General features: G+C 40.3%; 2 protein-coding genes across 6 annotated transcripts; one reads left to right on the top strand and one right to left on the bottom strand.

Moving 5' to 3' along the window:
• Positions 1-23,180: 23,180 nt before the first annotated feature.
• On the bottom strand, positions 23,181-26,574 carry lrrtm4l2 (leucine rich repeat transmembrane neuronal 4 like 2). Its single transcript, XM_086312857.1, has 2 exons — positions 26,312-26,574; positions 23,181-25,789 (listed from the first exon to the last, which is right to left on the bottom strand). The coding sequence occupies exons 1-2, from the start codon at positions 26,313-26,315 to the stop codon at positions 24,186-24,188; spliced, it is 1,608 nt and encodes a 535-aa protein (XP_086168983.1). The 5' UTR covers positions 26,316-26,574; the 3' UTR covers positions 23,181-24,185.
• Positions 26,575-34,588: 8,014 nt separating this feature from the next.
• LOC147317021 (leucine-rich repeat transmembrane neuronal protein 4) lies at positions 34,589-99,536 on the top strand. Of its 5 annotated transcripts, none has more exons than XR_015131792.1 (4): positions 34,589-35,229; positions 35,745-37,285; positions 63,264-63,491; positions 91,303-99,536. XR_015131792.1 is itself a non-coding variant. In XM_086313587.1 (3 exons), the coding sequence occupies exons 1-2, from the start codon at positions 35,178-35,180 to the stop codon at positions 37,289-37,291; spliced, it is 1,599 nt and encodes a 532-aa protein (XP_086169713.1). In that variant the 5' UTR covers positions 34,589-35,177; the 3' UTR covers positions 37,292-37,334; positions 91,303-99,536. The 5 variants fall into 5 exon arrangements, 2 of the variants coding, with proteins under 2 accessions (XP_086169713.1, XP_086169712.1); XR_015131794.1 differs by having other exon boundaries at positions 35,745-37,334; XR_015131793.1 differs by lacking the exon at positions 91,303-99,536 and adding an exon at positions 90,472-90,808.
• The last annotated feature ends 32,555 nt before the right edge of the window (positions 99,537-132,091 follow it).

Genomic DNA, 132,091 nt, shown 5'->3' with positions numbered 1-132,091 from the left:
TTATACACAAGCTGATCTCATTATTTGAAAGTTTGCACGTGTTTAATACACTATATTACCAAAAGTATTCACTCACCTATTCAAATAATTGAATTCAGGTGTTCAAATCACTTCCCTGCCCACAAGTGTAGGAAATCAACCGGGGCATGCAGACTACTTCTACAAGAATTTGTGAAAGAATGGGTCACTGACTGCACACCAGTGCACAAAGGAAGGTCCATAAAGACATGGATGAGCGAGGTCAATGTGGAATAACTAGACTGGCATGCATAGAGTCCTGATTTCAACCTGACAGAACAGCTTTGGGATGAATTAGAGTGGAGACTGTGAGCTAGACCTTTTCATCCAACGTCAGTGTCTGACCTGGAAGAATGGTCAAAAATTCTCATAAACACTCCTAAACCTTGAGGACAGCCTCCACAGGAGAGTTGAAGCTATTATAGCTGCAAAGGGTGGTCCGACGACACATTAAACCCTATGGATTAAGATGAGCATTCCTGTGAAGGCAGATGAGCGAACACTTCTGGCAATATAGTGTATGAGCATGGACGAGTAACAGAGCAAATATATCACAGAAAATAAGGAAAAAGCATAATGGAGGCTCATTATGGTTTATTTACTTTGTTTTAACATGCAATATATCTGTCTGGCTAATGATGTAAAAATAAAAAAAAAGATCTTTTCAATGAAGTAAGATGTGCCGTTGGAATCATTCAGTACTGACTGAATGACATCGTACAGTATGATGTGAGCGCGGAGCGTGACCTTAACCATTAGGAAACTTAAGTGCTGGGTTAATGTGATCCTGCCAATAATGTTCATTAAAGAGATGAACAAATTAGTAACGCTCAGTATGAAACATGATCAGAAAGCAAATCTGAAATCAGCACAACCCTGTTCTCATTTGGTGCTCACTGTATGTTTGCAAGCTTTCTGCTAGAGCTTCACGCAGTGCGCCTGAGTGACACCACACCCATAAGTCTGGGTTTGAATGTGTCCATGAGTGATCCACCAAATATCGGGGTATGTGTGAGGCTGTGCGGTATGGCTCCTTTATCAGCAGGTGGTTAATTGCCCCACTTCCTCCCCCTGGTGTAAGAGGAGGTTCTGGCACTGGCTCTGAGTTGAGCAAGCTGTGTGACAGGGCGAGGCGGGACTGAACAGACAGTACTAGGACACTGACAAGACCACCATTAACACTGCAGGAGAGCGTGTAGACAAGCATGATGAATACATTTGTGATCACTGACCTGAATGTTCTCGACTTGTTGCATCTCTTTCACAGCATCTTGATCGCCCAGTGCTTTTGTAATTATCCCGCTAAACTTGGTAGATGTGGAGCAGCCATGCTGTGGCTCTGTCTTTAGAGCCAAGGCTCGCTTCAACCCACATCTCTCTTACCAGATTTGGCACAGGTAGCCTAATCACACCACAGGGTTGCAAACAAACCACCTTGACAGATGTCCAAATTACAAGAAAACAGCATAGCAGGGGAGGCAAACAAATGACCAAAGCAGGGAGGGGAGAGGCTACAGAAAGGCTTGGCTTGCCAGCAGCCATACTGAAATAGCACAGCAGCGTGACTCACGGTGTGTCAATGTCAGGGAGCCAGTTGGGCACACATATTCCTCTTTTTAAGGTGGAACGCCACTGGGACAAGGATGGCGCTTCTGGCAGAGGGGAGCAGTCACTCAACCCCTCAAAGAGCAACGTGAGTGGAATACAGCCAGCACAATCTGGGCCACACACTTTATTCATGACCTCCTGAAACTCAGCAATTAAATGTCCACTCTGACAGTGAAATTGATTTTTTTTTTTGGTCTTTTTCTTTTATACCAATCAGTCTGTATTTGCAGATGTCCTGCAGATCATAAATACACTCTACAGCCCGGCTGGTGTTCGTTAGGCTGTGCAGTAATGGGACCAGAGCTAGCATTGCTTTTAAGGTTTCCAGTCGTCATCCAATTCTAACTGTTGTCTTGTTATGCTGTGAAACTGGCATGATTAGTCCCGCTCTCCAAGCAGTTTTTTTCCCCCTGTTGCTCCAGCACCGCATGCTTTCCTTGTGCCATGCTGCCGAATAAATAATAAAAAGGGAAATGCAAGGATTCCTCCCAGCATCTGTGATTCATCCTCTCAATAAGTAACTCACTAAGGAAAGGGCATATCTACCATCAGAGCGTACTTGAATGGCATTATACACAGCAGGATGAAATCCCATCAGTTATCTGCTATGCTTTCATTCTCATATATTTATGATTTTGAAACTGGTGCAGACAGTATTACCATTATTTTTATGTCTCTTGCATTTGTTATGGCCCTCTGCAACCTGTACTGGCTGTGCAGTGGTACTGCATATCTTTCTGTGGTGCATGGGTTTCATTGCCTAAGGCCTCAGTCATACAGGCCTAGAAACCAGCTGGCAATTCTCTGGAAACCTCCAGTCACTAGAAAAAAAAAATTATAATCTCCAAGAGGTCGGTGAGTGATTGCTGGAGTTTGGTGGCTGGGTGAAATCTATCAGGGGATATACCAAAAACCTCTTTGTGATTGCTTTGGTTGCTGAAGTTGACAGTACTTTGCATGGAAATATGCCAGTTTGTCTGCAAACACTTGTCATTGGCTATCCAAGCAAATAGTGAACATTGAAAAAGTGACTCAAACCACTTACAGAGAACATTCACCTGCAAGGTATTTGGAAACCTTGTACTCCCCACAAACACTCACTTTCTTTGTGATCAATTTCATACTAACAACTGCTAGCAACAAATCAGTGAATCCACATCTTTCTTGGTACCATACGTGCAGTAAATATACATAAATTTCACATAAGCAACTACTAGCAACTTCCTGAAACCACCTCCCACTGCCAACTATTTGAGGAAATGGGATAGATGGTATCAAAATGTAGGGAAAATCTAGATACATTTTGATACTATGATCATGGCCTTGCCACGCTGTCTCTGTTGCTGCTTACACTGATCATCCTCTGGTTGTGTTTTTCTTATGTCTTCCCTGCATTTGAACTTTTATGGAGCTGTGAGCGAGGTCATGACACACTGAAAGAGGATATAAAGCAGAAAGTGGTTTAGAGCAAAAGAGAAAAAAAATAAGATTAGGATTAACTTCAGCCTTAATGATACAAAATCCCTACCTAGGCTGTAATCTGTTAAAGCAGAGCAGGGTTACTACACTGAATAAGCACCATAACTCTCTTCATAACTAGATAGACATGGTCAGTTCCTTAGCAACATTGTTTTACTCTGATGTGCCCGTGCCTTATTCACACTGTGGGAACTGTATTTAAGAATGAGCACAGCGCTGCTAATACGTTAAGACGATATTAGTGCAGTTTCAAAACATACAATAACTCACTGTGTTATCATAGAATGTAATGCACATTACAGCAATTAACCATAAAGATGATTTACTGGAGATTTACTGGGAATCTTGTGGTATATAACTAATTTTTATAGCAGTCTAAAAGGATGCAGTTCCATCTATGCATCAACTAGTGATACAGTGCACAGCATGAAAACAAAAAAGATGAATCAACCATGAAACAAAAGGCATTCTACAAGTAGAACAAAAGTATTTTATAGATCTATTTATTAGATAAAATTATGGACTCATTTATCAAGCAGGCATCATAAACACAGAACATTTATGCAATGCGATGCTACAGCAATTACAGGCACCACAGACACAGAGAGTGTACCAGTAAATCACTTCCACTGCAAATCTGCATGTGCACAATTATGCAGCATTCTATCAGCAGCCCCAGAGTCTATCTAACTGAGGACGAGTGCCAAAAACCTTATCCTGTCCAGGCAGACACAAAACTTCTCGAGGAATGAAATTAGACAGGTGCGGTTAAATCCACGTGAAACAAGAAAAGCCTTAACAGTCCCGTTTCATTTACAGTACGGCCCCCCTCTGGATTGTTTACCGGCTAACCTGTGAACATGAAAAGGCAGGGCTCCATAAAGAAATCCCACCTATAAAATGGGAAAGTAAACGGGAGTTTGTCGTGTATTTACTGTTCCATCTCTATCTTCACAAGCTGCCCACCCACATACAGCAATGGCGTGCGCACACACACACACACACACACACACACACACACACACACACACACACACACACACACAGCCTCTAGCAATATGAGCATAAACGCTGGACACCATAATCCAATAAGTTGTGCTTCTTGTGCTAAACCCAGTGAAGTCTGGCACACAGAGAAAGTCCACAGAGACCAGAGTCCCCTAAGCCTCGCTTGCAGGAGTAGGATGGAAACTGTATTCTCTGATAAAGAACTTCAGATCTGTCTCTGCCCTCTTTGCTTCTGTGATAGCTCATTTTCCCCGCACACACTGGGGAATTATGATATAATGATGTACTTTAATCCTGAAATTTCCTTTTCTCTAAAATGACCAATTAAGGGAAATGTTCCTCGAATAACAGCCTCATATAACAACTGTGTTGGAAGGAAGGCTGTTGAGAATGATGTTATGCTGTTGTATCTTCAGTCAGTGGTGTACTAGCCTCCAGGCATACTTGGAAAATCCCAGTGGACCGTTGCATTGGTGGACTGTCAAAAAATCCATAAAGTTTTCACCAGCCCTGTCCGTCTCTTACCGGCCCCCTCTGTGTGTGTGTGCTCCTGCATTCATATGAAATCATCCCTTACTGACCTGACCTGGGCTCATCCCAGCAGATACGACCAGGCCTCAATTTCTTTCATGTGCACCCTTTCCCTGGGTCAAATAAAGAAAAGAAATGTATTCATTTGGGAAAAAAATGCTTTCTGCTGAAATGAATATCATTTGAATGGATTTATATACACATTCTGCAAATGTTTAAAATGAGAAAACAACTGCAATGGCAATTTTCTGTTAAACAGCTAACAGTATGAGGAGTAAAATTTGCATCCGTTTGATGCTGTTTGCCCTCGTTCCCTGTCACAGCTACAAACGAGTGAACCCGGCTTTGTTCGGTTGCTTGGTAGTAATACAAGCGTGCTTTAGAAAACACAAGACTCATGCAACGATTACACAAGCGCTCATGCATATATTTCACAATTTGGTAGGACACTCTATCCACTGTTATCATCTACAAACTGCTTCTGTGCAACTTAACCTTCCGTATTACAAATTCAATCTTAGACCTGATCTAAAACAAGTTTGGCCTTAGACATTATAACAGCTTAACACACACACACACACACACACACACACACACACACACACACACACACACACACACACACACACACGGACATGCCATCAGTGGCAACGAACCATGCAAGACCTGACCATCAGGAGCAATTTGGGGTTCGGTCTCTCGCCCAAGGACACTTTGACATGTGGAAAGGAGGAGCTGCAGATTAAACCCCCAACTCTGTGATTAATGAACAACCTGCTCTAACTCCTAACCAGACAGCCACCCTCTATTAACTTACATGCCTTCAGAGTCTAAAACAAAAGTAATCCCTCATAAATCCACAAATTCTTCTCCTACGCTTTGATTTCAGATCTAATAAGATATTAAGTGTTTATTGGTGATTTTTTTTGGAGGTGTCAGTCTTTGTGCATAGCTGAGCTAACTGACTGCTGGCTTTGGTTTGATATTTATGAGACAGGAAATTACTTACCTACCTACTTTACCACAGACATGAAATAGGTATTACCATAATCCTGTCATCTAATGCTCACCAGCAAAATGCAAATTCCTCACTATCGCTATCACCGTCCTCTGTCACACCAGCCCTCTGTGTGTCCTCTTTCATTCCATCCATGAATCTTCTCTGTAGTCTTCCTCTTTTTTCCCTGCTTGGCAGCTTCATATCCAGCATTGTATGTTTAGTTCATCCACTATCACTCCTCTGCACACGTTCAAACCATCTCAGTCTTGCCTCTCCAACTCTGTCTCCTCTGATGTACTCCTTTCTACCAGTGTTCATTCTGGTCACTGCCAGTTAAAATTGAAACATCTTCAGCTTTGCCACCTGTCTTCTTGTTAGTGCTACCATCTTGTAAACCTTCCCTTTCAGTCTGTCACAAATCACCCAGACTCTCGTTTCCGCCCACTCTCTTTTCTTTACCTTGTCTGGCCACAGATATTTAAACTCATCTATTTTCACTACTTTTACTCCTTCACCTTTCCACTTCTCTCTCTCTCTCTTTCACTGACTGTCATTCCTCTTCCCAGCAATGTATACCTCCAACTCTCGAGGCTCTCTTCTACTTGCTCCCTACTTTCACTACAGATGTCGTCTGCAAACGTCACAGTCCACGGACAATTCTGCCTGACCTCATCTGCCTGTGGTATCTGTCCACCACCACTGCAAACAAGAAAGGGCTCAGAGCAGATTCCAATGACCCGTTCTCAACCTACTCCTACATCCTACTCAACGAACTCTCTTCACTCTTTAGTACATTTCCATCTCTACCCTTAATCACCATAATCTGCTGCACATCCTTTCCAGCTCGATCTCTCTGTGCAGCCAATTAATACAGGTCCATTTCTCCTTCTTTAGTGTCCAGTCTAACATACAACTCACTATATGCCCTTTCATTAGCGTTTGCCACATCTCTCTTTGCTGTATGCCTAGCCTCCCAGCACGTCCTTCTACTTTCTTCATCTACCCGATTATCCCACTTTTCTTTGCTGACCTCTTCCTTTGAAAACTTTCCCGTACTTTGTAATTCCACCAAGTCTCCTTGTCTGCTTGCCTCTGTCTAGAGGATACACCTCAGCTCATCTCCATTTGCATTTGGCCAACAGTAGCACAGTTTCCACTGGTACTCTGTTGGCCAACAGCACCAGAAGTGGTCAGTGTTCATTATGGATAGCAAGAAATTTCCACAATTTCATTGTAAATGTACAATGACAATAAAGGGGATATGCTTCCTGACACAGCCCTCCTCATTTAACCAAGCTTGGGACCAGCACCAGGAGCACACTGGCTTGTGGGACCCACTATGACTGGGTTATCACAAGACATCAGCGCATTAAGCTCTGCATGTGTTCTCCGACTTCATTAAATCCACCAGTGGTACAGTTGTTAGCACTGTCACCTCACAGCAAGAAGGTTCCTGGCTCGAACCCTCTCTGTGCCAGCATGGCTGTGGTCCTGCTTCTTCCTGTATGTGAGGAGGTACACAATGCACTGTCTGAATGTGCAGTTAAAATGTGACTATGTAAATGTTGATCCATTACCAGTCAGAGGTTGGGTTTGGCTTCCTGAATTGAATTGTTTTCAACTAAAACCGATTTAAATGATATCATGAATGATCTACTGTTTCCTGTCTTCTGGTGCTGTATTACATTGCAGTTTGCACATTGTGTAGTTGTCTGAATACAGTTTTTTTTTTTAGTGTATAACTTGTGAATCCTACTAGCGCTAGTGTAAGTGCTGCTCAGTTGTATGCATTTTAAAAGCTCATCTAGGGATGGGCTTTGCAAATGAGTCTAACCTATAAAAGCTGTGGCGTGTGGTGTGGTTCATGTTATCTTATCCCTATACAAATAAATGCTATTAATATCAAAAATCTAGCCTGCAACCACACAACTGATTTAAATGTCTGAAGAATCCTGGATTGATGCAGGTACAGGTTTTTGGAGCTGTTTTCAGAGTAGCTGTGGCTGTTTTGATAATTATGGTGGGAATGACCCAAAACGGTGAAGTTGCACTTTGTAAAATGAAAGCAATGACCTTAAAGATGCTAACAATGGAAGCCTGGAGAGAAGCCAAGTCCGGTGATAATTCTGTGTTTGTTTAGTTTGTTACACAGAAAGTAACCTTTGCCATTACACATAATGATTTCATCCGTTGCTATTATAAAATATTGATCAGAAGCCTATCCATTTGTCCGCCATGGCCCTTAATCTGAACCAAGCCTAACCCTGGCTCTAACTGATGATCTATAAACGAGCTTGTTAAGAAGAAATTACATATATAGAATGGCCTCACATTACGCTTGTGTGAAGATCAGGACTCTCTCACATACGTGTACACTCCCCCACAGGGCTTTCCAGATGAAAGTGTGATGAGTGAGATTGCCCACTCGGAACTGAGCAGCTCATTTCCGCAGAAAAGAGAGAAAAGAGGGAAAAAAAGTGTTTTGACACCAGCTATTGCTTTTTAAGACACACAGATGCCGAATTGCACACAATTCGATAAAGATTAAGTGAGCTGCACCATCTGGTCTGAGCAGTTTCTCTGTGCTGTTCTGATAAATTAGAAACAACAATGCGGGCTAACAATAAGAGACACAAAAAAATATGGCAAGAAGTTTCTCAAGATGTTAGCTTGTTCTCCAAAGTTACAAAATCAACAACAATGCCTGAAGATAAATATGCAGACACATACACACACAAAAAAATCCCCCCTTCCTAATAGCTGTGCTCTTTGTCATTAATATCAGACTATAGACTATCATCTGCACCACAATTAATAGTCTGGCTGTGTCTTGCTTCAAATAAAGCAGGTTCCGGTAAGAATACGAGCTCTTATTTATTATCTGGCTCTATAAACATTGTTGCAATGAAGTTCAATATCCACTGTGGTGGTGTGATAAAGTACTGTACACTCGCATTTGCATGGGTCGGTCCTCATCAAGAGTTTTAATGAGCGTTTTAATGATTCACGGCACAAAATGAGCTGAGAGGATGTGATAAGGTTATCGACTTATAGAGACGTCCTGTTGAATGTCACAGTGTTTATCCCACTGAAAAACTTTGATCCTTCAACTTTTGCTAATATAGACTCGATAAACGATGCTCAAATTTTAATCTGAGCAAGAAGTTACATACTTTAGGACCCCAGGTACCTTTCAGCTTATAAGTATATGGAGTATTTTTTTTTTTACATTTTTAATTTCGGCTCCATACTACCACAGTGGAATTTAAATCAAACAATCAGGATGCGATTGAAGTGCTGACTTTCAGCTTTAATTCAAGGAGTTTAGCATTCATTTTGCAACAACTGTTTAGGAATTAAAGACGTTTTTATACATCGTCCCCCAGTTTCAGAGGCTCGAAAGTAATCAGAAAAACTAACATTATTTTAAATGTAAGAATTGCTTTTAATACTCCGATGTAAATCCTTTGCAGTCAGTGACTACCTGAAGAATAGCCTACATGGACATCACCAAATGCTGTGTTTCCTCCCTTGAGATCCTCTTCTAGGCCTTTACTCCAGCCATCATTTGCTGCTTGTCTGTGGATCTTTCTGCCTCCAGTTTTGTATTTACTAAATGAAAAGCACGCTCTACTGGGCTGAGTTCAGGTAACTGACTTGGCCATTGAAGAATATCCTATTTTTTTTGTCTTAAGTAACTCTTGGGCTCTTTTGGCTCATTATCCATTTGGATGGTGAAGCACTGTCTGATTTTTCAGCGTGTAGCTGAATCTGAGCAGAGAGTACGGCCACGTACACTTCACAGTTCATCCTCTTACATCAGTCCTCTGTCACATTAGCAGTCAATTGTCCAATTACTTTTGAGGCTCTGAAAATGGGAAATTACGTACAAAAATACCTGTATAATTCCTGTATAATGGTTCATTTTTGTGAAACCCCACTTAACTTATTTAAACATGGGTGCTGTGGTTTATTTTGAGTCAGTCATACATACACAATCTTCTTGGCACAGAGCTCTGAATCTGCAGCAAAAAATAGTTTCCAATAAGAAGTAACATTTAATAGAAAATTGACAGTGCCAAGCAGATTAAGGTAATTATTTGGCCTTTTTAGCTATGCTACAGGCATGGGTGTCTCTTGGTCAATTTGTCAGACAGCAAGTGAATAAATTACAGGAAATAGGGGATCAATGTTAACGAGTTTTGTGATTTTTCTTCTTGTGCCTGGTTATTTCTGCTTTTGGGTAAAATGTCTTAACATGATTTGCCATAAAACTGAGTACAGATCTTTTTATCTGGTCCGTCATCAGATGCAGATTGAATTTTGTCAGATATTTTGTTTAACTTCATGAAAAAAAAGAGTCAACTCTGCTAACCTCAGCTTTGCACACAACAAAAATGTAAATATCACCAGCCAAAAAACATCTATTAAACATCTTCTAATTATTAATAAGACACTTCTGTAAACATGCAGATTAGTTTGCTTGCAGTGGATTACTACATGAGTGTGTTTTAGGTGGTAGCATGTTGGTTTTGAAATTCAAATGCACACTGCACATGTCATATAGATGTTTCCACAATTCCACAAAACTCACAGACACCATAGTCTTCTTTTGGTGCCACTGACATGTGAAACACACATTTCCAGCTACAATCTCTAAGTGAGCTCAGTCTAATTCTCTTCCGGCATGCATGCATGCATTTTTCCAAGCACGGATTAAAATAAATAAATAAATAAAGTCTGTTTAAAATGTTAAACATTTCCTCCTGGTCAACCAGGCAAAGCTATTTGCTATGACAACACCCGTTGTACATGGCTACATAAATTATCATAACATCACAGAGCTGACTGCACTGAGAATAGGGTGCATGAATATTACAGTCATGTATTTTATTAAAGATATTTACATATTTCATAAGATATTAAAATGGAAATCATGATAATTGCACCCTACCAAAAAATAATAATTCTTTAACACTGAAGAAATATATTATTTCAAGAACAATCATGGCTCTGAGGCCAACAAAAATATATTCTCATCAGCTAGCCGCTAATGAATTGAAGCTGCAGTAATCACTACACGTGGCGATCTGCAGAGGTTTGCTTCTGTGACACAGGAATGTCACTCACAAGCTGTAGACTAGACTGCAGAAACGCAGAAGCATTACTTCCGATCATTATTGCTACCAGACTGGATGCAAATAAACTACTGAAGTGAAAAGAAGTCATTGTACTCTACGGATGACATACGGTGACATCTCTTTTTGTGCGTGTGACATTTTGAAACAGACCAGAACAAAATCTGTGTTGTCAACTGATGACTGGAGCTCTTTACATGTACCCAAACCAAAAAAGATCAATATTTGAAGCATGTTCTGCCCTTACCAAGAGAATCTAAAAACAGCAGCAGGTAATTTAAATCAGCTCCAAGAGGGTGGGTCTTTGACAACAATGCCTGTGATGCATGATGACTGGGAGTGTTTGATTGGACTGTCACGCCAACGGTTTCAATCGAGACTGCATTCGGAGGATGTATTAACATAGACTTGTGGGTAATGTGCTATGTAGATTCAGGTTGTGGACAAATGGTGAAAAAACAAACCAAAACAAAAAAAACCCATCATCTCATGTCTTCTGTGAAATGCTTTTCTCTGACCTTAATAGAAAACATCAGATCCCTGAGATAAGAGAAAAGATGCTAGGGAGAATTCAATGACCCGTGCTCTTTTACCATGTGGCTGGAATGTAAAATAAAATGGCTGCATTCATATTCATTCTTATTTTCTGCTCCTGCTGAGTTTAACTCTTGCTTTGATTACTGCTTGGCCTGAAGTAAAGTTAATTAGTGATGATCCTAAAGGGTTATAATATGTGAGAACATAACCAGTACAATCTGACTTAAGCTACAGTCCTGTTGACTTTGATCGTTTCAGGGTCGCTTGTAGCTTTATAACTTGCACATTATGCAGCAGGATTTCCCAGTGTGATTGATTCATTGTTGAAAGTCCAAAATGTATCAGCATATTAGCAAGTTATAGCGTAAGATGAGAAATGCAATCATTCATATCACATCCATGGCATCAATTTCAAAATCCCGTGTCACCTCGTTCTCACGTTATCACATTCACAAGATTATCAGAGAACTTGACCTCTTGACATCAAGACCACCGGGATTTGAACTCATCTGAGATCTTTTGTAGATCCACCTTTGGTGTGAATTTGCCTCGTTCTCAACTTATTGCATTCACAAACCTTGGTGTCCCCGCCAACCGCGCACCTGCCCGGTGGGTTGACGACAATACCCCATCAGCCTTTTACAGCTGAGGAGTAAAAAAGTAAGAAATGACATACTCAGGCACCTTTCCTTAGTGTTTAGAGGGGCCAGCCTGTTCTTATCATGGCTGCCACTTTGATGCGGGTCATTTCACATTCTCAGCTGTAGTGGCGTGGGGGTGTCATGCAGGAACAGCAGCACTAATGTGAACCGGGCTAAAGTAAAGACGACATTTTGAAATTCAGGAAAAACTAATTGTAAAATCAGTGAGAAAGAGTTCACATCTCATCCTATAACGACAAATATGAAGGGACCTATGTGGGAATATGTTGGCAAGTTCAGGTGTTTCTTAGCGGGCAGCATGGATTTAATTAGCCTCATTCTAAGTTAATGGTTAAGTTACAAGTTTCAGGCTATAAAAGATAAAAAAATGGCAATCCATTTGTTTCTGGCATTTTGAAGCTTCAACTTTGGTGTTTTGGAAACTGCCATGCTGCTTTTCTTGGAGCCAGGAGTTACCATATTTGGGTCAGAGTGCTATCTAACAATGCTAGCAAGCTTGGTTAGCAGGATCCATCCACAGAATAAATCGGTGCAATTACCTGACACACATAGTTTGTCAGTAGATAGACTGTCAGTTCTAAGTAAGTTTAAAAAAAAGAACTAGAATTTTACTCCAAGCTACAGCTGCCCAATCGCAACATACTCCTAACTTTAAGCCATAACCCCAAAAAGTTGATTCTGTTCATCTGGACGAAGTGTTTTCAGTGGGAGAAATGTTTCATGACTCATCCAAGTGACTTCTTCAGTCTCAGCCGATTGAAGGTTTCCCCAACCTTATAGTACATTTGCACAATAACTGAAACCAGCTCACTGAATGAACAATGGGCTGTGAGGTCAGTTCCTTGATCATTAATATGCAAATTCTCATGACCATTGATCAACAACCACTGATCAAAGCCCACTGATCAATGGCCATGAAGACCATTCACATAGAGTTGGGGAATGGCTGCGGTCACAGCATCGTAAGATGGCAAAAGATGTACCCTCCTTGATTCAGAGATGGTCTTTCCCTTTTCACATAAATGACCCCCTTGACTCAAACCAGCATTCCTCCCTGTCCAGGATGTGTACATCCTCATCATTGAAAGAGTGTCCATTGACCTGTAAGTGTAAATAGACTGCAGAGTCCTGACGAGTTAGCTCTTCTGTGTTGTGCCATCCACTTTGCCAGAGGTTGTTTGGTTTCCCCGATGTAAAAATCATGGCAATCCTCCTGGCACTTAACAGCTTGCCTCCACCAGTGTGTGAATGTGAGAGTGAATGAATAGTGGAATTGTAATGTGCTTTGAGGGCCTTGAAAAGCGCTATATAAATGCAATCCATTATTATTATTATTACACTATATTACTCTGTTTGTGTCAGCGGACCTGATGCTTGGGGTGGACCAATTTTTGGCACAGCGTGTTTTGGGGTTTAAAAGCCACAGAGACGTGGTATTTAGAAAAAAAACGAGTCTCAACTGTTCCGATACTCCTGACACATACGGGATCACTACGGGTTTTCGCTTAGGGAGCAGTTGTCCTTCTCTCCTGGATCGGCTGGAGCTTTCTTTAGGTGCCTTCCCAGCTTTGACAAATGTCCAGCTGGGATAACCATATTTATTCGTGTCTTTACTTGTTTGTTGTGAAACTGGAAATTAGCTTTAGAAATGAAAACTGCATTTTTTTGCTACCAGGTAGTTTGATCATTAATTGTGGATAATACGACATGGGAGTCTTTAGGGATTTTCTAATTTTGGCGCCGGCCTTAAGGGACAATTAAAGAAACTGCCGTTTTTTGCCCCAGAGGTTGGCTCCTAATTTAATCTTAAATTAAAATAAAAGCTTGATTTAAACAGACATACTCGTGTGCTACCTGGCTTATTATGTAAAACAAATCTCTATATTAGCCAAAACATATGCTGTCTACAAGTAAAGAGTACAAAAATTCTTATTGTTGTGTTCAGTGACAGTCGATTTTCATTCTGTGGAAGGCTGAGATGTATTTTTGGCCAAAATCAGCAATACCTTAACAGATGGATAATTGGAAGACGCTGTTTACAACCCAGAGGTTTGATTCATAAGCCAAAAAAATGTCACATTAAATACAGGATTATGATGGTACTTCTTTCTATTGTACATATTGTAATACACATCCACTTCTGCTGATGGATCTTTGCTCTAATTAGTCAACAAGCTCTGCTGCAAATGTGGCTTTATTTTTTATGCCACAATGTGAGCTGTGCCAGGCCAATGCTGATGTTGTCACAGCTCTGTGGCTGCCAAGAGAGGTCGATAGTTGCCACAGATTACTTAATGACACTTTATAAACAAGTGAAGAAGAATCTGCTGCAGTGAAAACAAGGAGGGACCTCTGAGTAAAGAACTCCAGTTGATTTAAAGCTGAGGTAGGCAACATATTTTTGTCTCATTGGACAAAAATCTATAATTGTAGCATCCTCAGCTAGAAAGATGGCCAACTTTTAAACTGATGCTCCATAAAGAAGTGCTCTATTCATAAATGCACCATAAGAGCTGAGAAATCAATGAAAGGCTGTCATGATACTGCCCATTTCCACTTTGACACACACACAAAAATTAACTTTATTTGTAGACAATAAACACAGGTAGATTTATACGATAAGCATGAAACTATCTAACAGTATATACTACGAAGTTAATATTGTGAACATTTTATATCTACTAGATACCTTAAACAGGAAGATATGTTATTTAAGTTAGTATTTAATAACTGTTTATTTAATATATAGCCACAAAAGCAAGCAGGCAGCCTGAGACAAGTAGCCAAAGAATGCTATAACATGCCAGCTAACCTTAGCATTATTCTAGCTTCAGTAAGAAAGACCTGGGCTAGGCTAATAACACAGTTTTATATTCAAACAAAACTGCATACTGAAACAAAACTATACTTTTTATACCCACCAAAAACAATCCTTTATTTGCAGCAAGCAAACATTTTGTTCACTTTCCAGCGCTCACGAGGATTTTCACCACAAAACACTTGAATTGTTTGCCCTTGTTTGCCTAGCAAATTAGCTCACTTTGAGGTCTTCAAATAGAATACACAATAAATAAATAAAAATCACCTAAGAAAAAAAAGACCAACATAGACAGCAAATAGGAAATGTTCAAACCTCATAGAAGATAATACGGAAGACACCATCCAGAGTCTTAAGAGCTGCTGTGCACATATTTCAAGGTATATAGCTTGTCAGCTTTGATCAATGACACAGATATCAAATATGAAATGGTTAAACTAGATCAAAAGTAAACGCTGTAATTTGAAAGTCATCTTGGATGATTGTAACTTATGTATGTATTTATGTATCTCCTTCATAAGAAGTGGACCAATCCATGAACATCCTGACACATACAGCAATTATTAACATCTCTATATTTAAAAACAACAACAACAAAAAAAACCCCATTTATTATACATCCCAGTTCTTTTGATTTTAGTATATTATATTACTGGTCTATAATTGCGAAGGGATTTTGTTCAACTCACCACTAAATATAGAATGAAGAATCAGAACTACAGTCCTTAAATATCAGAGACATTGTAGCTTAACAATTAATTCTGGTGAAGCTGAAAGCTTAAGACGCTTTTTATCGACTGTTAGGACGCCCAAAACTTTTATATAAAAACTTTAGAAAACTTTTTCCAAATTAAATTAGTTTTTGAGTGTTGTTCGTCATTTCTATATTATATACAGTGTATACAGATATATAGATCGAGCGATTAATTGAATTTATAGATATATTACTATTAAAGCTGTAATTTGAGGTTAAATGATCAGCCTGTAGGTAAATTTAGGCAACGAAGATGAGAATCTACTAGGATACAATCTGCATTACAATTAAGATCTTAAATTAATGACCTTAGAAATCAGCGCATGTACTATGTCCCATTAATGTCGCTCTTAAAATAACAAGTTAAAGACACATATAAGTGTATATATTTAAGAATTTATAAACAATGATGTTTTTTTTTCTGGCTACACACAGTGGCAAAAAAAATCTTAAGAATAACAAGATAAATGAACCTTATATGTCTGTGCTACACATGAGTGAAGTGCAAAAGTGCTGCTGTTTTATAATAATAACCTTTCATAACATTTTATTAAGAGTGACCTGACCAGAAGAACTAGTTATCTCTGGGTTTGGTTTTCAGGCTTTAGCTCCTTTAAAACCTAATTAGTTGAGTGTATAAAGTAGTAAGGAAAGCACAAAACTCCACATAGGTTAGTGGCGGTTCAGTGGTTTAATAAGGGGACTGTATAGAAGCCTTAGCAGGTCTGGTGGGAGGGGCCTAGTACAAAAGGGGGAGGTGGGGGGAGTTATTTCTGCCTACTGCAGCTTTAAAGTTCAAGTTGTTAAAGGCAGTCAAACTTCATAAGGACAATCCGCTGCCCATTCGTTTCTATGTAACTTGTTTCTTTCCTCCCTTTAACAGCCTTCACTGTGAAGCCTCTGTAGAGATAAAGATGGGCTCGGTAGCTACTTTTTTATCTTTATTAGGATGTTTTAAAGTGTCATGGCACTGTAGTATGCCTCTGCTGCACTAATGCTGCCATCATTCATGCAGTAGCAGAGAAGCCCACAGCACTGAGCTTGAGGGTAAGAGCTAAATACGAACCTTTCCATCAAACACACAGACTAATTTAGTCGACAGGTGTATAGGTGTAGGCCGAAGGTCAGGCCTCACTTTTCCGTATCCCTGCGTCTGTATTAAGCATTCTGTGCTCTAGATTATCCTCATGAGACAATGTTCCCCACACTAAATTGTACTGTACTACAGCGCTGGGGTACAGCTTACACCGTACATATGCAGGAGGCCATAAAGCTCAGCCTAGTTCTGTCTGTAACATGCACAAACATGACTCTGATTATGTTTTTCCCCTAAAAGAGAAGACTGACGATACTGAGGTTGTGCCAACGATAAAGCAGTACTGTACGACTCTATACTTGTGAGGACTTTATCATCCATCCATCCATCCATCTATTGTCTTGTACTTATCCAATTCAGGGTCTTGCAGGGCCTGGAGCCTATCTCAGCTGCCATAGGGTGGAGAGGAGCAGGATACCCCCTGGACAGGACTTTATCATTTAAAAAAAATATAATAAATAACGAGTTAGGCGCTGGCCTTTTTACATAGACCTGTCAGCTTAACTAGTCACTGCATTTGCTGAAAATGTGCATTTGGTATTTGGAATTCTTCAGGGACTTTGGCTAAAATTACTTCCTGCACAGAAAATATTTTTTATTAGAAGCAAAATTTTACAGCTGCCAGGCATTGTTTGCAGCTCTGCTGTCATACTCAGTATGCTGGATTCAGTGAACTTGGAAATTTGAATATGACCTGTTTTCACACAGTTTAATACCTAACCTGCTTCCACATAACCAGTCAGACTGCATTTACTTTCAGCTCCTCTCCTTTCCAGTAACAGTAGCAATGACAGTGAAGGGAAGATGGACAGGCAGGATGTGTACGTATGTCACATATTTTATTTATGATTGTCATTTTTTGTTTTTGTTTGAGTTTTGTTAAGTCAGCTTGTCTGTCAGTCACATAAGCAGCTGCCGTATCACCACGGTCTTGAAAAGGAGGGTTTGAATCATGCGTACGGTGTGTGTGTGTGTGTGTGTGTGTGTGTGTGTGTGTGTGTGTGTGTGTGTGTGTGTGTGTGTGTGCTCTCATGCAAGGCTACCTGAAAGTGAAAATTTCTTTCACAATTCTAAGTGACATTTTTTTAGCCCCAAAATGAATCCTCTGTGGCCACTGCTTCTTTATTAGAGTTTCCATGGTGATGTTGGATTTCTCAGGGAACAATAATATGACTAGGCCCGGCGCTTATAAATCTTATACATTTAATTGTTGTTGGCTTTTGGTTGATTTCCCCCGGTGTGGGAGGAAGAACTGGTGGAGAATCAGGGGAAATAAATCAGTGAAACAATGAGGTGACACCTCAAAAGAATGCGCTATATTACTGTTACATCATACAGTCTGTATGTACAGCATGTTAGATACAAAATAATTGAATCTGAGTTCTAAGTATGTGGCAACAAGATGTATAAATACTGCTTCAGACTCTAAATGAAGCAGACGTGTTGTCAAAGGGAAGTGGAAATGCAGCTATAAAGGTCAGGCTGTTAATTGGGTTTCTGCCTGAAATGATTTCCTAATGTTATGTAAACTAAAGCTGCTCTGGGATCACTTTCCATGGATAAGAAAGTAACTCGTAAAACGTAATATACTATACTCCGTGCCTGGAACAACATTTTCACTTCAAGCGTCTCTAATATCAAAACTCACTGCTGGAAAGATTTTACTGTACTGACTAACTGTTTAGTATACATGGGAATGATTAGGAGCACAGATCAGTGCTCATATACAAGTACACTTACCAGTCACTTTATTAGGTACCCTTTGCTAGTACTGGGTTAATTCTTTATACTCCGGTCGGATGTAATGTTTAAACAATGCCCAGTTGGGTCAAAGAGGCTTCCAGGAAAAAATCTCCCAGCAGCCCGAGCTGTTGATACGAGGCAGGATGGAACTATTTTTTCAGGTCGTTTACACCAAATTGTTAGCTCACAATCTGAATGTAACGTCAGAAATCAAGACCCCACCATCGCATCAGGGAACATTTTTCCAGTCTTCTTTCATCTGATTTTGTTGAGCTGCTTGCAGCGTGGTCTTCTGCTACTGCTTCTTTAGACCTGGTTGTAACAAATAGCGGTCTGACTTACTGTCGCCTTCCTATCAGCTTAAAGCAGTCTGCCCATTCTTCTCTGAACTCTAACATCAACAAGGTATTTTCCTCCAGAGAACTGCCCCTGACTGGATATTTGCTCTTTTTTTAGACCACGCTAGAGATAGTTGTGTGAGGAAATCCTGTTAGATCAGCAGTTTGTGAATTACTCAGACCAGCCCATCTACCAACAAGAACCATCCCACATTTAATGTCACTTAAATCACCTTCCTTCTCCATTCAGATGCTCGGTTTGAACTTCAGCAGGTTGTACTGACCATGTCTACATGCCTAAATGAGTTGAGTTGCTTCCATGTGACTGACTGATGAGATATTTATAATCTGTACTTAATAAAGAGGCCGTTAGTCTACACTGTTCAGAGAAGATCACACAATGAATATATCTGTGTCTATATCTGCGAAGAAAGTTTCTACGTCCTACTGCTTCAGGACAAACGGCAGAGAAAATCAAAATTTTGTGATTTTTTTCATTAAATTTCCAGTATATGTTTAAGTTTACATTGAGTGATGAAGCGGAAAGATGAAAGTGAGGGAAAAGATTATGGCAAAAAGTCATTTTCTCTGAAGTTATCTTAAAATTCTTTGCAGCAATTCGCTCAGTAATGTCGTCTTGTTTGAACGAAAAACAGCGTGCCTTTACTGAACGCTGAAAGGTCTCTCTGACTATCACCACTTTCACATGATCACATAAAAAATAAAAAGCAGCAACGAGAGAATTTTTTTTGGGGGGGGGGGGGGGGGGGGGCCTCAAAGCACCTACTGGGACATGTGACAAAAGCTGTTAGGCATTAGTATTGAAATGAATTTTACAGGTGACATACAGTGCACAAAAGGTGAAGTAACAAAGGAATCTAGTTGTGGCACACTAGAGACAGGGCAATTCTGTCTCCCCAGAGTGTGACAACTGCCTTTGAAGCCTTTCATACTTCAGTGACTCTATTTTGGACTGATTGTAATCATTTGAATATATTAGCGTAAAAGTCTCGACATGCTAGCTTAAAGGTCCTGAGCCTTGGTCCTAAATTGCATGTAGGAGTGGATGTGATGCTCGCTGTTTTAAAGGAGAAAGAAATAAAGGAAATTCCCTGTCTGCTGAGCACATTTGTCCAATAAAAGACTTGGATGACTCAATCATCCTTGAAGAAATCCTTTCCACTGGATGGAAGCCTGGCACAAATGCAATAGAAAACACAATATTGAATGAAAGACCCTTTTGCAATGGGACCCTACAGCTGTGGCACCCATTGACATGTTAATATTCTAAACTGCGCGCACTCAGCAGTCATTACTGCATTATCATATGAGTAGCCAATAGTTTCACCGCACTCATCCTCTGGACTTGACCTTGATTTTGAAGTCAAATACACACATTTGAAGCCTCACAGCTGCATTCAGCTGACAAAATATGTCTGCAGAAATCCTAAATGCATTTGCGGTTGTTCCCATTAGACAGTCACCACGACACACACAAATACACAAGGTGAAAGCAGAAACAGCCATGCTATTAAAGATGGTAAATATGCTTAAGGAAAAGAGAAAGAATTTATCAGTCATTTGCATATATAAATAACTTGTAGTTGTTTTTTCATGTCTTTGATTTAATTGAGAAATTCACTTGCTTGCCGAGAGGTGGATTAAAAGATGTCACTTTTTTTCTGCCTGTACCCTCAATATCAAGATCATGCCTGTTTTTAAATACTGGAATTTCCCACCTGGGCCCAACGTAAAAACCTCCCACTGCTTTGTCAAAAGGAAAACAAAGTCGACAAACCAGCACATATTACTATCAGTACTTTCAGACACTCCTTTACTTCCTATAAGAGGTTGCCACAACAGATTTTCAATTTCAGTTCATTTCAGTTTATATAGCACAACATAATCATGACCACAGCCATCATATGGTGCTTTGTATTGTAAGGTAAAGACCCTGCAGTAATACAGAGACGACCCCCTATGAGCAAGCCCTTGGCAACAGTGGGAAGGAAAAAAATCCCTTTAACAAGAACAAACCTCTGGCAGAACCTGGCTCAGGAGGGCTGCACTGTAATTTTACACTGGATTCCCTTCCTGACACAACAACACCATTTATCTAGGCTTTGGACCAGCACTGGGAGTACACTAGCTTGTGACTTCTCTGAGACCGGGTTGGTATTTCCTTCTGGTCTCTAACCAGGGAGTTTTTATATGTTCGGCAACCTCTACACCATGTAGCTAACGGTACACAGGTTGATAATGTAGCCACGATCAGTAAAAACACACACCATGTATCTTAGATATGTACAAAACAACAACAATTAAAAACAATGAGATAAAGCCTTAACTATACGAGGTGTCAGCTAACCACCTGATCCTTCAGGAAGTTACATCAGCGATGTAACCCACTACATATGACAGTCTTAATCCTTTGGCTTGTTTAAGGATTAAACAAATGGGATGTTAACTACCGAGCTTTAGCGATGACGTTGGGTGGCGATTGTTACCTTTGGACAAACCAAGGCTAGTTTCCTCATTTTCATTCTTCATGCAAAGTTGAGCTAACTGGCTGCTGGCTGTTGCCTTATATTTACCAGAAAAACACAGGAGTGTTATCAATTTTCTCATCAAACTCTTGGCACGAATGCTAATATGCTATTGCCCAAATTTTGAGTGATTACTTTAAATTACCTCCCTCGAAAATAGAAATCAGGCAGCCAGATAAAAAGAAAATTATGTGTTTGAGGGGATAAAATACCATCACTGCTGCGTTAGGATTAGTGTGCTTACCTTTCAAATAACCAGCATACACCTTGTGCAAAGAGTTACATGCATTACCTTGGAAAAATCCCCAGTGACTGCTGTAAATCAAAACTTCATGACCACCAGGGAGGGGCGAGCAAGTGAGCATTTCTGGCCTTGTTGAGCTGAACTTCACAGAGGTATTAGATATTTAGTATGTAAAGGTTTAGCTTTTTACAGAGTTCACCAGCGAAATGTGATTCTACTTGTGCAATGTTGCTTGAAGCTGAAGCAGCGCATTCCTAGCATCTTTCATCCGCACAGATATCCTCCAATAGCGATCTGAAGGATGCAGGCCGCAGCTCTCTAATCAGTATTCCTTTCTTAGCCACACAACACCAAAACATTTCAAAACACAAGGAATTGCTTTTCATCAATCACTACACGACAAATCAAACACTAATTACAATAGCTGCGGAAATTAGATCAACAAATCGTTTGTCCTGTTCATATTATGTATTTTTTCTTTGTGCGGCCTCACATTTTTCCCACAGGCCCACAAGAAGAAATTCATCATATATGCAAGCTAGAAACCAGATTTATGGATATAAATTCTGTTGGCAGCGTGCCTCGACGCCTGCCTGGAGGATAAGGAAAGTGGATTTTGAGCGATCATAAATCCACATCTAAACAACCTTTGACCTGTCAGAAAGTTTCCACGTTTAGCACACGACACATGCGAACGGGCTAATAGCAGATAATAAGAGGGATTCAAGCGTGCATTTACTTCAAAACACAACAGGTGGAAAGAAAAAAAGCAGACAGCAAAAAAAATGTGACAGCTGCGAGGGAGAGACTGTAGGATGCCGTTTTTCAGCGGAATCTCTCGCGTTGGGACGAATACCCCTTTTTATTGCTCATATATGCTAACACTAGTGCTGCCTGTGTGTCTTGCTCAACGTGTGAACATTTGCATGTCTCCTGGCACAGGTTCATTTTTCTGTCAACACAGTAAACAAACCACACACACACACACACACACACACACACACACACACACACACACACAAAGAGAATACGTAAGGGAGGAGATGGGGAAAAAAGCAGACCAGTGCAGCTGATAGCTTCATAATAGCATAACTGCCTTGACCTGTAACACCCACTGTCCCTCAGTGGCCTGCCTCTATTCTGTCCTTCCTTTCACTGCACCAGAGCTGTATTTTCAAACTGACAGTGAATACATGGTTATATAAAGCAGAGATTCTTAATCTCTTTCTGGTTTCAGGGACCAAAAATGTCTCTTTGTCTCAAAGAATGGCATCGCCTACTTGGGCTCCACTTAAACCAAACCTTTCCGCAGTAAAACAGAGTATAATACTCCTCTCCTCTTTTTTTTTTAAAACAAGATCAGCTATATCCCAGGGACTGACACGGTCCCCCTACCCTCTGTTTGAGGTGTTAACCCAGATACAATCAATGCTGTAGTGCCGGGAGAGGGTGTAAGAGAAGACAGCAGGAAAACGAGACACGTGGAAATATGTCAGCTCCCCCTCGCGTGCAGCTGCAAATCCAATGAGATGTGAAACATCCACATCACAATGCATGGATTTCAAGAGATTTTTTTTTCGCCATGCGCCGCGTCAGATGTCAGCGTTCTCATCACACACACATTTTCTTCTCTCTTTTTTTTCATCAGTTGTCAGTGTTTCTTTTAATTATACAGTCACATAGAATTCCTAGTATCCACATTATTACGTCTTTACACAAACAGTCCATACAATGACAGCGGTAATCAATACAAAATATGTTGAAAGTCAACATTGTTACTTCTTAACACACACACACAAGGCCTTCTGTTGGACCTGACAGATTTGTACAGCTTGGAAAACGTCAGTCCTGAGATTCAGACTCATGGGTATTTAAATACTGTTCATCTGTGTGGCTTTTCTCACAGCAAATCAAATTGCACACATATTTTTTCTCTTTTTTTCTGTAGTCAGGACGGATCCTTTTACAGGAGAAAGAAACATCTAAAGTAAAGAGAACGGCCTCATGCATATGATCTCAGGACAAGATTGTTCTCTGTGATTGCCCCCCACCCTCGTCCATTTTTATGGTAGTGCTACTGCTATACTGTGGGGCCCAATGCAAAAATAATTTAACTGGACAAAAACTATCTGTGAGAATAAGGTGCAGTCCTATTAGTTCATCCCCATAGTACACTCATATACACACATACACTCAAAGGTACTGACATTTATCCAAAATGCTTTACAAGCTATATAATAGTAATAAATAAAAAAACAAAAACAAAACAGTTGCAAGTAAAAAGTGGCTTTGTTGGCTCGTATGTTCTATGGCAATATACTCTGACTAAGAATAAGGTCAGTCTCTCTGTGGAGCTGACTTTCGCGTTAGCAAAGATCCAGTCTTTTTGTAAGGTCAGACACAGCTAACCCGACTGACCCTGCCACTGTTCTTGTGTCAGTCAGGGCGATAATTAACTCTCCAAATATATTTCTCCATTCCAAACTTCTTTTCTCTGCATATAATTATATTGTACTATGCCCCCCAGTATTTTATTCACTGCTGCAGAATCTATCATCTCATATTAGAGATAAAAACCACTTAATCTTTTTTTTTGGAGGGGAAACAAAGCCTATCTACCTCTGCTTAGCAATTGCACTTTATATCTCGTGTTTTAGTGGGCAGCTCAGACCTCGCATTCTATTGATCCTGATATAGTGCACGTGCACGGCCTTGGCTCGTTCACCAAGGAGTCCATTGTCTCCGAGTTTGAGTGGTAGCTCAGATAGTACTCTTGCAACTGAGAGTTAAGGTCCTGTTCCTGCTTGCGGGCCTTTTTTCTGCGCTTATGGTTGACTGAGTGCTGCTGCAGCTGCCTCATGGTGTTGGGGTAGCGCCTCCACGAGACATAAATAACCAGCAGAATCAATGACACTGACAAGAACAGGGCTACGCTGCCCGCAATGATTTTATGGAAAGCCATATGTTCAAACTGTAGCTCAGGGATAAATGATGTAGGTGTTTCGGGGGAATTGTGAGCTGTAGAGCTCATAGTTATGGACTCTGTTGTCTCTCTGTCTGTCCTGCCAGGCTGGTCAGGTGAAGCAGTGGATGTCTGTGCAGCCAGGTCTGTAACATCAGAGGGAGACGGGGGAGCTGTGATGTTCACAATTTCAGCTGAACCCCTAATGATGAAAGTGGTCGAGAACACATTTAACATGTCTATGCATACTGAGTGGTTTCTCACTACGTCCACCACTCTTTCGCCCTGCACAGACTTGGGACTGCTGCATATCATGCTGATTTCTTTGGAGTCTTTGAAGGTTCTCAGCCATGTCATGAGAGGGCAGATGCTGGGGCTGCAGTCCCAGGCGTTACCTGCCAGGCTGATGGTGGTCAGCGAAGTCCATGCTGCCACAGCCTCCACAGGCACGCTACTCAGCTTGTTTGATTCGAGGTTCAGTATCTGTAAGTTTGGCATGCACTGGAAAACAGCGGGATCCAAGATTTGGATTTCATTCCCCGAGAGGTCCAGTTTCTGAAGTTTCTGCCAAGTCCACGGCACACCTTGATTGATGAATCGTATGCGGTTCCATTGCAAATAAAGAGCCTGGAGGTTGCTGAGGCGTGGGAAAATAAAGAAATTAATCCTGGTAAATTGATTGTGCTCTAAATGAAGTTCCCTCAACTTGAACAGCCCCAAAAACGCGGTGCGGGTGAGGCTCCGCAAGCGGTTATAACCCAGGTCGAGGAACTCCAGGCTGCGGCAATCCAAAAAAGTACGAACGAGGATCTGTTTCAGTCCATTGGACCTGAAGTGGAGATTCTGTAGCTTGCGCAGCCCGTAGAAATGTCCGGGATGGAGAGACTGCAGCTGATTATAGGATAAGTCCAGATTCCTCAGGTTTGGTATGGCACTGAATGTGTTGTTGTGCAGATGGGATATTTTGTTTGAGCTCAGGATCAGTTCTTTCAGCCTGCGCACCCCGTGGAAAGCTAAAGCATCTATGGCATTGATTGAGTTGTGGTCCAAGTAAAGCCACACAAGCTGACCAAGATGAGCGAAGTGGTACGGCAGCAGAACCTGCAGGTTGTTGTAACGCAGAGACAGACCTTGGCATCCCGTGGTGATGTTTTCTGGAACGTTGTGGAAGATGCCCGACTCACAATAAACGATCTTTCCCTCGCAGCGACAACTCACGGGGCACATCCTCTCCCCCTTGCTGAGCAGCAGCAAAACGGCTGCCTGCAGAAGAAGACATGATAACCGCCAGTCCAACATCACAGAACCTGTTGGGGGTAGAGTGGAGCACAAGCAATCAAAGAGATGACATGGTTTAAGAAAATGCCTGCTCAAGGACGCTCAAATAAGTAAAGGCAAAGAATTCATCCTTCAAACAGGAGATCATGGAGAGAGGAGCAGCTTGAGGTCTGATGTCTCAGACTCCAGACCTGCTTCATGAAGAATTGATAACAGTCTGACGTCAGCTATTTTTAAGGTATGCATATGTGATCATATTCACATAAAGAGAAAAGCAAATAACAGTAATTATTATTAGCTTTTCAAAGACCAGACACGTAAAATCCTCCTCCATCATTAGGTAATAATTAAATAAATAAATAAATAAATAAATAAATAAATAAATAAATAAATAAATAAAAGCAAAATTCAGTTTAGGAACTAAACAGAAATAATAATAATTAATAATAATGATCTGCCATTAAAAACTGATCACTGCCGTCGTCTTGGCTACGAGGAGCCTCAGGAGGGAGAAACTGTGTCACTAAATTGTGAGGAACATAATGACTTACCCATGGTTACCGAGGGAAGGAGTAATCCTCTAGGGGGGGTTAAAAAAAAGAACGATAAGAGACGCGTTAAACTGCTCTCAGTCGCAGTTTATGCGGCTTCAGAGTTGCACATTGAGCATGACTTGAGCAGCAGAAGCAAGTTTTCCGTAGCGGTCCAAACCCCCTGATCCCTGCATGCCGCTCAGAAATAGGACGCCTTCACACCTGGGTCGTACTTGGAGTCGCCACTATAGTCCAGTCGGCTGTGTGCGCAATTACCCATTTGAGCGCCAACAGACTGATGCACAATCCTCCACTCTGTGCTCTCTCTCTCCCCCCTCTCTCTCTCCCCTCAGAGGCGTAGGCGTCTCCAAACACACATACAGTATATAAACTCACCTCCAGCCACGCATGCCTAAACCAGCTATTAATTAATGAATTAATTAAAGCAAAGTATTAGTATTTTTTATCTATTAATTGCTCGTATTTTTTTTTAACCTGGGTTGAATTAAAAGCTACCTAAAATTAATTCTAAAAATTAGCTTTGAAACCAAGCTTCGCATTTTTTTTAATTTTAGGTATTTTATTTGTATTTATTTATAGTAAGATTTCACCTCGTTTACTTGCACCGGTGTCCTGATGAGTGCCGAACATGATGATGACAGAGATAACAAACGGGGGCGGGGGTGCGGGTAATCAAAACAACAAACTCTGGGCTGGTGGTGGAGGTGGGGGGCTGTGATCCACATCCACCATTCATTCAGCACTTGCAATCATTCATTCAGGAAAACAGAAAAAAACCCAAGTAGTGACAGAAAACGTGTGATGAGTAGCTTGTCAAAAATGCTAATTATTCTAACAGCTTAAGTGTGATGTTGACACTTTAACGCAGATAAACAGTCAGCACCTCTTGCTGGCTAGAAATGTTCCAGACAGCGGGATTATAAATGGCCTTTATGAAGTGTGCACTCAACAGACGGCAGAGGAACAAAAGGGGAAACAAAACATACTGGAAGTGGGAGGGGATGAGGGTACCTCTAATTTTGTGGTTGTTTCACGCTCATCTTTCATACTCTGCTAAATCTGCTTAGAGCACGCACTCACCTCATTGGACACAACAGCGTGGAAAATGCACAGCAGTCAGAGAGTCTTGAGTTGTAAGGTGTGGTAACAGCAACCCCTTGTGCACGCGGAGGGAAGCGTATGGCTTGCAGAGACCTGGAAATTCACCAGTTCAGCGAAGACTGGAGAGAGATAGGTAACCAACCAGATCACTTGTGGGTAACCAGAGCAAGCTGATGAATTCATATTCATATTTGTAATATTACTGGGAAAGCAATATTTCCTGCCATCCCTGTGGAGCGCATTAAAGAGAAATGTATTTCTGCTCTTTAAAGAGAGGGTTGATTATGTCTATAGTGGCACACTTTGTAATTAAATGTCATTTAAATGCATTTATTCAACTCATAGATTACTTTTCATTTAGGGGGCAAACTGCTTGCTTGACAATTTGTAACATTAAGGTGGAAGAAGTGCCAGTTTCTACATAAATACTATAGAGAAAACGAAACCTGCTCTCAGCTAAGGGTGTGAGCTGTGCTGTTTGTCAGTGATGGTGTCAGCTTCCACAAACAGGTTATCAACCGGAACTCACTTTGTATATGGTAAATGACTCCGTATGCACGCCGACTCCATCTTCTGTATTGACAGTATAATTGTGGATGTCATCAGATGTGACAACCGCTATCTCTTAACTGCCAGTGACAGCAGACGAATCCTCCTCTGGGCCATTTTCAAACCCATTCTCAGAGATCAAAAATGCGAGCCCGCCTTTTCAAAATGATGCTAATAAACAGGATGTTACAGCGTGGAAGATGAAGAAAAGTTGGGCTTTACAGGCATAAGTTTGTGTCTGAACTGACTTGTTAAGAGCCTGCACTGTGCCACATGTGGACTGCACAGCGAGTTGCATGCAGTCACATATTGTTGTCAATATAACGCACATCTGGTGCTCACAGGTGGATGGATTTAATCACCCACTCAGTCAACTTTCTCTGACATTTCACTCTTCTCACTAGGCCACAAATTATCAACCATGTTTATATTCTCAAAATTGCCTCTCATGATAATTTTGTGCCCTTCAGCAGATTGGCAACCTGTCCAGGGTGCACCCCTCATAACTCGTCCTATGACAGATGGGAGGAATTCCCCCCCAAGACCTGGAACTGGATAAGCAGAAGTAGATGGGTAGATGTTTGAATGTAGTTGCCTTCTGTTACAGCATCACATGCATCACAGAGATAACTTGATGGCTAATTTGCCTTTACGTGACTGCTGCTGCACATATTGAAATCCACAGGAGGGAGACTCTGCAGAAAGAAACTGAGTTTCTGTTGCACTTTTCAGGCCTTCTTTTAGTATTTGACAGCTTTTACTGCTATATCTCAAACTGCATTGAAATGAATTTGATGCCCAGGTATTCAGCGGTTGCGCGAAGAGGTAGGCCACAACGTCTCATTGCTCATGCAAACAAATGACTCTCAGTCACTCTAAAGCAGCAGGTTCATTAAAATTTTATTTGCACGTAAGGTTTAAACAACTATATAGCACTTTTATCGCAATTGGGAACAAAATGAAAAAGGTAAACAGTACACAGTGGAAAAACAAACATCTAAGTGACTGAGATCCTCAACTGCTCATTATTTACAGACATTTTCTCATTTTATCTTTTTTATTTGTTTAGAGAATACATACTCGAAATAGAATCTGGTCCTGCCAACCCTGACAAATACAGATATTGAGCATATTGTCATTTGAGACATGCCTGAAAAGCTGTAAAGCTCAGCCGCAATCCCGCCAAATCAGCTAACCTCGATGCTTGGCCACATCTGGTGATGGCTCAGCTGATGCCCTTCAGCACATCCAGCCAGAAAATTTTAACTGCTTTAGCCTGTCCACGTATGCAAACTTCTTTGCAACCTGTCTCCACCATTCATACCAGTCATATTGCCAAATATAGACCACATATTGAAATACCAAGCTTCTTTTACTGAAATATCTTGTTTTAAAATGGTCACCCTGGTTTTACTCTATTATTAAGTATATGAGGAAGAATTGCTGTTGTAGGGAGATCAGCTGTTCGGCTGGCCTCTACAGGTCCCTGATAAGATGATAAACAGGAACAGAGTCACTGTTTCTCCTCACTGACTGGATTTGCTTTGTCGCATCACCTACAATAACACAAATCATTTGTGAGCTAGAGCACAGCCCTTTGTTTTCTTTTATATTTATATTAATACTTTATAAAACAGCGAAGCCTGTTGCCTACTCAAGTTGTCTTTTCAGTCCCCAGTTGGAAGTAGGACCGTTACATTGTCGGCTTTTTTTGTTGTGGTTGTTGATGATAGGGAATCCTTGTTGCCCAGCTGTCTCGTGTGTGCAGAGCTTTTCTATGTACGCTGCATTATGTATGAGGAAATACACAAATGAAAGCAACATAAACCATTTTTAAAAGCAGCACCTTGATATTTGCGGTGCAAGGAAAGGCTCATTTGGAACATTATGGTTGTTTGACTCAGGATTCGAATGCACAAGCCCATTACCATCATCTCTATAATGCATTACCAACCGATCCTCACAGGCCTCCTCGCAGAAGGAGAAGTTTATCTTATGCATGAGAGCAGAGTTTGAAAAGGTAGACTTAGAATATAGAGAGATGCTTTAATGATCTTTTGCTGGAGAAACGAAGCCGAAGAGTTTTGTTTTAAGCATTTTAACGACTGTTTAACCAGCTTCCCCGCCCCCTCGTTAAATGCATCAGTGTTACAGCTGCTGACGTTTCAGCTTGAGAAAGATGTAAAAGTGAGTATAAGCCCAGGTGAGATGAATGACTTTGCAACTTCAAATCAGCACGTAACTTCAAAACTGTTAATGAAAAGTGGCTGCACGATGGTGCGACCAGTGAGCTGTGTTAGGATGAGGATCGGTTTTGGAGGAATCAGCTTTCGTATACAGCAATCAGTCGGCACACGCTCTCTCTGGTGTATTAAATGGCAGAAACAAGCATGCTGTTTGAGTCACAGGAGCAGCAGGGGGTAGAGTGGCAGATGTTTTGGGACCAGGCTTCTTTCTCAGAAATATTTACTTGCTGCTAGGATGTTTTTTTAATGTTCAGGAGGTAATTAAAACTTCAAATTTAGAAGTCAGGGTCAGCGCAAATTAAATCTGTTTGAATCTGCTTTGTGCTAATTATTTTACTATACATTTCTAAATCCCGTTTCAGTGGGATTCATTATGCTGCAAAAAAGCAGTTCCGCCCATGCTCTATTATTCAGGGTTCAGTCAGTCACAGACAGTCATTAAAGTTTCATAGTAAGCAGTTTGGTGGCTGAGGCATTTGCAAAGTGAGGTGAGTGCATATACCTTTTTGTTGTTTATGCCCCTGCTCTCTGTGCTGTTTAAAGTCAAAAGAAAGCCATTCTTCTGGTCTCTTATGGTGTTAACTTGTTCCCGATGACTCCTGAGGTGCCATTATCCAGCAGCAGAGAAACCCACGTGATTGTCTCAGTTTGGCAAGCAGATGGATTTCAGCTTGAAAGCAAGAATAAGCACAAAGCAAACATGCAAGTGAGAAAGGCTTAAAGGAGTTGAGGTAGACTCGTTCCTTTCAGTGTAAAAGTTGCCTATAAATGTACTGTGAAACTCAATTATTCCTTGCATATGCCAGTTCTCGCAGATTCCAGAAAAAGCTGAATGAAATGTGAAAGTGGGTCATGTTAGATTTGTTCAACAACATAAATAAGAAGTGATGCACAGACCACAGGGGATTTAAAGGAACCCGGCTTGGGATGGTTATACAGCAGGGACGTGCTGTGATTTAAAAAAAATAAAAAATAGGGATAGGAATACAGGATATAACAGCTTTTTCCACCATAAACATCAAAATTTCTTCCTATTCCATACATCCATATGTGGAAAAAACTTTTGAGATGTTTGTGTATGAGGACAAAAGAGACCCCAAGGGGATCGACCTCACAGACCAACTAGAACGGTGCGGTACATTTCACCTCAGACACGTGCAGTTTTACTCTGGATTTAAATTACTTGACACAAAAGTGGGCCACCAACAATGGGGAGAGATCTTGTGATATTATATTGCTAATATTACTCTTCTCCACTTTATTTCCATCCACCATAAAATAGATATTAAAAATCAATGTGTCTTTTAATTTTGTCTTTATAATGTATAGAAGTGAATAAATGGATGACAGGGAATCACTCTTTTCATGTCCTTACTGCTTCTCTTAGCAGACTTTCATGGCCAATCTCAAGGGATAGACGTAGTTCCACATTCTTATTCATGCACTGCAGTCTGCTAAGAAAACAATGTTCCTAATCTTAAAGTTACTGTACACTCATTGGCCACTTTGTTAGCTAACAACTGCTTGTTAATACAAATATCTAATAAACCAATTGCATGGCAACAACTTGATGCATTTAGGCATGCAGACATGGGGAAGATGACCTGCTAACTGCAAACTGAATGGGATGATGAAGGTTGTTGGTGCCTGGCTGTTGGCTGGTTGGAGTTTTCCAGAAAGTGCTGATATGTTGGGATTTTCCCTCACAACCATCCCTAGAGTTTACAGAGGATGGTCTGAGAAGAGAAGATATCCAGTGAGTGGCAGTTCTCTGGGAAAAATGTCTCGTTGATGACTGAGGTCAGAGGAGAATGACTGCTTCGAGCTGATAGGAAGGCAACAGTAACTCAAATAACCACTTGTTACAACCAACAGATGCAGAAGAGAATCTCTGAACACACAAAATGTCTCAATTTCTGCTGTGACATTTGGATGGTAGGGTCAGAATTAGGCATAAACAACATAAAAACATGTATCCGTCCTGCCTTATATCAACTGTTCTGGCTGCTAGTGGTGGTGTAATACTGTTTGGGATATTTTTCTGGCATACTTTGGTGCCAAATATGCATTGTTAAAACATACAGCCTGTCTGAGTATTGTTGCCCGTGTCCATCCCTTTATAACCACAGTCATCTCCAGCAGAACAACATGTCACAAAGCTCAGATCATCTCAAACTGGTATTTTGAACACTGTACTCAAATGGCCTCCATAGTCACCAGATCTCAATCCAATAGAGAACATTTGAGATTCACATCATTCACAACAGGAGATTCACATCATGTATGTGCAACTGTGTGATGCTGTCATGTCAATATGGACTAAAATCTCATGCACCACCTTATTTAAAAGATTGCAACTGTAAAAAAGATATAACTAATACAGTGACCAGTTAGAGTACGTCTAAAACCTCCAAGAAGCAGACTTCATATAAGCTGAAAGGATATATTTGCTCTTAATATGCACAATATATATTCAAGATAAATACATTTAAGTAAATCCAAGAGCATAAAAACTATATAACAGAAAAAGTTGGTAATCCATAATAAAAAAAGCACCAAGTCTGAACATTACTGGTGTGTAAAAAATGCATACACACAAAAGTTTTTGATTTAAGTTTATTTCCATCCTTTTAAATTCAAATTACTGCAAAACTGGGTCAGTGCTGCTGCACTAATCAAATAAATAGAACCACTGCTGTCACAAATCATTCCCCAGATAACAAACCCTACGTATAACCCTGCTTTACACGTGTACACGTTCGAGAGCTGTCTGCTTATATTACTGTTTTGCACCACACGGTGTTACACGTCTGCTTAAGAATACATAAACATTTCAGAAATGAAAGTTTGGAAGCACCATCAGATGGTTCTAAACACACAGATGATTGTGAGGTGACTGCACAGCACACTGAAGGGTAAAAGCTCTGCTACCGTCACTGCCACTCCTTCAGTTACATATGTGCCCATGCCAGAGAAAGTGATTGTGTATGTGTGTGTGTGTGTGTCTTTAGATTAATGCCCTGCCCTTCACCTCCAGTTAGCTTATCGATCTAACACTGGAAATTAAATCAGTGACTGATGGCGAAGTGCTACATGCATCCGTTTTATTTTAGTTTAAGCAATTTCTTTGTCACAAACTATTTGTGATTTGAGCTCAAATATTCATTAATGTCCATTACTGGTAATTACGCTGCTCATTAAGTGCAGGGGCAGAGGGACCCATTAGAAATGATGACTTTGACCCGGACTCAAAGTCCCATTATGAAGCCTTGAGAGCATCCTTTGTTTACGCATGATGTATTTCAGTATCACTACCAATAAAGAGTTCCTAGTGAGCTCCTACTTAATTTTTTACACTTTTTCTTGCTCATAAATGTATCATAAGACTAAAAGAGAGCATTTGGAATGCTAATGTAGCAAATGTCAACAAAACCTTCATTGCAAAATACATTAATTCAGAAAATAAATAACAAAAGTGATATGGAGATTGAGAAATGTTTAACAGATATGATCTAAAACCTGCATCCTACCTGTACAAGGCAGACTGCAGGCTGCATGTGTGATTTATTTTACCACCAACTCCTTAACAACTTCTTAACAAGCTGACCTTTTTGTTACAGGCCCACCTGCCGAAGTCCTAATTAAAAACCCACATTAACAGATTTTGCCAATAGACCCTTCGATGCAGGCTCAGATAGAGTAAAACTCACTGCATAATTCCACTTAATTACCGGTGAGGAAAACAATCTGTGCGTGGACTTCGCCAAAATAATGAAGTTTGCGTTTGAGGTCCTCGCATTTTCCTTGGATATTTATCCCAGAACCCCTCCTGCTCCTCCGTCCTCTGTTTCTTAATCATCTACTTGAAAGAAACACACGTGGCGAACCTCAAAATATGTGCAGACTTACAAAGAAAACTAAGTAGTATAAAGGTTTAAATTAACTACCTCCAGCGGCCAAATGGTTCTTAAATAGCAATAATATTCAAGCAAAAGATAATGGAATATTAAACAGGACTGTGCTGTATAATGACTGCCTCTGCCTATGCCTCTTAAGATTCATATGTGCCCCCCAAAAAAGAGAAAGAAAATCAGGGCATTAAAGTTACATAATATTTCTTCGCTCATTATAATCTTAAATTTGGTGGGGTTTAATTCTAATGAACGCACATCTTGCGGCACATCTTCACAAATATCCACACAAAAAGCTAACAGGCTTCCCATTCCCTCTATAATTGATATGCAGGCTGCGTTTGTGATAACAATGAAGTCTACTTTAGGTTTTTCCGGTTGCGGAGTGCCACTCTGCGACCAGAAGAGGGCATCTCAAGTCCTGAAACCGAGCACCGGCGAGCTCCGTAATAATCTAACACCAACATCATTCCTGTTGCTGTACAATTGATTTATTTTTAATGCGACGGTTAACGGCTCTAATCCACAGCAGCCTGCTTCTTCCCCCCCCCCACTCTCTCTCCACTGTCCACGCCTGAAGCGGGATATAACCAACTTATCGGCTTTGGACCACAGTTTATCTCTCTCAGATTTCTTCACTTGGTCGTTTTCCAGTGTTTTTTCTCCCCGTCTCTCTCGCTCTGCCACTTAACCTAGATTCAACAATTGGCGACTCGGTGTTTAGACTGTTTTTTTAATAGCCTCCCACGACAGGCGCTAAACTGTCACTCTCATGAGGATACGAGCTTGAGCGCATCCATCCGAGGGCTTTCGGGAGAAAAAAAAATACGCGTTATCGAGCTGATGTTGTGCGGTAATGTAGGAAACTACAGACAGGGAGGCTGATGCACACCTTTTGGAGCTGCTCTTATCTCCGACAGGTGTGCGATTGCAAGTAGAGCGGATCCGGCTTCGGCGCAAAGTGTCCGTTTTATCCGCGCAGACGGGCGTCCTGGTTAAGTGTCCAACTATTTGGGCAAAACGCCGAGTGCGTCTAAACATGTGCACCGGAGACGCATGCAACAGAGATCCCTGAGCAAGAGGAAGAGCCGACACCGAGCAAATATGGGTATGTATTGCCAAAATCTGTTCCGCAGGGTGCTTAAAGGGTTCATTCCTGCGCAGTCTTTTTTGTCTTTTGCCTAACTACAATTCACTTAGAGCTGGTGTCGCTGGCGTCTGTGCCCCCCCTGCGGTTTATGACTGATGACTGCAGGCAGGGGAATCCGAAAGGAGGCTTTTCTCTCAGCAACTGTTTGTCACATTGTGCATCATGCGTGTGGTTTATCAATCACCTTTCCAAGAGCATGACTTTGGCTGAACATAAGTGTGTGTGTGTGTGTGTGTGTGTGTGTGTGTGTGTGTGTGTGTGTGTGCGCGCGCCATGAATGCTCCAGTGCAAATTAAGTAGGCAGGAAAATCCCCCCCTGCAAATGTCTCAGAACATATTCAGTTGCTCGACTCAAAAATTGTGCACATTCTATTTTCCTCTCTTTTATTCCCTTCTAGTCCGTGTAGTCTACATGGTTCTGTGTGATACATGTTCTGTACTCATAAACCTCTCACTTTCCTGTGTGTCTGCAGGACTTTTTGTGCTTTTCAGATGGCTTGTGTTCACTGTGGTGGTGCCCTCCTGGCTGCTTGCTGTTCCAAGCGGCATCCGTGAGCGTCCCTGCCCCCAGAGCTGTCGATGTGATGGGAAAATAATATACTGCGAGTCCAATGCCTTCCGTGACGTGCCAAACAACGTGTCTGTCGGCACACAGGGCCTGTCTTTGCGTTATAACAGCCTGGTGAGCCTTAGAGCCCACCAGTTTGCGGGCCTCAGTCAACTAGTTTGGCTCTATCTTGACCACAACTACATCAATGCCGTGGATGGCCAGGCTTTCCACGGGATAAGGAGGCTCAAAGAACTGATTCTCAGCTCCAATAAGATCACGCAGCTGAAAAACAACACTTTCCACGACGTCCCGAATTTGCGTAACCTAGACCTTTCCTACAACAAACTGCAGGTCCTCCAGCCTAATCAGTTCTGGGGTTTACGGAAGCTACTCAGTTTACACTTGAGGTCAAACTCCCTAAAAACAGTCCCGATGCGCGTTTTCCTCGACTGCCGTAACCTGGAGTTCCTCGATATTGGCTACAACAGGTTGAGAAGCCTCACACGTAATGCCTTTGCGGGACTCCTGAAGCTCATCGAGCTCCATTTGGAGCACAACCAGTTTTCTAAGATAAATTTCGCTCATTTCCCTCGCCTGACTAACCTGCGGGCTCTCTATCTGCAGTGGAACCGCATCAAACTGCTAACGCAGGGCCTGCCATGGATGTGGACTTCCTTGCAGAAGTTGGACCTCTCAGGAAATGAGCTCCAAGTGTTGGATCCAAGCACATTTCAATGCCTGCCTAACCTTCAGACTCTCAACCTGGACTCCAACAAGCTCACTAATGTCTCTCAGCAGACAGTGGATGCTTGGATCTCCCTCACAACCATCAGTTTGGCCGGTAATTTGTGGTACTGTAACCCCAACGTTTGCCCTCTGGTGTCCTGGCTCAAAGCCTTCAAGGGTAACAAGGAGTTTACAATGATATGTACCAGCCCTAAGGAGGCACAAGGAGAGAAAGTTACAGATGTGGTGGAGACCTACAACATCTGTACTGCAACTCCGACCCCTATCCCCTCAACGACATTGCCCCTCACAACGGCGTTTCAGCCTGAGCTGAAACCTCTCCCCACGCAGTCTGCGGTGGATAAAAAGCTAACCTGGAACAGGACAGCCTCTCCAACTCCTTCCGAGGCCTCCCCCACTATCCCATTACCAGACACCGAGTATGTGTCCTTCCACAAGATCATAGCCGGTAGCGTGGCCCTCTTCTTATCTGTGGCTATAATTCTGCTGGTTATCTATGTGTCGTGGAAGCGCTATCCCAGCAGCATCAAACAGCTTCAGCAGCGCTCTGCGGTTAAGAAGCGCCAGAAAAAGGCACGGGAGACCGAGCGCTCCTTTAATTCACCACTGCAAGAGTACTATGTGGACTACAAGCCTTCACACTCAGAGACTATGGATGTGCTGGTTAATGGGACAGGACCTTACACATACACCATCTCAGGCTCCAGGGAATGTGAGGTATGACCGTTGCCCTCCAAAAATCCATTTCCACTGCGAGGCATAAGAGGTAAATTTTCTAATGATCTGCAGGGTGAAAAAAAATTGTTTTCTCCTCTGCTTCTGTCTGTAATAGGATAAGGACGCAAAGGGCAGTGCATGGTGACTTGTTTTGCATTATGCTGGGTTTGTTCAGTTCCATTCGATTACCCAGCTGTTGTTTTGAGTCATGCAATATTATTGCTAAAATATGATACCCATTAGCTGCGAGTGCAGCGGCAGCTCCTCCTCATTGGTAACTTACAGTAAGATGCATTACACGCAAAGTGGCTCCATCTTTCACTCCTGACACAAAACATCTCATTGATGAATCTGTGTATTCTCAGACTTTTTATTTTCCCAAAACTGCTTGCCGTCCTGAACGAACCGGTGTAAACCGATTGGATCAAGTCACTGTGCAGATGGTCCTCTCCTATCCTGTGTGCTTGCTGCCACAGCTGTAGCGGCAAACGTGCAAATCGTGTGAGTCTTGATGTTTGTTTGCGAATGTCTGAAGTGTGCCAATATTTACAATCACACCAGCTGATTGTAAATCTCATTTTCTTTGCTTTTTTCCCCCCTAGCCTTTAGCAATTGTGTGCTTAGGTTTTTTTCCTCATTAGTTTAACTTACAAAGTTCAAACAGTCACCACAGGCTGGGGAACACTATGAAGGCCTGCAGCCAAATAAAAGATAAATTATGCATTTGGGCTTGCATTTTTCCCAGTTTTTGTGTAACGCTGCAGGAGGGGACTGCATTATGCTACTTTTGTTTAATCTCAGCATTATAAAGAAACTGTTTACTCCTGTGAAACTTTTACTCATGGAATTGGCTTTAAAATTCTTGCACTAAAACCAGACTTCCTCCACGTGACAGATTGTGAGCCCCCTGCGTGGCACTAAGGGATCGAGACAGAAAGGCTAATCAATTTGCTCGTGTTTAATTAGGCACTTTTTTTGCCCATGTATTCTTTATTTTCTCTCCAAATGCTCTGTATCTGTCTTCTTTTGTCCAGCAGCTTTTCTTTTTTCTTCTTTTTCATTTGGCAGTGTGGTTAAGTGTGATTAACAGAACATGTTGTGCTGGGAAAGATGTGGAGTCGCTGGAATCTTTGCGAGCACCTTTTTGTCAGAATAACCAGACATGCTGTTTAGTACGGGAGACATCTTTCTTCTCCGTTGTCTGTGTCAGCGCAGCTCAGAGACAAAGTTTTATCTCGCTGCAGCACAGCTCATTTTCTATACTCTACATACACCATGTAAAGCATTTTATAAGATGTTTCATGTCAGTGGATTGTGCTGTAGCACCAGTTAGGTTCTTGCTGTGCCCTTTACTCAAGTCACTGTAAAAAGGCCCGCACACATATGTTTCATTGTTTTCAGAAATGTCACTTGGTACAAGGTGCGCGGGTAGCTAAATCAGCTCTTTGTCAGATTATCTGTGGCAGAGCATTTCTCAAGCGCAAGGGAAGCTGGAGGTGAGATGGTCGGCTTATCAATCTTGTAGCTTTCATGTGCGAATGTGGCGTGGGAGCATTAAATGGCAGACCTAATGGGGCTTCTGCTAGCTGGAATAACTAATAGCCCATCAGAGGTAAGGAGCCGAGACTTCCCTCAGCTTTGTTATTCCTTGCCCTCTACAGCTCAAGGGAGCAGCATGAGTTGTTAAAAATGTAATGGGATTTTTTTTCTTTTCCATTTTTTTGTTACCTCTGTGCGTGTTACATTTCATGCCAAACACAGCAATGCAATGTAAGAACACATGCTAGAGCCGGACACCTGTGAAACCACCTGCAGGTTTGTCGTGCTTGTTTAAGTTGCTGTAAAAATGTGCCCACTAGATCGTCGTGTGCATTAGCTATGAACGTTGCTGCCATCGTGCTCATCAATAGTGTCTTGGGCTATTTGCATCACAGTGCAGGCAAAGTCTCTTCTGACACACGAGAATTCATTTTTCAGTTTTTATTAAGAGCCACAGAGTGCAAAGTGGCAAGTGAGATGAACGTGGGAGAGATGCTGTAAAAGGCTGCCCGAGGGCTCAAACCTTCTTCTCAGGAGTGTATTGTAAACGCCAGAATCCGCTGCACTCCCCGCACATTATTTTAGCTATTCCAGATAGCAAGCACTTAAGCTATTAGCTGCATTTTCAATTAGGAGAAAGAGCTTTGTAATTGAAGCCTGTTATCTTCTGCACATGCCCAGACCAACAGACGTGGAGTTAATTTGTTTCTATAGATTTACTCCAGCACAGCTCAGCAGGTTGGCTTCGACACTGCGAACTGAACTCGCAGGCTGTGAATTTTGATGAACACTTTGAACCGTGCGATTCTGTGGTCTTCCTGTGGCACACTATTTAAAAATTAAAAAAAATAAATAAAAACCCTCTCTCTTCCTTGTATGCTATCCACTTCTGAGCTCATAGAGCAGCTGCAGTGGTAGCTGTCCACCCACAGATAATCCCCTGCAAAGTTATTTCAGAAAATATTATGGTGAGAATCCCACCGTCTCAGCCAAAGGCAATTCTTGTACTAGGGTGGAATCTGCAAGCCTTAATAAGGTGAGGAGATCCTGCTCAGAGATAATTAATGTGGCCTGTGAAAAAGGCGAGTGAAGTGAGGAAAAAGAACTTGCCGGTGCGACGGACTGACACCACTGTTGTCCAAAAGACAAGCCTAAATAATTACTTTTAAAAATCAACTAATTTTCCAGCTGGCAGGGTTTGTCAACATTCTGATGCGTTCGAGGCCAGCACAAGCTTCATTCATGCATGAAGTTGTTCCTTTTTCCTTTCCTCGCATTTGCAGTTAGAGTGTCCCCCTCCTGGTTATATTAAAAACTAATGGCTCCTGTGGACCTAATCAGTGTTTTCCTGGGACGAACTCTGTATCTGGGGGCGCATTTTGTTCAGCAAACATTTGTTTAATTTGTGGACACCATAATACGAGCCTGGCCTTCGAAATGTCAGAAATAAGTATCAAGCATGATGGATGATAAACATACACTGTCTCTACTTGCCAAGATGGCAGCTTGCACTTCATCTCTGCGTAAATGCACAGAAGGCTGGCTGCCGTCAAGTGAAGAGAGTTTTGACAGTCTTTGGTATTTGTTTCCAAATAAAGGCTACAGACATCAGTAAAATGGACCAGTAAAAAAAAAGTGTGTGTCATTTTTTTTAACACATCACTTAGCAAACTACAGGTGCAAGAAATCCTTTGGATTCCTGCATTGATTAGTCATGAAATAAGGTGTTCACTTCATCTAAGTCACAGTTACAGACAAATGAAATTTGACTACTTAACTAATATGACTGGAACGCTTTTCCTGTCTTTATTGAACACACAGAAAAATCCTCTACAGTGTTGGGTGAAAAAGTGAGTGTGCAGAGGTTCATTTAGCAATAACAAGTTCCATTAGACCTTTGTGATTAATGCTGATGAGAGTTGCTCCACAGTGAGGATGACGTTGGGTGATTCCACCTGTTTTAAAAACTGTTTCAGTTCATCTGATTACACGGCCCTATTCAAGTCATGCGTACTTGGGGACACAGTGTCTTAATTTTACAGCGTCTTCTTTAAAAATCCTTAATTTTGTTGATCCATACAATCACACATGCAGCCAAAAAAAGTTTCAACTTTTGTGTTATTTGTCCAGACAACAAAAAGTGTGTAACAAACTACAGCTTTGTAGATCAGTGGTTTCATTCTGTGGTGTGTTTCATTCTTATTCAGTGTTTTTCCTATAGTGGACACATGAATAAAGACCTTGCCACTTGTAAACAATTCTGCAGGTGCTTTGCTTTTAACCTTAGATCTCTTTTCACATCTTTCAGGATTGCATGTTGTGCTCTTGCTGTGATCTTTGCAGGACCCTTAGCGAGAGCCAAAAAAGTCCTGACTTTCCTCCATTATCTAGACAATTTGTCTGTCTGTGGATTGATGACCACCCAGGTCTTTAGAATTGGTTTTGTAACCTTTTAACGGCTTCGTGCATCTTTATAATGCTTCTTCTAAGATCCACTGAAAGTTGTTGTGATCGAGGAACAGCTCACACCAACCAGTCTGTCTTCAGTGCAGACTTTGTCAGTAAGCAGTCTTAGAATGGCCATATTTTTAGAGATAGGAACCTCCACAACCCACACTTCAAATCCAATCTCCTTAATGGAAGTGGAGGAGTCATTAATAACGAGGTTACTTATTGTTTCTAGTGAATTATTCCCGAATGTGTTCCTTAAAGACTTTGATTTTGTGCGTTATTAGTTTAGTCAAATTGTGTTTGTTTATAATTGTGATTTAGATGAAGATCAGGCCATATTTAGTGAGTAATCAATGCATACATTATTATAATCCTAAGGGATAAAGAACTTTGAGGGTTTACATCAGTGAGTGCACACCTGACTGTGCACACTGATCTAAACCTCTCACACAATAGACAACACAATACAACACTGAAAAATAAGGCACGTGCAGTATAGCAAATGAAATGTGTTTTGGGGGGGGTCTTTTCCTTAAAAAAAAGTCTCTTTATGCCATTAATTTTTATTTTGCTCAGTTGTCTTCTTGTTTGGTAGAATTGAAAATTACTGTACCTGCAAGACTGGGTGGCAATGATCCACGGACACACAGAAGTACACTGCTTCGCTTTTATCATACCTGATGATTTTGTGAAAAATGGACTCCAGTCAGCTCCATTAAAACTCAACTGCAGCAAAATGCAGGAAGAAACAGACTATTAAGTGAATTGGCTGTAATGGCTATTATACAACATAATTTTTCAGTGGCCTGTGGTGATGTTAAAAAAAGAAAGAAAGACTTCTGTGTATGATCAAGAATATTAAGCAGATTTGAGGTGTTACATTTTAATACTGTATACATATACACATTGCATGTTTATCTCGTGTGCATATAAGGAATATAATTACATATAATTCTATAAAAATACATAGGGTTTTTAAATTTTTTAAAAATATTTTTATTGCTAAGATAAGACAAATTAATTGCATTGAAACACAACAGAATACAAATATTTTCATGTTTAAAGGATACTTGACATCAGGGAGCTTCATAATATGGATGGTACCGCTGCATACGCTTTCATTTTCATATTTCAGAATGATCTCCGAACATTGTTTCTGTCATAGTCTGAGTCACTTGTAGTTTCGCTGTGCTTAAAGCAATAAGGTTAGCAAGCAGATGTAGACTTTCTCTATCATGCTTCTACCCTTTCAGGCTGCGTACAGGCAGCCCTACTTTATTATTGAAGGCTGTTAGGACTGTGCAGTGTGAGCTCAGGATGAAAAAGGGTACAGTGGCTTTTAATCTTTGTTACATTTAATAGTCTCCTAAAATCAAGCTGGAACTAAACACCAGTGTTTTTTCTTAAAAAGTAATGCTTTACCTTACTTAATTACTCCCCGGCGAAAAAAAAATGTGTTACACTTCTCATTACTTTACTTTCATGTTACTCCATAAGATGGTCTGAAATACACTGTCACATAATCACTAGTTAACAATATAACCCTTAGGCTACAGTCCCACACACTGACACAAATCTCTTTCCTAATGAGGACATACATACGACCTTTCTTTCAATGTTTCAGCATTTGAACACAAAGCCGACAACACAAAGAAAAGTTGAAAACCAGCTCAAAGAGAGACTTTAAAGAAAGCTCCACTGACATTCTACTATAGGAACACGCACAGGCTTCAATCCTACAAGCTTGACTGCCCCTCACTGCCTTTGTTACCTGCTGAAGGTCAGGCTCTGGCTGCTATGCAATGCATGACATTACTGTGTTACGAAAAATATAATGTGATTACAGTAACAGTAATCAGTAAACAATAAAAGTTACAGTAATATAAAGTACTAGTCAGAGCTATTCCAGATCAACCAAACCTTCTCATTTAATGTACTGTGTGGTGGTGTGATTGAGAGACCGTATCGCCTGCGGGAAGAAGCTCCTCCTCAGTCTCTCTGTGTTGGTCTTCAGGGAGCGGAATCGCTTTCCTGACCTCAACAGAGAGAACAGTCCGTTGTTGGGATGGCTGAGGTCCTTCACGATCTTCCTGGCCTTGGTCCAGCACCGCCTGCTGTAGATTGAGTGCAGGTCAGGGAGCTCGGAGCGGATGGTGCGCTCAGCTGACCGCACAACCCTCTGTAGAGCTCATCTGTCCTGCATGGTGCTGTTCCCGAACCAGGTTAAGATGTTTCCCGCCAGGATGCTCTCTATGGTGCACGAGTAAAAGTTCCTGAGCACCTTGGAGGGCAGTTGGAAGTCTCTCAAGCGTCTGAGGTGGTAGAGACGCCGACGGGCCTTTTTCACCACGGTGTTGATGTGACAGGACCATGACAGGTCCTGCGTGATGTGAACTCCGAGGTATTTGAAGCTGTCCGCTCTCTCCACTGGGCACTCGTTGATGACGGGGGGTCTGGTAGTTCCTCTCCTGCTTAGTGCTGAAGTCCACTATCAGCTCCTTTGTCTTACTGACGTTTAGAAGGAGGTTGTTCCTCTGGCACCAGTTCTCCAGATTCCTAATCTCCTTCAGGTAGGCCGTCTCGTTGTTATCAGAGATCAGGCCCACCACAACGGTGTCGTCAGCAAACTTGATGATGGTGGTGGAGCTGGTAGTGGCCACATGGTCATATGTGTACAAAGAGTACAGCAGGGGGCTCAGAACACACCCCTGGGGGGCTCCAGTGCTGAGAGTGGTGGAGGCTGAGACATGTCCGCCCGCCCATCCTTACTGCCTGTGGTCTGCCAGTTAGGAAGTTGGAGATCCACTGACACATAGATGAGCTGAGTCCCAGATGCTCCAGCTTGGTGGTGAGGTGGAGGGAATTATGGTATTAAATGCAGAGCTGTAGTCTATGAAGAGCATTTTAACATAATTCCCCCTTCTAGTGTCCAAGTGAGTGAGTGATGTGTGGAGGAGATGAGAGATGGCATCGTCTGTGGAACGATTTGGACGGTAAGCGAACTGTAGTGGGTCCAGTGTGTCTGGTAGTGAAGAAATGATGAAGTCTCTGACCAGGCGTTCAAAGCACTTCATCACTACTGAGGTGAGGGCTACAGGGCGATAGTCATTGAGAGAAGCAGGGTGGGGTTTCTTCGGGACAGGAACAATGATGGACTCTTTAAAGCATGTGGGGATGACCGACTGAGATAAAGAGATGTTGAATATCTCAGTGAACACAGGAGCTAGCTGGTATGTGCAGTCTCTGAGGATACGACCTGGGATGCCGTCGGGTCCTGCTGCGAGATGTGTCTGCTACTGGAATTCTGTGTGGCATTTATCTGGCCTCTAATCTGAGGTGCTGTTAACTTTCTGAGGCTGGTGACTCGGATGAATTTATCCTCGGCAGCAGAGGTGACTCTTAGTCTTCCTTTCCTGGGGCGGTTCTCATGTGAGACAGTTTTGTCGTAGTGCTTGATGGTTTTTGCAACTGCACTTGGGAACACATTCAAAGTTTTAGACTGACTGACCTTCAGTCCTTAAAGTAATGATGGACTCTCGTTTCTCTTTACTTAGCTGATTGGTTCTTGCCATAATAGGAAATCTAACAGTTGTCAAATAGGGCTGTCAGCTGTGTACCAGCCTGACTTCTGCACAACACAACTAATGGTCCCAACCATTAAGAAGGTAAGAAAATCCACAAATGAACCCTGACAAGGCACAGCTGTGAATCTACAATATAAAAATCTTTAGAGTTATTTATCAATTTTTTCTTTGTAACATAATTCCATATATCTTGCTTCATATATTTGATGTTTTCTGTTTGTGTCTACAATGTAGATATAAAAAAACCCCCAAGAATTTATAATATAGATGAAAATATAGATGTTAATAATGGTAAATAATCTATGTATGGCAATGTTTGTGCAAACTTTTGTTCAGATTGGCCCACCTGTTAAGGTGAGAGTACATACAGACTTATATAGATACACTACAATCATTATAGCAAAGAAGGTAAGGTGTCAGATATCTATAAATGAAACAAAGTAAATACAGATCATTTTTAATTTTTCTTTTGCTAAAAAGACTATACCAGACTACATATTTACATATACATATATTTCCAAACTCTGGATGCTTGACAAACGTAGAGTCCCAACAAATAATACTCAGTGTTTATGCTAAACCAAGCCATCATCAAAACAAATGTCTGCCTAAAACGTTAAAAGCATTTCTCAAACGAACCCGTTCTTACTTCACTGTTAGCTGCAAACGTACCTCATTCTGCATTTACTTAGAGACTTCATACCAGCCTCAAATATGCAGCATATCCCACCTCGTTCCAGTCAAGGTTGTGATTTCAAACCGAGTTACAATGTTGCAGTGGGATTCATTAGCAAAAATGCACATAATCAGACCTCAGACTTATCTTTAGTAAAGCACCTCTCAGGCTGCTGTGTGTGTGGGGTGAGATCTCCAAATAAACATACTCTGCGATATGTATGATTCAGACTTTTGACAGATGTTCCTCTTGGAGGTGTGATGTCTGCTCGGGTGAGGAGGTGGAATACATTACAAAAAAAAAAAGAAGAATACTTAGCAGCAAGTCGAGGCAACGTGAGATCTGTGTAATAATAGCTTGCAGTCTAACATGGACTGTTAAAATGAATACGGCAGTTGTGTTGTTTCATAATTAATCTTAGCATCTCTTCTTTCATCCGATTGATGTTTTCGTGATTTTATTACTCTCATTATGATGTGCTAATAGCACATGTCTCAGCCAGCTAATAGCTTAAGCTGGCACAAGCGGAAAATATGATGTTCCTCCTCCACGCTCCAACACAGACAATATTGAATTTCACTCTGGGTTAGATGTACTTATTTACAGAACACATGCGACGAACTGCTGTTTGTGTCTCTGGCTAATCATTAAAGATCCCTGCAAAAGCTTTAAAGCCAGAGAAGTGGGAGTCTCCTCTGAGCCCACATCGTTCTGCCGAGGAAAACTAAATGAAAGCCATCATTTTGTTGACCTTCACACCTTCATTTTTAATTGAGGCCAGCGCTGATTGACAACATCATTAATTGTGATATGCACTTGATATTACATGATAACCTAGTCCTTCATTTAACCCTAAGATGAAATGTCTTGTGTGAGCAAATTGGTTGATTTGGTACTACTTTGGCATGACTGAGACGTATGTTGTAATGAAACAAAGAATGGGAAGTTTTGAAATGGAATTAGAAGCCCCCCTTTTTTTGCACAAACTAATTTGGGAGTAAATGAAAAGACCACAGAGATAAATCAGACTAATTCATCCCTCCCCATCACACAATCTCCAGTGGTCCTCCCCTCCTGGAGCCACACACAAACCATGATGAATATTTAATGCGATATTAAACTTCTTCTTTTTTTTTTTTTGTTCAAGACCATTTTTTCCATTAAGTAGTGATTAATTAGAAGTATGTTTTGATCAGAGGAGTCTCTTTCCATGGAGGCAGAGGATCTTGCGCCTCCTCCTCTGCTTTTGAGATTCATGGGGGAGCCCAAAATATAAACGAGTAATTGGTTGGAAAAAGAATATTACTAAATCTTAACATCATTTCTAACATATTTCCCCTCTCTTCTCTGGAAAGAAAAAATCCATTATTGCAACTCTGATTAAAATTCTTCAACAGCAAAACCTGCAGGGCAGGAAAAAGGTGAAAGATCAGTCTGTGTGAAGAGTTGGTGGGTGGCGGAGGAGGAAAAACAGGCTCCTGTTGATGCTCCCTAAGGCCGCGCCTCTTATATCAATTTAATGTACTTTGTCTTTTTTTTAATGCTCACGCTGTTGTTGACCAAATGAATGTTTCAAATAAACAATTTCACATTCTTTTTTTTAAATTATTCACGATTTTTGTGTTAAATTCATGCTGTTACATAGTGGATGCTGCTATACATGTTCTAATATACAGCCTACTGTGTGTTTTTGTGTGTGTTTCTCTAAGATACAGTATCTTGTACGCCACTGTGTTGCTACCTCACCCACCCAAAATAACAAATTCCTGTAATAAAATAACAGCAGAGTCAATTTCTTGTGAGCAAAACTCTTTCTCAGCTAAAGTCTTACTGACAGAATAACATAATTTGTCATTTCTTTTTTTTTGTTGTTGTTGCTTTCTTTGTACTTCACTTGTACCCCACGCATAAGCCCGAGCTGTGTCCTTCTGTCTTTGAGTGTTGTGTGCTGGGTTATTCTTTACGCTTCCTTGCTGGCTACAGCTGAGGCATTGCATTTGTGGCTCATCCGTCTGTGTCATTCTCTTGAACACCTTGAGGGTTTCTTTAAATTTGGAACAAACGTCCTGTTGGACTCGAGGGTGATCTGTTTAGAATTGGGTGGTGAAAGGTAACTGTGACCCAACAAAACAATGTTTTTGTCTACAAAATATGCTAATTGTGAACTAATTTTTCATCAAATATCTAACAGAATTTAAAAAAAAAAGGCATTTCCTGTCCACAAGATCAAAGGTCACCTTTGCCGTGATATTATGATGTTGAATAAAATGGCACAGCTCTGGATTAGACGACTTGCCTCACTGTACAGCCAACACCCATTCCAGACTTTCATCCTGGGGAGGCTGTGGCTCAGGAGGTAGAGCCGGTCACCTACTAATTGGGCAAGACGCTAACCTCAAGTTGCTCTCTCCAATGGTGTGAATGTTACATAGAAAGCACTTACATAGAAAAAAAAGTGCTAGTATGAATGGGTGAATGAGGCAAGTTGTAGAAAAGCACTTTGAGTGCTCAGTTGGAGTAAAAAAGCGCTTTATAACAACCAGTCCATTTACCAAGAAGGATTCACACTGTGCAGTTCTGTCATTGTAAGAGTGCTAACTGGCTGCTGTCTGTTGATTCATATTCAGTACAGGTGTGGCAGATAAATCCTCCTCAAAAACATCTCTGTGTCTGAAAAATTACTTAATCAGGCGCTCTGTCCGAGTGTTTTTGTTCTGACACGGTCAATTTCATCTGGATGTGATCAACATAGTTCAGCTATCTGGGTTTATTATGAGGTGTAGCATTAGCTGCTTTAGTTAAAATTGATTTCTTAGTCAATTTGAGTCTAACTGTGCGTGAAAGTGTTTACTATGCTCGTCATCTTAGCTTAGCTTGTTAGCTGTCAGCTTTTGCTAGCAAAACGAAGCTAAAGCATTTCTGTAATTTACCTAGTATTCGTTTCTTCCAGTGTTATCAGTCCCATCCACTAGCTGCTTACATGCTTCATGATCCAGCAAACCTCTTCGCACACCATTTACACATTTGTTCTCAGTGTAAACCAGTTGTAATCCTGTGTCTATTAACAGCACCGATCAGTAGCACAATGTTGTTTTGGTGCCTCGGCTGTAGTCATGCTCCGGTGTTTCATCAGAGGACAATCATTTTTCTTGCAAGGCCAGCCTAATAAACCGAAGGCTGTGTCTCTTTTCAGCCTTATCTGAGCAATTAATACAAACGCCTTGAAGGATTTACTTCCTAAAGTAGGTGTAATACTCTGGTATTGAGGAATGTACTTTTCTTTTCAGGACTCATTTTGTTTGAACTCTTTCATGTGCTTCAACGTTTCCACATTGCTATAACTCCAGGGGGGTACATCTAGTTTTGGTGTCAGACACTGTGAAAGATTGGCCCACAATTTTACACAGGCATTCAACAATCCATCATAAAAGAGAAATTCATTTTAGAAGAAGCAGAGAAACCAATTTCTCCAGTTGACAGCCGCCTCAATAGACCACAATGCAATGCAGCGTCATGACAAGTCATGTCTTGTTTTTTATTATTTTTATTTTTACTCTCCACCTACCTACTGCAGCTGAATCAAGCAACCTGACCCTCAACTCCCTGGCGCTCGTCAAAAGGCATACAGGGAAATGCAGGAAATCACTAGCTGATGTCAAAGCAGATGTGGCAATTTGAGGGAAGTTCGGTACCCGAAAGACAATTTACATCAGATCTGCGCTTCTGGCATCCACAAAACATTACAGATTGATGATACATATCAGTGTAAGTCTATCCAAGGGTGGATTTTTCCATCAAGTCTTCAGTCTGAGTCAGAGTTGAGGAACAAAAGAACTACTTGAATTCCCAAGGAGTCCAGATCAATGTCTCTTTTCAAAGAAAAAAAAAGTATTTGCACATATCAGTAAACTTCTAATAACTTCTCAAAAAATCTGAATCCCATATCGAGTGTCCTATTATCATGGCGTATCTATCAATCAGCAATCACACGCCCTGGATTCCCTCAGTTTAAGCTTCTCCTCACTCAGTCAGCGACACTTCTGCTTTAATAGGATTTGACAGCTTATCTAGCACTTTATGAAAAGTCGGGCACCGCAGAGAGAATGAATAATATAACATGAAAATATTAGACATAACATTTTATGCCGTTTTATGGTCACAGCAGCCACGTTAATTTTTCATCGCAGCTTGAAGCAGTTACTGCGTGTTTAGCCCTTCATTTTATTATGATTCATTTAATTAGAGCTATTAAGACAGTTTGACGGAGACGCTGTAGTTCTGCCTTCTGTGTCACTTTGATTCCCTTGAAAAGAATTTGAAAGTGATATTTAAAAGAGAATGAAATGATGAAATGTTGACTAGGCACATTAGTGCTTGCCCTTGTAAGTTGTTGGACTGCAATTTGTATCTCCACGCTTCTCTGTAGAGTGACACTACAGTTTCTTTCATCATTTCTCCTCAGAAGAATTTTGATGTAACGTTCACGTCTACCTCAAAAATAGTGTTTTCCCAGAAACTAAAACCTCTACATCGTGTAGCTACAGCATACCAGTATGTTCTCACTCTGTCTGATGGGACACGGTGTGTCAGTCAGCACAAACTGAAAATGATGCCACACTTCTGCCATCTTCCTCACTTATAGTGAAATATAAATATCAGAACACTCACAGTGGCTGTGCTGATGTTCAGCAGGTAGGTTTGTCGTGTTTACCGCCTGAGTTACTGTTGCGTTTAATGCATATATGTACGCAGTTTTTAGCCAAAGCTAGTTAGTGAAAACAAAAAAAAAGAACAAGATCCAAGAGTCATTAAAATTAATTAGCAGGGTTAAGGTATGAAGACACGCTCCCTAGCAAGCAAGTCAAACTTTATTCATACAACACATTTCAGTGTGCTGTGCAAAGCATGAGCTGCCACACACTACATACTAAGTAATATCTAAGTACAAATAAGTAAGATAGATTCTATTAGATAGAAATTGTTAAATAATTAGGACTACAATAAGATCATACAACCTGTAGGTCCAAAAGATAAACAAAATAATTCAAATAAATTTATGCTGAAGCGCCAAATCACAACAGCAGTTGCCTCAAGGTGCTTTATATTGTAAATTAAAGAACCCAGTTTGAGCAAGCACTTGGTAACAGTGGGAAGGGAAAATGTCCTTTTAACAGGAAGAAACCTCTGGCAGAACCAGGCTCAGGGTGGAGTAGCTATCTGCTGCCACCGGCTGTGGATGAGGGAAGGACAGCAGGGTAAAAGACACACTGTGGAGGTGAACCAGAGATTAATAATAAGTATTGATTAAATGCAGAGTTCAAACATAAGAAAAGTTATGGTATCTGGACTTAATGCAAGCCATCATGAGGAGGGATATCTGCATTTTATTTACATTTTAATTGCAACCCAACATAAAAGTTTCACTAAAAAAACAGGAATGTCATTTGACCTATTAGGGGCCCTTCTAAAGATGGAAATTAAGCACTTTTAACCATTGGTTGTTTTGGTTCTTTGAAACGTGACTTCCCAAGCAAGGGGTGGACCTACCCAAGGATAAAAAGACAGAGCAAGCTAACTTGTTAATCACAGGTTAGCCACAGACTAAAGAACAGTCTCATTTATTATCTATTTCTGTCCAAATGGAAGAAACAAAAGTAACATCACACTAGATTCAGTAAGACTTTAAAACCCATTGAAAAAGTGTTTACTTGTCGAGGATGCGGTGTTCTCTGACCATATGCCTATTTTATGTGATATTGTTCTTTTTAATCCTGTTCTTAAGCTTGCTGTACCTGCTCGATGTTATCGTGCTTTTGGCTCAGATACTGCCGAGCGGTTTTCCATATTGTTTGACCAATTTATTTCTTATCCTCCTGAGTTGTCCACCTCAGATGGATTAGTTTCTTGTTTGGATTCTGCTTGTAAATCTGTCCTCGACGCTGTCGCTCCTTTTATATTCAGACAATGCAAGCCAAAGGCTAGTCCTTGGCTAACTGATTTTACCAGAGCCGCTAGAAAAGAATGTAGAAGATGTGAAAGACAGTGGAAAAAAGATAGGCTGTGCGTCTCTATGGAAGCTCTTAAGACTAGCTGGAAAGTCTATCAGAGAGCAGTAAAGGCTGCCAAGCACTCCTATTTTTCTCAACTTATTGCTGCCAGCTCGCATAACCCTCATGTTCTATATAACACTATAAATTCTGTACTTAATCCGGAAGGCTATATTCTTTTGCACTCTTCTGCGGTTATGTGCAATAAGTTTCTTAATTATTTTGTGGATAAGGTTGCTAGTTTGAGACTCTACCTATTGCTGACCCAGCCATGCATGGTTCTTGCTCAAGTCTGTTCTCTGCTTTTCTACCAATTGTTTTATCTGATTTAGAGAAACTTGTGTTGAATGCTAAACCGTGTGGCTCTCCAAATGACGTTGTTCCTCCCCGTTTTCTTAAAAAGGTATATCCTATCATCGGACCACATATTCTGAACATTATTAATACTAGTCTTTTGTCTGGTCAAGTACCTAGGGAATTTAAGCATGCAGTCATACATCCTTTACTTAAGAAACCAGGCTTAGACAGTTCAGTCATATCAAATTTTAGACCCATCTCTAAGCTTCCCTTTCTTAGTAAGATTCTGGAAAGAATTGTTTATACTCAGTTGATAGACTACTTGAATGACTCTAAATTGTCAGAAATCTTTCAGTCCGGCTTTAAGCCATTCCACAGCACGGAGACAGCCCTCGTAAAAGTTATGAATGACATCTTGATAGCGACAGACCGTGGTAAATATGCAGTGCTGGTCTTGTTGGACATGACAGCTGCATTTGACACTGTGGATCACGATTTGCTGATCTCCCGCCTACAGCACTGTGTGGGAATTTCTGGTTCGGCACTTTTGTGGTTAAAGTCCTATCTTTTAAATAGGACCTTTTGTGTTAAGTTGGGGTCGGCTTCATCCTCTGTGGCCCCTCTGCTTTGGGGTGTGCCACAGGGATCTATTCTTGGGGCGTTATTGTTTTCATTGTACCTCTTGCCTCTTGGCACGATTTTCCGAAAGCATAAAGTGCCATTCCATCTATACGCAGATGACTGCCAGCTCTACTTACCTTTTAGTCATTCTGATAGTCTCCCAACTGGACCTCTGCTTGACTGCCTTACTGATGTCAAAGCATGGATGGCAAAAAACGTTTTAAATTTTAATGATCGGAAGACTGAAGCTATTTTATTTGGCCCAAATCGTTCTTCTCATACTCTGGATGTTGATCTTGCAGCTTTGACTTCCCAACTAAAGAGTTCGATCACAAATCTCGGAGTTAAAATTGATTCTGCACTCACCTTTGATGACCATGTAAACGGGGTGGTAAAATTAGCATTTTATCACCTCAGGCATTTATCAAAGGTTAAGCCCTTTCTTTCCAAGCGTGACTTGGAAAGCGTTATTCATGCCTTTATTACCTCACGTTTAGATTATTGTAATTCTCTTTTAACAGGGGTTGGGCAGGGCACTTTGTCACACTTGCAATTAGTGCAAAATGCTGCGGCACGATTTTTAACTGGCAGAAGAAAATTTGATCACATCACTCCGATTTTGGCCTCTTTACACTGGCTTCCAATTGAATTCAGGATCCGTTTTAAAGTCCTTTTATTGGCTTTTAAATCTCTAAGTGGTCTGGCACCTGTTTATTTGTCTGACTTGTTGAAGCCCCACGTCCCCACTCGTTCCCTTCGGTCAGCTGAGCAGTTGCTGCTTTCGGTCCCAAAGTCACGGCTGAAACTTAGAGGAGACCGAGCGTTCTCTGTTGCCGCGCCGATGCTTTGGAATAACCTTCCTCTCCATATTAGACAGGCTGCATCAGTGCCAGTTTTTAAGTCTTTATTAAAAACCTACTTTTATTCCCTGGCTTTTAACTCTGTGGGTAACTGATATTTTTATTGTTTTTTAACTTTATTGCTATGTCTGGTTTTATTACTATGTGCATATTAGTACTGTACAGCACTTTGGTCTACCAGGTGTGTTTTTAAAGTGCTATATAAATAAATAAATGATGATGATACTGAGGTCATGAATGAAATGGAACGATTTTCTCATAGACTGCTACCTCCTGCTGGCCATGGGAAAGAATGCTAGTTTAAAGCACCTCTGCTTTGCTTCACTTTTCAGACCCACACGTATATAAACACACACAGATACATCTCTTACATAAGGTGTATCAGCACACTGCTAGAGTGGGCGTAGCATGTCTGTATAGAGCAGGGGAGCAAGAACCAGCCTTATTAAACAAATCAAACTTTTGATCAAACTCATATGAAATTTTGCCGAAGCGCACAGCTGTTGGAGCACATGGAACAAATTGACTCAAGGAATGAAATGTGTCAGATTTCATTTCGTGTGTAATATTGATGTTAAATGCTATGGAGATGTTTAAATATTTGCTGCCGTATAATCTGCTTTGACATGTATTGTGAACAGGTGGAGGGAACGGAGGGATTCATCTCTCCGTTTTCACTCTGGCTGCCAATGCTTCTTTTCAAATCAAACAAATGGGTCAGCCCTTTGTTCCGGCAGAATATTTTTACTTGCCTTATCTAAAAGGGATATAATACACTCTGATCAGCGGGCTGTTTCAGCACTCTAAATTTAAAATGCTTTCTGGATTTGTGTAGGCAGACAGCAGTCAAACATTAACCAAAAAAAAAAATTTACTCCATGCTGGGCAAAATTGTAGTTAATTTTGGTCATTCACAGAAACGAAAAAACAACGCTGTCTACACAATGCAGGATGTGGGGCAGATATTCCTGTTGGGATTACGTGTGCTCCGAGTGAACAGAATTTAAACATACCTCAGCTGATTTCTGGATTTCTTTTCTTTCAGTTCGACATTCCCCAGGTACCTTACTCCATGTTTTTGTACCGTGTTTTTTTTTTACCAACATCCTTTCCCAGCTATGTTTCTCCATACAGCGAAAAGTAAACAAGCCAAACTTAAAGTAGGAAGACAAACTGACAGAAAGAACTTATACTTTTATAAAATTATATAGGCTGAAACTGCAAGGCCATGTGCTGGAAAACAAAATAAAGGCAATAAACTGGGAAAAAGCGTAATTAGCCAGTTTCCTTGGAGATGAGCCAGTTTTTCCATGGCAATAAATTCAGCAATCAAATTAACTTGTGAACGACACATTGACATAAAAATTCAATTCTGTTGTAACGTAGGTAGATGGGAGAGATTATGAGAAGAATATTTAGAGCCAGTGGAACTTGGTTTCTAAAGTGAAGCCATCATTTATGCCAATCAGCCAACGAACTGAATGCAATTAATGGAACTAATTCAGTTTTGTCAAATGAGCCAATTTAAAGAAGGAAAGCTGAACAATGTTATCTCCTTGTCCACTTTCTGAAAATGTTGAGCTGATTTTGTACAGCCAGTTTGTGTCCATGCACAGAAAACCTATTTGCTAGTTCATTTAAACTCATCTACTTTGGTAGACGGCTAAAAATGTTGTATTATGACAAAAAAGGTTGAAAGATCACCAGATGTCCATTGTTTGTGCCTTTGACGGAGTGTGTTTTACGCCCAAACCACAATCCTTTCCTAAATACAAGTTTAAAGTGACAAGAATGGAAAATAGTTGAGGCCATCATGTAGCATCCCCTACATGTTTTCTGATGTAGGACTTTAGGTACTCAACAGTCCTGGATGCTGCTTGCTGTTTTCCTTATTTCATCATGTGCTAAATGTTTACAGTTGGTGAAATGTCTGGACTGCAGGTAGGTGAGTTCCTGGACTCTTCTCCTACAAAGCCATGCTGCTGTAATAGCTGCAGTATGAGCTTTAGCATTGTCTTGGTGAAATATGCAAGGTCTTCCCTGAAAAAGACGCCATCTGGTTTGTAAATCTGTTGCTCTAAAGCTCCATAGGCACTAGTGCACTTTCATACCTTTAGCAATGCAGGCATTTGTAGTGAGGGCTGATAAAAAGTCGGATGCTCCCTCTCCTCTTTAATGCAGGAGAAGTGGTGTTCATCTTATGCAAAAAAAAAAAAAAGAAAGAAAAAAGAGTCAAATTTCTATTTGTCTGACCACAGGACACGTTTCCACTTTACCTCAGTCCACTTTAAATGAGCTTTGGCCCAGAGAAGACATTTCTGGATCATGTTCACACACGACTTCTTTGCACGAAAGAGCTTTAACCTGCCGCCTTGTAGATGACACGGTGAACTATGTTCACAGACTGTGATCTCTGGAAGTGTTCCTGAGCCCATGCAGTGATTTCCATGCCAGGATCATGCTGTTTTTAATGCAGTGCCCCCGAGGGCTCGAAGATCACAGGCATCCAATATTGAATTTTAGCCTTGTCTCTTGCACAGAGTTTTCTCCAGATTCCCTGGATTTTTCATGATATTATGCACTGTAAATGATGAGATATTCAAAATCTTCACAATTTTGTAGACACAATTTTGGGGGAATTGATGAACATCTGCTCATCTTTATTTTTGACTCTAACTCTCTAAATTCTCTAATCACATTACTGACCTGTTGCCAATTATCCTAATTAGTTCAAAACGTCCCTCCAGCTGATTCTTTTTAGTACTACTTACTCTTTTTGCACTGGCCCATTTCTTTTTAGAGATCTGTTGCTTCCATCAAATTCAAACTAAGCTACTATTTTCCTTGAAACAGTACATGTTCCCTTTTGATGTGTTTTCAATGCTTGATTGTGAATAAAGTCATTGCATGTAATTGGCTATACATTCTAGCAAAAGAATGAATAATAACAGAAGTAAACAGCAACATAAGACACAGCTATGTCTAAAATTGTGATCTAAATGTGTGAAAGTCCTGTCCTACTGAGGTTTGTTTCTGATCCATTATCACGCAGGCCATCGACATGATTTTATGTGGCATTACCATAAATTCAATAGCTGCTGATTATAAACTGCTCAGGAAGTGTCCTTAACCTCTTTTATAAATGATACATATATTAATACAAATCATTCAGTGACCATGGTAACACATATGGCTGTCAGCATGTGAGCACGTGGATTCACTCAGATCAATCAAGACAGTCAAAGGTTGTTAAAACGGTCGTGAGCGTGCATCCTGCTCTGTTCACTTTGATAACTTCATCAGCTCCAGTCAGCAAAGCAGCCGCATGGAGATCCTCTGTGCATGGAAATCCTCTATGTGCTCACCTCATTTTCTTCTAATTATTTAGTTTTATCAGTTCAATTGTTGCTCACAATGAGTTACTCATGAGCTCCTAGTATCACCATGGAACACAAATTAGAGCCTTCCAGTGCTGCATGATCCGCTTTCAAACCATTTTATTACCGGTCAGCATTACAGCAGCTGTTATAATGTTATGATGGTTATAATGTGATTTTGAAATGTTTCTGAACGCCTTGGAAATATTTTGCTGGCCTCTCTCCCCTGCTGGAGCCAGCGTTCTTTGTTCTCTGGAAAATACCAGCGCTGGAAAGCACTCCGATTTCTAGGCTATTGTACCAGAGTGAACCCCAAACATGTTTGTGGCTACACTTTGTTTGGATTCTCCATTCAGTAGCAGCTGCTGTCTCATGTCCAGCATTGTATATGTCCTCCAGTTAGAGAAAGATCGTTGTTTGGGTTCACCATAAGAAAACAGAAGCTTCTCCATCAAGGCTAAAATGAGGCCCACTGTAGTTAAAAGTAGATTTTGGGCAGTCGTTGCTTCCGACAGATTTACTCCTCCTCATGTAGCAAATAGATTCAAACTCCAGAGTAAAGAACAAAGCGCATCCTTAGTACAGATAGATCTGTAGAGTTTAACCCCGGAGGACGGGCGTTTTTATCAATTTGAGATCAGGACTTATTGATCCTGCATGCCCGTACATGCTTGACATTACTGAAGACTCCCTGTTTTTGGTGACTCTCGTATCTTCGTCAATCCCTATTTCCATAGGTGCGAGCTCACAGCTGTAGCAGAATGGAGAGGTCATGCGCTTCTCTTGCTCCTGAGGCTTTTCGTCCCCCCCTTTCTTTCCACCCACCTGTCAAACAGCTTTTCTCCTCTGTAATAGTCTGACTGTATTGCACAGACACTGCCCTCAGTTGCAGTGGATTTCCAGCATTTTTCATTTTTCCCTTTTTGCCCAAATTTGACGGTGTACGGCCAAAATGTAATGAAACAAAAATGACCACATTTAAATGACAAGTGTAGCCCTCCATATTAAAGCGGCTTAATTCAATCTCAAATGTTTTGCTAAGGATGATGGAAACTATTTTCCTGCATAGCATTTTTCTTAGTACAATTTAGTGGTAATGTTTTTTTTTTCTTTTCTCCAGTTTGCCCATACAGCACTACGTTTTGTAAAATAGCTCTTTATGTTCTAACTTGACATTTCAGTGCCACAACATGCTTGAAAAAGTTGAGAAATAGACTCCATGAATTTAGATGTCTCGAGTGAGCCGAAAACAAGGCTGCTGATATGAATCGTTATGAGCGGCAGCATTTAGTCCAATCTGCTTCACGTCGACCCACATGTCAGAGAGATGCACAATTCGCATTCATGCTGCCTTCATCTCTCTCCAGAGCACAGTCACACACACACACACACACACACACACACACACACACCCACTGACAATGTATAACTCATCAAGAGCTGCGGAGATGGCAGCAGTCACATCTGACTGCAAAGTCAAGAAACGTTTTTATTTTTTCATTTCATTGTGGAAATTCTGAACAAACGCTATATTATGTGCTGTCTGTCAGCAGTTTCCGAGTCAGGCGACTGGTGTGTTTTTTTTAAAGAACAAAAACATTTAGTGCAAACCCAAGGTCCGTGGAGCAGCCCCTAAAGCTTGTTTGTTGGCAGAAGGGCAAAATGACAACCCATCAAGTTAGGTTTGTTTGCTAAATGGAAAGATTTTTCTTGGCCCTTGAATTTCTCTCTTGTTTAAGAATGTATTTCATTTTTATAACTGGCTGCACTCAAGGAAAGGCTTCATCAACCAGTTATTACCTGGTAACGTTAAAATGCTGAGCAAAAGTCTTGAGCTACTCCTCATTTCTTCATATTTTGCTTCCAAGCACCCAGATTTTCTTCTTATTCTTTAAAATAGCCTTGAGCAACAGTTTTCCAGGCTTTTTGAAGGTCTTTCAAAGTTTTATTTTGGATATTTTCTCCTTTTTCAATCATTTTCAGTCAATTTCTTGCACCTGAACATTTTCACATGAATGTTTACTTTGTTTTCTACTGTTTGTTAAGCCACTCTCCTATTAGTCATTTAGGCATACTAAAGACACCAAATGCAAGCAGATAACTTTAAGAGCCAAGTTTAAATCAAATCTTTAAGCATTTTGTTACTTTCCAGTGAGTGTCTAAAGCCATCTGTAAAACACGGTGGAGGCTCTGTCATGGTTTGGGTCTGCATTTCAACTGGTGGTGTGGGAGATCTTGTCAAAGCTAATGGAATATTACCCAGAAAAGTACCATCAGATTTTGATCCACCATGCAATACCATTTGGAAAGCATCTAATTGGCAACAGCTTCATTTGTCAGCATGACAATTATTTCAAACACTGCCAATGCAGTAAAATCAAATCTGGATAGAAAAACATACAGTGGAATACTGTCAGTGATTGATCAGCCTCTTCAGATCCTGGATCTCAGCATTATTGAAGCAGTGTGGGATCATCTTGATGGAGAACGGAACAAAAAGAAGTCGACATCCAAAGAAGAGCTTTGCAATGTCCTGAAGATGTGTCATTTTTTAGGCACAAGCTGCCAAAGAGAATTCAGGCTGTGTTAAAGAATACACGCGGTCATACCAAATATTGACTTCCAAGCTCTTTAAAATTGTACAAACTCGGATTTTATATATTGCAGTGTGTGCAATATTTCATTAAATTGCTATGTCTGCTTCCCATTTTTCTGGGAAAACGTAAAGAAGTGAGGGCTGGCTCAAGACTTTTGTATAGTACTGTACAGCTGCAGCAAGGGCCACTTTAAAACCCATACATACAAATTATCTTTCAGCCGTTCTGCTGTCTCAGGACTTGGGTTAGTGTACATTTTGTGGTGATGGTTCTAATATTACATTATTTAAAGTGGACTACTTAATAGCGTCCTGAATTTTTGAGCAATTGTACAGACAAGAACACTCTGACTGTAGTGGTTTGAGTGAGAAACTGCAGAAAAGAATATTCTGAAGTTGAACTTCCTGATATTTCAAAATTACTTCCATTAATCATAAGCCAACAACCATGGGCTCTATTTGCAAGAATCAATGGTGCAGTTTATAAGGTCTTTAAAAAACCTCAGCTGGTCCATGCAACATGGTGGAGCAGGAGCAGAACACTGAGCTCTGCTCACATCATTGAACTTCTCACCCTATTATGCAAAGCAGGCTGAGCCGTTCTGCAAAGGAATGCCATTGGTAATGGCGAGGTTTAAGTCCCTGATAGCTGAGAGTGAGGCTTGAGCTTTATTTGTAGCTCTGCAATTTCTTTAAGTCAGCGGTGACTCAACAGTTTTTGACCACAGTCATTAACCTAACCAGCTGCTCTTAATGATGATAATATTACCAGACATTTAGAGGACTCGTTTCAAAGAGGAACTAAAATGTGGATTTATTTTATTTATTTTTTTGGCTTTTTATACTCTTGGTGAATGAGCTCCAGTTCTTTGTGGATCAATAAGTTATTAGCAATAAATAGAACATAAGATACAAAAAAATACAAGACGCATTTTTCACTCTCATGCCTCGATCCTCCTCCAGAAACATTTCTGCTGGTGAGGTGAAGTGTGTTATTGCTTTCGTAAAACAAAAAAAAAACAAGGCACTCTTCGAGGTCAGCTGGGCTCACCATGCTGGTTTATGCAATTACACATCTTTAATTTGCTTAGCGTAGCAACTTGTTTGCATTTAATTTGCTGTTTCATATTACAGCACAGTTGTTGTGCCTAAACACATGCCTACTCACACATTTAGCAGAAATGAGGCTGCATGAGAATCCAATTAAGGCACCTTTTCCCCTCGTCCAGTTGTGCTTTTGCTTGAGTGTGTAATGACAGAATTACTGAACCTTCTACGCACATTGTTGGATAGATTTTTAATAGGGCTCTATGAAGGGGGTAGAAAACACTGTGTATCTTTGTGGTTTTGGTAAAACTAACCCAGTGTCACAATTTGGTGCTGGATGAGGAGCTAGATGAGGAATCAAAAGCAGGACTCTTAAACATGGAGAAGACGGATTCAAAAAGGCAGAATTATTGCGCTGTTGACACTTGAAACATAAACTCATGAACTAGAAACTAAGAACTTAAACACTAGGGAAACTAGAAAACTAGGTGCCAAGTAATTTGGAAACACACAGCACATGGAGTGGTACGACACAACAAAGGGCAAAGGAAAACACAGGGCTTAAATGCACAGGCAAGACAACGAGAGGATGGGGAACAGGTGGGAACACCGCTGGGACAAATCTGACATAACAAGACAAAGGAAGCAAAGCAGAATACACTGACATAAGTCAACGACTATCAAAATAAAACAGGAGGCATGACATCATGTAGATGCAGACTTGACACGGAAACACGACAGACTCTGGGACAGAGGAAATACAAAAGCAAACGAAAACATGGGAACAGACTAAACATAGGCTAAACACTAAGGGAGAGAGGACTAAGATTACCGAGAACTAAAGAAACCCAAACACATGAAAAAATATTCAAAGAATCTAATTCCAGAAGCTGAAACACAAATAGTGGGTCGCAGACCAAGTACCGTGACACCCATCTTCTACTTAATGCAATCTGTTTGGAATGTTATCATATGTGTCCATCAATGACCTCAGTGGACATACCCTATCAGAGCAGAGAATAACCTACTGCAAATGTTCACATTTTGTAAAGTTAATGTATGTTTATCCAGCTGTCAGCTCTCACAGGCCAAACCCTGGAGAGATCACCAGTCAATCGCAGGGCTAACACAGAGAGATAGACCTGTGTTAGCACTGGTTCACACCAGTGAACCAGTTAGATTTTTTTTTAGATTCACCTGCTACCTTAACATTCATGTCTTTGGAGTGAATAAAGAAGCTCGAGTACCCTGCGATACTGCACGCAGGCACAGGGAGAACATGCAGCCTTCACACGGAAAAGCCCCAGCGGGTTCCTACTGTGAGGTGATGGTGCTAATTACTTAACCACTGTGCCTGTATAGATGGATGGATAGATTCTAGTATATTTTGTCTATATAGTGATAAAATCAGAACACACTAGAGCTTTACACAGACTCTTATTCCTTTTATTCATTTACTTCACCAGGCAACTCTAACTATATAATTAGTCTGGAGAGACATGGAAGCACACTACAACTTGACCAGGTGGCTGACACATCGTCACAACTGTTAGGTGATAACTGTCATTTCCAATAACTGAATGAAGATTTTAATAGCTTGTAATGATGCTGTAATAGGTGTAATAAGATGAAACAAGAAGGTAATAATATGCAAATAGCAATTTATTATCACCTGATTAGCAAAGTAATTTCTAAAAATAGATGATGACTGAGAACTTTCACAGACGAATGTCCAAATAATGATCTTCTGAGTAATATTACATTGAAATATATGTAATTACGTGATAACAGGGGATAATAATGCAGAAACAAATATATGTCTGTGAGGCAAAACAATTACTAATAGTATCAAAATATTATAGTAATAATATTAACCTCCTGACCATTAAATTGTAATATCTGTGCATTTGTATATACAAACTTGTGGTAGTAACCTCATAATTATAAGTTAATGTTGTTTGCTTTAACCGTGGCTCCATAGTAGAGTGGTTTACACTGTTGCCTTACACATGAAAGCTCCCCAGTTTGATGCTGGAAGGAGACTTAGATCCCATTGGGGGCTGCGTCAGGAAAGGCATCTGGTGTAAAACTCTGACAAATCACATATAATGAGCCATCTGCTGTGGTGACCCCATGTGAATAAGGGAGCAGCCAAAAGAAGCTTCATTGATTGATGCTTTGACATATTAGGATACTGTTATCATATTATAATACTGGAGTGATTCCTGCATTATGTCCTTAGCATTCGTCTTTGTTTGAAGGTAACTGGGTAAACATTATATGTAATGTGTGACTTATTTCCTGGAACCACCTGAACATGTGGTAGTTTCATACCAGGAATCAGGGCTGCAACATACAAAAATCCCTGTTTCTGTCTAATTCCATATCATTGACATATTAAAGCAAACTCAATTATAAGGCGTGTAATTAAGAGATGATAACTTGCTATTTCCATACAGAAATAGTTGGAATATTCACAGAGTAACATGGAGCGCTGTCTTTTGTCCCGTCTTCCTCCCCTAACCTTGAACTGGTCATGGCAGATGGCCGCCCCTCACTGAGCCTTGTTCTGCTTGAGGTTTCTTCCTGGTAAAAGGGAGTTTTTCATTCCCACTGTCACCAAGTGCTTGTCATATGCCGTGGGAGTGTCTGGTCGGGTGTGGTCCAGGTTCCTGTTGTCCATTCCCTGGGGTGGAGTTGGCCAGCTCATCACCTGCTTCCAATTTCCAGGCCTCCATCTAGAGGGTTTTTAAGCCAGGGCTGCCTGCCACTCCTCGCCAGTTTGTCCTCCTACCACCCGTGATAAACTTGGCCTCCTCTGTGCTCGGACTCTGTGTGCCTGGATCGTGGGTTAATGTGTTCTTCGTCTCCTGTGTTCTCCAGATTCATCACCCGTCGTGCTCATCAGCAGTGCTGGTTCTGTTTCCATCCCGTTCTCCAGTCTGCCTAGAACCCTAGGACTACACACTCACCTTCTCCTCAGCCTGCCCTCCAGCCCGTACTTCAACTCCCCTGACACCTTGGAACCTGGACCAGCTTTCCCACACTCTCAACCATCCCTGGGACACTCCCACAGCAACCCCTTCCCCGCCTAATAGCCGGTGTTTTCAAGTAAGCACAAGACTCTCCACTAGTACCACTCACCTCTGTCCTTTAATTGTTTCCCATTCAGTAAAACCCTGTGTTTGCAGAAGTTCCCGCCCGTGTTCTCTTTGTGTTCAAAGTCCATTTCGCCGCCCTCGGGCCTCCCTCAGTTCCTGCGAATAATTTCTGTTAGACCCAGTCTTGTTTAAGTTCCTTTTCCTTTCAATAAATTGTATATAGTTCGAGCAATTGAGTCTGCTCTTGAGTCCACTGCATCCTTGTTTGTGACAGTGCTTGCTAAAAAGGGGTTGTCTGATTGTTGGGGTTTTTCTCTGTGTTACTGTAGGGTCTTTAGCGTACAATATAGTCCATTGAGGTGACTGCTGTTGTGATTTGGTGCCATATAAATAAGATTTAATTGAAATTATTGTTATCTCCTTGTTTCCATATTATTACTACATTATTCCTAGCCTGTAATAGGAAGTGCTGCCAACATTTTAAATATATTCATACCAATATGTATTTTGTTGAAATATATATTCTTATATTCGATTATTAATAACATAATTATAGCACAATGAAGGAACATTGGGAATTTAATGTCTTGCTAACCACTGTACGCATCATAATTGACATTAACAGGGTTTGTGTGGGTACAGTATTAATCATCCGCACCTACATTTGCCTCAGTGTCTGATCTTTAAGAGCATTGTATGGAATAAACAACACATCTACAGTACATTCACATTGCTAGCACTATTCTTTTTGCCTTTAACCTCTGACATCGTGCTGTTTAACAGCACAACATGTGGCATGCCTCATTATGTAAATTGTTTCCACGGTCACTAATAGTGTCTTTTCTTTGCAACAATAAACTTAGTGCACGTACACATACATGTAAATGCTTGGCTGAAATTATACGCTTCCTACGTTACACACATGAATGTCATTGCATACACATCTTTGTCACACATACACAGAACCCAGGTTAGACACATTGATGACTCTCACACTGTAGGTGTGAGCGAGCATGACTAAGTGTGTGTCTGCAGTGGGCTGCTGTTTGTCCACACTTCTTTTCAGCCTTCCGCCCAAAGCACACTGGGACAGGCTCCAGCCACTGGACACGGATGAGACTTACAATGCAGCACAATGAAAACAGATGTTTACTGTCGCTGTGAAATGGTAGTGATGTCCAAGCTGTACAATGCAATGTTGAGGAGTAAAACATGGACAGGGGAGAGCAGTGTGGCACAGATATAAATTAATGTTGATAAATCACTGAGTATAACCTTGATTGATGCACAGTGGAATGCAGCTAAAAAGGTAACTGGGCAGATTCACTAAATGGTTGAAATACGTAAAAAGAGATTTTGGTGTGCACCACTGTGTGCTGCTCAGTGCTTTGTACATGAAATTGGCTTTATAAGGTTGGTGGTGATCGATCTGAAGATGAATAGAAACCGAAATGGTAGCCAAATGTCTGCTCTGTCTGAGAAAGCGAAGATGAAAACATTTGTGTACTGTGTCCATCATCTCCTGCCGTGCCCACGCTTCTTCACACAGCTCAGTCATGAAAGTGAAGCGCGGCCAGCAGAAAAAAAGAAACTGTACCTCTTTGTTAATGGGGCTTTTCTTTGAACTGAGCTAGCAGAATTTACTTGAGATCGTCGGAATGGTGTATCTGAGGATATAGCCTTAAGTTCCATTTGAATAATATATAAGCCACATAAAAGGTTGATGACAATGTCAGGTGTAAATGGGGTACGTCTGTCTGCACAGCTGAGGAGAAAGGAATCTGTTGCTGACACCAAAATATTCATCAGAGATTCAACTGATGGTGATAAAGCTTTAGGCTTGGCTTTTATACAACAGGACTCGAGAAAAGATGAGTCAGTCCACTTCTTTTGTATTTTTCACCTTTGCTAAACATACTGGAGCTCATGAAGAGCCAAGAGCGCTGGGCTAATTAGTCTTTTTGAAATGATTGATATGAAGGTTGTGGACACATGCCAAATGAGTAAAGCCTAGGATGACTCATGAGCTTGGATTTTGCCTTTAAGTTTTATGCATTGTTGCACAGTACAAAGATGTGAGATACTCAAACAAACTGTTTTTGACTTCACAGAGTCCTTGATGGCATGCAGGGCTTACTTTATTATGATGGCTCATGCAGAGATAAACAGAGTGTGGAATTTTATATATATGTGTATATAGTGATTCTCCGTTAAGACAGTCTGGGGGAGTTTGTTAAATAAAAATGTCTATGCATTTATCATATTAAGGCAAGTTAGCCCAGAAATAAAGCCAGTTGCGTTCTGTTATTTTTCCACATATAAATGAATAAATTCATTTTGCAGACCTGTGTGCCCTCTGCAAGATGGCACTAAATACAAAATCGACCTTGAAAAATTAAAATCTCAAACTTTGTAATGACATTTTTTACAGTACTGTGTGAAAAATTTCATACAAAAAAGGAAATAGGTGCAGTGATTTACTGAAATATGCAAACATAAGGTTACTTGTAATTTCTTTAAGCAGTCTTCAGGAATAGTTCTGCTGGCTACTTGAAGGACATTCAAAGCTTTTCTTTAGATTTTTGACTGCCTTCTGTTTCATTCTCTGCCAACATTATCCCACACTGCCTCAATAATGTTGAGCACTGGGCTCCGGGGAGACCAATCCATGACCGCATTCAGAATTCCATCAGTTTTGACAATGCAGCCCCAAACCATGATACCTGTCCTGACCACCTCTGTACACACTGATGACAATTTCAACTACATCCGACCTGTTGATATTTATTTTTAGTCCAGTTCTTGTGTGATGCAGCGTACCTCAGCTTGACCATTTCTGGTCTCAAGTGAACTGTAGATCAGCCAGATGCATCTCTCAGATCCCGTATAAGGTTTCTTCTGGATTTTTTCCAATTTCTAAGGACAGGACTGTCAAATATTTTTCATCTGCTCTAGATAGTTTTCAGCCCTGTCACTTTTACTTTTATCTACCAAGTGTCCAGTTTCCTTAACATTTTTTAAAGGGCACACTCCACACCATGCTGATATATTCCAAGCTTTTGATTAATTTTCAAAGAAAAACTTTGAGAGACATTCAGAAAACCTGGAGAACTACTCCTCAGGACCACTTTAAAAAAAATTATAAGACAGTCTGACTCCTCGGAAGCCAAATATAAAGAAATGAAGGGGGGGATGAACTTTTGCACAGTACTGTGGATTATATAACAGTTTTCTGTGCAGTCTGGTATTAAATATAACAAATGATTTTAAGATGAAATTTAGTTTAATAAGCCTTCATTGACCATTGAGTGTTATTGGTTTAATGAGCTGGTCAGTGGTAAAGTGACTGCTGTGGACATATGAACAGATATTGTGAAATTATCTTGGTTTAGATGAAGTCTAACATAGGAATTTACATAGCATGTAGTGACATACAGTAGCAAAAACATCCGGGACTCAGACCTTTTTGAGTTAAATTTGGCCGCTGTCATCTTCGACCAGTAGCTGCTCTGCTACAAACACTCCTGCTACTAGGAATTTCTGTTGTAACCACCTGGACATGCACATTTGCACTTGATTACTGGAAGTCTCAAATGTGTCATGTCTCCACCATAATTTGTGTTTCAGCAAAAAAGAAAAAAACTGCTAGGAGACAAATTTGGCAAGTGGGGTGTGAAGTGATCGACAGTCATGCTCCTGCTGGTGCTGCTGACCTGGTCCTTCTCCTTCAGGCTTAGGCATGGTAAACTCTTAACTAAAGCCTGCTGTTTAGTCCGTGGTTTGTATCCAGAGATCCAGCTTTCATTAGCAGTGGCCGTGGCAACAAGAAAGTTGGGTTGGTCTGATACAGAAGTACATGTTTAATGTCTGGACTAGTTTGGGAGCCATTTGTGACATCTTAAATGCACATACAGATGATATTGTGGAGAAATCATTCAAAGATACATCTGGTAAGGTTTTTGTCTCTGAGGTCCGAGAATTTCTCCAGTGCAACTTGTGGTCTAAAGCAACATCTCCCTCTCCTCATATTCAACCGCTTGTGGCAGATGGCTGCCCCTCCCTGGTTCTGCCAGATGTTTCTTCCTATTAAAAGGGAGTTTTTCCTTGTCACTGTTGCCAAGTGCTAGCTCACAGGGGGTCATCTGATTGTTGGGTCTTTATCTTAAGATATAAAGCACCTTAAAGCAACTGCTGCTGTGATTTGATGCTAGATAAATAAAACGTGAAATTACACCTAACAATGTTTTAGGTTGTAACCTGGAGAAGCTGGGTTATGAACTTTTTTACACATATTGTATTTCCTTGTCAGTGAGGCAGTTTGACACTTAAAGTGAATAATTCCAATGCAAAAGCAAAGTTTGGCCAAGGTAGTTAGAGTGCTGTGCTGGGAATTCTCTAGAAGCTGTCTCCTTCAGTTGTCATTGTTCTGTTGCTATATTTATTCCAGCACTGAGTCTGAATGGAGGCAGTTATAGGGTTTGCCACCTCTGTGTGATTACTTAAACACAACATTCAGCTTAGTCCGCTCTCCATTCTGCAGTTTTCCTCAGTGCTGTAGAGCATTTTATCGTCTTTACGCTCTGTTCTTTTGGGGTATTTGAAGCTTGCAGCTAGCTTTAATTTTTTTGGTCCATGCTCTGCCTCTTGCATGAACCTGATTTGCTTCTCTGTACATATATAATACTCCAAAAGTTACAGCTGGAAATATTTTAAAAGGAAAGTATTTCCTTACATGTAGTAAAATACTCCCTTGCTTTAGATACTAGCTTTTCGTGTGCGACTTACTATAAGCACTTGTACTACTACTCGTGTAACATCTGGGCAGCTTGTTTCTCAAACCAGTAATCTCTTCTTACTGCTTCTTGAGCATCTTTACATGTGCTCTGCTCCGTGTTAATCACTGTGCACATATCATTTGTTTACACCTACATACATACATATGTATTGAGCTGGCTCGATGACCAAACAAGTGTACTGTATGGTCAATATAAGCTTCACAGTCGACACTGTGCAGAGGAGATGACAGGATAATTACAGGTATGTACGGTTTGCTGATAGCACAGTGGGAAAGGTCAAGGGGTCAGCAGATCAATAGATTTCTTTCTGTCAGCCATGTGAATATTCATAACAAGGTCAGAGGTGATCATTTGTTCACACAGTGAAAGCAGTAAATCAGTGGATCAAAGAATCATCTTTAATTCATTCTTTCGTTATCTGATTCACAATTCCCTTCATTTCCCTCGCGGATAATGCATCAGATAAACATGCAAATGATCACTAGTTTGCATGCACATATTTAGGTAATTTTTTTTGTCCAGTATCGGACATCCTAAAATCTTTTATTTCAATAAAACATTTAACCTTATCCCATTAGGCTGTACTCCTTCCTTTTCTTAGCTATTTACTGTATACTCTCCGATTCTCTGATTTTATTTGGTGTATCTGGTTAGCCTTTCTAAGGTACACAGGGAAAAGAAAACATTTCAGAGAGGCCTTTTTTCCCAGGGTAAGGACTAACAATCTCACTGCCCTATAAAATGAGATCTGTGCCCTTATTTGCACCAAGGCCCCACAGCACAATCTCACCACGAGGAGAGAAAACGCCACAAGGCTGGCAGATCGCATCCATGGGCAAGAGGTTCAATTACTTCAGTTGTCATGGAGCAATAAATGACAAATTAAGTGGCTGGCACTGAACACTGCTTGAAGGAGGCTGTGTCAGAATTCTAATGTCAGCTGTGTCTGACAGTGGGTAAAGAGATAGACAGCGAGAAAGAAAAAAACCTTAAAGTTTGGCAAAGGAGAAAAACAGACAACTGTTTTTCAGCAGGATAGATTCTCCTTGACCTTGATTCACAATATTAGGCGTGTTGGCTGCTTGAAAGATGGTTCATGGATGTTTTAATTGCTTTTTAAAAGACCTTCGTGTTATTTATAGGTCCAGTAAACAGCAGGGTGTATTGTTTGGCTGTGTTCATTTAGTCTAACATCTTTATCTGATTATATCCTTTTCAGATGCCCGTGATCTTTGCTACGACAGACTGGAACAGGCATTGTAATCCTGTAATTAATAGAGTCTGCATAGAGAATTTAGACACCGGCCTAATGCAAGTTCTCTGTAGTGCCAGTTTTCATCACGCTGCAAATCTCAATAACTCTAAAGCCACACTAGCAGCATTGTGAAGCTTTAATGAACGTACACACTGAGAAACAAAATCTGTGGATATTAAATGGAGACATTGTGCCACTCTCCGTGTGTTACTACTGTTAGGTGATACATGTAAAGATTGGCCTAATGGCCGTGTTGTATGAAGCAGACATGAAAGCAGCCCACATTACTTCATTAGATGTCAATGCAAAAAAGAAGACGTTGTCTTCATAGTGTATTAATGGATGACAGAGAGTATATATATATATATGGAGATGTAGGTGACCCACACCTACCCCACATTTGCCTTATTGGTTCAAGAGAAGGAAAAGAAACACCCCCCTTTGTGATATTCTACTGCTAGCTATGAACTACAAGCCAAGTACGTGTTTATATGAGTTATTGCAAATTACCTTCAACTATGCTACACTTAGCAGCAAGCACCTGACCAAACAGCAAATGTGAGATCATGATTTACTTTCTTTGAAACTGCTGAACCCTCAACCTTTGGCAACCACTTTTGATCACAAGGCGACTGCATAGGTCAACATGGGTTGATTGGAATCGCTCTCAGATTAGCAAAGGCTTGCCATCCAATTTATAAATGCAGATAGACTGCCAACTCACTGCAATGAGTCTGAGTCATTTTGCTGCAATGGGGGCAACTTGTCTGTTTGCAGTACAGGAACTGACTCAACTCGTAGCCAACTGGTTACATTCTGGTTATTTTCCTTTGTAAAAGCAAGGCTGCCTGCAAAGCGCTTGTGTCAACAGCTACGTGATGAAGTTGTATCTGAAGGTGAATTTCCATTTAATGTGATGTAGATGGCAATGGCTTTGCAATGGATTTTCAACAGATGGCAGCAGATTTGCAAGTTAACTGAACTGTATCATAAACAGATTACATGCAAACCAATGTGACCTAATTCAGTCAGAAACTGGTGGCAACCTGACTCTGTTTTATCGGGATTTAATTGGTTACTTTGGTTTTATCACACCAAAGTTGCGCAGACCTGGTGCCCATTTTTGAAGCAACCATTTCAAACCCAACAAGCCGGCCGGTTCAGTGCACACAGCTGCAATAAATTTTGTTTGCACTGCAGCCTCCAATCACTGTTTCTCTAGTGTGTAGCATTAGCTGTTAAATGCTAAAGACTTAACATTTCTATTGCCTTCCATCAGGTAACATTGGGTTAAATTTGTTTAGTCAGTGTTCTACTTCAGTAGAACTTGATTGTTCTACTTGAAATGTCATTTGCATTTAGACAAACAGAAACGGCTAAAATCTGGTTTATAAATATTGGCTGAAGGATTTAACTGAAGTGGCCATCTAAACAGTTCATTCAATAATACAATGAAGTGAATGTAATAATTTAATAGATTAGTCTAAATATAGGCTTTAGTCAGACAGACTGGACAATATCTTCAGAGGTGTGAAAAAATGTTTGCCCCCTTTCAGAATTCCTATTTTTTTCTTTGTACGTTTGTCAACATTAGACAAAGATAACACAAGTAAACAAAATGCAGTTTCTAAATGAAGGTATTTATGATTAAGGGAAAAGAAATCCAAATCTATATGGCCCTGTCTAAAAAAAGTGATTGCCCCCTAAACCTAATAACTGGTCGGGCCACCCTTAGCAGCAAAAACTGCAAACAAGTGTTTGTGATAACTGGCAATGAGTCTTTTACTGTGCAGGAATTTTGGCCCACTCATCTTTGCAGAATTGTTTTAATTCAGCCACATTGGAGGGTTTTCAAGCATGAACCGCCTTTTTGTTTTAGTAGACAGCAGAATTCATGGTTCCATTTACCACACAGAATTTCTTTTTTCAGTTTACAGACTTACTTGAATCACCTTCAATATAAGACATTGTTCACAGCGGCTTTAATACTCGGCCGAACCGACAGGTCTGCCATCCACACTGCCGAGCCACTGGCTTGCCCGAATATAAGGTTTTTTATACTAAAGTACCATCGGAAGTTTTGAAATTAATTTGATTGCTAAACACAGGGGATTAATGGTCAACCTTTAATCTGCTTAGTTTTTATTCCCCATTTTGAGCAGAGGTAAATAATCAAATGACTGAGACCAAACTGAACCACTAGGTCTTGTAATCAATTACATTTTCTGTCTTCAACCAGCTGGGCTTAAAGGAGGGGGGTGGGGCAAAACGAAAAAACATAAAATCATTTTATATCACTCCAGGATACAGACAGACCCCGCTGGCATCCTTTACACCCACCTTTCCTTCATCTTATCGCTGAATTTAAATGTATGTTGTTCGGAAAACATTGAGGTTGCTGACCTCTACTCCCTCGCTCCCTTCATTCTCTCCCCTCGCTCTTCTTATGTGATTTATTACTGGCCGTCCTGCTGGGTACATTGCATCCTGCTCAGCAGATAGACAGTGTAACTGAGTCATGCTGCAGCAGTTTTGTCAGGGTAACAAAACATTTGCACTGGGACTGTGAACTTACATCCCCAAGGTGACCTCCAGGGACATCCTGTTGGGCTACTCAAGGTGACAGCTGAGCACTTGAAGCACACTGAGCAGAAAGGGAATGCGCTGCAGTAAAATGAAGGAGGGCATCACGCGGATGAGATTCATTCATCTTAATAAAGAGGACCATCAAAGTGATGTGGCTGCAGAGCTCCTAGTTAGACAAGGGAAGAAAGGCAGGGAGACAGAGAGAGGAGGGAAGAGAAGCAGACAGGGCTATGGGTAAGGCTTTCCAGCTGTAAACACAATGTTCTTTCCCCGGCATCATTCCCCTGAATAGAACAGTACCTACCTGTTGGCAGCATACTGGCAGAAAAGCTCGTTTTTGCTGAAGTGCTGCAAAGCACATTTTAATTTGACACCCCAAATGCTTGGTAGCACAATTATTCTTTTAAGTGAAAATCTGTCACACTTTCATAAAAATAAACGTGTTTTGCTACTCCACATCAGTGGCTGACATACAGTAGCACAGCAGCGATTCAAAGAAGAGTCGAATCACAAAGGCTGTTACATTCCTGTTTTAAACACCCACGTCTGTGGGGTCTTTCCCATAAGATATCTTCTGGCATACAGGGAATGATGCATTTTATGCTGCCAGCAGTGTCTCTGTAATAAATACCGGGTATTTATCTCAAGCAGGGAACAAACTGGGAAAATTGCATCGCCTACAGATGCTACGGCTACACTCAAGTTCATCATAAAATAGAAAGGCAAAGACGTCACTTATTGATTGACAAGTAATCTCCTGTAAAAACAAAAGCAGAGTGACAGCTTGAGTGGTTTTCCTTACAAGAGTGATAGCATGCAGAGAAAAGTGTACCGCATCACCTCCTACCTCTTCATGCAACCAGCTGCTTCCCCCTCCTGCAATATTTAAGACTGATCTGCTGACAAAAAAGCTCCAAATATCTCTATATTTTCATGTAGACGGGCTCTTTTTTCGTAGGCTTGTTTGTGTTTTGACAGAAATCTGGTCGTTTAGCCCCGTAGAGGAATATGCCTAATATTCCAAAAGCTGTCTTGTGTGTCTACATGACCAATTTAAAGCCAAATTAATTTTGGTTGATGGTCCTTTTTTAGGGGCTTTTATTTGATGGGGCAATGTAGAGTAGACAGGAAAGTAGGGAGAGGGGGTGATTTACATTTGAGCCCAGACTACTGCAGTAAGGACCACAGCGTTCAGTGCAGCAGAAAAGAGTGTGAAGTAGATTAAAAAATTTAATTTGACATCTTTCATTTTGAATGTGTTCTATTTACACTGTAATAATAGCATTTGGGTCTGGCTTGGAAATGGGTGAGCTACAACATTCATATTGTGCATATTACTTTGTGCATGTGGGGTTGTGTTAAAATCATTGTGCATGCATGTCACGGTAAGTAGAGTTAGTACAGTTGGTCTTACGCTGGGATTTTTTACACAGGTTTTATTGCATTTTCTAATACACACTTAAAGGTCACTAATGAGGTTACACTGTCTTTACAAGAGAAGCCCACCGACTGTGACTAACATTTTCAGAACCACTTTACTGTACACAATAAAAACAAAAACTTGGTGGCAGCAGGATATTATCTTTTTTATTTCATGCAGCCTTCATGATAAAATCTGGTGCTTCTGCTGTCATGGTTAAAAACAAAGTACACAGGACTTAAGTATGCAGGCATTTATAAAAATTTTAAAAAAAGTACGTAAATCCTACAAGGTCCTAAAATGAATACAACTTCAGATGAACAACAATGCATGACACATTACAGTGTGTCATTATTTAATATCATTTATCAAATACACCCTATGCATCATCTGGCAGAACTACGTTTTGCAGCAATATCTTGATCATTTTCTGTATGACTTTATCAGTAGCTCACATTGGTGTGAAGAAATCCAGGTGCATTCTTCTTTACTGTATTAGTTCAGTTCATTGAGGTTTGCAGGAATTCACTTATACTATCTCTGTTTCATGGACATTGTTCCAGAAGCCTTGTGGTTTTGTTCAGTTTCAACTTTGCAAATCTAAGTACTCTCTCATGTTCTTTTTAGAGGGAAAGGCTTGTTCCAAGTAAGCCGTACTTTTTTAGTCTTTTTATAATTGTCTAACTGTCATTAGCTGTAATGTTTAACATGCTAACTGAGGCCTATAGGGTCTGAGATGTAGCTCTTGGGTTACACAGTCTTGGGTTTTCTCTTTACATCTTTACAATACAAAGTGTCTTGTACAGCGTGACTTACATTGTGATTTGGTGATATATAAAAAACAAATGTAAATGAACAGGATGCTATTTGAACCTTAAGCCTCAGGCTGCATAGTCAGATGGCTGATTGCATGTTTCCTGCTGTTGATTGATCTCCCTTTATAGGACAAACCATTTATAACCATTCAATACAGTTTGTAGCTGGGGAAGTGAAAGAATGGATGGATATTTTTGGTAGACCCTAAATTTTACCATTTTTTCTGAGTCATGATTCATTTGCGTAAACATATGCATAAATTCTTTAGCTGGCACATGGGGAAAAATATCAAATGTTTAACAATTATCTGTATAACAATAGTCGCTCCTGTTTCTGTTGTAATTTGGACAAAACAGGCACAAAGTTCTCTGAAGTGGATGAATCATGATACCAAAAAAGAAAATCGTAATAAATCCAGATTTCAGAAGAGCTGTAGAGAAACCTTACTCAAATGACACCCACATTCCAGATGTGCCAGTTCGTGTTGTTTACTATCTTGCATGATACATGCAGTATGCCAACAAAAAGAAATATTGAAAAAGGAGAGAAAAGATGGTTCAGGGGGGTTGAAGTTATGTGAAGAAGCTTGCCTGATCATTTTATGAAACCTTTATTCTTATAAAAAGAGACAGCAAACAAACAGAAACCTGTTTAGAAACAAACTGTCTTGTTTATATGTGGAATAAAAGCAACTCTGTTACAGAGGATTGATCATTTTGAAATCCGAAACAGATAATAGTCAGCCCATCGGCCGGCTAAGATGAGATGCAGGTTTCAGAGGTCACACTTCTGTCTTGCTCTGCACTTACAGATTTATTTTTATGTATTTATTTTTTATTTTTCAAACTCTTCAGTCTTCACCCTTAAGTGACAGCAGTGCTCCCTCTGGAGCCACAAAGGGCTTTCGAAAGTTTTTATTTCCACATAATGCAGTAGTGCTTTCAAAGACCTGTAACCAGACTTTGATGTGTAAAATCAGCGGCTATCTCCTCCAAGCTTACGGTACTTTCATCTGCTGTACAGAAATAGAAGAGTTAAATAAAACAAACTACAAACACCATGCGTCACTAGAGCCATAAAGACTGATGCTCATCACAGGGAGCGCTATATATTATGTTATTTTATCTCTACCGCAGTCAACAATCACATGTTTATCAGGTGAAGACAGTTTAATGAGAGTGCAGTTATCGCTGCTGTGTGCAGCTGCATGCATGGACAGCATTTGTAATATCCCGGGCTTTTAGGGGAGTGGCATGAGCAGCACCAGAGACACGGCATTAAAACAAAAACCAATCTTTGGGATCATTGCCGTGGAAAAGACAGTTTGAGACTTCTGAAAGTGGGGCAGAACAGTCCGTTTGTTTGACAGGAAGAAGAAAGACGCTGTAATGCGATTCCATGCAACAGCTATTCTATCACAGAGCTGGCCTCGTGCCTCTTTGCTTCACTTGTATCCTTTAGCAATTTTCACTTCTCATCGACGCAGATGAATCTCTGCTGGGCCTTCAACCCGATCATCGTAGTGCAGATTGTTCCTCTGTGGAAATATCACAGGAGGCCAACAGCTGGCTGTAGTTCATTTTTTGTCACTTCACTTTTTCAGCCACATCATTATTGAACAAGTCTGTTCAAGTTCAGAGGAGATTTTAGACTGTAGCACTTAAACAGATGGCAGTCCTCTAGGCCTTTTCTGCTGAAACAAAAGACTGACAGAGATAAACCTAAATGTAATATCTTTTTCCTGCAGTTTTCTTTTTGCAATCAGTTGTTTCCCTCTGCACAAGTTGGTTCTCCAGCCAAGAATGAGGCGTATTTAGAGCAGTGGAAATCTGTGTGTTTTTGTGTGTCTCCTTCGGTGTATCCTTCCTTAAAGATTTGATATTAGTGTGAAACTTAAGCGGATATTCACACAATGACCCAGCACATAAACTATCATGTGTGGCATACAGAGACCCGCATGCAATGGCACATAATCTTCCACAGCATTAAGAGTTAGACATACAGCCTATCCTGTAGAGTTATCACCATGGAAACTGGACAGAAGTGAAAAGCCTATACTACGGTGGATGGAGCAATGGCATGACAACATCCTAGGCCCTACTCTGTGACATACACAATATGGAAAAGCTTTATCTGCCAGCCTCTAAGAAATGCAAATCACTGGCCATCTTTCCACTTTAGCATCCTTTATTTTACTTCAACCTCAGCACTACAGAGTCTATGCAGATTAACCTGAGCTCTCAGAAGGGGTCAGTCAGGTATTTAAAAAGGGTGAGAGCGGTAAGAGTAATAAAAATTCATAAAAGATTCTTCAGAAATCCTGTTAAGCTCTATATATCAAAAGCTAATGATTATTACCTTGTTCAGACTTTGAGCTCTCATGGTTGAATGCTTCAAGAAAGTCAGCTTTCAAAGTATATGCTTAAATCGCCGCAGCAACATTTTCTTGGTAACCACTGACTAACAAAAAAATCCATGTCTTATCAAACCAGCTGTCTATTTTGTGCTACTGCACTGGCTGCCCAAAATCTAGGAGCTTCTTTTCCTCTGCCTTTCTGTACTTTCGAAAAAATATATATACTAAAGCCACTACAGGGATTTAGATTGGCAATGGATGAAATGACTGTGGAGGCCCATTGTTTTGGTTACAGCCCTCAACTTGACTTTGCCACCTTTGGTAGTGTATGTGTGCAGCAAACATTTTGTCAAACATCCAAATAACAGTTTAGGCTCTAAGTGAAGCTAAAGCATTTTGACAGCGTGCCACCAGTAATATAGTGGAATGTGCATAATTTAGAAACCTATGAGTAATAACACTATGTTTACAAGAGCCTCCGTCACAGAGGCCTAGACACAGGTAGGAGACAGCCAGGCAAGCATCTGTTGCTAGGGAAAAATGAGCATTCCCCACCTGGTTGCGACTAGTTAATGGAAGTTAGCTGTGCAATCAATTGCTAAAGCAGGCCTAAAGACTGGTCAGTGACATCTCTCCACCCATCCACCCCGCTAATACCAGTCGCTGGTGAAAAACGATTTCCACTTCTCGTTTGCGATGCACTTTTTCAAGTTTCAGTGTGGTTAGTTAGCAAGTTTTTGCAGAAAGGCCTTTGTCTTCCATGCAAAATTCAAGCATCCAGGGGAACTTGCTAGCGATCAAAGCAATCACAAGCAGGTGTTTGGTGCAGTACCCTTTTTGCTACTGATTGCACACACAGCCAGTAACCTCCGGGAGCCTGACTGGCGTTCTTCCGAGCTCCTTAGACCATGACCTGGATGCCTAAGAACCTACACAGACTGTTTTGAGAATACATATTTTTTTCTAGAGACTGGAGGTAGCAGCCATTGTGATTGAGGCCTTTTAAAGTGTGCCACCTGTAATATAGTAAAATGTGGATTATTTAGAAGACTAGCCTGTTGATGCTAGCTAACATAAATATACAATTTTATATAACATTTTAGCTAGCTAGAGGCATCTTGTTAAAATTTAGGACCTCGGTTTCATGTTGTGATAAGTTCGGCTGACAGTTTTTGCATGCAGTTAATGGGGTTTTCATAGCATTTCTTTCTTTTTTTGCTGTTTCCACTGACTCCTGGCCAGGAAATGTCATGTAATTGAATTTGGCAGCATGTTTCCTTGATTGACAGGTGTTCATGCCTCCTGCTTAGCCATGGTGGTTGCTAGCTGTATTCCTCACATATCCCACAATAATTTTCCAAATTCTGGCAATCTGAAAACCAGCCTGAAAAAGGATCCCTCTATCATATAGTGATTTCTGGCAAATATAAAATGTGCCTATGGTCATTTGTTTAAACAATCAGAATCTTCAAATGCAGAACTTCCAGCGTGCGGCTCATTTTCTAAATATAGTCCAGGAGAAAAATGTAACAGGAACAGTTTGCTCGAGACTAATTACTTGCCTTATGGTATTTGTCAGTATTTTCCATAATTAGCGGATAGCTTGTTAGCTCGTCTGCTTCATGCTGTTGTGTCTCCCTGACGATTCCAACATAAACTGGAAAGAACAGAGTACCATTGCAGAGGGAAAAAAGCCACCAGGAGGATTATAGAAGGGATGATTTTTTTGCTTTTAGTTAGTCTGATGTAGGCCCCAAACCAAGGCTGAGTTTAGGTCTATACCGATCCCTCTTTTAATCCTTAACCCCAACCCCTGTCTTCTCTGTATGCGTTTAACTCTAATCCCCAAATTAACCTCAAGCCCAAACCTTCACTTATCCTTTTTACAGAAGTTACGGCTGAGCTCTGTGGCTTGTTACTAAATGCAGTTGCTTAATTGGACTATCGGTATAAGATGTGAGCAAATTACCATATCTCTTATGTCCTGCAGTTCTTGCATATCAGCAGATTCCCATGGAGTTAAGATGTTTTAAATAAGTGGAAGGCAGGACTTAACTGTACACACTGTATCTGTGCAATCTTTCAATCAAACAAAATTTGGCCCAGCTTCTCTGCAGCAGCCATCCGCACAGTCAGTGAGCATTCAGTCTGAACCAAGGTGACTGTAATATTGCCATTGAATACACTAGTCTTTTATATGTTTCTTTAACTTACTAAATTATCTGTGCTTTGCAGCATTAGCTCTGCTTTTCACCCGGCCAAGGCAAGGCTGATAAACTATAGATCCATCAGACAATGAAATAGCTCGGCCGTGCAGCACTGAATCATCTTTCTTTAAGAATTACTGACTGTATGCATTTCCTGACAAACTTCTTTTTCTTTTGTTGATATGGAGCTTTTTCTAATTTTAGTTACCTCCCTTGCTTGTTTTGTTATTTCTCCAAGATATATCTTATATATGAAAATGGACTTTCTTTAGAAAACTGCCATCACGCTTTAAGCGGATATTTGCAAATGTTATTTTTTGATACAGAGTAACATTAGCAGTGTCCACCATGCACTCTTGATTGCACTAACTGATGGAAAAGCAGCTCCTATAAATCAGGGGTACTGTTTTCACCCAGTCTGGACATGACCACAGAGTCCTGATGCTTTACTTTGTTAACCAGCTATGCTGCTACAGTAGGTGCTAAATTCCTCTGTCTGCACTTTGATGTCGGGAAGAACTTATAGAGATTTATGACAAAAACATATGAAAGTAGACCAAATCAATCAAATTTCCACCATCAAGACTAACTTCCCCATGCATCCATTCTCCAGAAAAAAAAGAAAAAATAATTATTGAAAGTAATCATAGATGTTTTATGTTCATTTTAACTGATGAGAAAGCCTATTGCATTTGCTTTAATTATCACTAGACTGCATTAAAAATTTAGAGACCTGTCTCGCTGAATTAAGTCCAAAGCAATTAAAAGAAATTTGTATATATACCCCAGCAAATCCAACGTGGTCTCTATTTTTTCAATTTAAATAATACCAGCTCTGACTTGTGGCAATTATACATACAAAAAAAAAAAAAAAAAAAAACAGCAGTTGGAGTTTCTTGTTGCAAATGATATCCATTAGAGGGTCTGGCATGCTAACAAGAAGGTTTACTTTAGGCCTTTGTTCAAATGGCGAGAAAACCCTCTGCTGTGATTTTTCTTTCCCTCTCACAGCAGTGTATAGCCTTTAATACATGTTACAGGATAAAAGCAGAGTTTATCCTTACTGCATGTGTGATATCAGCTACATAAATTAAATACGAATCTTTAGCAATATCTTATTACACTATATGATGCATCACAGTTTCAAGTAAAGAGGTGTGACCTTAGAAGTGAAATGATTTTTTTTTTTATTATTATCATTTTAGAACTGGGTTTTTTTAATGGCTGTTTTGACAAGCAGCATCAGTACATACTGAATGTGTGTGCTTGAAAGAGTGTGCGTGTGTGTGTGTGTGTGTGTGTGTGTGTGTGTGTGTGTGTGTGTGTGTGTGTGTGTGTGTGTGTGTACTTAGGAAAGTGTGTGGGAGTGTAAAGAGAGAGAAAAACAGTCAACGGGGGAGAATGAACCAAACAGTGTAGCACACATCCCTGCTTAGTGCATGCCTCTCGATGAATATGGATTCATCTATGCATCTACATTTTCTTGGCTTCCATATTCAGGTTACTTATATCTACATATATCAGAAAAGACTACGAAGTGACTCATAAATTGTCCCTCCAGTAAATAACAGTAAATCTCAGCAGGCATTGCCAACATTGATGAGCAGAAAATGGGATGAGCAGCATTAGGAGGAGATAAATCCCCACATCTGAAGGATTATGGTTATTTTGACAAATGCAAAATGCTTTTCAAATAGAAATGTAATTACATGGTCAATATTAAAGTCAGCAGAAGATGATCTTTCTGGAATTCTAGCACACGCAGTATCAAATTGTAAAACTATTAGTTGCCTCTCAGATGGAGGTCAACGTCTGGTCTCCTTATTGCTACTAAACCCCTATATGGAGGATGCTAACCGCCTGCTATCTTGTTCAATATATGTTGCATGATTTATGAAATGAAACATTCTCCAAGGACAATTTAGCTTCTGTCTCTTGTATGCACATTTCTGACCTTCATAACAATGCATTTCCTCTGCTGTACCGTATGTCCCGCTTAATTAAGCTTACTGACTACTTGTTATCAGCTTCATGTCGGCAATGCTCATCCTGAAATTATTTTTCAGTTCATCAACAATCAGGGAAGGGGGGTCTTATGGCCATTAGGATGCCATTCAGCAGCCTTGGGTGTGCAGCCTAATAGACAGCAATGATAATAGAGGCTTGTCTGTGCTCTCTCACCGCAGCGTTGACCACTGAGTGAATTATCCAGCTGACAGAGAGCAGCAGCACAGCTCGGGCGGCGGATGTTGTTAATATGCCAATGAGAACTCATGCCTCCCGTGCCAGTCTGAGGCATGCTGGCATGGTGCAGCTGCCTATCACGCAAATGGGAATTATTTAGCTGCAGCTTGACCTACATTCAGAGCAGTGCAAAAGGGGGACCACCTATGCGAATGTTTTCATTAGCATCACAAAGCTAATCGCTCAGGAATTAGAATTAATTGCTGTGTACTGTTCAGATCACTGGCCTCTTTAGCATCTGCTGCAAAGTGTTTTCGAGTGGGTCAGCGGAGCGCTCTACTGGAGAACTGTGACATTTGTAATGCAGCACCAAAATCACGAGAAAGTCTGAAGTTACACTGAAAGGTTATGATGCTAGGAGGCTGCTTAGAGTCAGGACAATGCTTTGAGAAATTGAAGCTCCTGGCTACAGCTAGCTTAGATGAGCATGAAGACTTGTATAAGGGGGAAGTCTTTAAAGCCCACTGTTATAGCTGGTTTCGTCCATACAAAAATCAAATGTTACACACTGTTTCCAGTCTTGGGATTAACTTTAATCAGAAATTTAGTAGACAAAATCCTCTGAATCTTCTTAAATAGGTTTTTTTTTTTGCATTTACTAGTTTGAATTTTTTTACTAGCTATTATTATTCTTATTATCATTATTATTATTTTTACTATCTTGTGGCACTTGTTTGCTTCACGCCTGTATTAAAAGCCCAGACATGTATGTTAATTTTGTTTTGTTCATTTTTCCTGTTTTCACTTCCTCGAGGCATTGTAAAACCTACACAGGTGTTTTCATTTTCTCATTTGAGCACATTGAGTTGACTTATAATGAAATGCGCTATATAGATAAAGTTTTCATTACCATTATCAATTTATTATATTTATTTTCATCATATCACGAAAGTAGTCAGAGGGCAAAAATAACCAAAGAAATTAATATTAGATAAATATATTTATTCTTCTCTGCAAGACACATATTCATTCCACGAGACAAAATAAGCAGTTACAGGCATTATTGGCCTCACTGTTTAAGCACATACAAGTACATAACAATAGACATGTAATGGCAACAATGTACGTGTAACGCAAGTTCAGTGTTCATTCTGAGAGCAATTACTACACAAAACTTATATAATTAGTAAGAAGACAATTCACAGACACATGCAAATGTACTGATAATGTTTGAGATCAGCTGCTATACATAATACATTTAATTTGTAAGGACTAGAGTGCCAAAAAAATTCTAAAAGCTTTTTAGATTTTGACAATTCTGGTACTCTAGATTAAACTGACCATGTAGGAGGAGTTGTGGAACAGACATACACACACTCTGATTATCATAGTAATATTATTATTATCATTGTATATTTTGCTGTCCAACATATAGTAGATTTGACCTTAAACACTATGGATTATAGCAAGGAACAGACAGTCTTCTATCTGAATTGAAGCAGGAAAGAAAAAAGGGCTTTTTTAAATCAACTACACTCAACAAAAATATAAACGCAACACCTTTGTTACTGCTCCCATTCCCCATGGGATGGACGTAGAGACCTAAAATTCATTCCAGATACACAATATAACCATCCCTCCCAAACAGTGGTCACAAATCTGTCCAAATGTGTGGTAGTGGGCACATCTGCTATATTGAGATAATCCATCCCACCTCACAGGTGTGCCACATCAGGATGCTGATCTGACATCATGAGTAGTGCACAGGTGTACCTCAGACTGCCCACAACAAAAGGCCACCCTGGAATGTGCAGTTTTTTGCGGTATTGGGGGTCTGGGGACCCAGAACCGGTCAGTATCTGGTGTGACCACCATTTGCCTCATGCAGTGCAACACATCGTCGCATGGAGTCTATCAGATTGTCAATTGTGGCCTGTGGAATGTTGGTCCACTCCACTTCAATGGCTGTGCGAGGTTGTTGGATATTCGTGGGAACTGGTACACGCTGTCGTATACGCCGGTCAAGCACATCCCGAACATGTTCAATGGGTGACATGTCCGGTGAGTATGCTGGCCATGCAAGAACTGGGACATTCTCAGCTGCCATCTGCCCTGAACAATGTGAACCATGATTCATCCGTGAAGCGCACACCTCTCCAACGTGCCAGACGCCATCGAATGTGAGCATTTGCCCACACAAGTCTGTTACGGCGACGAGCTGGAGTCAGGTCAAGACCCCGATGAGGACGACGGGCATGCAGTTGAGCGTCCCTGAGACGGTTTCTGACAGTTTGTGCAGAAATTGTTTGGTTGTGCAAACCAATTGTTCCAGCAGCTGTCTGGGTGGCTGGTCTCAGACGATCTTGGAGGTGAACCTGCTGGATGTGGAGGTCCTGGGCTGGTGTGGTTACACGAGGTCTGCGGTTGTGAGGCCGGTTGGATGTGCTGCCATATTCTCTGAAACGCCTGTGGAGACGGCTTATGGTTGAGAAATGAACATTCAATGCACGGGCGACAGATCTGGTTGACATTCCTGCTGTCAGCATGCCAATTGCACGCTCCCTCATTGCTTGTGGCATCTGTGGCATTTTGCTGTGAGACAAAACTGCACATTCCAGGGTGGCCTTTTGTTGTGGGCAGTCTGAGGTACACCTGTGCACTACTCATGATGTCAGATCAGCATCCTGATGTGGCACACCTGTGAGGTGGGATGGATTATCTCAATATAGCAGATGTGCCCACTACCACACATTTGGACAGATTTGTGACCACTGTTTGGGAGGGATGGTTATATTGTGTATCTGGAATGAATTTTAGGTCTCTACGTCCATCCCATGGGGAATGGGAGCAGTAACAAAGGTGTTGCGTTTATATTTTTGTTGAGTGTACATTCATAATACTGTATTTCCAAGAACCATATTCCTGATGTTTCTTTGAAAACTGTAGCTATTCCAAATATTGTGGCATCTGTGTAATCCACTCTACATTTCATTAGCCAGACAGTGCTAACTGTACAAAAGCACTAGATGTCACAGAGACAACTTAATACCACACACAGAGCAGTCTTGGGAGAAAACGGCCCAGGTAGTGAATAATTTTTCATATTGCTTGAGGTGAGGATTTTAGTACTCATGTTTTGCACACACAGACTGTGGAAAAACCACACAGTCATTTATTTTCCCCAACTTTCCGTTTAGGTAATTTCTCCGTGTTTTGTTACTTTGTCGTTTAGGTTTTTTGTCGTCTCCGTCTCATCCAACAATTTCATTTTCTCTCTTATCTGAAGTGTTAACCACTGCTCTTTTTTGTGTTATCAACACTCAATACCCAGTACACAACGCCACACAACTAAACAGAAAGAAAAGAAAAGAACCTAAGAAAAAAAGGCATTATTGTTTATTCTAATAGCTGTCACCACTTCAAGCCCAGAGCAATTCCCACAACAGTTGAGAAGATAATTTCTTAACACTTTAAACTCTAGAGGTTTTCAGTGATAAACAATGAATCATAGCTGAGAGGAAGATGTGGGGGGAAAAATTGAAAATAAATATGGGATGTAATAACCCGAGGTATAAATGTACCTCCGTACAATATAAACAGCAAAAAGTACCTGAATTAAAGGTGTAGTTGAGGTAACGGCCTCTGCGGAGGACACTTGTCGTGTTCGCTTCTCCTGAAATTCACTTCGGGGTAAATAGGTCAAGCTGCAGTTTAAACAGTTAACATAAAGTGAAGACAAGATCAGGCTGATGCCAGATGTCCGCTCTATTACCTTGGCCAGTAGCCAGTGACTCACTGAATAACGGCGTACACTTGTCAGGAGGAAACAGAGCTATTCTTAGATGGCTATTGTAATCAAGAGATTTGAATTCATTTTATATTTTTCTGCTTTTGTAGCGCACAGCTAGATTGGAAGGGACTTTAGGACCCATTAAAGTTAGGAAAGGTGACGATCATTCCTCAGGCGAAATCCAGCTATATGCAGCTCTGTTGGCAAATATCCAAGCAGAGGTAGCCAATGACTCACCTCTCTAAGAGCTCCAACTGTAACAGCCAGCGTTTCCCCAATATTCCTGATTAAACCTGAATGCTAAGTCAGCTTAGATCGCCAAAAAGGGTTTTACTCTTTTCCTCTGTGTAAAGACATGAAACTGATCCTGTTTTAGATCAGCGCTTCGGCAATGCAGATATTAAAGATCGCCAGTGAAGAGCAGGGAGAGGGTTCTGTGCTCTGTGGAAATGGAGCTCGATGTTCCGCTGACCTCAGAAATGTTCTGTTTAAACACAAAACAGCATTTATCCCAATCTTAATGACCGCCAGCTGCAGCAGCTTCATCAGACCTATGAAGGGAGATGACATTAAGTTAAGTGACTTTGTTTTGACATTTTGTATTTTAGTTATTATTGGACGCTATTATCCACAGAAGCTGACAATGGGTGAAAGAAAAGCTGTTGTCTTTAACAAAAACAGCGGAAGAGAAAAAAAATCAGCTGGTTAATTTAAAGTGGCGTTAGACAACTTCCCCCGCACTGCTCCCCCACGCGCCACTGTCATAAAGTGACTGAAAACAGAGGCAGGTTTTTTTGTTTTTTCCTTTGATGTAGTAGAAGCTATATCAACTGAATATCAAGTCTTCTAGCTTCCTCTATTGAATGAATGGCTGTATGAGATTCACATTTTCAGGTTTTGCCACTTTCCCTCTCTGTCTTATTTGCCTTCCTTTTTTCGTTGCATGTTAAATTCAAATGTTACTGCAGTTGGTCTGATGCCTAACATTTTAGCAACATGGAGAAAGCTATTGTTAGCTACTGGGGAACAAAGCAGTACCTCTTCTGCTTAGGCAATTAAACCTTCTTGTTTCTGGGAGACCTTTTACCAAGCACCAATTCCTCAGTGAAAATTCTGTTTAGGCCTCAGTTACACCAGCCTAGAGCCTGGTTGACGTCCCCCTGGAACCATGATTGCCACAGTCACCCATAGTTTGCATGACTTTGTCTTGACTGCAAGCATTTGCTAATTAACCATGGAGCAGTAGTAAAACTTAAAAGTGCAACAAAAATCAAAAAAGGAAAATATTTTCTTCCAAAGTAAAACTCTTACTGCTGAAACCAACAGGCTTTTCAGTTTCACTATAGTTTTGTAAGCAGGTAAGTATTTGCAGACAGGCTTTTTTTCTTTTAGTGTTGCATGGTATAACTCTTTGGGACTACAGTAAGCAACTTAATGCAACCGCTTGCCAATCAGTTGGGGAATACATATTTCATCAGCTGATGAAGGTTTCACTGCACCACTGTGGCTTTAACAGCTGATTTCACAGTGCCTGCCAGTAGCCTCCAACAACCACTCACAGTCAGGGAAAACTAACATTTTCCTAGCAAATGGTGGTTTCTGAAGCAGTTGCCAAATGGTCTCCAGGCTTGTGTGACTGAAGCCTTCTGTAGCCTGTTAAAACCCAGATTGCATTAGGCTGTAGCCATTCACTCTGCAGTCAACATTTATTTCATAACGACAAGTTAAAGCCAAACTGCCCATTTAGACGCCAGTACATTGTACACAGATAGTGACCTTTGAGTTAGAGGACAGCTGTTTGCGTGGCTCACAGCATGGTTAGTCATTTCACCTGTTTTGTTCAGACTGAAATATCTCAGGAGCATTTCCTGATTTCTTTCTGGTTTTGAACAGTCTGTACGATACTGGAGAGTTTGTCATGATATGTGGTATAGACATTAATTTTCCCAAAATACAGATTGGAAAATCTTTGTTGACCGCTCTAAACTTTAATTGCACCATTAGGTCAGATTACCAGTTTGCCATTTCGTTGCTTTATGGCCAGATACATGTAATAGTACTCCAATAACCTCTGTGTTTACTGCCAAGTAATACATGTTAACTAACATGATAAACTAAACAGATAAACAGTGAGTTTTAATCCTGCAAAAGCCCAGAGAGGGTAATCAAATACATATATGCCGAGCAGGTGTGTAGCATTAGTGTAGCATTTTTTCATTTTAGCTCACAACCATGAGCACAAATGATTAGATATTTTTCACTTTGATCACTAACAATGGTTAGTGATAAGCTTTCAGTGTCACAGATTTTATTCAAAGTGGACATCCTGCATTGAATTTCTCTTGCTTCACCGCTGCCTGAGAGAATATATGCCTTAATGTTTTGCATTGTTTTAACACATGGCGCTTTATGGGCTCGTGCAGCCGCTTAGTCTTGTTGAAGAGTTCATATGAGAGGGTGCCAAAATATAGGGTAGAGTGAAAGATATTCAGTAAAAATCATTAGGGTGATTCATACTGTAAGTGCAAAATCCAAGCCTCCACTACTTGACGTGTCACATCTCACTACTTCACTCACTGTTTCAGTGAAAACTATTCTCAATGATGAGTGTTTAACAGTTACAAACGGTTCTGCTGAGCTTAACTGTGCAGTGTCTGTAGAACGCCCACTATAAGGATTCATAGATGAACTGTATAGCATGTTAATGTGTGGCTTTATTTCTACTTTTTACAAGACAAAAGCTGTAGCTATTCCTGATGGTCATTGAAAAAATACTGTGGAGGGTTTTAATAGAAAAAAATGGAGCCCGTGAAATGGAAATCATAGCCGGATTTCTTGGCATTTCATCCCACGAATAGAAACTTAGTGAGTGCTCTTTATATAAGCTATAGTAGGTGACAGTGTGAGTGAAGTGCTGGAAAAGGCTGCAAATGATTAAAGTGTTTGAGGAGGTGGCAATAAATAACAGGGGAAAGGTTCAAATGCAGCGTGGTTGTTTTGAAATTGTTGTGGGTTTGTTGTAATGTATGTGTTTATTGTAATATGCCTATGTGTTGGGTGGCATATAATTACCTATGTCTATGGTTTTCACTGAGGCATCTCCACACTTGCTGTACCACGCTGGACCCTCTGGTCAAACAGAAAAATGAATCTGACTTTGGCACCATTTGAATAATCAGTACATTTTATATCCAGCCCACAAAGATGCAACTTTAAAACTCTGTATAAAGATTGACTTGCAAACACATACCAAAAATTAGACTGTAGACAGTGAATAAATAATTCTATCTGTATGACAAAAGAGGATGCTTAGGTTTGCTTAGGTTTGCATTTTTCTTTTAACTATTTGCATTTCCCATTGAATGTCACAAATCCTTCACAAGCCTCAAACTGTTTTAGAGGTCATAAGAAGATTTTGGGGTGGCTGTGGCATCTCGAAGGAGATAGAGCGGGCCCTCCGCTAATTGAAAGATCCCGAGGTCCTCAGTGTGTATGTCGAAGTGTCATTGGGCAAGATACTCAGCAGCCCTCAGAGTCTCATAGGTGTCTGTGAGAGAGCAGTGCATGAATGTGCGTGGAAATGGCTGAGTGTGGCTTGTAGTGTAAAGCACCACGTAGTGAGAAAGACTGAAGAAGCACTGTGTAAATGGTGCCCATTTACCATTTCTCTTTCAGGTCTTTTTGTGATATCTGAACTACTGATGCTGTTAACAATGATGAGACCTATATGATTATAGCACTATTCCTTTCTAAAGGTGTATTTATTTTGTAATTACAGATCTGTACAGGTCCCTGGTGGATAGGCGCAAAGGCCAAGAAAGCCTTTTATAGTCTCTGCAACTGCAGCTCAGTTTGTTTTATGGTACCTTTGGATTTCATGTGGAATTAACTGGTGAAGTTAAACATAGGAGGCAAGAAAGTGTTGTAGAGGCAAAGGTTGTGGGTGCTCTGCCAATTACTTCTGCAAAGAAGGAAAGGGCTATTGGTTTGACCAGCTAACCAGGAAAAATTTATATCCACTTCACTGCTTACGTGTTTGACTTTTACTATTGTAATAATTGGAGAAACAAGTTCACGGTGTAGCCTTTCTCCTTTGGCAGTCTGTACCGAGAACTCACAGATCCGGTTCCCCCGCATTTACCTCATTTTGCATTCAGAGCATTGTTGTTCATGAATTTTTTATCGAGTCCTCTATGTAGTGTGCAAAGTTCAGCTGTTGAATTAGACAATGGAGTGTTTTCAACTAATCTTCCCATTAGAGTGGAGAACAAACCGAGTCATATCATTTCCGAAAAGGAAAACATAACCTTTAGAAAGCCGTTATTTGAAATTTAAGGGTCTGAATGGTGACGGCACTATGAATCTAGACCCAACGAGATAAAGAGGAACCTATCTGAAAGCCATTTCTGCATCAAATCAGCTTTCAGCAAATCCTTTTGTGATCCAATAAAATAATCCAAGACAGCATATTTTACAATAGATGTACTGCCCACAACTAAGATTACAGCGAATTGGGATTTTTCTCACAAGGACTTTGAATATATTCTCCATTCTTTATCCTACACATGAGGAAAGATTACATTGTAATGATTGATAATGTGATTTTATTCCTGAGGATATTGTGAAAGTCAATGAAAAAAAAATGGTGTTATGTATGTTTACATGACTCTAGGTTTAGAGGAAGTATTAAAGCTGAAAAGTTGTTCTGCGCGTGTTCTTTCTGTTGTTATGTGAATGTTTCTGTAGACTGTACAATCACATACAGTGGGGGAAATAATTATTGATTATTATAAATACATACTGAATTATAATAGCACCAAACAGTTGTCACCTTCTTAAGAAACTTCTTGCTGATGGTGTTGTGCAGGTCTATAATCTATAATCCTTGACAGCTCTTTGGTTTTACCCATAATGGTGGAGCTGTTGGTGACGCTGTGTACAGCCATGCTGTATATAAATGATGTAAATATAATGAGTTGAGATCAAGAGTATCTGTAATTTATTGATTGATTGTAATTGAAGTGTCATATGAGCCAATCTGTCAGAGAGTTTTGGTTGGATTGTTGGGAATCAAATACTTATTTCACTCATTGACGCTTCCTGTTAAATCCAGAATTGAATTCAAAATTCTGCTCCTCACATACAAGGTCTTAAATAATCAGGCCCCATCTTATCTTAATGACCTTGTAGTACCATATCACCCTATTAGAGCACTTCGCTCTCGCTCTGCAGGCCTACTTGTTGTTCCTAGAGTATTTAAAAGTAGAATGGGAGGGAGAGCCTTCAGTTTTCAGGCCCCTCTTCTGTGGAACCAGCTTCCAGTTTGGATTTGGGAGACAGACACTATCTCTACTTTTAAGATTAGGCTTAAAACTTTCCTTTTTGCTAAAGCATATAGTTAGGGCTGGACCAGGTGACCCTGAATCCTCCCTTAGTTATGCTGCAATAGACGTAGGCTGCCGGGGATTCACATGATGCATTGAGTTTTTCCTTTCCAGTCACCTTTCTCGCTCACTATGTATTAACAGACCTCTCTGCATTGAATCATATCTGTTATTAACCTCTGTCTCTCTTCCACAGCATGTCTTTTATCCTGTCTTCCTTCTCTCACCCCAACCGGTCGCAGCAGATGGCCGCCCCTCCCTGAGCCTGGTTCTGCCGGAGGTTTCTTCCTGTTAAAAGGGAGTTTTTCCTTCCCACTGTCACCAAAGTGCTTGCTCATAGGGGGTCATATGATTGTTGGGTTTTTCTCTGTATCTATGAAGCGCCTTGAGGAGACTTTTGTTGTGATTTGGCGCTATATAAATAAAATTGAATTGAATTAAAATAAAAGTACCATAAAAATTATTTCTTTTGATCGTTTTTACAATTACAAATTCAGCAGGGGATCAAATAATTATTCCTCCCCACTGTGTGTGTGTGTGTGTGTGTGTGTGTATATATATATATATATATATATATGAATATACATTAGGATATTAATATCAATATTGCACAGGCTGTGATGCAGCTTTATCTCGTTTAATTGACAGAATTCAGACCGCGGTAGCACGTAAAGCGAAGAGGGGTCTTTGAATCAGCAAAGTGCTTGTAATGTAATAAGCACTCTCTTCTAAATGGAGCCTTGACTCCATTTAAAAGAGGGCAGAAAATATGTGTGCACTCTTGCTTAAGGCTTTCATCTTGCATATAAATCACTCCTGAAAGTGGGTGTTTGAGCGCCACAGATTTCAGGTCTTGGGGCGCATGCTGTATTATCGGCCAAGGCTGCATTAATGACAGAGCTGTGCCATGGCACCATGAAGTAAATTAAGCCAATTCCAAATATTCTAAGGATTTTTTTCTAGCTGTTTTAAAAGCCTTACCCTTACGTGTGCTTCTTCTTTCCCTCTACTTTCTGTTTCTGTCTAGGTACCGCGGCAGCTGAGTGCTCTGACATTGTACAGGTGTGAGCAGTCTGTTCTGGATTACTGCCATACCCACCTGTCACTGCACCTCAATGTGGGCATGGAGCCCTCCACTCAGGCGCAGGGAGGTCCAGGGCCAGCATTGTACCAACCCAGCCTAATGGCTGCCCTCCCCTCAAAGCCTGTGCTGCCTTGCCCCCAGACCCACTCCCACCACCACTGAGCTGTGCACACCACGAGGCTCTGTCTCCAAACTACTGTACGTCAGCTGCACATAATCACAGAACTGCTCATACGAAATGAAAGGCTGTGTGGGAGGAAGCTGGGACTGGTAAAGAAGCAAAGGAGACAATTAATTTACTGCAGAGCATCCTGGAACCAGGGTAATGAAAATGAAAATATTTCTCAGTGGAAATAAAGGGGAGCAGCAGTTTTGATTAGTGAGCTTCTGACCTACCTGACCCTCAATGTCCTCAATTAGCAAAGGAGGCTGAACTTCAGCATGACTTTCTGCATTCTGCTTTGCCTCTTGGGGAGTATTAAAGATAATAATTTCATGATTTGTTAATCTTATTAAACATATTTCCTTGACTTCTCATAACGTGGACACCCCTCTGCTGTGCAGGTAAAGTAATCAAAATGCAAAACGTTGTAAACAGAGCAGGGGGAAACAGCATGATAAGCAACTGAGTAGCTGAACAAACGAAAGCTCGACCAAGCTGAAAGGGTTTCTACTGTTTTGTTTTGTTTTTTTCTTTTTTCTGATCATGCTGTCAGCCAGAGGTCTCTCTCAAACTCAAGTCCCTGTAGCTTTTTTCATTTCGAGAAATGAGCCTCTCCAATGAAATTACCCAAGACAAGAGAAACAAGTCCGAAAATAGCGGACAGTAATTGTTTTATAAAATGTACAGCCCACACATCTTGCTGGCAGTCAGTATAGTTTACATGGTGACTTTTGAATTGCTTAATGATTTGTGATGTTGATCACGTTCTTATTCATTTGAGAAATAAACAGAGGAAAAATAAACACCAAGTACAGAGCTTGGTGCACTGGGACGTTCAGATGTTTACTTTTCATCCTTCATTTAAATCACTTATGTGGCTAATGGTTTTTGGTTTTTATAATGTGTTATTCAGCCAATTATCCGATTGTACACTTGCATATCTACACGTGTGCTTTTTACAAAATGCTACAATATAATATATGGCAAATAAACTGTGCTAAATGACCGGAAACAGTGTCATTCATCAAGTTCAGCGGTATCAACCCAAACAACTGTCTACTGTACTTTGCCAGCTGTGTAGGTGGTTTAAACTGCAGAGCACAGTGCACAGCACAGGCAGGACTGTCTGATAATGATGTGTGTTTGGTTTTTGCCTTATTGATCAAGACCCTGATGGTAACTTCTCTTGCTTTTCTTCTTCTGTGAGTGTGTGGTATCTGATGTGATACAGTAAGCTCGACTCGCTGAACTCATACACTTCTAGGCTATTTTACTTTCAGGGAAGGAAAACGTGTACAGATCACCCAATTAATATCCTGAATATTGTTCAACGCAGCAGTTCTATGTTCTTAACATAGACACAGTTTACGATGAAATTGGTAAAAGGTTATTGTGATATAAAAGTATACATTTGTTTTTCTGCTGGGAATTGACCGTTAGCTAAACCTGTCCAGTAAACAACAATTGTCAAATAATAGTTTATCTACAATAACTATGTGCAGCAGACCTGCTGAGCTTTGGTTTTCTGCACATTTTGAACTGCTAACCAGCGAAATCAACACTCACCATTTAAGGAGATTATTAAGTATATGATGTGAATGATAGCATGCCCAGCTTACGGCAATAAGCAGTTATGATACAGTTGTAATAGTAACACAGTTTTACCTTTGAGGCCAATGAAAATTAGTTAACTAAACTGTTTGGGGTTTAGCGTCCCACAACTAGGCAAGCTCACTACACAAGTCCCCAGAAGTTGGTCCTGAATACTGATTCAGCATATTGTAGAGTAATATTAGGAGCTCAGTCCTGCTACACGTCTGATTGATTTAATTAAATCTACGTAAATAGCTAGCTATACCAACAGGCAAAAGAAGTAAGACTAAAGAGTTAAATAAACACAGGAGGGGGCGCTTAATATAATATTATAACAGTATATGGACAAAGGTTTTGGGGAGACATGCTTCAATTTATTAATTCGGGTGTTTCCAGAATTTTATACAGGTGTATAAAATCAAGCGCCTAGCTATGCAAATCATAGCTAGGTGCAAATCATTTGTGAAACAATAGATTTTTTTTTTAAATCCTCACTGATCTCAAGCATGGAGCTGTAATTGGATGCTGCCATTGCAAAAAGTCAGTGTCCAAATATTTCTGGCACAACTTCACCTGCTTCCAAGGTGCATTGAGAAGGACAAAGATCTGGTGGCGTGAAGACTCCAGCGACACTTGAAGCACTATGGAACAACTTTATTAGCTGACCAACGCGTTTCGGCTTGTGGCCTTCATCAGGGTCATTACAAAATACTAAACAGTTTGTGTTTAAATAAAGAAAGAAATCCAAGTGAACCAACCACACAGAAACAAGCTGACCAATCAGCATTTAAGAGGGTGGTACTAGCCAAGGCATTCTTATTACCGACACATAACATACTGACGATTTGTCACGTCCCTATGATACGCGGCGGATTGCGGATGAAATCCCATAGAATGAAGCTTCCAGCCGTGTATTCCAGCCCTAAACCTAACCTTAATCCTAACCATAACAATAATTGTGTTAAATGGTAAATATGGTAAATGACCTGTATTTGTATAGCGCTTTTATTAGTCCCGCCTAGAGACCCCAAAGCGCTTTACACATCCACCCATTCACACACACTGGAGACAAGCTGGTGGAGGCAAGCTACAGTAGCCACAGCTTCCCTGGGGCAGACTGACAGAAGCAGTCAGTCTTCTGCCATCGGCCCTTCTGGCTAATGGCGCGATATGTGTCTTGCCCAAGGACACAACGACCGAGACTGTCCGAGCCGGGGCCGAATACAAGGCGAACTCAGAACTCATGAGCCACGATCGCCCCATGTTAGATAGAGTTTTCCAACGCGATTCATGATGAGAAAGTAAAATAAATGTACATGTGTAGATTGAGTCCAAACGATTCTCATGTTTCCTCCTGTTTCCTAACGCATAACATAGGAATATGTTGGGTGACCAAACGGGTAACATACCGATGATTTGTCACATAGCGTAATATGTTACACTTTGGGAACAAGAACGTGTTGTACTGGCTGACTGGTTGGCTCTGGTTCAACTTTCAAAAAATGATTTAAAAAAAATTATTAACTCCATAATAAAAAATTTGAACTAGTTAACAGCAATTATCATTACAATAAAAGGTTTTTGGTTTCTTGGTTTTTCAGTGGGGATAGGTTAATTGAAAAATTTAAATTGCCCATAGGTGTAAATGCTGGAGTGAATGTGAGTGCGAATGGTTGTCTGTCCTTGTGTGTTAGCCTTGCGACAGACTGGCGACCTGTCCAGGGTGTACCACCGCCTCATGACAGCTGGGATAGGGTCCAGCCCCCCCCCCCCCCGCGACCCTGGAAAGGATAAGCGGAAGCGAATGGATGGATGGATGGATGTTTTTTTTTTAAAGGTCTTTGAAATCTAATTAAGAACATAAAGCAAAATAGTGTAACTCGCAGAAACTCATTAATAGACCTGCATTCATACCTGTAGGAAATAAACTCTTTAAACAAAATATCCAGAATGCTTCATGGTGAGCTTTATTTTTTATTGGCATTGACGCCATGAAGCCCAGTCAAAGAGGTGATAAAATTAACTTCATCAGGAAAAAGAGAGATCTAGTTAGGACCTTTGAGAATGAACTACTTTTGGATATGTGGGGTGATTTTCAGTCCAGAGTCAGCCAGTACCACCCCCTTAAATGCTGGTTGGTCAGCTTGTTTATGTGTGATTGGTTCACTTGGATTTCTTTATTTATTTAAACACAAACTGTATTTTGTAATGACCCTGAAAAAGGCCACAAGCTGAAACACGTTGGTCAGCTAATAAAGTTGTTCCATAGTGCTTCAAGTTTCGCTGGAGCCACCAAAAAGTCACTTGTATGAAATTCCTACAGATTTCACAAGTGGTATTATTGCAGAGTTACAAAGTGGGGTTGCCAAGTGCTGAGCTGCATACTGTGTAAAGGTCTCCAACACTATGCTTACTCCAGAGTTACAACCCTCCTCTGACATTAACATCAGCATAAAAGTTGTGTACCAGGAGCTTCGTGATATGGCTGTTCATGTTTATGTGTACAAGGTAGCTCTGTGCATTTGTCCACATAGTGTATATGTATATTTTGGTTTCCTTTATTTGAGTTAAAGAAAAATTCTTAAGTTTAAAGTATAATGTTGACTATGTTTGAACTGCATCTAAATTATCTTTTAAGAAACTCATCAAAATAATATATAGCTATTAAATTTTTACTAAAGTAGTTAGCTAGCAGCAGCTATGAAGATCTGTTTATTTTAGCTGGCCAAGCCATTGCTTGCAGGGGCATCTTGTGTGCATTCATGTGAAATTAAGAACCCAGTGATTGAAAAATAACAGCGATGATTTAACAGTAGATTAGCCCCTAAACTCTAATGCAACAGTAATGGATGGGGATAGGGTTTAGCAAACGGTCAATTGTTGAGAGGCTTTTTGCAATATTGATTTTTAAAAAAAAACTGTTTTTGAACATGTGACATCACAGATTAAATTGTACTGAGAAAATTTATATTTATTATACATTTTGTTTTCGATGTGTTTGAATAGAAATGTCCAGGGATGTACAATATTCTGTCATTATCAATACTGTATCCATCTCCAGTCATGCATTAGCTGTACTCTGAATATTTTAACGCTGATTGTATAAAACAAGTCATCTGGCATCATGAAGAACAAATGAATGACGCATTGATTGTGTACAGCGGCACATGTGTATGTCCGATTTTCAACAGTTCCTCAATAACAGACATTTTGATCATGCTCTGCCTGGTGTTCCTCTGTTTAAAGACAGAAAGAAAGAAAGAAAGAAAGAAAGAAAGAAAGAAAGAAAGAAAGAAAGAAAGAAAGAAAGAAAGAAAGAAAAATAAAGCAGGCAGTGCAGAAGATATATCTGCTTATGACAACAGGCTCTGACACACGACAGATTCATGCTGCTTGAGGATTTATTGCTCTGTAGCCGTGCACACGGAACAGTTTAATGACGCTGATAGACTGCATATACTGCACTCGCTTCAAGTGTTCAGAAAAGCGTTGAGAGAATCAGGACATTGAGGAGCAGTAGATGCAACACAATAGCATCAAACCTAAGCGTTTGCATGGATTTACACTAACAGGCTGATGACTCATCATACTTCAACCACCACTGACAAACACCTCTGGAGCAGCTCTGTCTCTACGACTTTACCCGCAAACTAGGAAGATAATTATCACACACATCACATCTTAAATCAACTGTGTGACTCACAGAAAGGGAAAAGAGCAATACACAATATTTTAAAGTTTGGAGTGTTTAGAACTAGGAGGGTTGATAGATGATTTTTACAGGTCACAAGAAGATTAAGGCATGTGGAAAAAGAACCAAAACAAAAATCTTTTTCTAATATAGAAATGTTGTCATCTGAAACCTTGAAATGATTAAACTTTTAATAAAGTATTGACTGAAATAGGCTGAAAACAGAAACACTCAACTGTTCCCAATTTTGTGCATGCACACCGAAGCCAGAAGGCCACTAGACAAAATCATTCTTTTTTAAAAGGACAATGCCGATGCTTTCACTGTACAGGAACAACAACCACGCGCTCCTTGCAGATGCTGACTGGCTTAATTTCTCGGAAATGAAAAGTGCCAAGGCGATCATAACATTTTTGTTTTTGTTACTTACTTTTATCGGATTGGACAACACGTGTGTCCTTCTGACAATCTGTTGGCACTTTCTTGAAAAGCAGGCACAAGCTATCTTCTCACCCCTTCTGAGCTGTCAGAGTGAGGTAGACAATGCAACACTTTATAGTATATGGGCTTAAAATCCCTTCATCCCTCATCCCATTCCATTGATTTCATCCAGCGATCATATTTCCGGGGGATCAGGATGGCGTCGAGGGAGATTTCCACATTTACAATTCTCATAAAAGCACACTAAAGTAAAGGGTAGAGAGAGTGTAAAAAGTTACGATAGCTTCTTCATTCAATCTATTTTTTATACTGGTTTTTAAAATCGCCCCAAATAGCTCTGTCGACTTGTTTACTCAGATGTTCTGAAATCAAATAAAATTGGGCCAGATGTTTTTGCTTTTGGCATATTCTAACCTAAATTCTTCTCGTGGATTCCAAGTGGTTGCTGCAACACAACAGATTAGAGAAAAATTTACCTTTTCAAACTGTAACAGATGCACAGATCATCTCAAAGTTGCACAGTCAAAAGGTATACATGCTTTTGTTTGTGGCTGTTCTCCAGGTGTATTTCTCCTCCAAAAGGGCTTCGTCTCACCCACCAGTTTAGGATATGTTTGAAGTGTTGAAGGATTTGGGGTCAAACTGAAGTTTCTGTCTGTCTTCAGCCGCTTGCACGTTGCCCCGTCATTTAAGAATTGTGTTGCAACTGCTGGCGGGCAATGCAGCTGTGAAAGCTCTTGATTTCCCCGGGGAGTTACATTGCTGCTACGCTCACAGTTTGAGGTTACCTTTACCATTTCAGAAGCTCAATATGACACTGGTATTTTTTTTTAACAAAATGCCAAATCACAAGGCAATTGACTACGTTCCTGATGCATTTTATGGTCAAAAGGCATAGCCACTAATGCTTCCAAGAACTAGCAGTATTGTTTGTCACATTGTTTGTTTAAGTTGCCTAAATACTAATTAAAAATCTTTGAGTTGGACATAATTATGCCTTGTAAAGGTAGCTGCCTTTTACCTTAGCTACTCCTGAACTCATTTTATCCACTGCACAAATATAAGGTGTTAAACTAGTACAGCATATTTGTTTTAGTTTAAGTCTTGCTAAATCATGACTCTGGATTCAAATTGGATGCAAAGTTTTTATTAGCTTTTAGCATCTGGACAGTTCAATTGGACACCTGCGACCTAAGTATTTGTTTGTCGTTCTCAGTGAATGCACCAGTGTTAAACGGGAGTTGAAAACAGCAACAGCTGAGCCTCAGCTAAAGAGCTTGGAGGTATCAGGTTATGCGTATAAACAACAAGAGCCAGAAGATGGGATAAATAGCTTATCAGTGAGAACACTGCAGATGTCATTTTAAATATGAATTGTCTTTGAATGAATAGGGAAAAACAGACAAAATAGAATTTAGTGATAGGCTGGTGGCCTGAGTGTGGAGGATCAATGCAAGTCAGCAGAGGAAAACCACAATATAATGCAGCTAAAGCTGCCCATAATGCAAAATGTAAAAGTGAGAGAAAGATGAAGACAGAGGCAGCTTGTGGGAATATGAAAGTGATGTATGTATGTATCAAAATAGTAATACTCCTGATCCAGCACTTCTGTTAGCTAAATGTAATGTACAAATACTATTATTATGTATAAATAGGAAAACTATACCAAAATTAGATGTGCAAATTAACATATTTTAATTTATATGCACATAACATATGATATTTTCTTGGTGAGTGGCCATGGTACAAACCACACTTAACAGAACTTCTAATAAACCTACACTGTATGGACAAAGGTATTGGGCTACCTACACAATGTAGGTACCTGTACATGCATCTAAACCCATGCCATGAAGCTCCCGGTGTACAATGTTAATGTCAGAGGAGGTTTCAAACAGTAGAGCGTTGGAGATATAACAGGGCTTGATACTTCAGTGGCTGATTTGCTGGGTTCCTAAATGCTTCCACTTTGCACAGTCCAATTACTTGTTGCAATGGCAGCATCCTATGAAAGCAGCACAGTCAAATTCAGTGAACTCTTTAGAATGAGTTATTTTTCCAAAAATGTTTGTAAAGACAGACCGTGGGGATACATACTTGATTTTATACATCTGTAGAATGGTCCAGAAAATTCCTGAATTTAAAGATTAAGAGATGTGACCCAATACTTTTGTCCATCTAGTATGCTTGTAATGTGCACAACTATTGGCTATGATAATAAAACAGATATTGTGTGAGCAGCAGTAATTTTTCAGTGTCTTTCAACCCTCTGCTACTTTTGATGAAACTACAACTCCTTCCTCCTGTTCTCCCCAGCCTAAATCCTCCACCCACTCAAATCTTTTCTGCATTGTCCCTTACCCACTCTGGCCTTGTTATGCAGAGAGAAGAGACCAAATCCTAATAAAAAATGCATTTTCATCACTCGAAATAATGCTACGCAATTCACATGAGGATGTCGGCATTATTGGTCGAGGCTTTAATATCTAAATCCAATATGCAACATAGGCTTTTCCTTGATTCAACAGATTTCCTGCACAGAACAGGGCTTCAGCCGAAGCCCAAGTGGGAAAAAGACACACTGATGCACTAAAGACGGGGTTAATGCAGGAGGACGCCTGAGTGGAAGCGCATTTGGTGACACTGGTGATTGAAATGCACGACGTCCTTAAAAAATGTCAGTAAACAATGAAATTAAATTTAAAAATCTCAAGCTGTAGCCACAGCTGTTCTAGTCACTGAAAGCCAGGATAATACATAGTCAATTGCTCCTATTTAAATAGTTTCAGACTAGTTTCAGGTCTCCCTCAATGCCACATTCAGCAGTGAAAATACGAATCAATTATGGTAAATAGACCCATAGTTAAGCTGGTATTGTGCTGTGTGCTTTGTATTAAAGGCTGACTGCCACTCACTTTACCAGACACATGCTCTCCTTAGGATTATACTGGCAGTATGTGAATGTGAGAAATCTCCATCAAGTTCATAAATGTGTGTAATCTAGTTTCACATTTAGCTGTAGTTCAGATGAAAGACAATTAGGCCAGCTTTTTCTCTACATTCTGCATACTAGTGAAATCTACACTCGCTCAAAATTACCGGTTCAATGCAGGCAAGTGACTACTGGGACAAAGTTATACTCTTATTCCTAAACTTGCACTTACCCTTTTTGCTGATCGGGGCTTTTAAAGAATTAGCAGCATGCTACAAGCCTGTCTCATTTTGCTAGAGAAGTACTGAATAATGTGGGAACACAGCCTGCCTTAGCAGGTTAATGTCATTGCATGCTGCTGCCTTTTACCTACTGGAAGGACTGATGAAGTGGCTTGTAGAAGTACTTGAAAATCCAACTTGACCGCACAAATCAAACATAAACCAAGTTAGTTTTGCTTGTAATCTTAACCTTAAACTACTTCTGTGAGGCAGCTTCTTTGTTCTCAATCTACATTTTTGTAAATGGCTACAATATCTTTAAGTGTGGCAGATTGTGTCACCAGAAAATAAAATGATTCTGTCAACGTATAATATTCCTGTTAGTGAAATGGTGGTTTGTGACCAGAGTATGGACTGCTCAATCTGCCACAACCAGGCAGTGGCCAGGCTCACTGTCTCCTTCACTCTCTCATTCACCAACTCCCATTCACTCCTTGTCGGTGGCGCGTCTCAGCTCCCAGTCCAACTGCCGTGTCACGCAGTCAGGCACAGAGAGACCAGCAGGCTACCAAACTAATCTTTGCAGGGAGCAGAGTGAACCTGACTGAACAGTTCGTGTAAGGGAACAAAACGTTCATGAAGGAAGACGTCAGTTTAGTGGAAGGAATTCCCAAGAGTACTGGATGGAAGCTGGAGGCATTCGTTTAGCTACAGTAAATGGAAAGAAACCATTATGAAGCATTTTGTATTAATTATTTAGAGCTTTAATGGTGCATCTTTGTGACCATATTGTGTCTTAGTATGTTGCATTTCTGATTAGTCTCCCTTGCATAATAATTACACTGGTCACCATGCTCTGCTTGGTGCACAGATTGGTATTTGTACAGAGGAAAAAGGTTGCTAGGCAATCCACTGAGATCTAAGAAAAGGTCTGTATGAGATGTGGCGAAGACAGAGAGCTGGCAGTTGCTGGGTAAATTGCAAGTAGACAATCAAAGTCATATCACACTGAGCTCAGGAGCAGAATGAGAGGAGCAAGCCGCTGAATGAAGCTGTTTACCTCCTGTCCTCGCGCACAGCAGCAACTGGTTGACATAATCAGGTAACCTGAGCAATTAAGTACACTCCATAAGAATATCAGTGACCGTCTTCTTTATTTAGGAAAAAAAATAGAGTTTTTACCGCTTTCAGGATATGGTCTGATTACTTCCATGACGGACATAGTTAGAAAGGGCTTAGGATGTGGCTTTGAGCAAACAGCTTTGATTTTTGAGTGAGACAAGAGAAGGAAGTGGCATAATTGGGTTCACACTCTGTGGAGACTGGCTGACTCCCAGACCCCCCACCCCATCTCCTGAGCATCTGAAAAACACCCAGAATAAATAATGGCCTGTTGATGAAACAGTGCAAAAGTCTTACACCTGACCAAGTTCGCCCCACTGACATGGCACAAAAAGGGCCAGATTGAATTCAGCCTGTCTTTCAACTTAATACACAGGTGTAGCTGGGTGCCCTGTGGGGGACGGTGGGATTTATGGCTGGGAAGACTGTAGCTGTCATGTCCCTGCAGCAGCAGCACCACCACCACCACTGCTCAGCATCTCTGCCAAGGCGCAGTTTACTCTGCCAGCACTAGCCTTGCATCCCAATGAGCTGCATGCAGGAAATGGCTAATGTTACAGCCTCTCATCATGTATCCTGGGATATGAGCTCAATTAACTCAACATAAGCACTGTCAATGGGGATCAAAACAGATACAGGCCTCGTATTCAGCCGCATCCATAATTACAGTTTATGTAACAAACTGGGAGCCAAAAAAAAGAAAGAAAGCGGCACAGGACCTGTGTGATTGATAGCTTTGATGTACAATTTCTTTGTTTCACACCTCTCCTTTTTGCCTGTAATCCATCTTTAAGTGACTATACATAGGGGCCGGGGCATTCAGGGTGATCTCGAGGAGCCGGGAATAAAACCAGAGGAAGCTCCATCAATTTTAGCTTGCTACACTGATTTACATCTCACTGGCAGAAGGCAATTCATGACTTGTGGAAAATCCGGTGTTTTCCTCCCATTTTTCCACATGACTGGGAATCTATCATGGCAGATCTAATCAGGAACTTCAAGAACAGTTATGGAAGGTTCTCTTCTGATCACGTTCAATCGAAAATTTGTGCATTTAATCACAATTAGGGAGGGAAGAAGAAGAAGAAGTAAAAGGGAATATCTGTTGCTGTAAAAGCTGTATTGACAATTTTAGGTCATATGAGATTTGGCACTGGAAGGCCTTTGTAACCAGGCAGGATTTCACTCATGACTTATCTCTTCCACCTGACAGGAGGGAAATCCATCAGAAAGTGTCTGCGATCAGCATTGTTTTAAGCTGTTCTGTATTTAAGCTTTTGTCCCTTTGAAACCAGAACCATGTCTTTGTGTATTCAACAAGCTAACAACACATTTTCCAACTATTATGTTGAAGAGAGCTGCACAATTAATCTAAAACCGCCTGGATATATAAAAAAGAACTGCCAACGAGCCAGCGCGGCTGTAGATTATTCTTTTAATTGCTGTTAAGTCCGGCCGTTCCAGCTATTGGTTTGTCTTCAGCGCCGTCCCGAGAACACGAATGTTGCATCGCTGAGTAGAAATTAGCTCCCCTTAAAGAGAGACTGTTTAAACGTTGTTTTCTCATCCGTCTTTAGATGCCGGAGCATGTTGTTTGCTTGTAAAGCCCAGGGGCATTGTGTGTACTGCAATGAACTGATTTATTAAATTGTTTGCCTCGGAGCAGCCACAAATATCCCCCATATTACAGGGGAGCTGGAGACTGTTGACTGGTGCATCGGTGCCACAAAATGATAAATTGCATCAAGAGCAGCCAAGAAAGATCCCTCACACATACACACTAGCTGCCCCACCCCTCTCCACGACACAGGAGCCCAGACACTTTTGATTCTGCATGACCGTACATAGAGGGCTTAAAGAGTTTCTTGTCAGTTGAAAGAGATAAAAAAAAATGATAAAGGGACAGGAAGTGTCATAAGAATGGTTCTTTTTAACCGTTATTCCTGTCACATGTGCCTACTGTAGACTATATAGGAGATTCTTTGTCTCTCTCTCTCTCTCTCTCTCCCTGTCAGACACTCACACACACAAACAGAAGATGTAAATTATCTGACAAATGTCTGGGAAAATTTCACATTTTCACAAAGACAGCCTATTAAATCTTACATGTCGTCTGTTTTCTGTAAGTAATCGTTTCATATAACACAGGTTCTCCTGATGCTACCAGAAGAAAGCTGCAGCTGTCCTGGGGTGTCTGCTACTGAGCAGTTGTTTTTATTTATTTTTATTTTTTTGCAGTATAGTGGGCCATATTGTCCTGCCGGCGGAGGCAACTGCCTTGGGAGAGTATTGTTGCCACAGGGGAGGGACATGAGGGGACGTCAGTGTGCATCAATCTTTAGGCAGGTGGTACATGTCATAATGAGATGATCATTATTATTGATATTGTCTAATTCTTTTTAGGTGTTGCAATCAGTGTATGTGTAAGTAAAGTGTAAGGTTCTTTTTTTCTATTTCACTACAACACAGAGGGAAATGTTGCATTTGTGCACTCCACTATTCACTTGCACTATTATAGCACCAGTATGCACTGGTAGAGAAAAACTACATAATACATATTGTAGTATATCCACCACACATGCAGATTATTGTACAATTAGTACATTTTACTAACAATACACACTTTTACTTGGGAACAATTTTTTTAAAGCAGGACATGAAATAGTGTTTGTATTTCTGTAACAGCTGTTAAATTACAGAGGATGTCAATGCATCAGCTAACACTTTTAATTTGACTTTTTAATTGCAAGATATTGATTTAGTTAACAAAAGCAAATTTAATGATCTATTTTTTAATAAAGCGACTGTATCATTTAATTGAAAAAAAAGTGCTTTATAACAACGTGGTGAGAAGAATTATGGTGGAGCCATATGTTGGTCTTCTCTAGTGAGAAGGAGGGAGAGAACATGTTCGTTTTACTTGACAGGTTTCTGTGCTGCTGTGTGTAAAATGCAGAAAATATGGATGCTGTCAGTGTGTCCTAGTTCTATAGTGCATGGTTTTTGTGTACAGTGTACACAGCACAGCTACCACACCGCGGCTAGTCGACTGTTTATGTAGCTGGCTTACAAAAAATATCAACGTGCTCATTTCACATGAACAGAAAATAGTGCATTGCATGCATTGATTGATGTCAAACTGGAACTTTAGAAAGACAGCATAAATTTATAGGATTTTTATTCACTGTGCTTTCTAATTATTTCCTTAACAAAAGTGGGTGAAGTAACTTCGAGTCTGGCATTTTGGCCGTCGCCATGGTGTTTACTTGGTGCCAGAAGGGATCATCTAGGAGGAGGGGGTGGATTGCAAAGTTATCGGCTAACTTGGTGAGCAAGATGTATTCATAGATGACACATACCTGCTAATTAGTGTCTCTTCTTCTTGTTTCAACTGCCCCCTTTAGGGGTCGCCACAGTGGATCATCTGCCACTATCTAACTAATCTCCAGCTTTCTCTGTCAAACCAACTACTCCTACTCTCCCTCACTACATTCAATCAGTCTTCTCTGTAGTCTTCCATCTTCAGCATCCTTTGCCCAATACATGCACTATCCCTCCACTATCTTTACTATGTAAAGAATCCCTTTCACTCTTGCTGCTGCCCTACACTAGTCTCCACCTTACTTGCACTCTCTTTTTCACCTCTCTTGTGCACTGTCTGTTGATTTGGATGGTTGACCCCAGGTATTTAAACTCATCCACTTTCATAACCCTTACTACTTGCAGCATCACAGTTATGCCTGCCCCCTTCTCATTCACACACTTGTATTCTGTCTGGCTTCTACTGACCTCATTCCTCTTCTCTCCTGAGCAAACCTCCACCTCTCCAGGCTCACTCCACCTGCTCCCTACTCTCACTACAGAACCTGCTAATTAGTGTCTACATATAAGAACTATTTTATAGAATTTCACTAAAATAAAAAAAGTATAGACTTCTTGGACGGCCTGGATGGATACAATTACCACATAGCAAGTAATCTTGTGTGTCTGAGTTCCAAGTTAGTGACTCAAATTAGCTGAGGTGACAGGTAACAGACAGCTGGCAGCTACAGCCACCTTCATCAGCACCGGCTTGACACTCAAAGTGGCCACACCCTTAATAAGTCATAACTTTAAGCTGTGATGCAGTTCAAACGGATTAGGTCTCCCTGATATAAGGCAGTAAACATGTTTATATCTGCTCTAAAGTTGGGCATTTGAACACTGGACTTTATAGTGAATAACTACAAATAAGATTTCTTGTTTCCAGCGACTTTGTGAAGCTCCTTTATTGCTTCCATTTATTTCAATTTTGGGACAATGTCCCAAATTCTGGCACTTTTTACTTATTTACAGATTAGGGCAACATTTTTAGCCCCGTGTGAAATGATTTGTTAACAGAGCAAGGGACATAGCATTCAACATAGCATTTCCAAATATACTAGTTTGGATATATTATTTCTATTCATACAATAACAGAATTATAATAATTATTTTTATTATTATTATTTTTTACCAGGATCAGTATTATCAGCCCCCTAAAAACAGACTTTTTATTGAGACATAGCACAAACCAGTGCTGTGCAAGGATGCACTTTAACTTTATAATGCTCAAAGCTTGTATAATCAAGTTAAACTGAGGGTTACCGTCCAATTTACACACCATATAAACGCTTCAACAAAGGTTTGAACTGTCACTTGAGAAAGCATCATGCCCAAAACAAAAGAAATCAGTTTAGACTGATTGAATTGTTTAGACTGAAGAAGAATTGTTGATGCTCACAAAGCAAGAAATGGACTGTGATAACAAACAAAGTAACAAAGTTATCCCAGCATTTCCAAGTGTCATGCTGGGAGGGAGAAGTATCATCAAGAAAGAGAGCCACACAGAACAGAACAAGTGTGGCAGAGGTAGGAAGCATTTCAAGCATTTCTGTGAAGAAAATTAGTTAGAGATGTGTCTAAAGACCCAGAGCAACTTGCCAAGACTCTGGTGATTCACTTAGCAAAGCTGGGAATTGTAGTCTCAAAGAAGACGATCACTAGAATTCTGCACAGGAATGGACTGCAAGGGTGCAGACCAAGAAAAACACCACTTCTGCAGAAGAGACGCCTGCAAGTCAGACTGAAGTATGCTAAGGACAAGCTGGCCACACAGGTGCTGCTTGTGTTTGGAGAAAGACTGGGAGAGGCGTACAACCCAAAGAACACAGTCCCCACTGTGAAACATGGTGGTGGGAGTATTACGCAGAGATGTGATGATGCTTCAGTGTATCGGAAACTGGGAATCTTGTCAAGGAGGAAGGAACCATGAAGAAAAAAAGATATGTGAAGACCGAAAGAAAAACCAGCCAGCAGCAACACTGAGTCTGGTTCATCGTGTTGTCATTACATTATAACATTGCTGACTGGCCTCCACAAAGCTTCCATTGAAGACTTTCATTGAAAATATGTGGGGTGAACTGAAGAACTAGATCCATGCCCAAAGACCTTCAGAGAGTGTCCAGCAAAAAGAAAACACAACATTAAGGGTGCTAATAATTTGCTGTGTTAACATTTTTTATACAAAAATTTATTTTTCTGTGTAAGTAAAATAATGTAAGCATCCAAAACAAAGCTAGGATTTTTTGGGAAAGCTGTGTTAACAATTCCTTGCTCTTTTTAGCAGCACTTGATTTTTTTTCATTTTTATATGAGGTGGGCTAATAATTCTGTTTGTTTTCTACGCTGGACAGTTTATAAATTTAAAGTTGCGACTTCTCAATTATTCAAAACCTGTTTAGACTCAGCACATGGTTCTGATTTGGTTTTGAAAACAGCTTGTTCCTGGGTTTTGGGTTAGACTTGCGATCAATTAAAAATAACACAGAATTAAATCAAAATTATGTGTGCATGTATATGTATTGTCAGCATGAGCCTTTTGTAGTGCCTGAAGAAGAGATCTGTGGATGTGCGAACTGCACTGCACGAATCAGCATCAAAGATGTCAGAAAATCTCAAGGATTACCAATGTGTGTCCATAACAAACCCACTAACTGTGAAATACTATGTTTGCTCAGGTGGCTGTTAAACCAATGTGTTCCTCTCACAAGCATACACTTAAAAAAACGTATACTGGGTAACACTACATATTTTCTTATTTGAAATATGAAATGAACTCTTTTTAAACAATGGAAACCTGCATTCTTTGCTATCAGAGGAAGAAAATCAAGGCTGTCAGTCCTTCTCAAGTCCTGTTACATTGTATCATCTATTAAAATGTTCCTACACACCACAGAACCTCTCACACCTGTCAGCTCCAGAGATCACCCACACATTCTCTGCGCTTGTCAGTCTACCCTGAGTAACAGCTCATCAGCTACCAGGATACACGGACAACTACTACTCCTCAAACACGCACAGATTCACTGCCTCCGCCTCCACCGCCAACCAGACCTATGCACATCCATCATAATTATGCACAGCAGGAATTCAAATAGCTTGCCTTACTTCAGAGCAGAGGAACACTGGACCAATTTCCCTCTACTTTATGCGGCACAAACAAGACATGGAAATCTATTTTGGTTATGTTTGTTTATTGGAAATGCTTTAGTTAATTTGAAAAATATGAAAGAAAATGTATTTGTGCTTCCCGTGGTTCCTTTATCCATTTTCTCAAGCATCGAATGTAAAAATAAAATGAAATTTGAATTACTTGGAGCCTATATTCAGATACCATGCAAACCCATCTCCACTATGTTTCTGTCATAACCTGTGTGCAATAAGTCACCTTTTCTGTGACATTTTTCACTCATCTAAAGAACGGCTTCAAGCTGTGCCTCCCTGCCAGCATCATATCCACTTTCTCAATTGCATCCGAGACTCAGTTGACCTATGGGCAATATACATTAATCTCCAACTGGTGCCACGCAGGCTTGTGTGGCCTCTCCCTGGGTGTACGTTATAGGGGTTGGAAGTAAGGAAAGCAGAATAAAGAGAAAGACGGATGCAGAGTAAAGGAAGAATCAGCATTGCTGTGCAGAAAATAGGCCACACTCTCTGCTCCGGTCTGTGTTTGCTGAACAGTTTCATTTCTTTTAGAATCCATTTACTTAATTACAGCCCATTTGGACTGAAAATGAACAAATGATTTGATTTACAGACTTCATAGGCCACCCTCTTCAGCTGGTTAAAGGGCCCTATGTTTTCCCAGTCGGGCTGAGTGTGTTTATGTTTCATGTGTTTTGCACATGGCCTTGAATATACAGCTCTGTTTTACTGCAGGGGATAACAGGATCAGCCTAGTGTAGACTAAACGTAGCTCTGTAAAATTAAATCCGTTTGGACTGTGCAGTTTATGCGTTTGGCTACTGTGACTACAGTTCTGCGTTCAAGCCTTAGGGTGACAAATTTGGCCACAGTGCATCACAGAAAACAGCCAGTAATGAAAAAACAGATTATTGCGTTTTTCTTCAAGATGGGATTATTCTCAATCTAAATTACTGCTGATCCACGTTGATGACGTGATGCACGAGATGCAAATTTCAGTAAATGAGAATGCTTTAGATAAGGTCATGCACTTCTATGCCACAACAGACATAAATAAAATAAAGGAAAATGCACACTTGATGTAACCTTAGGGACAAGGAGGGAACAGAGAAGGAAGGAAAGTGGGGAATCGTAAACGTGAATCACAAATCATAAAGTTTTAACTCCTTGAAAGTGGAAGGTTGGATGAAACTCGGGGGAGATTAAGTGAGATTAAAAATGCTTAATACCTGGCAGCTCATCATCGGGCAGCTTTCCATGAAGCTGTGACACGAAAGGTGACATTGACACAAAGAGCAGAGCTGTGGATGACACTCATGGAGTGTCATGGAGGAGCAGGGCTTTTTTTTTTCTTTTAAGTCGCTGCAAAAGTGGCTATTAAAGAGCAAATATGTTGATTATTCAACTGCTTTCCTTCAAAAATACACTTCTAAGTCTTAGCTGATGTATTTGGTTCGAGCTAGTGTTTTTACACAATTGTGGAGTGTTCTCACTTAAAACTTAGTTGTTTTATGAATGCTTGGTGAAACCTGTAATACCAGCTATACTTCAAATGTGTCACTGATCTCAGTGGGTTGCACAGTACCTTCACACAGTGTAAATGCAGCCTCTATATCTTACGGTTTCATTGAATTGGCCGCAGCAAGCCCATGTTCAATTTCCTCTCGCAGTAATGTTCCCTTGAATTAAATGGGTTGGTGAAATTGCGAATATAGGAAACCATTTTGGAGAGATAAAATTATTTTGGTACAGTGAGAGCAAAGTGAGTATCCTCTTCTAAGTGATTTCAGGGGTACAAAAATCAATAGCTCTCTAGTTGCATTTCTGCCAAGTTGATGGAGGTGGTTGAGTGCAGGTGCAAAGATAGATCAAGTTGGAAATCAATCAAATCCGAAACATTCCATTTGAAAGGTGAGAAATGTAGGGCACTGAAGTGAGCAAGAGTCAATTTTTGAAACTCTAAAGGTTGAGTCGTGTTGGAAAAGCGTGTGCCACCTTGTCTAGCAGGGTAGGGAGGTTACATTTTAAGTCACAGGTTAAGTTCCATATCATTTGTTGTATCCAGGAGAATTCTTCAACAAAATTAAATATTTGTTTGTGTGTTAATGTGATACCGAGGCATTTTTAGGACTATGATGGGTTTTGGAGATGTGTTTAAGTGTAAATCAACCAGTTGCTAAACTGCCACACATAGAAATGTAATTTTTTTTTTCTCCCAGAAGTCGCAAAACAGATTGCTTTTTCTCCTCTTCTTTTTTTCTGTTTGTTTTGATGTATTTCATCCCAGAATATTGCCTTACACTGTGCTGATTTCCTTTATCACTAGACGTGACCTTTCAGTGGGTTGAGAAAAACACCAGCACTTACCTGTGAAATGTCACAGTACTATCCTGGATGTCTTTGTAATTGTATTTTGGGGAGGAAAACAAACAAAAAAAAGTAGAAGTATGGTAAGCTCAGAAGTGAAGTAACTTGCAGGGTAGCAGTAAGTTTTGTTATGCGTGTTCACACGTACCACACTGTTCAAAAGACTTGAGCAACCCCTAATTTCTTTGTTTTGTTTTTTTGCTTCAACGAGCCAGACTTTTCAGTATTTTTTTCTAAATGGTCTTTAAAAAATAATTCTGGAAATCGGCTGCTTTTTCCGAGGAATGTTTTTTCTTTGTTAAGCCACTTAAAATTGAATCTTACTTCAAGCATAAAAAAGGCACAGTACCTGACTCAAAGCATGAACCGATATTGTGCCTACACATAACAGACAACTTAGCAACAAACCAATTTTAAACTGTATCTTTAGGTACGTTGATTCTAGCAGCTGGTCATCAAAAACATGGATAGAAAAACAGTCTGACAGGTGGAGAAGTGGATGACAAAAGAAGAAGTGACAGGCCTAAAAATTATGTACAGCAGGTGAACACTATCTGAAAATCATGTTCTTAAGAAATAGGAGGGAAGAAACCCAGCAAAGACCTGACACAGGACCTGGGAGACTCTGAACCCTAAGTTAGCCCATTTACTGTTTGCCAAAGCCTCATCAGAAATGGTCTCAGTGTAAGTGTGGCTGAGGGGAAATAGGGAGAAAATGCCGAGATATGCTAAATTACACATAATTACACAATTGCACTGAATCAGTGGAAACAGGAGTTATGGGGGGATTAATCCAATTTAGAAATTTCTGGCTTAAATAATTGTAAATATATTTAAGGAGTAGGTCTCGTGCAGTTTGGGGGAAACAATGATAAGTAATATAATAAGTCGCTTTTTGAGCTCCAGTAGATTTTTCTTTGTGTACAGGCTGTGATCAGCTGACCTGTGATGCTACTTCAATATACACTGCTATTTCTGGATTTAGCAAGCTGAATTCAACAAGAGCTAAGCAGGTGTCTAAAAGTCTAAAAGGTAAGTGAATCTAATCAGCATCACTACCTTAAATATAAACTACTGTGTGGAAAAAAAAAACCTCTCCCTCTTCTGTAGTGCTAGCTAGATGCTTAAGTACTATGACTGCAGCTTTATTTAGATCTGCACTATGAACACATCACAAAGAGAAGGGAGAAAAGGATGTGCTGAAGGTGTAAGTGGGCTGTGAGATGTCAGTGACGGCATGAAAGCTGCAACACACAAAAATCGTACTCATTTGACAAGAGACTATCAGATTTAATTGCTCAATAACTGAAAGTGCTGGATCATGCCAACTTTAACACCTGTTTGTAGCCATTTCTGTCCATGTGGGATACACAAAATATGAAAATTGTGTCCATTTACATAAATCAATAGAAAAAATGGGCTTTGAAAAAAAATCAGAAGAACAAAATATAAATTCCCTTTGATATGTTGCGCTTCTTGCCAAATCTACATGTTAAACATTTCCTAACATTTAAAAACCATCAAAAATGCACTTTCAGTTCTGGTACTGCAGGCCTGTACGTGTCTGTTTACGTCCCTCTGTGAAAGTACACCAGCAGTTTCTAAAATACTCAGACTAGCCCATCTGGCACCATTAACCATGCCACATTCAGAGTCACTTAAATCACCTTCCTTCCCCATTCTGATGCTCAGTTTGAACCTCAGCAGGTTGTCTTCAATGCCTAAATGGGCAGAGTTGCTTCCATGTGATTGGCTGATTAGATATTAGGACTAATGAGCAGCTGAACAGGTGTACCTAATAAGGTGGCCAATGGGATATAAATGAGACTCTTGTTGTCATGATGAGATACTTTGACACTGAACAGAGGGGAATTTACACTAATGAATAAAAACATAATTACATTTATGGATTTTGTAACATCACAAACCGACCTATTATAATGTTCAGAAATCAGAAATACAGAAGTTGTAACATTTAAAAAGATCAGTAAGCCCAGTTATGAGAAACAATAAACAGAGCAGGACACAATGTGTCTATAAGTGCTGTTTAAATACATGTTTGAATCAATCAGTTTAAATGACATGATTCAATGTTATGTGGCCAGTTTGTTTTTAGTCCTAACAAAGGTCTGTGCCTGATGTCGGGCATCACCACTTACTTCCTGAGGTCAGAGATACTGAACCGTTATGTACATGACAGCAACGAATAGCTGTTTGTGGGGGTAGCTATAATTGCACCGATAGGAATCATTACCTGTCCTTCCCAGGTGAGATTATCAAGTCAATGGTCTTGAACTAATGACCAGAACATTGAGCACAGACTTCTGCGAGCTGCTCCTTGCCTGTGCGGCACAGAGAATATCAGTCTCGGAGCACCAATGAGCCTTTTCTGCAGCTTACGGCTGCAAAGGTATGATGACATTAACAGCATCTCTAACAACAGAAAGTGGAAAATAATGACTCAGTTAAATTTTTAATCATCAAGACGCATTCTTTTTTATCATTTGTTTTATAAAAGGTTAGGCATGTATATGGATTAGAAATTTTTAGAGAAAGAAATAAAGTGAAATGTTTCCTTTAATCATAGGAGAATAAAGACTCTGCAGTCCCACTAAGCTCTGCAAAACACTTTAACATGTGACCTAATGGGCAAAGTTAGGAAACAGGTGGTGAAACATATTGAGAATTTTCTACCTAAGAGCCGCACACTGACTTAAGGACTAAAGTGACAAAGTGAATATTGGACCTATATTTGCCGTATGTGGAAGCCTGTAGGCGCCATTTAAAAAAATGAAGTATATGTCATAATAACTGGATTCTTATAATTCTGACCTGGCGTCTCATCAGTGTTACTATTGCATAGTTAACAACATAAATAACATTAAGCATACACTAAATTTCAAAATTATAGTTTTCTGTCTTCCAACAATTATGTGTGCATCTTATAATAATGACTTACTGCCTCATAATTACAAATTAGACTCTATTTTGAGATACTATATCATATTAATGAGAAGCTTTTTAATAAGTCTGGCACAATATCTCATAATTAAGATTTAATTACAATTTACAATTTTTAAATGCAGATTTCAACTAGATGACAAGTGGACAAACAATTAAAAGCACATTAGCTAATCTATAATAATCTAATCTATAATCTATCAATATATCTATCAGGTGCATGGATGGATGGATGGATGGATAAATCAGAATCAGAATCAGAATCAGAATACTTTATTCATCCCGAGGGAAATAAAACAGTTCAATTCAATTCAGTTTTATTTAAACAGCCCCAAATCCCAACAATAGGCACCTCATGGCATTTTATATTCTAAGGTTGACCCTACAATAATACATACAGAGAAAAACCCCAAATCATATGACCCCCCTATGAGCAAGCACTTGGGCAACAGTGGGAAGGAAAAACTCCTTAACAGGAAGAAACCCTCTGGCAGAACCAGGCTCAGGGAGGGGCAGCCATCTGCTGCGACCAGTTGGTGTGAGAGAAGGAAGACAGAATAAAAGATTAAAAACAATATGATTCAGTACGGAGAGGTCTATTAACACATAGTGAGTGAGAAAGGTGACTGAAGAAGAGATACTCAATGTATCATGGGGGGGCACTCCCCAGCAGCCTACACCTACACCCATAACTAAGGGAGGATTCAGGGTCACCTGATTCAGCCCTAACTATATGCTTTAGCAGAAAAGAAAGTTTTAAGCCTAATCTTAAAAGCAGAGATAGTGTCTGTCTCCCGAATCCAAACTGGAAGCTGGTTCCATAGAAGAGGGGCCTGAAAACTGAAGCACTCTCCCTCCCATTCTACTTTTAAATACTCTAGGAACAACAAGTAAGTACCAGAGCGAAGTGCTCTAATGGGGTGATATAAGGTCATTAAGATAAGATGGGGCCTGATTATTCAAGATCTTCTGGGTGAAAAGCAGGATTTTGAATTCAATTCTGGATTTAACAGGAAGCCAATGAAGGGAAGCCAATATAGGAAAAATCTGCTCTCTCTTTCTAGTCCCTGTCAGCACTCTTGCTGCAGCATTTTGAATTAACTGAAGGTTGTTCAGGGAGTTTTTTGGACATCCTGATATTAATGAATTACAGCCTAGAAGTAATAAATGCATGAACTAGTTTTTCAGCGTCACTCTGAGACAGGATATTTCTAATTTTAGAGATACTGCACAAAGAAAGCAGAGAGGTTTTTTTGCCTGCTAAAAGTTGTTAACAGATTTGTAAAAGTTTTTCTTTCCCACTGTGGCTTACTCATAATGAGGCGACTGATTGTAGGGGTCTTGTTTGTAATTTAGCATGGTCCTTACCTAACAATATAAAGCATCTTGAGGAAAATCTGATTTGGCGCCATCTAATTTGAATTGAAATAAATATGTAAAACAGGCTCTGGTAGGTAGAGGCTCTGTCATGGTTTGGGAGTGCATTTCAGTGAATGGTGTTGGGGATCTTGTCAACATTGGTGGAATTATGAACTAGATTTTCATCATGACAGTGATCCCCAAAACACCGTCATTGCTGTAAAAGCATACCTATACAGAAAAACACACAGTGAAACACTATCAATCAAGAATCGGCAGTGTGGGATCATCTTGACAGAGAACAGAACAAAAGGCAGCCAACATCCAAAGAAGAGCTTTGAAATGTCCTCGAAAAAACCTGGAGAACTACTCCTCAAGACTACTCAAAGAAATGACAAGAAGTCCTGCCCAAGAGAGTTCAGGCTGTCCTGAAGAATGAAGGTGGTCATACCAAATATTGACTTGCAAGCTCTGTAAAACTGTGTACACTCTGTTTTCACCTCCAATACTGTAATTACATGTATATTTGCACATGTTTCAATAAATCTCTGCAATTAATTCCTAGCAGGGTGCAACTGGAGATCTTTGCAGAGTGCTTTATATATCACTTCACATTTTAAACCTTGAGTTTTATTGTGATGCTATATAAAAGCTTGTTGTACAGGGGGAAAAAACCCAAAGTAAGTAAATTCATAATACAAAATTCCCAGTGGATAGTTCTCTCCCTTTTAGACATCAGAAAATCTAATAAAAACTGTCAGTGTTAGTACTGCACCTAAACAACTTTTGTACTTAATTTGAAGGCACTGAAAGCACTGCATTAGCTTTAAAAAGAAAAAATGGAGGATTCAAGTTTATTCAGTCTTGCACATCTATGTGCTGTCTACCAGTGACTTAATGCTTTTAAGCACATTTGCTAATGGACTGTTGTTTAAATTAGACATTGCTCTTTCCTTTAGATATGCTTTAAGATGCTTTATAAAAAAAATTCCTTAAATATCATCTTACATGTTAGACTATCCAAAGCCCTCACCCATGGTGCCTGGTTTCATGAAGGAGTCCGATGTATGATGGATGATATGAAAGATACAAAAGAGCAGCTTTTGTATCTGGTAAGGCTTTAATAGCGCCACATCTGCTCACCTCAAAATAAGAGCAAACCATAATCTCACACCTGCTGTTTGCCTTTGCTCAACTGCACTGGCAGATAAGTCTCATGGACTGGCGCACAAAATCCACACATCTAGGCATTCACGCATACACACAAACTGTCAGTGTGAATCCAGACAAACATCTGGAACTAACGCTGAAGGAGAGTTTCTCTGATTTGATTGAATTATTTCTGCTTCCGAGAAGAACTCGGTAGACATGTTAGAGAGGGGTGGAGAGAAGGGAGTCAACTCGGCATCTGTAATACATCACCCTGAAGCAGGAGTACATGAAGTGTAGCTGTCCTGCTTTTGAGGGCTAAAATAAATATCGTGTTTCCAAAGCAATCCTGTTAGCACTGCCGAACTCCACTCAAGATTGGCAGACGTGCAGACTGGTCTCAAAAGCAGTTTGAGGATTACCCAGCTCGAGCCTTATAGGGACCGCACTTGCCTGGCTGCTGCGTTTTGGCCAAGGCCGAGGATTTCATATTCAGAGAGGGAAAACATGTCAGTCTGTTCACAACAGCAAAACAACTGTGGCTTGTGATATTCTCAAACGAAAATCTTTGTGGCGCTTGCCACACACATTAAACGCCGATATGATGAAAGACCGAAGAATAGCAGCAACTCCATACAGCACGAGCAACATGTGCCATCCAATTGTAGTTAACACTCTGGGGGCTCGCAGTCTCACATGGCTTCTGAAGGCTGTCAGTGTTTGATATTTACCAGTATGTTTACATCTGTTCCTCTTGTCTGTGTGGGTATTAGAAGTTTGTGTGTGTGTGAGCAGCTTGAGTCCCACTTTTCATTTAACCGCCTTTGCCCACATGTTGTTCAATCTAGCTTGGTGTTGCCCAGAGAGGGGCAATAAGTGGTTCAAAAAGCAGTCAATATCGCGTCCAAGGCTTAGGTTGACTCATAATTCTCTCCCTCTCTTTTTTTTTAAAAGTTCTTCCAGCACTGCTGAACATCGCAACTTTAAGTCATTAAAGGTAAAATGCGGCTGATGAATTATTTCCGTCTCATCGGCTTGCACGGCATTCATCAGAAAGCAGAATGCATTAAAGCTAATTGAGCATTTTTGCCATTTGGGCTGTATTAATTGAAAAGCCATCACTGCCAGCCATGCACCAAATGACCACATTAACTGTCAACATTATGTTTGACATCCTCCTAGATGAAGTAGTGCTTGGGAGCTCTCAGTGGGCTCTTAGAAACACCACGCGAGGGAGAGGAGCCATGCTTAGCCTGTGTGTAGGTGTTCAGGTCCAAAGTCCAAGAACAAATTGCAGCTTCTTTGCGTCACTGGCGCTAATCGCCGGTGGATTGATTTGCCGTGTCATCCAGGATCTGTCTCTGTGCTTGCGATGAAGCAGCACAAACCTTCGTGATGGGTTGTTTGTTCAAATGGCATCAAAACAGAAAATAGAAAACAAGCCCTCTAGTCTATTTAAAGACGAGCGCTTACAAGCTGGTATTCTCTGTTTGCACCTCATTTCTGTTTGCGTTCTATCTATCGTGTCATATCTCGTGCCCGCAGGATGTTTTCACCTTTGTTGTTCCTCGGGTCTTACCCTGCTCGAGCATTTGAGCTTGTGTTTCAGATACGGTAGCCTGGGGAATAAAATGCAGATCCCTGTCTCCTCTGGAACTCTGGGCACTCAGTCATGCACAGCTTGTGCAGTGTGACACATGACGACAGGAGTACTTAATTTTAACATAAAGGTATATGCCAGATCCTTCCAGATACTCTTTGACTTGAGTATTTGTTCAAGGATTCTTTGGCATTCTGCTTTGCTGTGTGCACTGGAGGCAGAATAGCTGAAACGCTCTATTTAGAATTGCTTACTTTCTTTTCTTTCTTTCTTTTTTTAATGCTTGAAAATGAAATCAAGATGAATAAGCATCCAGACAAGAATTTCTTGACAAACAGCAAAAAGCAAGTAAATCTTTAAGAATAAAATGCAATTGTTATTATAAGTCATAGCACATTAAACATCAGTCTTACCCCAGTGATGCAGTCAGAGCAGTACAATACTAAATAAATACAGTACAAAATAAATAAATAAATCAAATGTTCCACATAAATCTTACAGAGTTAGGGGGAGTGAGGGCTGTATAAAATTAGAATATGCCACACTCTGCTTTTTATCCTGGCAGCAATACACTATGCACAGTATACTAAAATCCAGTGTCTGAAACAGTTGAATGCATTTGAACATGATATATTTAGCGACCGAGGCTTATAGTAATTCTGTAGTGTGTGATGTCTTGTGTAGGTGTGTCTCTGGTGATCACTTAATCTCACCTCCTGGAGCTGCCAAATATCCCCAGAGAACCCTTCATCTGAATAGGCCTCAGAGACCCGAGTTCGTGCCTCTGATTAGGCTTTCTCTGCTGAACCTAATTTCAAGTTGGCTTCGCTGGTAATGGTGAACAGTAACAAGAAGAAATGGTGCTAATATTGTACATCGAGGTAGAGAACGTGAAGGAGGAAACATTGCCCTAAATTATCAGCAAGTGAAAGGCTTTAAAAATTAAACAAACAATTGCCACTCCTTGCATTCATTTTAAAAGCAGCAGTTCAATTCAGTTTTATTTATAAGACATCAAATCACAACAGTCGCCTGAAGGCACTTTATATTGTAAGATAAAGACCCTAGAGTAATACAAACAAAAACACCAACAATCAGATGACAGTCAGGCGCTCAGTGACAAGGGGAAGGAAAAACTCCCTTATTACAGGAAGAAACTTACAGCAGAACAACCTGATTTGAAGAAGACCTGACTATAAGCTTGATCAAAACGGAAAGTTTTAAGCCTAATCTTAATATTAGAGATGGTGCCTGACTCCTGACTCCTGAATCCAAACTGAAGGCTGGTTCCACAGGAGAGGGCCTGAAAGCTGAAGGCTCTGTCCCCTCATCTACTTTTAAGTAACCTACCTACCGCAGGTAAGCCAGTGGTCTGAGACTGAAGTGGTCTATTGGGGTGATATGATACTATGAGGTCTTTAAATCAAGATGGGGCATACACTTGGAACACTTGGTATTCCCAGATGGTCTCCAGTGCAAGTACTAACCAAGCCTGACCCTTCTTAGCTTCAGAGAAAGGATTAATATCTCCTTCATAACTCTGTTTTTATTTATGCTAAAGATCCAGCATGTTTTGTGCTTGCAGGCATCAGTTACACTAGAGTTCAACTGATTTAAAAAGGAAAAAATTGTGAATGTAGTCTTTACTTTCTTACACATCCAGTATTTAGTATTTGATATTGATTACGTGTCAGTTGACTGTGCAGAATGTGAATGAGGCTGTGTATAATAAGAAAAGTTTTTAAGGTCGCCACTTGGGCTTATGGTCCTGCAAATGTACTGTTTTCAGTTTTATTAGCTTCATTAGTCTAATTTCCTGACACAGCAGTCAGCTGCTTTTTTCTGACCTATGCCAACTGGCCGGCTCCAAACAGCAGGCGCTGATCAGGATCATCCCTGACCTTACACTCGCCCGTGACTCATACTAATAGCTTAACTTGCATGATTTATTGTGTTCTTTAATGCCAGATAAAGCTGATGAATAAATTTAAAAAATTTAAAAAAAATTAAAAAAAACAGGAAGATGCCATCGTGGGCTAATAGACTTGCTTAAAACTTCAGAAACATAGAGGTCCACAGACAATTTTCCAACAGCCAGATTGTAATCCTATTATATCAGGCACTCTGCTCAGACAAATGAAATCATCTGCTGCAACTGGAGGGAGGCCAAGTTTACATAAATAAATTAGGAAACAGATTCACTTCCACCCCCTTCAGTGATTGCACCTGGATTCCCTAAACAGAAAACAGCATAATTTAACTGATAAGGGCCTCTAAATAAATTGCACCCAAATTATATTTGAATCAGAAGGGTCTTTATGTTTTGTCCCTTAAAACTTTGCAACGTTCTATTTATTGTATGCAGAAAGTAATTCAGAGAAAGATGTTCTTTAAAATTAATCATGCAAATTTATACATTTTGAGCTGCAATTACTCCAAGTAGCCTCGGGATTTGCTGCAACATTACTTGAACATACACAAGCGACAGACAGCTCTGAGCAGAGCACTTAACTTTGTTTGAAGCACTAATTATTGAAAAGGGGTATTTTGCTCCAGAACAAATACCCTTGAGGCCAAAATCCACAGACTGTACATGAAACATCACTCAGTGGGTTGTGAAGTCCTGTTCTAAAGCTTCGACAGTTTGTCTGTTGCCGTCTTAGTTTATTGAAACCAGATGTGATGTATAGTGTGAGGCTGGAACTGACTGAGAAACAGATGGACACTGCACACTCATACTGTAGTGGCTATATGTTGCCAGTCACAGTTTAAAAACAAAACAAAAAAAACCTTCTTTTATTCTTGATTTTATTCTAAATGGAAGCAAATTTTACCAAATGAACACAACACAGTATTTGATATGTATGAAACGAGTAGACCATAAACTCTTTAGGAAACTATTTATTCAGTCATAAATCAAATGAGCTGTGGAGTTATTTTCTTCTGCACAATCTGACTTCCTTTTGTCATCAGTGGAGTTAAGAACCCCACTGGCATGTCTGCATTTTCAGATTTAGAGGCTATGTATCACTTAAATCTAACCTATACTGAGCAAGTTCTTCTAATCTAACTAGAAAAATTTTAAAACTCACCAGACGGTACATAAAACATGTATGCTGCCACAGCACTATCACCCATTGGTTTGTGACTTTACCTCTTTGGCTGTTGCCATCTAGATTTTCAGTAGCCAGAAGCGACCAGATTTAAACTTAAAGGTAGCCTTCTAAACTACCAGCTGCTTACCAAGCTGCATTTGTAACCTTTCTGGCTGAAATGCACAGACGCAGAAACCTGCTACTGTCACAGTCTGGCTGAAGCAGACTGTGTGGAGTGAGGAGGTGGACCCAAGTGCAGACAAACAAAGCGTGGAAGCAAACTTCATATTAACTGAAAGCGAGCAGTTTATTAAAGGCTGGTTTTAAACATGCCAAACAAGGGGCAAAGGCAAAACTAATCTAAACTGGGTGAACTAAGGATAAACATAAGAAACTCTGAACACGAATATAAAGATCTGGCATGAAAAACATTAAACATGACAAGGTGGCACGAACACCTGTGAACATGACATGGCAGGACAGCAGATGATCGGATGAGGAACGAATGAAAACACACAGACTAAATGGACACAGGAGGTGATCAGGGCAAGTGGAAACACATGGGGAAACAGCTGACTGGAATGAACATTGGACACCAGACCTTTTCAAAATAAAACAGGACACATAATGAGACGCAGAAACACCACAAGCTTGATAACATAGGACATGCAGACTTGAAACACATGAAGGGTGAGGGAGACTTAAACACAGGGGTTGAAGACAGAAGGGAATCTAACAAACAATGAACTATAACGGCAACCTAGGCATAATAAAAATGAACTTAGATCACCTAATGAACTTCAACATAAACCATAAACATCAAAATATATTAAAATTTAAAATGCTGGGTGGGTCAAATGACCCAGGATTGTGACAACTACTTAGCACCAAGAAAATACAAAACTGTAACACAGACTTCTCGGACAGTCTGTGCACATTATTTGTCAGAAGCATATCAACAAAAACACCTCATACCAACTGTCAAGCACGGTGATGGAGGGGTGACGACTTGGGACCTGAGCACCTTGCAGTCACTGGGTTGACCATGAACTGCTCTGCATGCAAAAGATATTTGAGTCAAATATGAAATGTGATTTGTCTGTCAGCCAGTCATGTGACAGGCCAATGATCCCAAGCACAGCAGCAAATCTACAGCAGAATAGCTAAAAAAGAAAAGAATCGAGGTCTTTCAATTAGGCCTGCAGAGTCCATCGTGCAATGTTGTTCATAAACAAATGTCAGCAAATCTCAATCCAGTTAAGTAAAGAAGAGTGGGCCAAAATTCCTCCACAATGATGTAAGAGTCTTGTAGAAACTTTATTTTTAACATAACTGTTTGTACCAGCACATCTGTTAATCTAAGGGGCCACACAGCGCTAAACCTTACAAAATACAGACGAGTATCCCCCACCCCCAAAATAAAATGTGCTAATGTTAAATGGCCTGTATTTGTATAGCGCTTTTCTAGTCCTTAAGGACCCCAAAGCGCTTTACACTACATTCAGTCATTCACACACACACATTCACACACTGGCGATAGCAAGCTACATTGTAGCCACAGCTGCCCTGGGGCGCACTGACAGAGGCGAGGCTGCCGGACACTGGAGCCACTGGGCCCTCTGACCACCACCAGTAGGCAAACATGGGGTTAGTATCTTGCCCAAGGATATTTGGCATGCAGCCGGGAGGCAGCCTGGGATCGAACCACCGACTTCTGATTAGTGGCTGACCTGCTCTGCCACCTGAGCTACAGCCACCCTAATGTTGAAACACTAAGCTTTAAAGAACAAATATTTGGCTCTAGATGATTTAGTAAAAAAACAAAGCAAAAAAATCCCAGCAAAGATAATGGATAAATTAGTGAAATAGTCAAATTAATAGAATCCCTAGATAAATAGTTGAAACAAATATATAAAGATTTAGACAACTAAAAAAGTATTGAAAAACTGATAATGAATAAATTGCTGAATGCTCAGGATAGCTGACCTGAGCTCTATTAAAAATCTGTAATTCTATCCACTTTAAATCCAAAATGTTAGAAAACCTTACCTCACAGTAACATTACGTATGTGAATGGGGTTCCAATCTCACAAAATAGATCCACGTTGATGCACGGCATTAATCAGCACGCACACTCTTGCAAAGTGTCAAAGAGGGAGTACATAACAATGTCTGAAAGAGTTAATTAGTTTGAGCTTTAAGGTAGCTGCCTGTTTCAACGGCGAGCTGTCGCAGCTGAGGCCCTTTAAGTGAGGATGGAGGGCTCGGGTTGTTTGATCACTTGTTATCCAGGTGCACTGCTACAAGGTTGCTGCGTTATTGCATCTCGCCTAATTATGTAAAGTCAAAACCAAAGTCTTTTCACTTCTGAATTCATTAGGGTTGACAAGGACCCTTCCCTGTTGCTATTGTCGGTAAAGTGACACTATAAAAATTCCGGGACTGTATAACAACTACAATCCCTGTAGTCTTGTCTTGCTGAGCTTTGTTCAAAGACCTTGGAAGTCAGTGAATGCCCTTGATGGCAGGGTATCTGGCCAGCTTTGGAAAGAAAATAAAGTTTGCTCAGTTACTTTGCTGAGTTTCTCTTTTATTTTTCAACTTTTACAGAATAGCTACCAGTTAGCCACGTTAACACATTTACATGTCTCTAGCTGTATAAGCGTAAGTCCTTGGAGAGATGAGTAGGTGTGCAATGATAGGCTCTGCTAGCCAAAATAGCCAGTTATATATACAGAACAAGCTAAATCGATAAGTGCAAATTTGAATTAAGATAAAAAGGGAAACATTTCATTATTCTGGGGCTGAACAGATGAAATGTTGAATCAAAAAACAGGAATTAAAAAGAGGGCTTCACTGACACTGAGAATTCCCAGAAGACAAGAAAATTAAAGATCTTTCATCAAAGCCTGAGATGACAGCGCTGTATCATTCACTTCTGGGTGTGCCTTTTTTTTCCCTGCAGGAACCCCAGACTAATGCTTATCTGCAGGTCTACAGTGAAATGCTTGAGTTTTCTCCATTTATTTAATCTCATTATTTAGAGCGCCCATGGAGAACAATTTTTAACAATGAAGGAAGAAAAACGCAGCTCCTTTTATAGTCCCTCGTAGCACTGGCAGTTTTCCTAAATTCAGAAGTGGATTTCATCTGCAGCGTAAACACTGTTGTAACTGAAGCACTTGTTTTGTTCCATTGTCCTGCAACAGCCAACTATATCAAATGTGAAGTAATGATCCCAAGTGTATTACATTTTAATGGTGTTATTACAGAATAAGAGTACAATTAGTTCATCAGCAGAAGGAGATAATTTCCAGCAGCTCAGCTCCATTTAATGGCAGTCTCAGGGATGCTGGCACAGCAGAAAAAGACCGTGGATGGCATTTCGAAGTATAAACAGCTGCTTTACATATATGCTGTGACTGAGTAGGCAATTTACCTAAGGAGTCGCAGAAAAAACTGATGTAGGAAAAAACTGAACCATAGTGATTATCTAAAAGGACAATGTATCTACTTCTTAATTCATAAAAAGTGTGGTAATATGTCATTTAAAAATGACTCCTAATCTTTAAATGTATTTAAGAATATCGATTACAAATACAGTAAGCATTTCTGCAGCCAGTCTTAACAACCCATTATGCACTGTAATAAAAAAGGGAAGTTGGTTGAGATCAGATGATATATGGCTTCAGTAACCCCCATCCCATGACATCAATTATTCGTTGACACTTTCACGGTTGTTGGACAATCCTTAATGAAATCCAGTGGGTCATCCTGGAGACTGGACAGGTGAGACAGTATGTTATCTTGACATAAGTCATTTCACAGATGAACACGATGATGTCGGAAGACTCAAGCTGGGAAATATTCCAAAGTTTTTATCTGTAGCACACGACACTTTTCACCGCTGGAAATAATCTGTTTGGTTTAGTGTGCCGCCTGGGTAGAGTGTGCAGGTGGCAGCGCAAATAATGCCCGTTCGCGTGCTGTGAATTCACTGAAAAATTACCTACGCTATTCATACATGGGTGCTGTTGAGCATAACAAAAACTTGCATTCGGAAGCTGGCAGTTTGAAGAGTTTGAAGATCATTTAATGTTTGATTCAGCTGCGTGGACATCTGCATTCTTACAAAATCAGACAGTGTTAGTCTAGGATGGCAGTAATGTGTGAAAATGTGTATAAAGACGAGATAAACATTGTTGATAGCTACAGTTTTTCCATCATGGTTTTTTTCACCAGCAAGGAGATCATCCTTATGAAATTTCATAGAGCATTACTCAGTGTTTTTATTTATTTATTTTTCTTCTGACAGCCTGACCTTACATAAACTACTGTCTTGCCAGTCACACATACAGACAAACACACAGATAGATAAACAGCTTTTTATGTTTTTTATTACCCTTTATATAACCCTGCCTTACCTTTTATGGTTTTCTTATTGACAGAAAAACCTTTTATCAAAGATGCGTTGTACCCAGAGGAGCCACTTGCCACCAGGCAATTGCTTGGGGGCCCAGACCAGTGGGTAGCCCCAGAGGGTTGACAGACTTCAAAAAGCAGCAGTGGAAATGGGCAAGGTTTGCAGTGACAGTAGAGGAGGCCTGATTTCCCTAAAGGGGCCCAACCTGACTCCACTTGCTCCCATTGCATGTGGTGTACACAATCCTGTTTAAGTAAACCTAATGGAAACAAGGAAAGACACTTTGAAATAATGAGGCTTTATCCTTTTGGGAGTGAAAAAGAAAGAAGAAGAATTTTTTTCCATTAAACATTTTGCAATTTTTATCATATTTTTATAACATAATGGTGATGAACTGGTTAGAGAGGCCCCCTTGTGAATTGAATTGAACCATGAATTGAATAAGATGTGGTGCTGCTCTTTTTTAGAGCATTTTATTAAAGGTATCTTGCAAATAATAAAAGTCGCTTTGCAGTTAACTGTATTAAAAGCCCACTCAAGATCATAATTTTGTATATGTTTCTTATGGTTTACTAATGTAGGCTGTTTTTTATTTGCCTGTTTCTGTTTTTAGATGCTTCAGTGGAGTACAGTGTTTATCTGGTTAAATGCTTGTTTAGGAAGAAAAGCTTCAATTTTAAATGTAAAGAAAAGTACATGAATGCTATGAGTGTCATTCTGTCATTTCAAATCAAAATAAAGACTGAGCTGAAGTCCAGCTGTGAGAATCTTGACAAAGCTTGAATTGCTTGACTTTCACATTCCTGAAAGAGATTAGCATCAGTGCCTGAGCTGCTATGGTTGCATATAAGAATGCCTCGTGTTTACTTCTCCTACTGCTTTTAAAATTGCAAGACAGGGGATACTAATCTGACTCAAAGTTCTTTTATTACCACGAAGCATCTTGTAGCCCTTTGATGTTACTGCCTTGTTCCTGTCTCCTCTTAAAAATGATAAATGGTTTTGCAATGTATTATATAAATTACCTTGAGTATTGTGAGACAGGGAGAGAGCAGATCTGTGGGTGGGAGCTGGATAAAGGTGTCCTTGAGGTATTTCATGCAAGAAAGATTCACAGTGAATTAAAACAAAGTAGACTACTCCAAATAGCAGTTATGCTTCCAATGATTTTCCCGCACTTTGTCTCATGACTCATTTCCAGAAACTTCTACGAATACTTGAAATGTAGAAATAGGCTGTTTTGTAGGCTTTTATCCTTTGAAAGAGCAGATAAATATGAAAAAGGTCTTGCCTTGGTCTTTAACCATCATTAGAAGCTAAGAACAATCAAAACTCAACATCTTCGTACTTTATGAACTTTATGAACTTTATGAACTTTATGAAAGAAAGTCCCTGGAAAATATTTGGCTTTGCGCTATGATAAAAATGTGTTATCATCGGGGGTTAAAGAGGGCCAGAATCCTCCTGGAGCAGCGATCTGGCACTTTCAGTTCATGTGTAATTAAATTTGATAAGCACGTTAAGGCATATTACTGCTGAATGAGTTAATTTTTCCTGTGCTGAGCCTGGTATTGCTTCCAGTATCTCCACACTGAGATACTTGTTCAAAAATAAGAAAATAAGACACCCCGCAGCCTGCTTACGCCATCATTACACACTTTTTATCCTCACACCTGTGATGTGTTCATGGTGCAGATGTAAATTTCAAATGCAATTTAAATAAGAATTTAACAAATGTCCGGAAATGTGTACAATTTGTCACAAAATGTGTATGTCAGCTAAATGTACAGTCGTTATATTTACCAGGAAAAGAAATTTAATGTGTGACACAGATAAATGGTGGAAAATGTAAGAAAGAGAGGACAGGAGATTAAGGAGAAAGGTTATTTTTAGAGGCAAGGAGCGCTCAGCAAGTGAAATTTTATAGACAGGAAATTTAACTTTCATGTGCAACATCCTCATTTATTTTAAAGTTTTAAAATCAGATATTGGATCTCTTCATGATGTTTTGCTGGATTATATTTTAGTGACAAGTCTTGAAAACAAATTCTAGTTTTCTTTAGTTTGCAGTAGTGTGGCAAAGTTTACAGTGACACACTGTGCTTGACTGAATACATCTAGGGACTGTTACTATGTTATATCAAGGGTAGAAGACGTCGATTTATTTATAAGGTGATGCTGATTAGATTCACTCACAGATGAACGTGTTTGGCAGTAATCAGGCCTGGGCGAAATTGAACTCAGCTTTCCAAAGATGTGATAAAACACAGTTAATTTATGCTACAACTTTTTTTCCCCTTAATAATAAACACCTTTATTTAGAAACAGAATTTTTGTTTACTTGTGTTATCTTTGTCTAATATTTAAAATTTGTTTAATGATCTGAAACATTTAAGTGTGACAAACATACAAAAGAATAAAAAAAATCAGGAAGGGGCAAACACTTCTTCACACCACTGTATTTCTAACTTCCACACCCTGGATTATATAAAGCTCGTATAAAAGGTAGACTTATATGAGTGAATCTAATCAGCATGAATGAAGCCCTGAATATAAATTGATGTCTTCTACCCTTGATGTAACCTAGTAACAGTACCGTAGTACACAAACATTTTTTCACACCAATGTATATCTCGCCTAACATCTGCTCATTCTTTTTAATTATTCTTTTCCCCACACTACCAGTATGCCCAGTCTTTACCCACCTACCCAGTCCCCACTCTGGTCATTAGTCCATTTATCTAAATCCAGTTACTTGGTAACCTTCAGAAAACACACACACACACACACACACACACACACACACACACACACACACGTATATATATTTATATATAGTAGGCAACTGTGACAAGTCATGAATTTCAACTCAAACTGGTTTAAACTGTGGTTTTGATTATTTTTAATGGGTAGGGATAACTCTCTCGTTTCTACATACTACATATCAACCAGCTACCACACTTTTTAACTCGTCCTTGATAAACTTTTTTTTTCTTTGTAACTTCTTAAATGGTAAATGGTGAAAGAAAGTAAAACAAATGATATAGGCTGTAAATTTATAGAAAGTCGTTAAAAGGCTATTTTAAATGTCTATTTATTTACCCTACCTGATGTATTATGATTTACCATAATATGCTCATGTTTATCATTAATACCCTCTTGGTCTTGTTTACCTTTGCTGTGTCTGTTCTACCTTTGTTATAAACTAACTACGTGATTCTGCCAAGAACTAGATGTTACAATCCCTGATAATGCATTGCTTCAAATGTCTGTGAAGGTTCTCAGTCATCCAGGTCATCGTAGTCTAAGGAGCCTGGTCTTTGAGCTACTTAAAGAAGTCCAGACGCTTTTCTTTCCAAGCTCCTTAGACCATTGCTTCAAATTTAGAAAGTCTTGAGGGATGGCTGTAATGAGGAAAGGCAGCCCAGACTTTCGGTCTTTTCCCCAAGCTAATGCGCCATTTTTTTCCTTCCTTGGTCAGGTTTAGGGATTAGAGATCTGATCTAGATTATCATATTAAAATTTGGGACACATCGTCAGTAGTTGACCTTGGATTCATCGGGTGTTTCGGCCATTATCACTAGACACCCTCAACCAAGGAGGCCCTGCCAGGGTTGATCATATGGGAATTAGTCATACGAATAGAATATACAGTGTGTCTCTGGGTGAGATTTCCTTTTCATTTATTTTTGTTTTGCACTTACAGAACTTTAATTAGTATATTTTATGCTATGTGAAAAGACAGTATTTGCAGTTCATATTCCTTGTGTTATATTTTTGTCAATCAGAGTTTCTAGTATTGCGTTGAAAACAGTAAAAACCTCATCAACTGTCATTTTTCCAGTATAATCGGTGCCAAATTGCATATGCTGTGGTTTACACGTTTGCCTAACAAGTGAAACATCCCCAGTTCGATACTAGGAGGAGACACAAATCCCTTTGGGGTGTCACCCTGTGTAAAAATCTGCCAAATCAGACATGCACAGCTACCTGCTGTGGCAACCCCATGTGAATAAAGGAGGAGCCAAAAATCACTTTTTTGTTCTTTCAAGGTAACTGTGAGAAACTGATAGAATTTATAAAGATTTAGCGAACACCAGTGACAAACAAAATGACATCATGTCATCAGGCATCTGTCATAGTCCCCCGTGTCCTTTCCAGTGTGAATCCACTATCTCTGTTTCTCTCCTCTACTTGCTCAATTTTCCTCTCTCTATCATGAGTGTGGTTGACTGCGCTCCCAGAAGTGGGCGTAGCTGTCCAGCATGCCTGCTGCCGCACCTGTGTCTCATTTGTCATTCACCTGCAGTATTTAAACCTCGCTCTCCTCTCCACTCATTGCTAGACTGTTGAACCACACAGTGCAGTAGTATTGCACAAGCCTCTTAGCTCATAAATGGTTTGCAGCACGTCTGCTAACCTTACCTGCCTACTTACAGTACCTCCCCTGTCCTCATTTGATGCAAATTCCCTCTCAGTGTGTCAGCTTGCTAAAGCCTGTGGAAGTCGCATTCAAACATACAGGAAGGTGGATTTGAAGAAATCTTGACTTCACTTTATTGGAATTTTTGAATTTAACATTCCCTAAACTGAATACATGAACTAACTGCAAATACTTACCTGTTGTGTAATCATGCAGATCTGAAATCGTTTTTTGAACTTTTCTCCAGCTCATCCAACTGAGTCTTCTAAGTAAACCACAACAGAATCCCTGTAAAAATGAGAGCATCCCAGCTGTAAATAGGTTTATATATTTATGCTTCAAAAGCCAATACTCAGAACCCCGCTGTCCTGATCAAATAGGGTTTAACGATGTGTGGATGTTTAATCTTGATTCACAACTAACTGGTCAATGCAAAGCAATTAGTTTTTTTTTTCCTGCTTAAAAATGTCTGAACTTTCAGTAGATTTCAGTCAGCCATCTAAGTTTATAGCTCAGTCACGAACAGTGGCAACTGTTACAAGATATTTTCGTGGTATGAAAGCACCCACTCACACACACACACACACACACACACACACACACACACACACACACACACACACACACACACACACACACCCACACAAACACACACAGATACACAAACGAGGACAAACAAAACAGGCTCAGAAAACCAAACACATTTTCCGGAGAAGGAAATCCACAAACACACACAAACAACTGACATGTCTCTCCCTGTGGATACCTGACGTGATGAAACAGGACCAAATGCACTGCTGCAGACTTCACTCTGCCTTTCAAGCCTATATTTCAGCACTATGGACAGTACTTTAGTACCACGGACAAAGGAAGTCAAGGAAGCGCTCAAGGTCCATTCAAAGAAAGTAAATCCCTGCAAAGAGGCTGAAATAGGTGGTTATTGCATACATGGAGAGCTGGGTGTCACTTACGGTCCAGTGAGCCGAGTGCCCTCTCACTGTAGGTCAGTAAGATTCAGGTAAGTTTTGTGTCTCTTCCCAGATCCATTAAACCATCAAGTTTCTCCCATATTTTTTCTTTCATTCATATCAATTTTTTTTGTGTGGAAATGACACAATCTAAAGGAAATCTGCAAAGGTGTAAAAATGAGGAAAGAAAGTAATAGATACACCAATGGTTTTAATTTCTGAGCTTCCCATATGAAGTGATAAAACCTAATATTCACTGAGTGTTCGTGGAATATATTTTTATTCAGTCTCCTCAGTGTGTTATTAATGTACAAGTCAAACACCCTCAAGAAATCATAGAGGGCATGACCACGTCTTAGATGAGAAAAGGGAGAGGGAAAAACTTGCAATAAAATCGAAGTAAATCCCTCTGATGCCATTTGGCAGACGGTTGCTTGATATACCTCAGGCTGGATATTAAAAATCTCAGATGGGCTGTCCAACTGACAACTTAATCCATTTAGAGACACTGAGTAAGCAGCAGGAAGCTGAGTCAGGGTCAGTGTACACAGAGGTCTGTCATTTCTCACACAAGGCACAATAAGTTTAGCTTGCTAATCTATTCCACACGCTTACCAATTGCACAAAAGCAGCGGCTTGTTTTGATAGCAAAGCGATTTAAAGGTGTTATGGCATGAAAGCCTGGTAAGGCTCGAGGTTACACAGGTTCTTACAAGGAGGAAAAGCCACAGCATGCCATCAAAAAAAAAAAAAAAAAAAAACAGACAACGAGCAACTTCATGTGAGAATATGTTATGCAAAATCGTTGAATGGTGAAGAGCAGACACGATACGACCTTTTGAAAACAGAGCAGTTCAATATGTTAATTAAGGCCATGTTCAAAGCTAGCACCAGATTGCCCGTGGGGCACGGCAGTCTTGGTGACTTTCTTTTTAGCATCCTGAGGAAAATGGAGGAAGGTGAAAATGGAATACAGTGCAGTGGCTCTGATATAGATGACATGTCATCAGAAATGACTTGCATTAATGAAGAGGGGGAAAAAATGACAGCCAAAGTAACATCCTTCTCTGTGTTGTAGTGATTTAAATGATGTTTTTCAGCCACGAGAGATAGCATAAAACTAACTTTATACTCAAAGCTTCTCAGTATACAGGGAGTGCAGAATTATTAGGCAAATGAGTATTTTGTCCACATCATCCTCTTCATGCATGTTGTCTTACTGCAAGCTGTATAGGCTCGAAAGCCTACTACCAATTAAGCATATTAGGTGATGTGTATCTCTGTAATGAGAAGGGGTGTGGTCTAATGACATCAACACCCTATATCAGGTGTGCATAATTATTAGGCAACGTCCTTTCCTTTGGCAAAATGGGTCAAAAGAAGGACTTGAAAGGCTCAGAAAAGTCAAAAATAGTGAGATATCTTGCAAAGGGATGCAGCAGTCTCAAAATTGCAAAGCTTCTGAAGCGTGATCATCGAACAATCAAGCGTTTCATTCAAAATAGTCAACAGGGCCAGAAGCGTGTGGAAAAACCAAGGCGCAAAATAACTGCCCATGAACTGAGAAAAGTCAAGCGTGCAGCTGCCAAGATGCCACTTGCCACCAGTTTGGCCATATTTCAGAGCTGCAACATCACTGGAGTGCCCAAAAGCACAAGGTGTGCAATACTCAGAGACATGGCCAAGGTAAGAAAGGCTGAAAGACGACCACCACTGA

Source organism: Aulonocara sp. 'chitande type north' Nkhata Bay, linkage group LG12 (genome assembly GCF_057382095.1).
Source record: "Aulonocara sp. 'chitande type north' Nkhata Bay isolate Kocher_YH1m ecotype deep benthic linkage group LG12, A_spYH_male_GT1.1, whole genome shotgun sequence".
NCBI lineage: Eukaryota > Metazoa > Chordata > Actinopteri > Cichliformes > Cichlidae > Aulonocara > Aulonocara sp. 'chitande type north' Nkhata Bay.
The sequence above is the reverse complement of the archived record's forward strand: the minus strand, read 5'-3'. Positions and strand labels throughout refer to the sequence as shown.

Bases quoted from the DNA above. Each gene is read 5' to 3' on its own strand.
- LOC147317021 (XM_086313587.1), top strand. From the start codon at position 35,178: ATGCAACAGAGATCCCTGAGCAAGAGGAAGAGCCGACACCGAGCAAAT. The intron at 35,230-35,744 runs GTATGTATTGCC...GTGTGTCTGCAG, and splicing joins CCGACACCGAGCAAATATGG to GACTTTTTGTGCTTTTCAGA.